General features: G+C 30.1%; 14 protein-coding genes and 1 non-coding gene across 21 annotated transcripts; 10 read left to right on the top strand and 5 right to left on the bottom strand.

The window, feature by feature from the left end:
* Positions 1–20,369: 20,369 nt before the first annotated feature.
* LOC127264467 (WUSCHEL-related homeobox 4-like) lies at positions 20,370–23,610 on the top strand. Its single transcript, XM_051294012.1, has 3 exons — positions 20,370–20,695; positions 22,861–23,273; positions 23,357–23,610. Exons 1-3 carry the CDS (start codon positions 20,479–20,481, stop codon positions 23,477–23,479), a joined length of 753 nt encoding a protein of 250 aa, XP_051149969.1. The 5' UTR covers positions 20,370–20,478; the 3' UTR covers positions 23,480–23,610.
* Positions 23,611–31,089: 7,479 nt separating this feature from the next.
* Positions 31,090–35,333, top strand: LOC127264386 (polyadenylate-binding protein 2-like). The gene is made up of 9 exons (XM_051293867.1): positions 31,090–31,575; positions 32,384–32,502; positions 32,877–33,533; positions 33,624–33,701; positions 33,794–33,883; positions 34,158–34,292; positions 34,422–34,595; positions 34,679–34,867; positions 34,942–35,333. The coding sequence occupies exons 1-9, from the start codon at positions 31,299–31,301 to the stop codon at positions 35,176–35,178; spliced, it is 1,956 nt and encodes a 651-aa protein (XP_051149824.1). The 5' UTR covers positions 31,090–31,298; the 3' UTR covers positions 35,179–35,333.
* A 1,807-nt stretch (positions 35,334–37,140) lies between these two features.
* LOC127264504 (cytochrome P450 76T24-like) lies at positions 37,141–41,245 on the bottom strand. Its single transcript, XM_051294063.1, has 2 exons — positions 40,285–41,245; positions 37,141–37,926 (listed from the first exon to the last, which is right to left on the bottom strand). The coding sequence occupies exons 1-2, from the start codon at positions 41,182–41,184 to the stop codon at positions 37,321–37,323; spliced, it is 1,506 nt and encodes a 501-aa protein (XP_051150020.1). The 5' UTR covers positions 41,185–41,245; the 3' UTR covers positions 37,141–37,320.
* Positions 41,246–46,957: 5,712 nt separating this feature from the next.
* LOC127264541 (polyadenylate-binding protein 2-like) lies at positions 46,958–50,468 on the bottom strand. The gene is made up of 9 exons (XM_051294128.1): positions 50,002–50,468; positions 49,771–49,889; positions 48,670–49,326; positions 48,504–48,581; positions 48,339–48,428; positions 48,100–48,240; positions 47,770–47,934; positions 47,478–47,684; positions 46,958–47,385 (listed from the first exon to the last, which is right to left on the bottom strand). The coding sequence occupies exons 1-9, from the start codon at positions 50,243–50,245 to the stop codon at positions 47,173–47,175; spliced, it is 1,914 nt and encodes a 637-aa protein (XP_051150085.1). The 5' UTR covers positions 50,246–50,468; the 3' UTR covers positions 46,958–47,172.
* Positions 50,469–56,510: 6,042 nt separating this feature from the next.
* On the bottom strand, positions 56,511–57,249 carry LOC127264460 (MFP1 attachment factor 1-like). The gene has a single exon (XM_051294000.1). The coding sequence runs from the start codon at positions 57,195–57,197 to the stop codon at positions 56,706–56,708; it is 492 nt and encodes a 163-aa protein (XP_051149957.1). The 5' UTR covers positions 57,198–57,249; the 3' UTR covers positions 56,511–56,705.
* A 111-nt stretch (positions 57,250–57,360) lies between these two features.
* On the bottom strand, positions 57,361–60,772 carry LOC127264458 (putative cyclin-A3-1). 2 transcript variants are annotated; one of them, XM_051293997.1, is made up of 7 exons: positions 60,168–60,772; positions 59,140–59,372; positions 58,900–59,052; positions 58,370–58,406; positions 58,132–58,281; positions 57,908–58,042; positions 57,361–57,824 (listed from the first exon to the last, which is right to left on the bottom strand). In XM_051293997.1, the coding sequence occupies exons 1-7, from the start codon at positions 60,507–60,509 to the stop codon at positions 57,750–57,752; spliced, it is 1,125 nt and encodes a 374-aa protein (XP_051149954.1). In that variant the 5' UTR covers positions 60,510–60,772; the 3' UTR covers positions 57,361–57,749. The 2 variants fall into 2 exon arrangements, with proteins under 2 accessions (XP_051149954.1, XP_051149956.1); XM_051293999.1 differs by having other exon boundaries at positions 58,370–58,403.
* Positions 60,773–64,413: 3,641 nt separating this feature from the next.
* Positions 64,414–68,371, bottom strand: LOC127264513 (metal transporter Nramp2-like). 4 transcript variants are annotated; one of them, XR_007841734.1, is made up of 5 exons: positions 67,591–68,370; positions 66,378–66,514; positions 65,634–66,286; positions 64,618–64,909; positions 64,414–64,553 (listed from the first exon to the last, which is right to left on the bottom strand). XR_007841734.1 is itself a non-coding variant. In XM_051294081.1 (5 exons), exons 1-5 carry the CDS (start codon positions 68,235–68,237, stop codon positions 64,730–64,732), a joined length of 1,500 nt encoding a protein of 499 aa, XP_051150038.1. In that variant the 5' UTR covers positions 68,238–68,371; the 3' UTR covers positions 64,414–64,729. The 4 variants fall into 4 exon arrangements, 2 of the variants coding, with proteins under 2 accessions (XP_051150038.1, XP_051150037.1); XR_007841735.1 differs by having other exon boundaries at positions 64,414–64,532; XM_051294081.1 differs by having other exon boundaries at positions 64,414–64,909; positions 65,634–65,726; positions 65,844–66,286; positions 67,591–68,371.
* A 4,486-nt stretch (positions 68,372–72,857) lies between these two features.
* On the top strand, positions 72,858–75,052 carry LOC127264434 (uncharacterized). The gene is made up of 3 exons (XM_051293967.1): positions 72,858–73,121; positions 73,916–74,040; positions 74,589–75,052. Exons 1-3 carry the CDS (start codon positions 72,948–72,950, stop codon positions 74,707–74,709), a joined length of 420 nt encoding a protein of 139 aa, XP_051149924.1. The 5' UTR covers positions 72,858–72,947; the 3' UTR covers positions 74,710–75,052.
* On the top strand, positions 74,875–74,997 carry LOC127264606 (U5 spliceosomal RNA). Its single transcript, XR_007841789.1, has one exon. It is a non-coding gene; the product is annotated as a U5 spliceosomal RNA (small nuclear RNA).
* Positions 75,053–86,173: 11,121 nt separating the features above from the next.
* On the top strand, positions 86,174–88,153 carry LOC127264317 (uncharacterized). The gene is made up of 3 exons (XM_051293787.1): positions 86,174–86,761; positions 86,976–87,332; positions 87,424–88,153. The coding sequence occupies exons 1-3, from the start codon at positions 86,330–86,332 to the stop codon at positions 87,916–87,918; spliced, it is 1,284 nt and encodes a 427-aa protein (XP_051149744.1). The 5' UTR covers positions 86,174–86,329; the 3' UTR covers positions 87,919–88,153.
* Positions 88,154–88,328: 175 nt separating this feature from the next.
* Positions 88,329–89,466, top strand: LOC127264432 (protein TRIGALACTOSYLDIACYLGLYCEROL 5, chloroplastic). The gene is made up of 4 exons (XM_051293965.1): positions 88,329–88,510; positions 88,642–88,686; positions 89,011–89,043; positions 89,126–89,466. Exons 1-4 carry the CDS (start codon positions 88,471–88,473, stop codon positions 89,293–89,295), a joined length of 288 nt encoding a protein of 95 aa, XP_051149922.1. The 5' UTR covers positions 88,329–88,470; the 3' UTR covers positions 89,296–89,466.
* A 3,646-nt stretch (positions 89,467–93,112) lies between these two features.
* On the top strand, positions 93,113–93,973 carry LOC127264442 (uncharacterized protein At2g23090-like). Its single transcript, XM_051293979.1, has 3 exons — positions 93,113–93,352; positions 93,504–93,544; positions 93,641–93,973. Exons 1-3 carry the CDS (start codon positions 93,280–93,282, stop codon positions 93,758–93,760), a joined length of 234 nt encoding a protein of 77 aa, XP_051149936.1. The 5' UTR covers positions 93,113–93,279; the 3' UTR covers positions 93,761–93,973.
* A 2,923-nt stretch (positions 93,974–96,896) lies between these two features.
* LOC127264312 (uncharacterized) lies at positions 96,897–99,983 on the top strand. Its single transcript, XM_051293779.1, has 4 exons — positions 96,897–97,295; positions 98,291–98,519; positions 99,176–99,300; positions 99,418–99,983. Exons 1-4 carry the CDS (start codon positions 96,984–96,986, stop codon positions 99,499–99,501), a joined length of 750 nt encoding a protein of 249 aa, XP_051149736.1. The 5' UTR covers positions 96,897–96,983; the 3' UTR covers positions 99,502–99,983.
* A 1,679-nt stretch (positions 99,984–101,662) lies between these two features.
* LOC127264284 (uncharacterized) lies at positions 101,663–107,511 on the top strand. Of its 3 annotated transcripts, none has more exons than XM_051293727.1 (5): positions 101,663–102,144; positions 102,577–102,710; positions 104,792–104,942; positions 106,730–106,797; positions 107,204–107,511. In XM_051293727.1, exons 3-5 carry the CDS (start codon positions 104,849–104,851, stop codon positions 107,381–107,383), a joined length of 342 nt encoding a protein of 113 aa, XP_051149684.1. In that variant the 5' UTR covers positions 101,663–102,144; positions 102,577–102,710; positions 104,792–104,848; the 3' UTR covers positions 107,384–107,511. The 3 variants fall into 3 exon arrangements, with proteins under 3 accessions (XP_051149684.1, XP_051149683.1, XP_051149682.1); XM_051293726.1 differs by having other exon boundaries at positions 101,666–102,144; positions 104,771–104,942; XM_051293725.1 differs by having other exon boundaries at positions 101,684–101,801; positions 101,970–102,144; positions 102,577–104,942.
* Positions 107,512–109,082: 1,571 nt separating this feature from the next.
* Positions 109,083–114,456, top strand: LOC127264299 (adenine phosphoribosyltransferase 1). The gene is made up of 6 exons (XM_051293757.1): positions 109,083–109,316; positions 109,406–109,516; positions 110,578–110,670; positions 111,415–111,564; positions 112,489–112,547; positions 114,190–114,456. The coding sequence occupies exons 1-6, from the start codon at positions 109,229–109,231 to the stop codon at positions 114,241–114,243; spliced, it is 555 nt and encodes a 184-aa protein (XP_051149714.1). The 5' UTR covers positions 109,083–109,228; the 3' UTR covers positions 114,244–114,456.
* Positions 114,457–123,414: the final 8,958 nt, after the last annotated feature.

Raw genomic sequence — 123,414 nt, 5'->3', positions numbered from 1 at the left:
AATTTCATACGTAACAACTTGCCCGCCGCCAAGGGACTTTCAAACGCCATTTATCAATCGTCGTTTGGAAGTTCATAAATCACAACCCTCTTGAAAAATTCCCTTAGCAACTGCACCAGTTACTGCAACACTCCTGATTAACTTCCCTTTCTTCAATACGAGCCTTTGTGAATCACAATCTCAACCACTCTAACCATGGCGAATCGATACATTCCTGCCCTGCCCTTCGACGGAACCCTCCCAGAGGGCCCGTTTTCAGCCTCGAAAGTACTAACTCCGACCATCCGACCATACTGCACTACTCCCGAAGACTCAAATCGGATGAGGGAAGTTTTGGAATCCCGAAATTCTTTGGCCGTCAACAACCCTACTTACCAAGCAGTTCGCATTCGAGACAGCATCAAAACCCATCTCACAGACCCAAAAGATCCTTATCGCTCTTGGTATCGACGGGTATCAGAACACTTCCAGACCCAATGGCGATCTCAAAAAATCGACCAAGCGATTCTATTGTCCACCATGCCGATCAATCTGCACGAGAAGGTGCTCCTAGCCATGTCGGCCTTCTGGAATGCGGAAAATGGGACTCTTCTCTTACCGTCGGGCCCCTTTGGTCCGACTCTCATGGATGTGGCGATGATCGCTCATCTCCCAGTCGTGGGTGAAGACCCTGTGATGGGAGCCCTAGATGGGCAGGAGCCACCAGAAGACCATCTAGGGTGGTCTTTACAAGGCGTGAAGGAATGGGGCTGGACAAAGTTCGCGACCGACCAGCAAGGGGCTCCAGGGACCCCCGTGACCGACCTCATTGTTGCCTCCTTCAATTACAGCAGTTCGCCCAGAGGTAACATATATCTTACTCAATCGTTCCTAAATAATTTTGCACCTCCTTTGGAATACTTATTGAAACTGTAAGACTTGCAGGGGCCTTCTGACTTAGCTATCCTATCGACTGTTCCGGTTCCAGCGGAGGCCCAAACTATATTCACCGAGGCCATTAACCGTCCCCTTCCAGAATTAAGATCCGACTTCTTGGACAAACTCATTCAGACGGTTGGTGGCCTTCTTTTTTACACTCCGACGGAATCGCCAGCCGTCCCCATTCTGCATCGGCTGATGGAGAGACGTACTGAGCTCAAGACTGAAGTGTTAGTTATCGGACTCCTGTCAGCCGAAACGCCCCAGCCTGTCTTCGATCAAACAACACTGGAGAATTCTTTGGCTAAGACCCGAGAATCTCTTCAGCAAACTACTGGAAGGTTGGGCGGTCTCCTTAGCACGAAGGCTCTAGTTGATGAATCCCTTCAGAAAAAGGAGGCAGAATTGCAGGAGCTAAGGAAAGAACAGTCCATCCAGGATAGTCAAATTGCCAATGAGCAGCGTCTGCTTGAGAGGTATACAAAGAACGAGGCCGAATTGGATCAAGAACTGAAAACCCAAGCTCGATCTCAATTTATCAGAAGATATCAGACGGCTGCTAATACCAGAAGATTATCCAGGGATGAGGTTAAATGGACAAATATAAAAACTGCCCTAGGGGCACTTTTGTAACACTTCCCTCTTTGTAATATAATTTGACTTAGTAATATATTTTTCCTTCTTCTCTCAAAACAAGGATCACCTTCCAATTTCCAACTTTTGAGGAACCGAAACAAACTCCTTCCTTAAAAGAACAATGTTTCTCACATATTAAGAAACACACCAAATTCCAAGGCATATTTTGAAAACCAAAACACTTGAAGTGTTAACAAACATGGCGAACGACCGACCTCATGTTCCATCAAGCAACTGGGAAGGTGTTCTTCAACCCTTCTTTGTAGGTAATCACCCTGTTGGTGGCCATGCAGAAGACTTGTTACATATACTCAAGCAACTAGACTTCAAATTCCGATTCTCCCAACGAGGTAGAAGAACCATTCATCGCGTCATCCGCCTAATGGAAAAAATCATTGAGGGGTATGAAACTCTTCGTGACATCCTTAGCCGTATTCCTGACCTCCATCATCACATGGAATTAATTGAACATCACGCAGCAACCATACTTCCAGACCTTGGTTGGGATAATATATTTTCCAATCAACGAAAAGTCTTTTCAAGATTGCGTACCATTGTTGACCGTGAATATCAAGCCATAACAGACATGCAAGCACGTACCAATCAAGATTTAGACGAAATGCAAAGCCAATGGGAGAGGTACCGACCAGATTTGGAAGATCTTATCGATGAAGAACCAGAACTAATATCCAATCATTGGGATGAAAATTCTGATCCAGAGGCAGAATACCTCCCACAAATACATGATGACTAACAGAAATGAACCTTAAAATAGGTTCGAACCCCATAAATGGGTTCTGAATAATATTTTGTTTTATGCAGTTTTGTTATCTGAAAAGGCAGGATAATACCTCTTCAGATATTTAGCATTAATACAATCATGTACTCTCTTACCTTCATGATTTACAATAATGAAAGCGCCATTCCCAATATTTTTTTGAATAATGTATGGTCCTTCCCAATTCGGTGACCACTTTCCCAATTGGTCAGTTTTCTTATATGTAGGAAGAATGTCTTCCAGACTAGGTCTCCCTTTTGGAATGTCCTGTAAAAAACTTTCTTTCCGTAATTCCTTGCTCTGATTTCACTCTGTTTCACACTTTGACCTATTGCATGGAGTCGGTTAACATCCAAATCCTCCAACTGTTGCAACATAAGCTGTTGGTATTCTTTTGTAAGATCACCATCAGTAAATTCTGTTCGGCCAGACGATACTCGGATTTCGGCTGGTAAAACAGCATCTTGGCCAAAAGTGAGTTGGTACGGTGAGAACCCTGTGGCCGTATTTCTGGTATTCCTGTGTGCCCATAAAGCCCGAGACAATAACAAATGCCACTTTCTTGGGTTCCCTTCAACCATCTTCTTTATAATCCCAATAATGATCTTATTTGCTGCTTCCGCTTGTCCATTGGCTTGGGGATAATAAGGTGACGAATGGTGTAATCGGACACCAAATTCTGCCAAGAAACTAGAGAACTTTTCCCCTGTGAAAACCAGGCCCTGGTCGGTTGTTATAGACTGAGGAATACCATATCTGTAAATAATTTGGTTCAAAACGAAGTCTATCACTTCTTTCTGATCTATATTTTTCAAAGCAACTGCTTCTACCCATTTGGTAAAGTAGTCAGTCGCGACCAATATGAAACAATGGTGTTTCGATGAAGCAGGATGTATCTTACCAATGATATCCATAGCCCATGATTTAAAAGGCCATGGTTTTACCAAAGATTGCAATTCGGTTACTGGCAAATGGTTTAAATTTCCATGTCTCTGACATTCCTGGCAGCCTTTGGCAAATTGTATGCAATCTTCAAAAATCTTTGGCCAGAAAAAACCCAAACGATGAATGGCCCATCTCATATTCAGACCTGCCCGATGAGCTCCACATATCCCACTATGTACTTCTGTCATTACCTCTAGAGCTTCTTTAGACCCCAAACATTTTAAAAGTAAACCTTCAAATGATCTCTTATACAAAATCCCATCTATCAATTGAAAACGTAAAGCCTTCAATCGTATCGCAATTGAAACATTCGTACCTGGATTTTGTAAATACATGATAAGTTCTGTTCTCCAATCGGTCACTGTTTCACTAGTATCTTTGTGTCCGACTGTAACTACGCCGTCGGGCTCCTGTCCGACAGTAACTACGCCGTCGGGCTCCTGTCCGACAGTAACTACGCCGTCTGGCTCCTGTCCGACAGTAACTACGCCGTCGGGCCCCTGTCCGACAGTCTCTTGTCCGACCATTCGATCACATATTTGGTCTGTCTTTCCTTCTATGTCCGACTTGACCTCCGAACACATATCCTCCAGAATTCCTTTACAGGCCCTTTGAGCCAACTCATCAGCACGTTGGTTTTCTTTCCTTGGAATGAACGCAATTATTACTTCTGAGATTTTTGTCAGTAACCGACCCACAATGTCCCTGTATCTGCGAAGATGAGGGTAATTGCAAACATATTGATTGTTTACCTGGTTGATTACTAGTTGAGAATCCCCTCTTATGATTACAGACTGGACCTTCCTGGCTATTAAAGCCTCCAAACCCAAAATTAAAGCTTCATATTCTGCCGAATTATGGGTCATGGCTTCCAATCGTAGTTGTAAGTTGATCTTTTGACCGTCAGGTCCTTGCAAAAAGACCCCTGCTCCTGATTTGTTTCCAGAGGTGGAACCATCAAAGAACATCAACCATGTTCTGGTACTTATATAAGGCACACATCCGACCTGTAGATTACTCAGATATGATGAACAACTGAGTGGTCGGACACTATCATAAAAGGAATATCCGACTTGTGAGAATTCTGCTAAGAAGTCGGCTACTGCTTGTCCCTTGATTGCCTTCAAAGAGGAATGTTGGAGATCAAAAGGAGCCAATTTGATGGCCCACTTCATGAGTCTGCCCTTCATAGTAGGTCTCTGTAAAATCAATTTTATGAGATCCACCTTTGATATGACCTCAATTCTTCTGGGCAGCAAATAATGCTCGAGTTTAGTGCAAGCGAAGACCAATGAATAACACATTTTTTCTGGCATAGTGTAATTCAGTTCTGGTCCTGTAAGGGTTTTACTGAGATAGTAAATTGCCCTTTCCTTCCCGTCATCACCATCATGTGCCAATAAACAGCTAACCACTTCATGTGTATTTGCCAAATAAAGTTTGAGCGGCCGACCTTGTTTAGGAGGCATTAAGACTGGAGGGTGAACCAATGCTTGCTTGATGGCATCTAAAGCCGTCTGTTGATCTGGACCCCATTCAAAAGCATTTTTTTCAGCTTTTAACAATTTAGTAATTGGTCTGACCTTGCCAGCAGCATTAGAGATGAAACGCCTCAAATAATTCACCTTACCCAAAAGACTTTGGATTTCTTTAACCGTCTTGGGTGACCGATTGTCAAGAATGGCTTTAGCCTTATTAGCATCGATTTCAATTCCTCTCTCATGAACTAAAAATCCTAAAAAGCTCCCAACTGATATCCCAAAAGCACACTTGGTTGGATTCATCTTCAACTTGTACTTCTTCATTCTTTCGAATGCCTCTTCAAGATTTCTCAAATGTTCGTTAAAACTGGAGGATTTGACAATAACATCATCAATATAAACTTCCATAGATTTGCCAATTAGATCATGAAAGATTGAATTCATGGCTCTTTGGTAAGTTGCCCCTGCATTCTTTAACCCGAATGGCATGACTGTCCATTCATAAATACCTAAAGCCCCTGGGCACCTGAATGCTGTCTTAGGAATGTCTTCTTCTGCTAGAAATATTTGGTTATAACCTGCATAACCATCCATCAAACTAAGGACTTTATGCCCTGCTGCTGCATCAATCAACATGTCGGCCATAGGCATCACATATTCGTCCTTAGGGGTAGCTAGATTCAAATCCCTGAAATCGATGCATATCCTGATCTTACCATTTTTCTTGACCACTGGTACAATGTTAGCCAGCCATTCCGCATAACGGCAAGGCCGAATGAAACCCACTTTGAGAAGTTTTTGGATTTCTTCCTTGATTTGAGGCATCAGATCCGGGCTCATTCGCCTTGGGGGTTGTTTATAAGGTTTGCAACCTTCCTTGATAGGCAATCGATGCTCTATTAGACTTCTTTTCAAACCAGGCATTTCTGAATAATCCCATGCTAAACAATCAATGTTGTTTCTAATAACTTCGAGCATCATTGTTTGTTGCTCTTCAGACAAATAACCACTTAGCCTGATCACTTTTGGAACCAATTCGGTTCCTAAATTAAACTCCAATAATGGGTCTTGTGATGAAGCTGTTGGTTCTGTTTTTTCTAATAAATCAGGCCAACGAAATTGTTCATCTTCTTGGAGGTGAACATCAAGAATCTCTTTACTATTTTATGCTTTATGTAATAACTGCTTTAAATAGAACTTATTAATAAGAGAACTACATACTTCTAAACTTGTATCACCCATAACAGACAAATTATACGAGAATAGGTGTGGCTTTATCATGAGCCATACAATAAAGTTGTTCTTTTAATAGAACATCGAGTTCTGGCCAGTGACTTTATAACCCTTGTTTGGGTATTCCCTGGCCATATATAACTGAGACATCGGAGCCAAATGACTGGAATAAAAAACTGACTCTTCAACTTGTTCTGATACATCGAATGGGTTGTCATTTGCTTCCATTTTGAAGACCTGATTTCCTTCCCAGAACATTAATTGTTGATGCAGTGTTGATGGCACACATTGAGAGGCATGAATCCAGTCTCTCCCCAGCAAGAGAGAGTATGTAGTATTTGCATCCACAATAAAGAAAACAGTGGAGATCTTTTTTGGTCCGACTTCAATTGTGGCAACCATCATACCTTCAGGCTTGGTCGGCTGCCCTGTAAAGCTTGTCATTTCGAATTCCACAGGAGACAGATCTTGAATTCCTTTCCCTAGCTTCTTGAGAGTCTTCAATGGCATAACATTAAAGACTGCTCCATTATCCACAAAAACCTTTGTGATTGGTTTCCCGCAAATGTGAGCATTAACATACAGAGGTTTCAAATGGGAGATCGCACCCTCTGGAATAGGAGGAAATACTATCGAAGGTGTCTCCGACTGAGACTCGGGATCTGAAGCCTTCGCCCACTCTGTTTCTTCCAATTCGTCATCTGCCAAGACTGCCCATAAAGGTTCGTCCGTAGGATCATCTACCAGACTCGCCCACATCGGTTCATCCTTCATCTGATTAATCTCTGTCATTCGACAAGGGATTCGTGGCCCTAGACGAGATTTAACAGATCTCGAATTTTCCTCTGCAGTTACAACTTCCTCCTTTGTCTTACTCTGAGATTGAATCGTCAAAGATTCTATACGGAATTCTTCAGGAGATGGATTGATGTTGATCCGTTCACAATGTTGGCATCTAAAACCTCTAATTATTTCATCTGATATTCCTTTACCTTTCCCCTGTCCCGACGAACTTCCTTTGGTATACTCCGAAACGCCTAATCCGTCGTTCGGTTGCTTTCTTGAACAGACCCGAATGGACCGATTTTTTGGAGATTGAATGGCTACTCCCTGCTCATTGGTTGTTTGTTCTGTTGAAAAGACTCTGATGGACTGATCTCCTGCCGAGTGGTCGGCTGCTTTTTGTTCGTCGGTTAGTTGTTTTGTTGAAGGAACTCGTTTCCCATACTTCGCAGCATACCTGCGTTTGGCATTACGAATCTGTGTACGATTCATACCTGGGAAACGAGGATCTATATCAACTGGTAAAGGCTTTTTATTTCGAGCCCAATTGTTTCCGACTGACCCTGTTTTTCTGGTCGGGTGGTCACGCACTAAAACCTTTTCTTTCACCTCCACATTAAAAGAACCGTCTGGATTGTCCCATTTTTCAGCGACTGGCCTTTCACAAACTTTGAGTCTTTCTTCCGGTCGGCCACTGTTTGGCTGACTTCCTCTTTTTGTTCCGGGGCTTGCCTGAGTTCGTTCCCCTGTTTGTCCACTATTGGCCGAATTTCTTTTTTCTGTTTCCGAACTTGGTTGTATGTCAACCATTGACGTTGTTACTTTCGGAAACGGTTGCTGGTCTACACCTAAAGTGATGTACTTGAGCCGACCTGTCTTGATGGCTTTTTGAATTTCCTTCCTGAAATGAGTACACTGACTTGTATTGTGTGTGAAAGAATTATGCCACTTACAGTATGGTCTCCCTTTGATTTCTTCTTTAGTGGCCAATCTTTGCCCCTTTGGAATACGGATCTGGCCATCAGTCAACAGGATATCAAAGATTTCATCAGCTTTCGAACTATCAAACGTCGGTTGATCCTTTCCTTCAGATCCTGGTACTGGCTTCAATTTGGGGCATACATAAGATTTTCCAGAAAGGATTTCGGCTGCCATCTCTTCTGACTGATTAAAATCAAAGTCACATGCTTCTGTTCCCATACTCGCCATATGTTGGCCTCTATTACGCCTGTTATTCTGATCTTCCTCTCTGAACAAAGACTCTAAACGTCCAGCCTTAGATGCAAGACTTGCCAAATCCTCAACATCCAGTGCAGTGAGTGCCTTTCTTAAGCGAGTATGCATATTTCGGACCACTAAATTGGTCATCTCTTTCTCACTGATTACCGTAGGACATCGCCCTTTCATCAATCGCACCCTTTCTATAAACTGTGAAGCAGATTCTTCTGGATACTGTCTCAATTCTAGTAAATCAGTTAAAGAAACAATTGGTAAAGGATTGAAGAATCTGGCATGAAATGCCATCTCCAGTCCTTCCCATGTCTGAATTTGTCCAGGAGGCAGACTTGCAAACCACGAAAACGCTGTTCTAGTAAGAGATAAACCAAACAGTTGCAACTTATAAAAAGGGTTATTACCAACTTCTCCCAATTGTACTGTGAACCGACCAACATGTTCTATGGTGGAAGATCCGTCCTCCCCTGAGAATGCATGAAAATCGGGTGGTCGATAATTCCTTGGGAGGGGGTGTTCATTAATGATCCTTTCTGGGAAAGGTCTTTGATATGCAGGGCGGTTAGCCATCTGAGGAGTTAGCCCAAACTGATCCCTTAATATATGTGCAATCTCATCAGGATCTACATGAAAGCGTTGATGATCAGGAACATGGAAAGGATCCTGCACAGGAATATGAATAGGATCATGTATATGTCCTCCAGGCCTGTCCTCCCTTGTATTGTTCGGCTGCGGACTGGAAACCCTTGGTCCCAGCGGAACAATGTTGGGAAAAGTCAGAGGAGATTTTCCCCTATCCGTTCGGTTGGGATTTGTGGCACTTGGAAATGCACTATCCACGAATGATGGCCCTGCGAAATTTGCCTGTAGTCTAGATGGTGATACTCCTGGTGGAGTTTGAGTGGGTTGAAGACTAACCCTTGACAGTGCTTGATCTAACATGTTCTGCATCAGATTCTGTTGCTCACGCAACATGTTTTGCATAACCAAAGTTTGCTGGTTGTTCATTTGTTGAACATAAGACCTCCAATCAGTTGGTGGTTGTGGGATTTCCCCAGCGTTTGGCACAATAGGTGGTGGAACGGATTCTCCCACCGGTGCCGAAGATGATTGAGGTTGTGAACCTGCCATATGGACCCTTCCGATGATACGGCCGGATCTAAGACGTATGAAATTATCGCCGGAATTGGAATGAGCAATTTTGTCTTGCTCCCACTGTGGTCGCCAATTTGTTGATGTAATTTTTCAACAAAAATAAAGTAAAATTCAAAGATATAGAAAATATCCTTAAACTTGATTAATTAGTGCCTGAGATTAGGAATCTCTAAACACTGTATGGTACAGAAAATAAACTGGAAAATAAAAGACTGAAATTTAAAGTGGTGATCCCCAAATCTGACTTTGCTTTGTTGAAGTTGATTGAAGATGCCTTGCCAAATGATGATCCAAACCCTTAAATATTCCCTGAGAAACTGTACTGAAAATCGTCGCCCGAACGATTACAACGTCTCGTTTCCAACCGTCTTCCAACCCTTCTCCTGGACCAAAATTATCACTATATTTCATTCTTTAAGCCGACCACAGACCTTCCGCCCTTTTGGCCCGACTGCCAATCTACAACCGTATTGGTCCGACTGCCAATCCTCCCGACTTGCAAACCATCTGACTTGTTGGTCCAGCCACAGAGTCCCGACCTGAGGACCTCCCAACCTGAGGACTTTTCGACCTGCGGACTTTCCGATCTGAGGACCTCCCGACCTGCGGACTTTCCGTCCTGATGACTTTCCGTCTTGAGGACCTCCCGACCTGAGGACCTCCCGACCTGAGGACTTTCCGTCCTGAGGACTTTTCGACCTGAGGACCTCCCGACCTGAGGACTTCCCGACCTAAGGACTTCCCGACCTGAGGTCTTTCCGTCCTGATGACTTTCTGTCTTGAGGACCTCCCGACCTGTATTTTCCTTAGAAATAAACCTATTTTCCTTGAGTTCCCCACGGTGTCCTTCAGCCAGTTCAATCAACTCTATTGCCAGGCCCATTTTTTCTTTTACCTTGGGCTTTTGAACCTAATTCTAAATTTCATACGTAACAAGTGTAATAAAATAAATAAAAATTGAATATTTAATTTGATATTTTTAGAGAGAAAAGAAAATTGAAATAGTAAAATAATAGGTAAAATCTTACAAATAAACATAGTCTATGTTTTTCCATGTGCCCGAGAGTCGTTAAAGTGAAAAATGCTACACTAGAGGCAATTTGCATATGGCGATATAGGATCGAGGTGCCGCTGATAATGAAAGAAGTGGTGCAATACGACAATAAAAAAAAAACATTTTGTTTTTAATACTATATTAAATGATTATTTCATCTAAAATATTAATTTAAAGGAATATGTATCAGTAATTATTATACAGTCAACCAACATCTGTAAATTAGGGACTAGATATCATCATATCAACCGTGTAGTTTTGAATGTATTCATTAATTATATATCAACGATACGACGACGGTTAGCGTGCTGACGATATCAAATCAACATCGTGATGATTTGACCAAGTTAGCAAATCAATATGAAGCAATTAACAATTCATCACAAGACAAATAACATATCACGTTAACTTGAAGCAATTGCTATTTAATTACAAGAAAAATAACATATGTTATGTTACAATATATTATATTAATATTTGCCATTTTTGTCACATCTATTATGGTGAAATCAATATATATTTTGCTAAAATTAAAATATATTTTACTACACGTAATTATATAATGTGCTATTAAGTTGTTTTTTCACCTACAATGATGAATTTAAACTTAAGTACTGTATTGAACAACACGCAATGTGCTAACAAACATTATACGGTATTATTACTATTGGTAGTACATCATTTATATTAGGGTAAACTGTTTTTTTTAGTCGTAACTGGACTTCTTTATCATTTTAGTCCTGTAAATGGAGTCTGTCGCAAACTAGTCCCATAAGTGAAAGATTTTCGCTGATTTAGTCCTCCGGCGCCGGAGATGCCTGCGTGGCTCGCCGGAGGTGACGTGTCCGCCAGGTGTCCCGCCAAGTCAGCGACACCTAGCGAACACGTGGATTTTTTTTAATTTTATTTTTTTTATTTTTTTTATTTTTATTTTTTTTAATTAGACAAAATACAAAAAAAAAACAAAAAAAATTAAAAAAAAATTAAAAATAAGTTTTAAAAAAATGAAAAAAAAATTTTAAAAATCCACGTGTCAGCCAGGTCAGCGACACCTGGCGGACACTTCACCTCCGGCGAGCCACGCAAGCATCTCCGGCGCCGGAGGACTAAATCAGCGAAAATCTTTCACTTATGGGACTAGTTTGCGACATGCTCCACTTACGGAACTAAAGTGATAAGGAGGTCCAGTTACGGGACTAAAAAAACAGTTTACCCTTTGTATTAATATAGTTTCATACAACACATACAACAATTGATTTTAGCACATCACGTACTCTTATATAACACACATTATAATTATGAACAAATAACACATGTTGTACGTAATAAATACATATGTTATTTTCATATTTTACCGTGTGTGTTAGATTTAAAAAATCAGCAACAACTATTTTCCACTATTAAAATATATGTTATATATTATATTAATATTTGTTATTTTCTTCATTAATATTTGTTGATTGAATCAAATCACCGGTAACCGGAGTGCAACAACATCATGTTGACTACAATATTCTTAATTATTATTATTATTTTTTTTTATCTGCAATTTTATTATTGATTATTTATCTACTTCAAATTTTCTATTTCAAAGCTTCAATTTTCCAGAAAATATGGAACAGTTGAAGTTAGAAAGAAGACAATCTATGTTTAAATGAAAGTTTCTAATATTTTGACTCAGCAGTTGAATTTTTCTTTCTTCAACACCTATTTTAATTCAAGTTAACTTTCAAATAAATTTATAGGTACAATTCAAAAAATATCATAATTATGCATGAATTGCCTTATATATGAAAATCAATAAATTAATAAGTGATTTTTGATAAAGGAAGTCCCCAAAATCTAGAGATTTAAAAAGATGGTAATAAAAAATCGATGTAGTAACAATTGTGAATACGGCCAATCATGCATGCTTACCACACTAGCGAGTGACACTCGCTTTACCTCATTCATAATAATCCACAATAGAATTGTTTTTGAAGTCGACTCAAGGGCTCTATTTATTTACATGTATATTATGACATTTCTGGCCCACAATCCATTTCTGTCCATAAGGATGACCGGGTGGTGTAAGGGTTGGACTCGTGACCATGAGGTCATGGGTTCAAACCCCCGACGTCACCTGAATATATATTTACACTTATAAAATATCATATCATACTTATTTTTTTTTTTAAGTAACTGTACTATCTAATGTCATTACTTTTATATCATACAACACTAATAAGGTTAATTTAATTTTTTTATCTTTATTTCTATTACATCCTAATATAATACTAATATTTTTAAAATTATGTGTAAAAGACAAATTGATTGATAGATATGAGACGGAATGGGTACTTTTTTATGGGCTATATATTTTTTGAAAAAGTTACTAGTATCAATAATATCAAAAAAATTTAAAAATATTATTATCATTTTTCACTCACAAAGTGTATATATATATATATATTATTTTGGATTGTTTAATTACAAAGTAATTAGCTTTTTTTTTTTAGTAAACTCCATTTTTTTATAAATACTTTTACATTACCATCACATTATTACTTTTATAATAAAAAATAAGAATAAAATTATCTTTATGTTATTTTTAACTATCAATTATAATTAAAATATTAATTTTTCTGTCTGCCTTTAAGTGTCACATTTAATTTTTGCGTCATCGTACTTCACATTAAAAATATTTTTATATTTGTATAATTTTTTTTACAAATGTTCTTGTTAAGTTGATCTCAAACTCCAACATCTATTTTTGGCATAGTGACAAAACCACTTTCTGCTACTGTGGTCGTTGGCTTCCAAAAACAGCAACACTGAACTTGCTGGTGAAGTCCAATCATGCAGCCCTTTTGTCCCTTCAAATTTGGCGGCTGCTCAAGACAAAATAGACTCCTTGAATTTGTCTTTTTGTGTTCAGAATTAATTAAATACATCACCATTCCTTATTTGTATCAAAGTGAATTTATTGCTTGTCTAATCGTGGCTGTTGTTGCTGTTGTGGTTGCTTTAACGTTGGTTGAGATTAGTGGGGAGGAGGTAGAGTGGTTTTTAGAAAGAGGGTTTAGTGAGAGAATTATTGTGTTTATCCTATCAACCACTTCCCTTCCCATTTCCATGCACTAAGTGAGTTATATATTTTATTATCCTGTTGGAGAAGTTCAGTTGTTGAATGAGAGATCGGAGTTCCAATCAGGGGAATATTCGAACTTTGAGCAGCCTAGCTATATCTTAGTTGTTAGTACGCGTTTGTAACAACTTATGTCTATTCCTAGGTAATTAGTTTGTAGTTTGGGTTGGAGGAGGTTTGGGTGTTTTGTTCTTAATTAACATTGATTAATGAACCTCTCTTGGATTGGTATCCCCGGATGTAGGATGGTTTATATCCGAACCGGATAAACAAATAACTTGTCATTTATTGCTTTGAAATCCTTGCATTTATTCCATTGACAAGTCGGTGTTATAACTGTGATATAAATACGCTTCGGGAGTTGGCCCATTTGGATAAGTGTACGATGATTTATTGGAGTAGCACTTATTTCCATCCCAACAGTTCTTCTAGAAGTACTTTTACATTTTTTTTTAATATGTACTATATTTGGATATAATAATTAATATTCAAATATCAATACGCAAAAAGTAAATAAGTCCTTTAGAGCTGTAGGAAAATAGTATTACTTTAAAAATTTTATGCCAAAAATAAATAATCCCTCCATCCCCGGCTCTAAGGGTCTCATTTACCTTTTGCGTTATTGTATTTAACATTAAAAATATCCTTATATTTGTATAATATTTTGCACAAATGTCATTATACAAGTATTATAAGACACTAATAGAAGTATTTTTGTCAATTTTTCTTAATTTGTACTACATTTTTATGCTGTCGTATGCAGAATGACTGTCTCACCTAAAAGCTCAAACTGTTAGGGAAACGCAGTCACTAATCATATATCCGCAAACGGGAGTGGCCAACACGCCCCTTCAGGTGCAAGTGTGGTATGCGAAACTTGCATATGCATATGCCGCAAATGAAGACGGGCGGGACTCGAACTCGAAATCCAGCCAAACTTTGATACCATAAATATTTGCGAAAAATAGAAATTATATATTAACTAAAAAAAAAAAAAGAGTTTCAATATGTATATATATAGATATATGTATGTAAATTTCAAATGACAATATATAAAAAATATAGTAACATATGTAATAATTCATATTCAAAAATTAAAATAAATAAAATCTTTAAAGTCGAACATAATAGTGTATATATATATATATTTAAAAAAATTGATGGATAAAGTAATATATAAACCGGCTTACTTTGATAGTAAGTATTATTTGAAATTGAATTATTAAGTCGAAGTTCCAGCTTTTTAAGGGGTGAGTGATAGTCAACAATTAATGATTGCTAGCTGCCTTCACTGATTTGAAAGGCTATTTTCCTTTGACTTCATTTCCTCTATCACAAAAAGCAACGCTAACTTTTACTTCAGCCATACATCTATTCATATATATATATATATATAACGTCTTTTGGTAAATACTAGTACTTCAGTGTGCTTTTTTTAGAAAGGTTTTGGGAAAATTTGAGTTTGAGTTTGATTTTTATTTTTATTTGAATTTTGAGATGAGTTTGAATTTTAATGTTTCTTTCGAATTTGAGTTTGGATTTGGTTGGAATTTGAAGAGTTTTGATTTGTATTAATTTAATTGGTATAAATATAATAATATAATGTATAGTAATTTGTATAATTTAATTATAAATTTATAATATATTTATATGTATAATTTTAAATTTTTATTTATTTATATTATAAAAAATTTTATTCTCTACAAAATAATATATATTGTATATATTTTATCAAATTATAATTATTATAATTTTTTTATATTTATAATTAAAAAAAAAAAGAAAAAGAAAAAGGACAGACTCACTGAGTCCCCCAAACCCCCAAAACTGGGCTGCACAAACAGACCCTTCATTATTTCTACTTATATTGATGGAACCTGATTATTTAGTGAATTTATAATTGTGAAATTATGAGTTCAAATTTTAATATTTTTAAATTTTGTTGTCATATATGGTTTACTAATTTGTTATGACGGACTAAGTTTATATACTATTAAATTTGATTGAAAATTTATTGAATAATAGCAACTGCGGATGAAGAGAGTATTATACTCCATCTGCTTCAGTCCAAAATACCCCTTTCAATTTTTGCAATAAATTTAAAAATAATATTACCTTTGTCCAATTTCTATTGTTGTAGAACATATTTGCACGACTTTTTTAGATGATCGTCTTTTTGTTATGAATTGGCAAAGTTGTCCTTAATGATATGGTAAAGATTAAAAGTAGTAAATGAATTAATGGTAAAAAGGTAAAATTTGTGTTTAAAAAGAGAAATAAAAAAATAGCTATTGAACGTCCCAAATAAAAAAAATAGGACATTAGTTTGTGGACGAAAGAAGTAATAATTGTATTGGTTAATAGAAATATGTAAGATAATTATAGACAGGTCCAGAATTTCATTATTAATAATAGAATTCCAGAAATTATTCCTTATAATTCCGAAATTCTTCTAAAAATAATAATAATAATAATAATAATATTTAAGAAGTGGATTAGTAAAAATAATTATTTTAATATAATACAAATACTTTATATTATATTAAATTAAGATAATTAAATTATTGAAATAAGATAAAGAAAATTATAACTATAAAATTTAAAATATAATTTTATTTTTTTTTAGAAAAATAACATTATGTGGTACGAATAAAAAATAAAAAAAATAAAAATTCTATGTGTGATAGAGATGATAATAATAATAATAATAATAATAATAATAATAATAAGTGAAACAAAAAGGACAAGCACAATTATTATATTGTACACGAGGGTGTATGTGTATTTGCCAATAATAATTTATATATACGCAAGAAATATTATTATTATTATTATTATGATTATTAATTTGAAAGTGGAAAGCGCGCGGGTGACAATGCATGCATGCATGCGTCCACTTATGCTGGCTTTTGAATCTGCAGTCACTACTTGCCTACTCTCTTCGGGTTATATTTTGGCGGGAAGGATGGTAATATTGGGTCGGGTCGGGTCGGGTCGGGTCGTTGATCCAATGAAATGTGTATTTATTTTCTTATGTGAAATTTCATAAATATTTATATTTTTATTCATTTTTAATGGATATTTTTTTGTAAAAAGATTATTTTACTTATATTTTAATTCGTTGTAATTTTATTGATTTAGATAAGTGCCAGTTTAAAGGAATTTATAACTTGTGATTGAATTATATTTATTTCAAAAAATAAAATATAGTATATATTTTGTTTGAACAAGTGAAAATAACAAAATATATTATACTCTCTCCGTCCGTATACATTTACTTTTGACGCGATATTTAAGAAATAGTAGATGATTAAAAGTAGTGTAATGACATTTTTGTCCTTGTTTTTTTTTTTTGTGTAAAAGTAACGATGTGATGTAAAGTAATGGTATTTGTGGAAAACAATGATATATTTAATTAAATATTTACTTTGTAATTGGATGTCCCAAAATAGAAATATATATACTTTCTAACTAGACGGATGGATAATAATAAGTGGACATTGTAACTAGTAAGTATACAATAGTGGTTCTTTGTTTTGAATTGTATCCTATTTAAATGAATTTAATTGGAACTGGATCAAATTAATATATAACATGTGAAGTTTTAGTTTTGGGTTTTGATTTTGAATACTCTCTCCGTTCCATAATTATGTATCTATTTGCTTTTTACACGGAGGTTTAAAAATATTAGTATTATATTGGGATGTAGTAAGAATAAAGTAGAAATAACTAAAATAACTTTATTAGTATTGTGTGATGTAAATGTAATGACATTTGTGAATATATTATAAGTTGTAAGGGTATTTGTAATGTTAGGTAGATGATACAATTACTAAAAAAAAAGAAATTGATACTTTATTATGGGACAGACTAAAATGAAAAAATAGATAGTTTGTTATGGGACGGAGGGAGTAATAAAATTTTGAATTGAAATAATTATTTAATTTGATATAAATATGTATTGATGTAATGTTTTGAATGTAAAATTAGATTTTAGTGTAATAAAATAAATAAAAATTAAGTATTTGATTTGATAATTTTTTTTTAAAAAAATTAAAATAGTAAAATCAGGTAAAATCTCACCGAAACCTATATAATTTTCAGCTTCCAAATGCATCCGCCACGGTTTTTAATGGGCTGATCTATTTTGATAGATTTGTAAAATCTCAACGTTATTTATAATATGATTTTTTATGCAAAGTATGATTCTTTGTAAAAATATTTTTTTAAGAATATATATTATATTCACCTAATATTTAAACTAAAAACTAAAATTAAAACACAAACGAATCCTTAAAAAAAAAAAAAAAAAAAAAAAAAAAAAAAAAAGAAGAAGAAAGAAAGAAAGAAAAAAAAAAACAGCCCTAGATAAAAATAGTACAGAGAATATATTTTCAAGTGTAAATTTTCGAGATTATAGAAGTGAGTGTACACAAAAAAATAAGAATGGTGGTTCAAATATGTCATTTTTACTTATTTATTTTTATTTTATAAAAAATAATAATAATAACATTCAGTATCCTTTAAATTGAAGAAGAAAATAAAATGGAAATGAAAAAAAGGAGGGAGGGGGGGGGGGTATAAGGGCACGTGCAAATGATGAGAATGTGTGGGTGTAATTATGCCCGTTTCCACCATTGTGAGGGCCCTATTATTATTATTATTATTATTATTATTATAAACATGTTTGTATGTAATTTTTTATTTGGCTTCGTATTATGGATTTATTTGGTTTCGGTTTGTGCAACAATTATTTAATATAATCAAACATATATGCAACTGCAAATAACCATTTCATCTAAAAATTCGAATAGTTAAAAAAACGAAATCATTAATTATCTATCCGCAAACAGAAATTGTCAAGACTATTTTTTCGCAATAGTTTAATAAACTAGAGTAATTTATTATTTTTATATTTTTTGAATCGATAAGTGGTGACAAAAATACAGCACAAACACACTTGACAATACTATACAACACATTTATCCATCATCTTGGAAAGGGCACAACATCAAGAATTTATAGTGTGCATTTTCATGTAGTATTGGGATTGGAGTAATAATAATAATAATAATAATAATAATAATAATAATAATAATTAAATTAATTAAATTAAAAAGGTGGCGAGTTTTGATAAAGTGGAATTTAAAATGGAAGAGAGGCGAGGGGGCACCGAAAAGCACCTTCACGACAACTTATAATCATTAAAGTAAGAAAAAAATTTAACCACCTTTCAATTTCCTTTGCCTTTGCCTTTGCCTTTGCCTTTGCCCCAACACACACACACACATACATCCATGCACACACTCACACACACACATATATATATATATATATATCTATAAGGCTTTTCCAAGTGCTTTCTCCACTTTAATTTGTCAAGTAAAAACACAAGAGAGAGAAACTCATGAGTTGTGATTATAATCATTTATTTATTTATTATTTAAATTATTTTAATTTTGGTATAATTGATTATTTACTGTTTCAATTTGCCAACACACATTAGTCACGACTCATTTCTCAATACATGATCACAAAAAGATTCTTTCTTTTTCTTGGATTATAAATGCAACTATTTGAGTTATTAGTCATATTAAGCCTGAATTAAATGATCTTTAAAATTATTGGGTAGAAACTCGATAATTTATTAATTGAGTGATGAAGCCAATTAATAACGAGAGATATAAATTAGGATTGTGATCTCAGGACTAGACACAACATCTATTGTTTTTCATATCTCATAATGATAGTAACACCAAAAACCCTAGCAATTTTTTCAGAAAGGGGTTCCGTCATAGGCTTTAAGAACACAAAACCCTCAATTAATTTGCAAATCCGATTCCAACAACATTAATGGAATAAAGTAAGATTTATTTTGCTTTATTTTACCTCAATTATTTTAACACAATAGATCATGGATTTAAGGTTAAATTCCTAATAAGTTTCAACGTCTCTCTGTCTTGATAGTGGTGGCAAACATAAACGTGACCCAAAAGTTTGGCCGAGGACGGCACAAAAAAAAAAGATCGTGTTTAAACCTTCAAAATGAACTTGAAAATTTTTGGGTTGTGCCTGGCCCGACTTTCTAATAAACCGGGCCTTGGTCGGGCTCATAAAATTCGGGTCGTGTTAAGCTGTTGTCTCGGTTTTTAAATTAATATTTAAATTTTAATAAATTCATATATATAAATTAATTTTTGAAATAATGACAAAAATTAAAATATAATTTGACGGTAAAGTTCTTGACTTACATATCTTTAATTATGAGTTAAATTCCCTGCTTCCAGCACGGCACGGCCCGGTTTGAAATTGGGTCGTACTCGGGCCGATCTTTCCAGGCTCTTTTGCAAACGGGCTGTGCTGGCCTAGCATAGTTTATAATCGAGTCGGGCCGGCCCGAATTGACACACCTTATAGTTTGAAGTTTTAATTTCTATAAGCAAAGCATATATATGTACAGAAGAAGCGTGAATGGTGGTAGTCGGCAATGGAGAATTAATTAATTTCAAAGGGGATTTAAATAAATTTTAATTTAATTTCACACTAATTAATTAATTAATTAATAACTAGATTCCTTTTAGGTTTAATGCTGTTTTTATTTTTGGGTAATTTCATGATCATTAAGCCTATCACTTCCTATCCTTTTTCATAATTACTCCTAATTCCCATCCTTTTTCTACACACGTAGTATTATATAACGAAGCGGATCCAGAAATCTCAAGATAAGTCCCAGGAGCGAAGCTCCAGATCAATCTACACCGTGCACGGAACATAGACCCCACTCCAATCTGCGGCGTGCATTGGACGGGACCTCTGGTCCTGTTTTCGTCAAGAATCGTCATCTTCTTTATTACACTCAGACTTGCATAATGTATCGTCTTCGTCCCTGTAAAAATTCTTTTTTTCTTTCTTTTTTTTTTTTGGCATAGCTGCTTCTGTTATAAAGAATCTCAAGTCAACCTCACCTCATCATTTGGTCTTGGGTTATTCCACCACCCAACCCCCACCCTCCCCCCCGCCCCCTTCCCTCCCTCTCTCTCTCTCTCTCTCTATATATATATACACATATTACATATATATATATATAAATGAACAATTGCAGTTATCGTGAAAAAATACAATCGTCAATTTCGCCATGGGAATTCAAGGAGGAATGAACGTGCACCACCACCACCACTTAGCGCGTGGATTTTGGGAGCGCGACGCGCCGCCGACTTCCCTCACTCTCGGCTGCAAGCGCCTCCGTCCCCTCGCCCCTAAGCTCTCTGCCGCCGCCTGCGGCAGCGGCGGGGACTCTTTCGACCTAAAAAGCTTCAACATCAAACCCTCCGATTCGCAACCGCCGGCGACGCCTCAGGCAAGCAATGAAACCCTTAAAATCGCACTTTTAAAAACACGCTTTTTATTATATATATATATATATTTTTTAATTTGAATAAATGTATTTTTGGTTGTTAATAGAACTTGTATAGAAATAATTATACATTTAAAATCCTCTCATATAGGAAAATTCTTATATGTGCTGACATAGCATCTTCGGTATGACATGGAATAATCATGTACCAATTTTTAACATTAAATATTAACACAAATTTAATTTTATATATCTGCATATATATATATATATATTAAAAAAAAATCCAAATTAAATTGGTGATTAAACTTACTATGTGAGTAGTTCATATCAACTTCCTCCGTTTTGTATTTTGTACATATTTTTATTTTGAATTGTTCAATTACAAAATAAATATGAATTTTTATTTTTTTTTTCCGAATACATCTACTTTACTATTATATCACAAAAAAATAAGTGCAAAATTATTTTTACATTAATTTTTAATTATCCACTACAATTAAAATTTTATTATTTTTTAAATTCCAATAAATATATATCTTTAAATTGGAAAAAATAATATATACAAGTATTAAACTAATATATATATATATATATATAATGTACTTCATAACTTGACATTTTTTTTTATTTTTGTTTGTTTATATCTATTGACATATTCTATTTTGAGTAAAATTTAGTAAATTAAAATATATTTAATAATTACTATAAATCAACTTAATTAACTATATAACATATAACATAATACATACATCCAACTCAAAACCCTTTTATTTTTATATTTCTTCTAAAAAATAAATAGTTTTATCTATATTTAAAACTTCATATATTTTATAAAAATTAGTTTATGTTAATTATACATAAATAAACATTTTTTTTATTTATTTGTATGATAAGAATTTTTATTATCTACAAATGCTATTCAAATTGCATATATTTTTTATTATGATATAATTTTTAAAATATTTAAATATATATTTTTCTAATTTTTATTTTATTTATATATATTAAATTTATTTTTAAACTACCAATTTTATCGATTATATAAAAAATAATAAAATAATACAAATTTATTATTATTAATTAATTAATTATTATTATCTTAAATATTATGTTACTAATAAAAAATGTCAATTGAACGGAAACGGAGGGAGTATATATACTTCATTCAATCACAAAATCAAATAATTCAATAGAATATTAGTATCTTTTAGATTAATCATATGAATTCTCATATTTAACCTAAAAAATATATTCATCCAAAAATGCAAAATAAATACATTAAAATTTTTATTTAAATGACCAAAATAATAACAATCGACATATATGCTGATAAAACACGTATTTTTTTTTTTAATAATATAGGAACCCGCAGTCACTACTTTTAAGTACGACATAGCATTTTAGGGGCCACATGGAATAGTTAGATATCAATTTTTAGCATAAAATATTAACGTAGATTAATATAACTTCATTCGTCCCACATAATTTGTTCATTTTTTCTATTTTCGTCCAATCTTAATCTATAATTAATTTTACTAAATAATAATTATTTCTACTAATACGTTTTTTAACTACTTAATAATTATACTTTACCTAAATTTTCATATCTACAGTCATACGTTCATCTTATCTAGGATTGAGGGAGTATCATTTGTAAAAAAAAATAAAAATACATCACATTGGTGATACTTTGCGAGTAATTCATATCAGCTTCAGAAGTATTATGTCAGCATACATATCAAATTCCGAAGTCATAGAATATTTTCAACGATTGCAAATTAGATATAAAATTATGTATATATATATTTTACTTAAAGACCAAATTAATAAAAATTGAAATATATGGACCAAGAATGAATTTTGATTTATTTATTATTATTTTATATAATTTTTTTGAATCCTTGAAATCGAACTCTTCTCCGTGTCATATTTCTCATCGAAACTCACAATTAATTCAACCGCCATAATAAATTGCAATGTACAAACATCGTACATTCAATGCTTCGTACCCTCCAACCATTCCAACTATACACTCACTCGTTTAAATATACGTATATTTTTCATTCACAAACTATTCCAATTCCAAAAAATAATAATATTAAAAAATAATACCTAAAAAAAACATGTTCGCGTCATTCAAGCTGACTTCCGCTGCCCAACGACAGGTTGAAGCCCGACCTCCGTCGCCGGCGCCGGCGCCGGCGCCGACTACGCGGTGGAATCCGACGCCGGAGCAGATCGGAATCCTGGAAATGCTCTACCGTAACGGCATGCGCACTCCCAACGCTCAACAGATCGAAGACATAACCGCTAATCTCGCCTTGTACGGACGGATCGAAGGCAAAAACGTGTTTTACTGGTTCCAAAATCATAAAGCGCGTGAGCGCCAAAAGCAAAAGCGCTACTCTCTTATTAATAATAATAATAATAATAATAATAATAATATTAATATTAACCCCTACCTCCGCACTTCCTACTCCGCCGTCGCCGCCGCCGCGGCGGTCGCTTCTCCGGCGACGGTTACCGATTCTGTAACTCCTACTTGCAGCCTGTCTCTCTCGACCAACGCTGAGGTAATCTGATCGAAAATCGAAATTGAAAATTCGAAATCGAAATTGGTAATTGGTAATTGGAGAATTGTTTGGTTGAATTGCAGATTGATAACGAAGTGGAGGATGGGGAGGAGAGTGCGTACCAGAGGCGGTGCAAGAAGATTTGCAGAGAGGATGAGGATCCGACATTGGAGCTGTTTCCATTGCATCCAGAAGGAAGACGTTGAAGTCGAATTTTCGAGAAGGAGGGGCAGTGCTTAATTAGGATTAATTTATGGATTAAATAAATAATTAATTGTTCCTTAATCTGGATTATCAATTTATCATATTGCTAGTAGTACTATTTTCTAATGGAAGTATTTTTATTTAATTTTTTTGCACCTTATTTATTTATTTTATTATTATTATTATTTTTTTTGTTATACACAAAATTTCGATTGCATGGAAACGAGTAGTTTAGTTATCGATTGCATGGGAACGGGTAATTTAGTTTATAAGTGAATAATGGAACGGACAACTATCGTAGATTGTTTGGCAAGATCGGTAATTAAGATGGAATTCACTTTCCGAGGTGGATTTTTTTTTTTCAACGGTCGCATTTAAGAAATTATCGTTTCGAGATAAAAAATTTGGATCTTTTAACGGTTGAAAACGAACTTCAATTAAATAACATTCGACTTTGAATCTGAGGAATCTATGAAAAATATTTAACATAAGATCGGATTGATCATTGATTTTATTTAACGATAGGTTCAAAAAAATCAAATTCGAATATTTATTTTAGATTTCATTGTTTATTTATTTGATCATGTTTCGAAGGTAACATTTTTCTCATTTTTTTTTCTTTAAAGAAAAAATAAATTTGAATAATAATAGTTTTTTATAATTTCAAATATAAATTTATATTATTAGACAGTTTTTAATAAGATAAAATATATTTTTTTACAAAATATTATTTAAATAAAAACTAAAATTAAGATTTTATTTTAAATTAACTTCAAAATACAATCAAATATACCTGTTTTTTAAAAGTATATATATATAGTGTACTTTTTCGAAGAATTAAAATATGTAGTAGTATTTTTAATTTGATTTGTTTTTATATTATATATAAGAAAATTTGTCAATAGTATAAAAAAAATCAATAATTTATGTTGTATCATTTTTTACAATAATTAAATTTTTTCTTTTAGAAAATATCAAATCAATTATTTAATTTTTATTTTTTTATTAAATTAAAATTATTTTTACATTCAAAATATTATATCAATACAGTACTAATTCAAAATTTTTACTCGTATGTTGTGTGAGTGTGAATATATTTTCCGATTTTTTTTTTTTATTTTTTATTTTTTATTTTTTTGATGATATCGATGGATAAGATAAGTGTGTTGGCTCTTTTTAGTTGGTTGAACGTACTCTTAATTGCTGCCTGAAATTGCTTATTTAGAATATTTAGGATTGGTATTTATTTGTAGTCGGTCAACGCGAATACGTTACTGCATTAATATTTCGGTTTATTTTCTAATTTTAGTTACAAAATTTATTATTGAATCCAATGTAATTATTGTTTTGGTGTACATTCAATGTTGGTTAAACCTAACCTTTAAATATATATATATATATATATAATATTTAAAAAAATAAAAATAAAATTATTAAATAATAAATTAAATTGAAGTAAATCTTATTTGGGCCTAATAGGCCCAGATAAATGCAGATTCACAGCCCATAACGGCCCAATTAGTTTAATCCATAAGTCCAAATATAATTCGGCAATTGCTGATATAAAGCTTTTAACCTTATTGAAAACAAATAGTAACAAAAAATTATTCATCCGATTAAAATTATATCACTAACTCATTTTATATAAAAAATTATTCACTCATAGTTTTATTATATGAACTTCAACAAATAATAGTAATTAATTTTACATTATTTTTTTATTTATCTCATCACTTTTTTTACTAATTCTTTAATACTCCCTCCGTCCCACATACCGTGTCTGCGATACGGTATTTTATGAGGGGTGTAATTAGTACATAATTAAGAATATATTAGTGAAAATAATTATTCTATAATATAAATAATTATAAATTAAGATTGATAACTAATTAGTTTAATTAAAATTTTAAAAAAAAATAAATTAAAAAGTTTAAAATGAGATTAAAATGTGCAATCATTTTTCAAAAAATAAAAGTGACATGGAACGCGGGACAGACAGAAACGGCAACAGACGGGGGGAGTAACTTTTTATGTGTGTTTGTTTGGGACTTTGGATTGGATTTACACTATTCATCTCATTCCCCCCAAACATCAAATCAAACACCTATTTTTTATTTTCTATATTATATAAAAAAATCAATTTTACATTCAAAACATCGCATCAACACCTATTTATATCACATCATACAACTATTCAAGTTCAAAATTTTTACTATTCAAATCTCAATTCCAAATCCAAACCTCCACACAAACCTATAGCATTTTAATATTAAAATACTATTAATTCTTTCTCTTTGTGTTCAATTAAATTTATATTTCCTACGTACCAAGTCTAGTGTCACAATTATTATAATACGAAAATTTAAAAGGAGTGTGATAATTAAATAATTTTAAAATATATTTGTAATGATTAGAATATAATAATTATTATTATTATAAATTAAGATAAATTATAGTATAATTAGAATTTAAAAAAATAATATAATGATTAATAAAATAGTGTTGGTGTGAATAGTGAAGGAAGAAATGAAGAATTTCATAAATTCTTGTTTCACATAGGAGGAGAGAGGAAACATCTCCTACTTAATACTCTATCTATTCTACATAATTTGTTCATATTTTTTTATTTTCGTTTGTTGTACATAATTTATATATATATTTTGAAATATGATTATAACTTTAATCACATTTTAAATTTATAATTTTTTTAATTTTAATTAAACTATTTAGTTATCTTAATCTTAATCTATAATTATTTTTACTATATAATAATTATTTTTACTAATAAACTTTTTAATTACTTATTAATTATATTTTATCTAAATTTTCATATCTACAGTAATAAGTCCATATTATATGGGACGGAAGGTGTATACTTATGGTTCCATTGTCTATTAAAGAAATAACTGAAATGGGTCAGACCAAACTATGCTTCGGCCTACCTTGGAATGGATTGGGTTCATATATATATATATATATACATATGAGTAGTCAAGATTCGGTTTTGGGCCGTGGGAGCTCGTGGGCTAGGTCCAATCACATTAATGAAATAATTTAAATTTTGTATTTTATATGAAAGTTGTTTTGACTGATTCAAAACAAATTTAAATTAATTCGATAAATTAAAATTTTGTTGAAACATTTTATAATGGAATTGGATATTGTGGGATTAGTTTTCCTCACGTTCAAACATTACACTAAAAATAACCCTATAGTTTATACCTTTTTAAAAGATCGAATTTGTAAAAGTAAAAAACACAAGAAAAACCCTCTTCAATTTTGTTCTCCCAACTTCTTCAAGAAACCAAATTTTTTTCTCTGCAAGAAAAATATCGTCCAAAAAAAATTATTTTCTCCTTAATTCAGTTCGCGAAATCTGTATTTTCGTTCAATTTGTTCTATCTTGGGAGGCGATCAATGGTGATTAGATTTGTAATTTTTTTTGCTTTGTTGTTGTTTTCATCATATCTCAAATTTGTCAAAACTACCGATAACAAATAGTATGTCATAAAACTCTACTTATAATTTAAAGAACTCATAAGCTACATATAACTTAAATAAAAGGTTTTTTAAAATGTATACTTCGAAGATGTTGCTACAAATATTCATCTTTCATGTTTAATACTCTCTTCGTCCCACTTCAAATGGGACTTTTTGCATTTTGTAGTAAATTTAAAATAATAGTATTTTATTAGTTAGCGGAATAGTGTAAGAGGATTTGACATATTTTGTCATTTGATTTTATGTACAAAGTAATTGTATGTGTAATGATATATTTGTAATTTATGTAAAAGTTAAGGAAATTTTGGTATATTAGTTATGATTACTTTTACTAAAATAAAAATAGATACATTGAAATTGAATAGACAAAAATAGTAAAAATAGTATTTTGAGTTGGGAATAAGAGAATATTAAAGTGTGTTTCTTTAAAATTTAAGTTTTAAGTGATTTTTCGCGCGAGACAAAACAATCAGTATTGGTATTAAATACTATATTATTTTTTTTGTGAGATGATAAAATATATAGTACATGTTAAAAATTTTGTTAGAAAAAAATATTGATTGGATAAACAAATCCTAACAAAATAGATTATGACAATACCTTGTGACCATGAAACTTTTCAAAAAGTTACTCATCCCGAGAGTACCTTAAAGTAAATACCAATATCTTGATTGCTATTATATAGAAAAGTACATAGTATTTTAGACGATGTAATTTAATAAGTTAATTATTATAGTTATAATATTGGATGTGTTTACTTGTAAGATTTTAATTTTTTTTTTTAATAGTAAAATTTTGAATTGAAATAGTTGTTTGATGTGATATAAATATGTATTGATGTTATGTTTTGAATGTAAAATTAAATTTTAGTGTAATATGATAAATAAAAAATGAGTGTTTGATTTGATATTTTTTTTTTAAGGAAAAGAAAGTTGAAATAGTAAAATCATATAAAAATTGTACATGTAAACACACCCTGTATTATTTTATTATTTATATACAAGTGATGATATTGTTTATGAAATAAAAACTACATATATAATTAAAAGAAATTTAAAATAGGTATTTAAATATTTTAAATATTTTGTTTTAATAAAAAGTATATATTGATATAATTTAGTAAATAATAAAATTTTATATAATATAAATAAATATAAATATATATTTACTGATGAAAGAGATAAAAATAAATAAATTTTGAATAGTCCAATGTATAGAAGGTTTGGAATTGAATTAAATTAATTTATATTTATTAAATATATTTAAAAATATTAAATTTTTATAGTCATCTTACGTTGAATGAACTAAAAATGAAAAATCCTCATACGATGGCAAGACAAAAATAGTATAATATATGCATATACTCATGCAAAATATATATATATATTATTTTAAATACAAATCAATGCTTTTTTGTTTGTACGGTTTCGATAAAAACAGAAATACTCTTATCGTAAAAATTATCCAATTTGAGTTTACGTAAAGATTAAGAAAAATAATATTTTATTAAAAAATTAAACAAAGTAAAAGAAAATAATTTCGAGTATATTTTCAAAAAATTTAATTAGTAGTTAAATAAAATGAAGAGAGCTAATGTAATAACGTGGTGACAATGATGATAAATAAATAAATATGGAATGATGGGTAATAATTAAATATTAAATATTTCCTCAGTTTCATCTCAAAATATTTCTTTTACTATTTTCGTATGTCTCGTTCAAAAGTATCTTTTTTTTATTTTAATAAAACTAATTATACACAAATACCAAAATATCTTTAACTTTTATCAAAATTACAAGCATACTATTATATATTCAATTACTTTTTACATAAAATCAAATGATAAAAATATCAAATCCTCTTACACATTTTCACTAACTAATAAAAATACTTTTATTTATTAATATACTATTTAACTTTGTCAAAATTAGTAACGAGATAAACTTAACCTATAAATTTAAAAAAAAAAAAAAAAAGAAGAAGAAAGTAAGAGTAAATTTGGTATGAGTAATTTTTTTTATTATTATTATATCAAAATACTATGCAAATAAAAATTTAAATAACAAACTTAATTTTAAATCAAAATAAAAATTTAAAAAAATAATAATTCAACATAATATTATTTTTATATTTAAAAATGGTTTCTTCTCATATATAATACTCCATTTGTTTCCAAACAATAGTCTCGTTTCTATTTTTGATAACTATCTCGTCACATTTTTAGAAAACTATCATCACTTTTTCACAATAATTACATAAAATAGATACATTTTAGTCTTTTATAAACACATTTACATCAACTATCAATAATAATACTATTATTCATTAATTTCCGTATCAATCCCAAATGTCCTAATTATCCCCCCCCCCCCCCCCCCCCCCCCCTTTGTTTTTTTTTATAGATGAACAGTATATATTTATTAAGGCCTTCAAATACCCCAACACCCAAAGCCCAAGTCTAAAAGCCCAAGTCTTGATTATATATACACAGGGGTGTTAAAAGTAAATCCGACCTGAAAAATCGAACCCGTTCGACCTGAAATTTTTCAGGTTCCGGTTTGAAAAAAATCGGGTCGACCCGAACCTGAAACGAAAAAAATTCGTGTCGTGTTCGAGTCGTGTTTCGGGTTGACCTGATAACCTGAAATATCAAAATCATGTTAGGTTTTGGATTTCGTGTTTCGGGTTGACCTGAAATTATTATTATTATTATTATTATAATTAATAATATTTATATTATTTTAAATATAAAATAATATAAAAATTAAAATAAAAATAATATTTTTTAGATCAATTTAATTTTTTTTTTAATTTTCGGGTTTGTTCCGTGTCGGATTCCTATCGACAACCCGACACAAACACGAATTGACACCCCTATATATACACGTAGATAAGCTTAAGCCAAGCTCAATTAAGGCCCAAACTCATATCTAATCCAATTTTCCATTTTATCTTTATGGGTCCAAGTACAATATAAGGGAGGATGGTTTTGTTTGTATCACTAATGGGGACAAATCATTCTATTCATTTTTTACATTTTAAATTAAATATCTAACATCAACAATAATATAATATTAATACAATATATAATACATATTTTAATAGTATATTGCTCCATCCGTCTCATTGAAAGGTTGTCATTTTTTATTTTCGTCCGTCTCAAAACAAGGTTACCATTTCCTAATTTAGTAATTGTACTACTTATCTAACATAATAAATACCCTTCCAACTTACAATATATTACACAAATGCCATTACTTTTATATTATACTATACTAATATGGGTATTTTTGTCTTTTTTAATATAATCCAATATAATACTAGTATTCAAAAATTTACGTGCAAAAAGCAAACGTCACTCTTTCACCGGGACGAAGGAAATATATATTTATATGTCTCAAAATATATTTCAATTTTAATATAATAGTAATTTGATCAAATTAAAGAATATCTATATAAAGAATATACAACATATATTATCTATATTATTTGTCTTGTGGAATACTAATTATTTTAATTTAATTTGTTAAGTTTATGTGTTAAAATATCTGTATGTATTGTATTTTTTAAAAAGGGTTTAGGAAGAATCGTGCTATTTAAAAATAGGTTGAATAAACAAACTATTAGTATATATTTGGAGATTATTTATTTAATTGATATTCTATATATGATATAATATTTACGATTAAAAATTCTAAAACAAATATTTTTAAAAATATATTTTAATAAAATATACAAAGTATATTATGAAAAATAGAATTTGATTCAACATTAATTAGTTTTATAAAAAAATATAATAAAATTGAATATATAAATAAATTTGATAGTAAATTTTTAAAAATGATTGGATTCATATAATTCAATATATTTATATAAAAATAATAATAATAATAATTGAAAACCAAAACCCTATTTATTTTCAATGGGCCTATCTTTGTTATTAGAATCCTACAACCTTTACGAAGATATTGAGAACATTTTATTTCACCCCCTTTATAATAATGGACGGCGTGATAAGTTACACGTGTCTCCATTTGGACGGCTGCGATTTCATCTCCTATCTCCCTCTAGGGTTTCTAACACCAACGGCGCTATATAAGGCCTTTGCGGTTAATCGTCATCTCTGAGTGCGGTGCAGTTGTCTGCTCTCCCATCAGAAAAAAACCCAAAAAATTCTCTCCATTTCTTTCTGTACCTTGATTTGATCTTTGTATCGAAAAAATCGAAAACAAAAAATTGTTTGCGGCTCTGTTCTTATTGTTTGTGCGTCAATTCAGTATAGAACATAATCTGAGTGCGTAATAGTTGGGATTGTGAAAGATGGCGCAGATTCAGGTGCAGCACGCGGCGGCGACGGGGCAGAACGGAGTGGCTACGCCTGGCGGAGCGGCAGTTACGGCGGCGGGAGGAAACGCCTCGGGACAGTTTCAATCGACGTCTCTGTACGTTGGCGATTTGGATTTCAACGTTACGGACTCTCAACTGTACGATCTGTTCAATCAAGTCGGTCAAGTTCTGTCGGTTAGGGTTTGCCGCGACCTCAGCACTCGCCGCAGCCTTGGCTATGGCTATGTCAACTATAACAACCCCCAGGATGGTTAGAAATGTTCAGATCTTTTTCGCTTTCAATATGAAATGAGTTTCTTTATGGCTAAATTTGTTTCTTCGTTGGCTATAGTAGAATGTGATTGAATTTTCATTGTTTTTCCTGAAACATTTCTGTGGCTTTGGATCTTGCTTAGATAGTTCCAATTTACTTCAGTTTGGATTTAATTAAACTGTAAGATTTTAGATTAAGAGTGTGTATAGTATATTAATTGTTTTGGGGAAATGTGGTAGGAAAATTTTTAGAAAAGAAACAAAACCCTAAAAATGTTTTTTTTTTTTTATCGGATTTTTTAGATTAAAAATGTTTGATGCACAGAACGTGGATTATGGAATTCAAACTGTGTAATTTTGTTGAATGTGAGTAGCTATATATGTGTATATATATTGCAAATTTGGAGGTAATAAAATTGTTTGTTGACAAAGTTGGTTTTGAAAAGGTTCATCAAAATGTTAGAAAAATGCACAGTGATGTCTTACCTCAATATGAACTTTTGATAAAGGGAAAACTTTTGAAAGCCAATGCCCATACCCTTTATGGAGCATGTTTTATCCCTCTTGACGAGTCTGTGTGATGCTTATTGTGGATAGCATTACATCAAGTGGTAATGTTCTTTGATTCTGCTGGTGACTAGATAGATGCTGGGCTGTCTTTTTATTTTTTTGTTTTTTTGCTCTGATCTGATTCCTTTTGTTGTGACTCTTCCCTTTATCCTATTTAATGTTCATTGGTTGTTTAGATATATACATATATTAGAAATTTCCATCTCTGAAATTTCTTCCTGTAATTGTGATTACAGCGGCAAGAGCTATTGAGATGTTGAACTTCACCCCTCTTAATAACAAGTCCATCCGAATCATGTATTCTCATAGGGACCCAAGTATTAGGAAAAGTGGAACTGCTAACATCTTTATCAAGGTAAATTTAGAGTTTACTTGTTAATTCATCTATTTTGGTGATACGTGATTACCTTTTTTGAATGTTTTTAAACCTCTTTGAAATTTCACTGTTAAACATTTTTTAAACTCACTTATATAGAATACATTCTATTTTATACTTAAGCTGTTATATCACACATATGTTTACAGTGACTTATCTTACTATGGATTTTCTGATAATAAGCTGTGACATGTCTGGTGAAGATTTCAATTAAATTATATAACCATATAATTTATTTTATCACTATCTTGTTTCACTTGTTTTGATTTTTTTTTTTTCCTTGAAATTTTTCTTGTGATTGCTATATGTGAATGCTCATAGAGGTCCTTTCTTGCTCCTAATCGTTTATGCAGAATCTGGACAGAACAATCGATAACAAAGCACTGCATGACACCTTTTCAAGCTTTGGAAACATCCTTTCTTGCAAGGTTGCAACTGATTCTAATGGCCAATCAAGGGGCTATGGATTTGTGCAATTTGAAAATGAAGAATCAGCACAAAATGCTATAGATAAGTTGAATGGGATGCTTATTAATGACAAGCAAGTGTACGTTGGACATTTCCTTCGCAAGCAGGATAGGGACTCTGCAACACACCAGACAGAGTTCAACAATGTGTATGTAAAAAATCTCTCTGAGTCCACCACAGATGATGATTTGAAGAATGTCTTTGGCGAATATGGGACAATCACAAGCTGTGTAGTGATGAGGGATGCAGATGGTAAATCAAAATGTTTTGGATTTGTCAATTTTGAGAATGCTGATGCTGCTGCAAAAGCTGTTGAAGCTCTGAATGGAAAGAAATTTGATGACAAGGAGTGGTACGTTGGAAAAGCCCAAAAGAAATCTGAGCGTGAGCAAGAACTGAAAAGCCGATTTGAGCAGACTGCTAAGGAAGCTGCTGATAAATTTCAAGGTTCTAATCTATATGTCAAGAACTTGGATGATAGCATTGATGATGAGGGGCTGAAAGAACTTTTTTCGGATTTCGGTACTGTCACTTCTTGCAAGGTTAGACACTCTTTACTTTCCACTCAAGCAATTATTAACCCCACCATATTTGTGTTATTAAACTGCTTTGTTGCTTTTTTTAATATGCAGGTTATGCGGGAACCCAGTGGTGCAAGCAAAGGTGCTGGATTTGTTGCTTTCTCGAATCCAGACGAAGCTTCTCGAGCTGTGAGTTAATGCTGTTATGACAATTTATCATGATGTCATTACATAGAATGCCTGGGCTTATTCGTTTGTCTTTATTTTGTATACTTTTAAAGCTTTCGGAAATGAATGGAAGAATGATGGCCAACAAACCACTCTACGTTGCACTTGCTCAGCGTAAAGAAGAGCGAAGGGCGAAGTTGCAGGTGTGTGTGCTTCCTGAGAATGATAGTTGTAGTCTTAACTTTATTATTTCTTATTTTAGAACATAGAAGCATAATTATAGGTGTAATTTCCAAAAAACTCGTCTATTTCTTTTTCGGTGTGGCAAGAAATGACACCATATTACATTTCTTTCTTCTCCTTACTTCTCATTTGTTCAAACTATGTCATCCCTTATAAATATAGTGTTGTCTGATCATTTTAAGAATGTCTATGTTTTCTTGCCTTCACTGCTTCAAATTTTATCGGCAATTGTAGGCGCAATTTTCTCAAATCAGGCCCGTTGCAATGCCCCCGACAATTGCTCCGCGTATGCCAATTTTTCCTCCTGGAGCACCGGGTCTCGGGCAGCAGCTATTTTACGGCCAAGCACCTCCTGCTATGATTCCTCAGGTACACGCCTGTTTTCTCTCCCGTTTCTTACAACTAATTTCATTGTTTATTCGTGTTGTATAATTCTTTACATGCATTCTTGAGTTGCAATTATATCTTCTCCTAATTGTGATCGTGAAAATTTTCAAGGCTCCATTTGGTTATCAGCAGCAGCTTGTCCCCGGGATGCGCCCGGGAGCCGGTCCCGTCCCCAATTTCTTTGTCCCCCTAGTCCAGCAGGGTCAACAGGGCCAGCGCCCCAGTGGCAGACGAGCCGGGCAAGGGCAACACACTCAGCAGCCTGCACCGAGAATGCAGCAGCAGGTCATTAATTTTTTTTAACTCTCCTGTCTTTCGATTTTCTACCATTATTGTTCAATATTTGCTCACGGCTTATATTCTTCCAGATGCTGCAGCAGCGGGGTCGTATGTATCGGTACCCTCCCGGCAGGAATGTCCCGGATTCTCCCATGGCCGGTGGGATTCCATACGACATGGGCGGCATGATGCCCCGTGATGCCGCTGTTCCGCAGCCGATGCCAATCACTGCACTCGCTACTGCTCTTGCTAATGCCCCAGCCGAACAGCAGAGGACGGTAAGCTGGCTGCCGGATAACGTGTAATAATCCATTTTTTCTTTACGAATTATCGTGTATTATTTGCCTGGCAGATGTTGGGGGAGAATCTGTACCCTCTTGTCGACCAGCTCGAGCATGAGCACGCTGCCAAAGTTACCGGCATGCTTCTGGAAATGGACCAGACGGAGGTCCTGCATCTGCTCGAATCGCCTGACGCACTGAAAGCTAAGGTTGCCGAGGCTATGGAAGTCCTGAGAAATGTCCAGCAAGTTAGCAGCCCGACTGAGCAACTTGCGTCGCTCTCCATCAACGACGCACTCATCTCTTGAAGCTGCATTGACCGTATGAACTTGGCCCTTTTTTGCTAGCTATATAGAGAGATTCTATCTATCTATCTACTTAGGATTTTGAATTTTTGAAGTTTGGTCTTGAATCATTCACTCTTGGTTGGTTTGGTTTATCGAAGTTCTCGGGATTGACTTGATATTTGGTTTTTTCGCGTAGCATCTTAGGTCATATTATTTCTGTTATTACGAAATTAGTGCATCAAAGTTTGTAGGAATCGGACCAAGCGGCGCAGCCTGTTGCTGCAAAAACTCGAGCTTCTCATCCATGTTGAGTTCTTGAGCTTTGTTTCCTTCCGGAAGCTTCCAATTGTAGTCCGGAATCATCAGGGCAACTATCATGTGCACGACCCGGCCCATAAGTTGGCTAGAACTAGGGCTTTTGCGGGTATTAGGTACCCGTCGAGGTCTACGTCAGTTGGGATCTCTCTATTTTTCGACCTCTTGGTTTGGTTTGAGAATGTGTCGAGTTCGTGTCGGGCTGCCGCGGGCCGTGAAATTAAAAAGTATTCCCTCCACTTCAATTTTTTATTTTTAATAAATTTTACTAAATTTATAGATATTTAACAAATATAAATCTTTTAACTTTATAATATATAGCATTATGTTAAAGAAATATGATTATCTACATTTAAAACTAAAATTTTTTTTATAAAATTAATTTATCTTAATTATAAATAAATAAATATTGCATATATTTTTTTAAAATATAATATTTAAAATATTTAAACACACATTTAAATTTTATTTTAATTATATATATTAATTTTTATTTTAAAATTATTAACTATATTATTTATATAAAAATATAATAAAATAATATCATAAATAGTAACTATTTAAACCACTTTACCTTAAATAACATGTCCCAAATGAAATAGGCTATTTCAAATGAGATAGAGAGAAGTAAGTATATATACTCCCTCCGTCCCATAACAAAGTATCAATTTTTTCATTTTAGTTCGTCCCATAACAAAGTCAATTTTCTTTTTTTTAGTAACTGTACTATCTACCTAACATTACAAATACCTTTACAACTTACATTATATTAGACAAATGTCATTACATTTATATATTACATACTAATAAGATTATTTTAGTCATTTCTACTTTATTCCTATTATATCATAATATAATATTGATATTTCTAAAACTACGTGCAAAAAGCAAATGAATATTTAGTTCCGAGGGAGTATTATTTAATGATATTTTAAATTTATATACAATTTATTTATAATAAATAATTTTACCTATAATTTTATTAATCTTGTTCTAACATATAATAATTAATTTATCATTACTTATTTATTTGCTATTTATGTCATCAATTTTTTTATAATACTTTACTTTGTTTTTTATCTACTTTATCTAAATATTAAAATAAAGATATGTATTGAAAGATCTCCAACCAACTACAGTGAATTGAAAAAAAATGGGGGCATCGGAGCTCCAGCCCAATTGTTATTTTTTGGAGTGTTTGGTATAATTTTATTTTTTAAAAAATGATATATTATTTTATTTTTTGAAAAATGTTACGTAATTTTATTTTTTAAAAGTAACATATAATCTTACTTTGTAAAAAATGATGTGTAATTTATTTTTTATTTTGAAAATAATTATTTTATAAATTATACCCCATCCGTCCCAGTTAATACGTAGATACACGAATTTATATAAGTATAATTAGTAAATAATTAAGAAATATATTAGTAAAAATAATTATTATAAAATAAAAATAATTATAAATTAAAATTAAAATAACTACATAATTTAATTAAAATTAAAAAAAACTTATAAAATATAAAATTAAAAATATAATTAAAATGTATAATTATATTTTTTTTAAAAAGACAAATTGCAAGAATTAACGAAAATAAAAAATATCGACATTTTATGTGAAATGGAATAACTAAGGAGAATATTTTTATATGATAATATTAAAAGAAGTTAAAACTGAAATATAATTTTAAATTATGAAAAATTATATAAAATAACATAAAAATAAAATAACTGCAGTAAAAATAAAATAATAAGTTGAAAATGGCATGAGAGCACCATGTTTAAACCCGCTACCCGCCTGAACCCGACTGAGTTTTAAATTTAAAATCCGCAATTCGTCTCGGTACATCAAATTTTGACGGGAATCGCCTCAAGGGGCGTAGCCCGTTGCAGTGAAAACTCGAACTTTTCATCCATGTTGAGTTCTTGAGGTTCGATTCCTTCCGGAAGCTTCCAATCGTAGCCCCGAATCATCAGAGTGACCATCATGTGCGCGACTCGATGCGCCAGAGGCAATCCCGGGCAAATCCTCCTGCCCGAACCGAACGGTAACAGCTCGAAATCCTGACCCTTGACGTCGATCTTGCTGCCCAAAAACCTCTCGGGATTAAAATGATCGGGATCGACCCATATGCCGGGATCTCTGCCCATAGCCCATATGTTCACTAGAACTTGGGCTTTTGTGGGTATTACGTACCCGTCGACGTCGACGTCGGCCGCGGCCTGGTGAGGGACGAGAAGAGGACCCGGCGGGTGGAGCCGGAAAGATTCTTTGATAATGGCTTGTAGGTACGGTAGTTTGGATATGTCCGATTCTTCGACTTCTTTGTTTGGCCCGATAACGGTGTCGAGTTCATGTCGGGCTGTCGTCATTACATCTGGGTTTCGTATTAGCTCTGCCATTGTCCATTCGATTATCGTCGATGTTGTGTCGATTCCGGCTACAAATAAATCCTTGCATGAAGAACAAATCAGGTAGATCGATTGCATTTGTATTGTAAGGATACCTCTAACCTGCGCTCTATTTTTGGATAGCTACAGTAAAAATGTGAAAATGCTACAATAATTTTACTCCCATCAAACTTCAATTTTCAGTCTAAAAGGTATATATTCTTCTTTTATCTTATTTTATACTTCTAATTTTTCATATTTATAAATTACACTCCAACTTTAATTTATTTTACATTATAATCCATACATATATAATTTATATTTGAGAAAAATAAAACTATATATTACTTTTAAAAAATAAAATTACACATTATTTTTATAAAATTAAAATTATATCACTTTTCAGAAATAAAATTATATATCACTTTTAAAAAAATAAAATTATGCATTGTTTTTAAAATAACAAAATTATATATCACTTTCCAAAAATTATAAATTATATTACTTTCCAAAAATTAAAATTATCACTTTTCAAAAATTAAAATAATATCAATTTCCAAAATTTAAAATTATATCACTTTCCAAAACTTAAAATTATATATATCACTTTTAAAAAATAAAATTATATATTATTTTCTAAAAAAAAAAATTATACTCCCTCCGCCCAATACAATAGTCTTGTTTATCATTTTTGTCCGTCTCAAAACAATAGTCTTATTTCCATAAATAACCATATCACCATAAAACTACCCATATTTTTTTATTTTTATTATACAATTGCTACTACTTTTTACACTAATACACTCACAATGGCAAAAATGTCTTTTATCCATATATTTTACCAATTATTAATATAATATTAATATTTCTTAAATCTCGTGTCAAACTCAATTAAAACTATATTTATGAGAAAGAGGAAGTACATTACACCTCAAAAAACACAAAAAGAAACACGGCAAAATACACAAAACACCCGACTCCCACCCCACTCCAAAAATTGAGTTGAGGTACAGCGTTATTTCAAAAATAAAATATAACTTATTTTAATAATTTAATACTAAAAAAAATAAACATTAAAGCATAAAAAAAAAATTATAATTCTAAAAGCAAAAATAATTAAATATTGACAGTAGTCAAAATAACAATGGTCGACAACATTTGTCTCAATAGCAAAGAGAATTGAAAAATAAATAAATGAAAATATAAATTTGATTTAAGAATTAAATTTCTAAATCTTTATGTTATGTTTAAAATTCAAATATAAATATAATTTTAATAATTATTAAAATATTCGATTTCAGGTCCAAGTTCAATTGAGGTAAGTTTTCAGTAAAAATACGTATTTCATCCTGACCCTAATTAAGTTTTTTAAAACTAAATTTAGCAATTCGCTCCAAAAACATGGGTTTGTTAGATAAAGGATTTTTGGAGATTTTTTAAAATTTAAAAGTTTGGAAAAAATATAAAATTAATATTTAATTTGATGTTTTGTGAGAAAAAAAATATATATTTGACATAATAGTTTTTGGATTGAACCCGTATTAATGACATGTTCGGGCCTACCCCATAATCATCACACATGTATAGATACATGATATACACATGATAGTATATCATGTTCGGGCCTACCATAATTATGTACATGTGTTTATTTTGGTTTAGATTATAAAAATTTAGTTTGAGTTTCATATTAAAATAATATTTGATAAAATATTTTATTAGATGAAAAAAATGTATTTTTTTCGAGAAAAACAAAGTTTAAATAGTAAAATTAAAAAAAAATAAGGTAAAGAAACATACAGTATATGTCTATAAGACCATCTCTAACCCTCCACTCTATTTTTGCAGCTGCGACAGTAAAAATGGAGTTGATCTACAGTAACTTTACTCCAACCATAAATTTCAATTTTTACTCTAAAAAGTATATTCCCTGTATATTATTTTATATAATTTTTCATATTTATAAATTACACCTCGACTTTAATTTATTTTTACATTAGATCCATACACATATAATTTATAAACTATTTAAAATTACATATATAAAAATTAACATTTAAAAATAAAATTATATAGTATTACTTTCCAAAAACTAAAATTATATCACTTTTAAAAAATAAAATTATACACTATTTTTTTAAAAATAATAAAATTACATACAACTTTTTAAAATATAAAATTATATATCTACTAAAAAATTAAAATTACAGAATACACCAAAAAATACAAAAAATATAAAAAATACCACAAAAATTCCACTTCAAAAATAGAATGGAATAACATTATTACTTCAAAATTGAAGTAACACTGTGTATTCTGCAAAAATTGGGGGATTTGCGGGTGGATTGGAGCACCTCCCTGCATTTTTTTCTGGTAGTTGGAGATGATTTAAATGTGTAGTAACAGTAAAAAAGAAGTTACCATAAGCAAATGCAGAATATCCTCGCGGGTGAATTCTTTGTCGGAGTCACTTTTCCGGCTGACTTCAAGCAGCGATTCTAACAGATCGCCGGCGCCGGCGCCGGCGCCGCCATGGTCGTCTGAACGTGACTTCACGCGTTTCTCAATTATATCCTCGAAGACTCCGAACAGCTTCCTCACATACGTCGTCGTTTTCCTCTTCAGCCCCTGAGGATCCACCGCCTTCAGCACCGGAAAATAGTCGGCGACATTCGGCTGGCCGACGACCTCCATAAGACCATGAACGAGCCCCTTGAAATCCTCCGAAACTTCCGACCGATAATCCGCAAAATCGATCGAAAAAAGCGTCGACGACAGCATGTTCAGCACCGTCGTGAACGTCGCGTCGGCGACGTTCACGGCGGCGCCTCCGCCGGCGAGGCATTGGTGGTCCAGAAAGTCCCGGAGCTTGTGGAGCTTCTCCCGGCGGAGGTCCCGGCCGGAATCGAGGCGGTGGAGGGTGAACATATGGTCTTTGCAGATCCGCCGGAGAGTCCGCCACCGGGAATTGGTGGGCTGCCAGATGAGGGAGATCTGATTGTGGGCGTAGGAATCGGACATGGCGGGGTGGGGCCGGGAGGAGAGGACATGGTCGTGCTTTTGGAGGACCTGTTTCGCCGTCGCCGGCGAGGAGACGACGACGGTGTCGATGGTGCCGAACTTGAGGTAGATTATCGGGCCGTAGGTTTTGGCGAATTGGGCGAAGGATTGGTGGGGGTTTGGGCCGACCTGAAGGATGTTTCCGATGAGGGGGAGTGGCGGAGGTCCCGGCGGGAGATTGGCCGGCCGGCGGCCGGAGAATAGGAGGAGGAGACAGGCGGAGAAGATTATGGTGAGGAGGACGAGGATGAAGGGTTCCATTGGAAGGAAATGGACGGCTGAGATTGATTGGATTGGATTGATGGATTGATGATGATTGTATGTGTGTGTATAAATAGAGGAGAAATGTTTACCTTTTAGGTTTTAGCCTTTAGCCGAACCTACTATTTACGCCGTGTTTGTTACGAAATATTTGTGAAAAACAGATTTTATTACATAAATTTTTACACTTACCATCGGTTCATTTTTACTGAATAATAAAATACTATTATTTTTTAAATTTATTACAACACACTAAAGAGCGTCTTTCAAGAAAAGGGAAGGAGGAAGTACTATTTCTGTCTCATAAAAACAATATTACAATCTTTTGAATATAGATATTTGAATATTAATTATTATATTAATATGTAATACAAATACAAAAAAAAAATAAAAAAATGTCTATATTAGTCTTTTATCATACAAATACAATAATATTTGTAGAGTAAATTATAAAAATATAAATATTTTTAACGTTTAGTATAATAGCGCAAAAAACAAATTGTGCTCTTCTTATGAGACGGAGATAGTAAGTAAGTTTATTATTTGACTTTTGCAGGCGGATTAAAATAAATTAGTATATTATAGATATATTGTATAATAAAGTAGTGTAGTATCTATTATATCTGTAAAAGTAATATGAAAAATATAAAGTAAGAATATCTTGATATTTAATGGAAAATTATCTTTTCTTCTAAAATAAGAAAAATGAAAATTTTGACCTTACAAACTAAAATGTAAAATGAAAAATAAGAAGTAAGAATATTAATAGAATTACCTTTTTTTCTAAAAGAGAAAATGAACATTTTGATTTTGACCAACTAAAATAGTAAATAAAAAATAAAAATTAAGGATATTTTGGTATTGGATAAAGAATTACTTTGACAAATTACTTAAACAGAAAAATAAAAACTTTGACTTTGACAAATTAAAATAGTAAAATAAAAAATTTATTGTTAAATGGAATAAATATACAATATAAATACTTCCTCCGTCTCAGATACCATGTCCGTTGCCGTTTCTGTCTCTTCCATATATCATGTCACTTTTTTTTTTTGGAAAATGATTAAACACTTTAATCTCATTTTAAATTTTTTAATTTTATTTTTTTTAATTTTAATTAAACTAATTAGTTATCTTAATCTTAATTTATAATTATTTATATTATAGAATAATTATTTTTACTAATACATTCTTAATTATCTACTAATTACATCCTTCTTAAAATACCGTATTTATAGTGTAGCAGATACGGTATCTGGTACGAATGGAATATAATTTTATAGAAAATAAAATTACTTTACAAAATAAATAAACGAGCATTGGTAATGATAATGGCGACAAAGCTATAACGTTGGTACGATGAGGTCAAATTAGAGTGGTGACACTGCAGACACTGTAGTATTATTAGTGACAGAGTCAAATGTATTTTCGAAGGCTAAATTTGGATCGAATTCAATAATCTATAAATTTATTTTTTATTTTTTAAAAAATTTTAAGAAAATCATTTTAAATTATAAAAATAAAAAATTATTTAAAATAATAAAAAAAATTTATATTTCAAGAATAATAGTGAAAAATAGAGTTATGATTAAAGTAAAATTACGATAACAACTGCATATTTAGAGTTAAAATTGTATAAATGAAGTTGATTGGTTGGAGATAGTCTTAATCACACGATAATAAGTTTATCTTAGATCATTAGATCACATTTATGGGACGATATAACACTCATTTTGAAGTACTCCCTCCGTCCCAGCAAATATGAACATTTTTGTTAAATACACTGCATTTTAATTAATATAAATTAGTAAGTTATTAATAATAAATTATAATATTATTTTATTATTATTATTTATATAAATAGTATTGTTGGTATTTTTAAATACTTTTTAGAATTATATAAAAAGATATGCAATATGCATATCATTTTGTAAATAATAAAATTTTATATAATAAAAATGAATAAAAAATACTCCATCCGTCTCATATCTATTATCCATTTGCTTTTTGAACAGAGTTTTAGAAATATTAGTATTATATTGGAATAAAGTAGAAATAAAAGTAAAAAAATTAAATTAATCATATTAGTCTTGTATGATATAAAGGTAACGACATTTGTGTAATATATTGTAAATTGAAATGGTATTTGTAATGTTTGGAAGATAGTACAATTATAAAAAAGAAAATAGATACTTTGTTATGGACAGACCAAAATGAAAAAATGAATAGATTATTAAGGGACGGATGAAGTACTAATTTATCTATTTATAATTAATTTAAAATTAATTTTATAAAAAATAAAATATTTTAAATATAGATAAAATATTTGTTTATTTTGAGTGGACCTTATGCATAAGAAGTTGAATATTTAATTAAAGTGATTTATATTTGTTATGTATTTTTAATAATGAATAAATCTACTAAAAATATAAATTGATCATCTTTTTATGAGACAACAAAATAGAAAAATAAATCATCTATGGCGTGACGAATGGAGTATGAGTTTCAATTCCGGTATTTTCATTGGGTGTGTTAAAAGAAAAACCACAAAAAAAAAAAATGTTGTTAGAAAAAATATATATATATTTTTCAATATATATATTTTTTTTATTTTATTAAAACGCATCTTTTTATATTTTAGAAAAAATAATCTTTCATTAATTGCAAATTATTTTTTAATTTTTAGTTAAATTACAAATATATCTTTTCAATATTCTTATATATTTTTTTTAATCAATAAAATATTACTCCCTTCGTCCTAATACAATAGTCTTATTTACCATTTTTGTCCGTCCCAAAACAAAAGTCTTATTTCCATAAATAACCATATCACTATAAAACTACTTCTACTTTTTCATTTTTATTACACAATTAGCACTAATTTTTACACTAATACACTCATAAGAGCAAAAAAAATATTTTATTCATATTTTTTACTAACTATCAATATAATATCAATAATTTTTTAATCTCGTGTCCGACTCAATTAAAATTATATTTATGGAACAGAAGAAATATTATTTTTTAATATACTACAAGACTTTAAAGAGCCATCCGAATAACGAAGAGAGTAATTTATTTTTCATATAAAAAAATACATTATGTATTTGATTGTATTTAATATATTTAAACTATCTATTTATATTTTTATATAATAATTAAAATTTATTATTATTATTATTATGATTTTATAGAATTTGGATTAATTTATGGTCACAAAGTCATTGGAGTCCACGTTTTAAATCAAGGCCGGAGCGAATGGATCCCACACAAAAACAACACAAGCTTCTTATTTCTGTTTTTTTTTGTCCTTTTTTGTTTTTGGACTATGCTCCTATTGTTCACTTCATTTTTTATTTTTTTATTTTTTTATTTTTTTGATACGTAGGAATCCGCAGTCGCTATCCGAAAGTATACACTGGGTAAACCTCCAGCCGAACCTAATAAACTGTATGTTGTTTTGTGTTTTAGTTTGAAAAAAAATTGTTTTATGTAAAATAATGAAAATGATATAAATAATATAAAAATAATGAGTGTATATAGTATATTAATTTTTTCTTTGAAAAATATATTAGAATTTTTTTTGTTAAAATAAACATACCCTTGAAATCTTTGCAACTTTTCGGAATTTTAAATAAATATAATACTCCTCCTTATTTATTTTTCATATATCACAAAGTTTAATAAATGTTACAGATGATTAATTTTTCCTGTCTTATAAAAAATATCTTTCTATTTTTAATAAATTTACACTTTGTTCACGTTACATTTTTCATAGCACAATTTCTTATAAATATTATTTTTTAAAACACTTATATACATTGACACATTATATAATATATATTATTTATTTACAAAAATCAATTTTAACATAAAATATTATTTTTTATATTAACAACACAATTTTTCATACCTAATATTAAAAGTAAATTTATCAAAACGATGGACACACTCGGAACCTTATTATTTTTATTTTTCTCTTCCATAAATAAACATTTTTAACCACATTTAAAAATTTTCATTTTTTTAATAGAATCAGTTTTAAATTAAATATAAAATAAATAAACTTCTCATTTTTTTTTATATATTTGTATTATATATAAAATTTTATTATCGAAAAATGATATTCATATTATATATATTGATTGAGATATAATGTTAAAAATATTTAAAATACGAATAATATTACCCATATAAAAATAATAAAATAATATCATAATTATTTATAATTTACTAATCTACATTACTTACGTGTCCTACAAAAAGGGTCATCTGATAAAAACTAAGGGTACGTTTGTTTGTGGATTTTAGTTTTTCGGTTTGGATTTTTTAATAATAAAAAATTGAATTTGAATAATATTTTTTATGTGATATAAATAAATATTCATATGATGTTTTAGATGTGAACAAAAAGAGAAATTATAGTATAATATAAGAAATAAAAAGTAATTGTTTAATATGATATATTTAAAAAAAAAAAAAAAAAAAAAAAAACACAACCTAAATTACCTTATAGTTATTGCGAGGATATAATCAGAAGCAAATCTGAATTTTTTTTATTGGTGGCATAATAAATAAATATGAAATATTAAAATAATAATATTAATATTAATCAAAAAACAACTTTTTATTGACAATATATAAAATAATCATGTAATATTATTTTGTATATTTATATTTTTGAGAATGCAAATTAATCATTTTAATTTGGATTGAATTATAATTATTCGAGCAATGCATCTTTAATTTTTTAGTCAGGTTGCTATGACTATTTGTGTTGGTAACACAATTATTAAATTATAAAAAAATAAAAATAAAAATTAGCTGAATAAAATCACTTGTGGCACCGATAGTTTACGTATAGATCCACTAATGAAAATATTGATATTTATAAGTATAAATGTAAAAGTAATTCTAAAATGTAATGGATTAAAATGCATAATTTAACTATATTTATATATAATACATACAAAAATACCTTATTAGTATTCTTTAATTTTAAAAATAATAAAGTTTTTTTTTTGTTTTTTTTTTTTTTATTAAGATTCAAGATGAAGCTGAACAATCCATCCTAATAATAAAATAATTACAGTATTTTAAATTAAAAAAAAAATCAAATAAAAACTATAGATATAATTAGGAGTTTGTATTAAAGTGTTTGGTAAAACAACTGTTTAACATTAGTGGTTTATACATAAAATGACTACTAAAGACATTAATATGTTATTTTTTAAAATATTAATTTTGTTCATTTTGATTTGAAATTTATTAGAATTTTTATTATTAATTATTGAAAATTATAAAATATTTATTTTTATTATTTAGATTTGAAAAAAAATATTTTTACTAAAAAAAATATTTTTTTATTGAAATTATGTACAATATAAAATAATAAATCTTTCGTATATATATTTTTATTATGAACTTATCAATAATAATAAAAATAATAACTTAATTATATATTTAGCTGTACAATCAACTATAGATATAATTTATTATTATTTTTTAAAAAAAAAGTACAGAAAAAAATACATCTATCCCAATTATATATATTTTTTCATATTTGTTTTTTCTGTACTATGTATATATTTTATACTAATTAAAAAATATGATTTTGGATAATTCACTATTTTGTTAACGTAAGAGCCATAATATATATAATTTATTAATATAAAAAATAAAAATATAAAATTATTAATTGAAAATAAATAAATAAATAAATAAAATATTATATTTATCCAAAAATTTCTTATTGAACAAACTAAAATCCGTCCCGAACCATAAAAAAGAAATGCAAATATATACACATCAATGGAAAGAAATGCAAGCAATGAAATTAGAATCATAAAAAAGAAGAGAGTGCAGAAATCTGTCCAAAATTTGTAGGTGCAACAAGAAAAGGGAGTTGAGTTCATACTAGTTAAGCCAAAAAGAAACTTAGTCGAAAAATGAATGAAATTAGTCGTCGTCCACAGACGTCGAATCGAGCTAATTGGCAGAGGTATTACCCGGCGCCGGAGACGGAGACGGGGCATTCCTCAGCACATCCACAGCCTCGGCAACTTTAGCTTTCAGAGCTTCCGGCGACTCCAGCAAATGCAGAACCTCAGTCTGGTCCATCTCCAGTAACATTCCCGTGATTTTGGCGACGTGCTCGTGCTCGAGCTGGTCGACGCACGGGTACAAGTACTCGCCCAAGATCTGTCGCCAAATAATATCAATAACCATTATTATAATTATAAGTTTATATGTAATTTATCGATAAACTTAGGCAGGTACAGTAAGAGCATTACCCTCCTCTGATATTCGGGCTTTGCGCTTGCGAGAGCAGTCGTGAGGGCAGAGATCGGGACGGGCTGTGGGGGGACGACGGCATTTTGAGGAACCATGTTGCCCATGTCGAACGGAACGGACCTCATCCCTGAGGCAGCTGGCGCAATGGCGACGTCGGGAGTGTTCCTACCAGGAGGGTACCTGTACATCCTACCCCGAGGAACCATCTGAAACCAGAAAATCGTCGCCATAAATGAATGGATACGAACATATATATATGTGTGTTTGTGTATGTAATTAAGCTGTGCTAACTTGTGGCGGCATCATAGGAACAGGTTGCTGATTTTGCTGTCCGCGTCTGCCAGCAGGGCGTTGGCCCTGTTGCACCGGTGGGACTACGGGAACAAAGAAATTATGGATCGGAGCGCCTCCGGGACGCAGTCCGGGAGAAAGCTGTGGCTGATAGCCGTATCCAGCCTGTAAAGATTTTAAAGAGCAGAATTTTTTACAAATATCGAAGAGATACGAAGAGGATAGCATAGCTAATGTTCGATGGATTATAGACGGCTACTAGCTGATTAATTTTATTTTCTGCAGTGTAGTAAAATTGAAGAAAACTTAAATTTTAGCAACTAGAACAACCTGAGGAGGAATCATGGCAGGAGGGCCTTGGCCATAGTATAGTTGCTGCCCCATGCCAGCTGCAACGGGAGGATACATCGGCATACGAGGACCAATGGGTGGAGGCATTGTCGGAACAGCTCTCATTTGTGAAAACTGAGCCTGCACCGTTGTCGTATTAGAGGTATAACAAATGATAAGGATAAAACTTTTATACATAGTTATGGAAAATATTGGGTAGAAAATGGTTCGTCTGATACCTGTAACCTTGCCCTTCGATCTTCTTTCCGCTCTGCCACTGCCACATATAGTGGCTTACTGATCACCATTCTTCCATTCATCTCGGCAAGCTAAATTACAAACAAAAAATTGAATAATATGTCATCTGTAAATGCGTTAATATTTGTTGTAAGACATCGACTCACAGCACGAGCAGCCTCTGCTGAAGTTGAGAACGCAACAAATCCAGAACCTTTGCTTACTCCACTTGGATCCAGCATAACCTGCAACCAAAATAGAACACGGGATAAAATTAAGAAAAGGGAAAAAAAAAAAATGAAACATAATTACGAGCACAGCATCAAAATATACCTTGCAAGAAGTTATGGTACCAAATTTTGCAAAAAGCTCTTTCAGCTTTTCATCATCAATTTTATCATCCAAGTTTTTGACATATAAATTAGTTCCTTGAACTTTGTTGCCAGCTTCTCGGGCAGTTTGCTCGAACCGACTTTTAAGTTCTTGCACTCTCTCCGACTTCTTCAGGGCTTTCCTAACGTACCACTCTTTTTCATCAAATTTCTTTCCATTTAGAGCTTCAACAGCTTTAGCAGCATCATCAGCAATTTCAAAATTGACAAAACCAAAACATTTGGATTTTCCATCACCGTCCTTCATCACTACACAGCTAGTGATATTCCCGTATTCACCAAAAATTCTCTTCAGATCATCATCTGTAGTAGACTCAGATAGATTTTTTACATAAACATTGTTGAACTTTGTCTTGTTAGCCACCGTCTCCCTCTCCTGCTTACGAAGAAACTTTCCAACATACACTTGTTTATCGTTGATAAGCATTCCATTTAACTTATCAATAGCAGTTTGCGCCGCATCTTGGGTCTCAAATTGCACAAATCCATGACCCTTAGATTGGCCATCGGAGTCTGTTGCTACCTTGCACGAAAGAATAGTCCCAAAACTTGTGAAGGTATCATGTAAGGCTTTGTTATCGATTCCTTTGTCCAGATTCTGCATTTTTTAGTTGTGGAATGTAACTTTTCATAAGAATAGACATTAAAACAACAATTGAATTCTTCGAAGGAATTGAATTAGAATTGGCAGTAACACAATGGTTGAATCACAGAAATAGACATTAAAACAGCAATAGAATTCTCCGAAGGAATTGAATTAGAATTGGCAGTAACACAATGATTGAATCACAGAAATAGACATTAAAACAGCAATAGAATTCTCCGAAGGAATTGAATAAGAATTGGCAGTAACACAATGGCTGAATCACAGAAATAGACATTACAACAGCAGTAGGATTCTACAAAGGAATTGAAATAGACATTTCTAACATAACACAACAATTGTCAAACCACAAAGCAATGGAAGAAACAAAAAACATATATGTATATACGTGTGTATATCATTGTAGAACCATAAATTCAGGAAATAGTAAACATATACCTTGATGAAGATATTTGCTGTGCCACTCCTCCGATTGCTTGGATCCCGATGAGAGTACATAATTCGAATAGACTGGTTATTCAGAGGCGTGAAATTCAACACTTCTATCGCTCTTGCAGCTGCAATACAATACAAACAAATGAACAATACAATAAAAATCAAATTGAGAAAATAAATTGACCGAAATTCACCACCAACACTTAGTCTCATGAAAGAAAGTGAAAATCTAACCATCCTCAGAATTGTTGAAATTAACGTAAGCATATCCAAGGCTGACTTGAGTGCCAATGTCCCTGCAAATCCTAACCGACGCCACCTGACCGACTTGACTAAAAAGATCGAAAACCTGCGATTCAATCACACTCAAATCCAAATCGCCCACATAGAGCGACGTCGATTGAGACTGCTCCGCCGCCTCCCCCGGCGCCGACACACCGTTCGTCGCCGCCGCTGCCGCATTCTGATTCTGCGCCATAATTCCCCCAATTCACAATGACTCTGCTCTCTTTTCAAACCTAGATGATGAATAACCCTCTGATACCACAGCAGCAACAATCTTTTTAGGGTTTTTTTTCAGTAAATAAGCCAAAGAAGAGAGAACAATACAATGCAGATGAATAACAGATTGATCGAAAAATAGGGGAAAAAAATTGCAAATTTTTTGGTATGTTTTTTTCTTGGGTGGGCAGAAAGCTTTTCTGCACCGCAGTAAAAAAAGAGGAGCAGAGAGGGTTTATATAGGAGGGGATACCGAGGAACCCTAACAGAAGAAGCGAGATGAAATCGTGACCGTCGGATCTGATTCTGTTGGCATATCATAGTATATCGAATCAAAATCAAATTAAAAAATGATTATGACATGGATTTGGTCAAATTTTAAATATACAATAATCTATTTTTGTAAATATTAAGTTAATATTTTTTTGCGAATTAGTCAATAGAAAAATATCACATGTTAAAATTCAGTAATAGCACTGGGTCTCACCGATCTATATTTAGAAATATTTCTAAAAATTAAGTAATAAAAATTCGTCAATACTTTCCTTTTTATTTTTATTTTTTTTACATAATAGTTATTTTTATTAAATCGAATATTCTTTTATTATTTTTATTTGTGAATATGTTTATTTTGTATTTTAAAAATATAAATATAAATTAATATTATTTTGATAAATATATATTTTTATAAAATATTGTATCAAAATTATTTAAAATAAAATATTTAATTTCAAATTAAAATTATACAAATCATACGTATGTATATTAATATTTGACCGTGACAGTGGCCCCACCATCTATATATATTCTAAATAATATTACATGTAGTGACAGTGGCCCACCATCTATCTATATATATATATATTTATATTGTGCGTGTTTGTTTGGGGGTTGGATTTTGAGTTTATCTGAATAGTAAAAAATTTCAAATGTAACAGTGGTATAATATGATATAAATAAGTGTTGATGTGATATTTTAAATATAAAATTAATTTTTAATATAATATAAAAAATAAATATTTGATTTGATATTTTTTATAAAAAAAATTGATAAATAGTAAAATTTTTGGGATTTCTCCCAAACGAACACACCCGTGCATGTATTTGGATAATTTTTAATTGTTTTAGTAAGTTTCCAAATTTTATAAATTAATTTTTAACTAGAAATATTATTTTATATTTATATATATATATATGCTTCTTATTTTGATTTTGATGATCAATAACACAATCTCGTTATTTTTTCCCAAAATTTCTAACATAAGAATGAGTGTGTTTCTTTCTGTTTTTCTAGTGTGTGTGTGTTTTTTTTAATGTTAGGTAAACGGTTTTGTTTGTTATGATTTGAAATAAGATGTAAACTTAAATATGTTTTTGTTTAAACTGTGAGGGATGAAGAATATGTATTATATATCGTATATAGTTATATGTATATATTATCATTTTTATTGAAAGTCATATTATAATTTATTTATTTTTATGTATATATAAAATAATATTATCATTTTTATTGAATATATATATATATATATAAAATAATAGTCGTAGCTTCTTGATCCCATCCCATTTTTGGGCCGACACACAATCAGCAACATAACTTTAAGAGTATCTTTTTATCTTTATTGTTTTTGTTATTTTTTCTCATTTTTTTTTCCTCGGTCCCATTGAAATATTGTTATTTTATATTTTTATCCGTCTCAAAATAAGATTACAATTTTCTAATTTAGTAATTATACTATTTACCTAACATAATAAATACTCTTCAAACTTACAATATATTACACAAATATCATTACTAATATTACACAAATGTCATTACAAATGTCATTACTATTTTTTTCTTTTTTATTACAATCCAATATAATACTAATATTAAAAAATCTATGTGCAAAAAAACGCCACTCCTTCACCGGGACGGAGGGAGTAGTTTCTTTCAATTATGTTTGTACTTTATAGTCTTTTTAACGAGTTTATACTCCCTCCGTCTCAAAACTATAGTCTGGGTTGCGTTTGACACGGGATTTAAAGAATATTTATATTATATTGATAGTGGGTAAAAAATACGGATAAAAGACTTTTCTGTCCTTGTGAGTGTATTAGTGTAAAAAGTAGTTGCAATTGTGTAATAATAATGAAAAAATAAGGGTAGTTTTACAGTGATATGATTATTTATGGAAATAGGACTATTGTTTTGGGACAGACAAAAATAGTAAACAAAACTATTGTATTTGGACGAAAGGAGTATAATTTTTTTACTTTTTAAACTGAGTTTGAATCTATTTCATTTAGCTAATTTGTCGTTCAATTTCATTTCCTTACAAATTTTAAATATACAAAATACTAGGATTTGTTTAGACAATAGTTTTTGAAGGTTCTTGAAAATTTGAAAGTTTGGAAAGAGTAAAAAATTAGTATTTAATTTGATATTTTGTGAAAAAAAAAAAATGTATTTGATATGATATTTTTGTAAAAATGAATAGGATCAAATGAGTAAAAATATGTTGTGTAAACAGAGCGCTTATAAAGTATCTTAGAAAATCTTTATTTATTTTTTGATTAATTTTCTCAAACCGTTTGAAAAATTGAATATCTTAATTTCTATCCCTAGAGTGAATATAATGATTCATTTATAAAAAATTTCTACCAATTTTTAAAGACTTTTAAACTCGTGATTTTGTATGATGTAGTAAAGGCACCATCAATCTCTCTTTTTCATTTTTACCATTGATCTCAAAACTTTTTTACCAATGAAAGTATTTTCACCTAAGGTAGAAAGAAGTAACTCTAATGGTGGAGAATCAATTTAGTACTTGTTTTTTGTGGTGATGTTTGTTTGTTTTTTTTTTTTTTTGTTTTTTTTATGACGTGGAAACCCGTAGTCGCTACCCAAAAGTGTATGCTGGGTAAAATCTTCGACTGAACCTAATACTCTGCAAACTAGGTCCGACAGACAAGTCATACTAGGCGAACCATGTATGATAGGTAATCTGAGTCGGTGGTGATGTTTGTTTTTGGTTAATGTTGTGTGCATTTCTTCATAATTTAGAAAAGAATTTCAATATTAAAACAAAAAACAAGCAATATTATTATATACAATATATATTGTGTATAATAAAGATATGTGCTGTTTTTTTTATAATAAGAAATATGTTGTATAAAAGTATGTCATGCGCTAAAAGCAACTATTGTGTGTTGTATGAAACTATAACATGTGTTGTTAGTTCATGTGTTGTATTTGTATTATATTCACATATATAATGTGTTGTCTCTAATAATATTTTGTATTGTCAGACAGCACACGATGTGCTGATAAGACTATAACATGTGTTCTTTGTTCGTATAATATATTTGTATTACAGTAGCATATACAATGCGATGTATATAGTAATACCATGTGTTGTTTAACAGCACATGGTGTGATGTTCAGCACTGTAGCCGTCGCCATTGCTATAGTATTTCCGAGTTATTCCGTAGAGAAATTCAAATAAATTTCTTTGAAGATGTTTAATTTAGGGATGTGTTTTAATTTAGGGATGTGTTCTATCTGATTTTTTTGTTTTTTTATTTTTTTTTAATTTAATCTCTTTATTAGAATGGTAGGATTTGTTTGTTTTATGAGATAACTTGAGTAAATATTTCTTTTATGTGATATACAAAAAATTGAGTAAAAAATATAAAAATTAATAAATATGTATTATATATTAATATTATTGACAAAAGGTGTATTTATGATCATAAAAATATTTTGAATTGCATATGAGGAAATATATGATTATTTTTATTTCTTTATTTTTTTAATGAAAGTGCCTCTCAATTAACTACCAAAACATTCTCACTATATATATTTATAAAAGGAGTAAGATCACATAGATGCTAAAATATTTTTTTCAGCACTTAGCTGAATAACTATAAATTAATTATTCACATATTATGATTCATAATTAATATATTTTTTATACCGAACCGTCAAATTTGCTTAATCGAATTTTCAGTTAACCAAGGAAATTCAGTTCGAATACAAATATTTCATATTTGATATTTGTTCGATTCGGTTTCAATTTTTCATATTTTTTTCGGTTCGGTTAACCAAACCAAACATATTATATATTTATATTATTATATTTTAAATTTTATATTAATAATTATATTTAATTCGGATTTGAAATATTTGCAAATATTTTTTATTTAATTAGAATCTCAATTATTTTTTAATATATTTTTTCTTAATTCCGGTTCGGTTGTTATTTGCAAATACTACAAATATTTCGGTTAACAAAAATTTTCGATTCAGATACGATTTGCGATTTCAAATATTCGATTATCAATCGTGGCCGCCCTGCCAAGGCTAATGGGTGAAAATACATGCTACTAATTCCAAAGTATTAGTTGGAAGAGTTTGAACACAAAATAGCAGCAGACAATACAATACATGCCGACAGTTGAATTTGAGAATTGTTTCTGACACGCACAACTACCCGCTTGAAAATGGAGTTTGCTAAAATGGCTACTTCTGATCCCAAAACAAAACACATAGGATTATTGATATTATATTGGTAGTTGATAAGACTATTATATTAGGACGGAGGGAATATATATATATATCATGTATATATTGCAGTCCCTTTCTAAGTATCCCAAGATTTCTCTATAAATCTCCCATGGAAGAAAAAACAGCATATAAATTAAAGTCAAATTCCCAAAAGGGCTCATGGATCACTGCAAAGCCAAACACATTCACTATATGTATATATATATATATATATGTATGTATTGCCACATTGTAGAAGACAACAAAGAAGCCACATTAGATCACAAAAATGGAGAACTGGAGATGGAGGTGCATACCATTGGTGCTTCTGATGACAGTACTGATCACAGGCAAAGAGTTCTGTCCGGCTAATTCCCGATCTTTACGCCCCGCCATGGAAGACACAGCAGCTGAGAAAGGGAGCCGAGCCGGGAGCAGAAGCAATCCATTTCGATTCATTTCTTGCATCAATTCCACTGGAAGAGGATTGGCATTCATTTTGGCCTCGGGGCCAAGCAAGAGAGGTCCAGGCCATTAAACTATTTGTGCTTCGAAACTTTCGTCTGTCTTCAGCTATTTTAAGAAACTCATTCTTTGAGCTGCTTAATTACTACTTCTGCTGGTCACTAATGTCTATCACCAGCTGGAACAATTCTTCTTGTTTAAGCCTGTCACCAACTAGACATGGGGCCAGAAATATACATATATATATATATATTCTATACTTGATCATTCTTAATCTAGAATTTTGCTAAGCACTACCACCCACCCAACAGTTTTCAGAATTGTGAAGTGACTTGTAAGGCACCTCACATCAATCCAAAAGAAGTAACCAAAAAGAACATTGATATTGTCTACAACATTCCTATATATATATATATATATTTATTAGAATAATATAGATGAATCCACAAAGCAGTTTTTTAACAAAAAACAAATACCTCCACATATTAATATATAGTTACTTATATAATTGATGATGTTCAACAAAACCACTAACGAACAGTGCCTTTATCTTGAAAAGGTAAGTCTTTTAAGGATAGGCCTTTATCTTGAAAAGGTAAAATTACTTATAATTCACATGTATGTGGAAAGCCCGCACAATTCTCTCTCATAATTTAGAAACTAAACCGAGTGTTTTTGAAAATATTGTACAAAATCCCCCCAAAATTTTCAAAAACAATGAGAGAATATGTTGCAGACTTTCCAAGGGTGAGTTATAACTCAAAAGCAATGTCCAAAAAAAGAACGAAAACTTCACTATTTCATACCATGTAATGAATCCATTTCCGACATCCTTCACACTCAACCATCACGACTAAGCTCAACCCTTTATTCCTTCAAAGAGTGATACTAATGTGTCGAAAATCGCACTATCTTGTTTGTTCATCTAAGACTCTTTACAGCTCTTAAATCCAGAATGTGCGAATCTTGTTCTAAAACTTAGTTTATTCCTATACTTTCCATAAACCACAAACCTCAACCAGCTGCAAGTAGCAAATAAACACCTCTACTCAATTCAAAAAGTGACACTGTAAATGCATTCTCAGTAACAAGTTATCAGACATCTGTATAAACCTAATGATCTGCACTACAAAACCAAAGAAAAATCTTTAAAAATGCAATAAATGCCTCAAAAGGTAATTAGGAACACAATAAACAAAAACTAGCAAAAAGGGAAACTTCACAAATTCAGTATAAAAAACACAATTGATGGAGGATAATGTGATAATATTTAATTAAAATAATATTAGCACCATGAATCCACACAACAACAGTACTCTAGTTCAACAGATCTCAGCACAATAATAATAATAAAAAAAAGAGCATCCGATAGAGATTCCACAGACATGCTTATAAAATAAAGGCGTAAAGAAGGGGAAACGAAAGGTCGCAACCGTTCAATTACTCATTCGTCGCCGGCAACGGACTCGGTTTTCTCACTCTGCGGCGGCGCCGTCGAACCGTTATCTTCCTCCTCCGCCTTATTCGGCGCGTCCGTTGCCGCTGTCGTCTCAGGAGCAGACGTAGACTCACCAGATCTAGCCTTCACTTTCTCCAGCATCCTCTTACTAATTTCCTTGGAATAAACCTGCAAAATCTCGATCCCATCGTCGTCGGCAGTCGCTGCCTTCCCCGCCACTTCGAACGCCTCGTTCTCGATGGACTGGGCAGCGTCGACAGCATCCTCGCGTGAGAGAGTTCCGTATCGCTTCGAAAGAATGGAAGGCGACGAAAGCGTCTCAATTAGGCGGTTCCTGACCGCATCGCGCGTGCGCTCAGTCGGCGGCCATATGCTGAAGGTAATGTTCGGTTGCCGCTCCGCCGCGCCGGTGCCGTCGGAGATCTGCGATTGCTCGATTGTCACGTCGGAGATCTGCGATTGCTCGGTCTCGCCCATGGCGGATTTGGGGATTTTTTTTTTGAAGGGGACTTTGCGTTTTCGACGACGTTCAGCTTTTTATTGCTGTCCAAAAATAAATAAAATATTTAAAAATATAAAATTCTTGAACGGTAGTTGCATTTAATAGCGTGAGACGATCCACACCGTCCATCACAGAGTGACCCCCACACAATCAACGGTGCAGATCACTCCAGATTTTCCGGTAGAGTTACCGTCTCTTCCGCTGCGTGTCTGACAATCAATAATGGACCCGAATCCACGTGTAAACAAATCGACGGCCCAAATTCAAAATCGAAAAGACCCACCAACGGCTGCGATTGTCCAATGAATTAAGGAGATTACAACTCAAAACACAAAACCCATTTTCCTTCATCTACATTACAATACTACAATTAACCACTGCTGAAAAATCGCATTCCTAAACACCTAAAAACAAGAACAAACAAAGGATAGTTCTAAGCAAGAACAAGAACAAGATCAAAATCACAAATGCAAGATTTCTGTACAATCCAATCCAATTCAGGGAATAAGCCTTAGCTAGAATTCTAGTCATGCATCTTTCGTTTCGTCGAAAAGGGAATCGGGAATTTCCGAAGGCGGAGGCAGCGTCGACACCCTTTTGAACTGTTAAAGGAATGATCTTTAGCATAAGTAACATAATCGAAACAAATTAATGGATGTGTCAATGAAATCAATCCTAATCAGACCTTGGGTTGCTTGTATTTATCCCGGACTGCAACCAACGGGCTGCCTCTTCGACTAGATTGCATTTCATGAATGAGGCAGATGCATTCCTTTAGGTCTGCAGGCTTATAACCCGAGAATTGTTTGAGCGCCGAATTCTGTGGAATACAAAATACTACATTAAGGTTAAAAAATGTATCTTGGATTAACTTGCTCGACCTGGACAAGGGTTGGTTTATTTTTATACCCAAGGACATAGATCCGGGCGGAGTGTGAATCTTGCGAGGAATATGACCGATGCAGCGATTGTGGAAGGCAAGAATTTCACGCAAGCGTAGTCGAGCAGACTTAACTCTGCCAAATAGCAAGCCAAGAACTCGAACTGCAAACTGCAGCGCTGCAAGAACACCGAATAATCAATCAAGGACGATGTAACAAAATTGAAATTCAAGAGAATATTAGGTTGGAGGTAGGTTTAAGCTTACTTTAAAGTCATCTTGAGCAATCTTGGTGAACCTTCTGCTAGAGAAAAATCATATTGTAACGAATTAGGATCAATAATCAAATAACAAACAAAGACGTAAAGAAAACACTAATTTATGAGGTTAAGCAATAATGTGTTGATTTCATCCACAGACAAAAACAAAGAATAAATTTATTAAGGGCAACTAAATTATAGATTACAGATACCGATTTCTAATACAGATTAACTTAGATTGAATATCTCTAAATTTATTCAAATAAACTAAAAGAATACAACATACGAGCTAAGCTCAATTATGAATTCAAAAGCCTAACACTGCATACCCCGAACCCAAAGAAAGGGGGCGAAGTCCCCCTTGACCCCCCCGACTCGCTAGCCGGGCAACAAAACTCCCATAAACACTCAACGAAATAACAAACTAAATTCAAGGCATATCAATAAATCAAAATAAGCACATTCCTTAGCCAAACAAGCTATTAAAGTAAAAAAGGATTAACCAAGAACGATTAACCTTCAGGTTAAATTTTGTACCGGAGAAAAGTCTTCACATTGGGATTGCCCATCTCGAAATTGAGGGATTTGAGCACATCAGCTTCCATTTTTACTACTTCTTCTTTGGTGTAGGTGTTGTCCGTTATATAACAGAAATCTTTCACGTGCGGCGGAGTAATTTCTTCATATTTTCTACAGAGGAAAGCCCGTTAGCAAAATTGGATCATTAATTACTATTATGGAAGAGGATAATTCAAGACAAGTTAGTAACTATCTTACGCTGCAATCAGCATCGAAGAAACACCAAGAAGCTGAAGCTTCTGTCTACTGATAACATTTGCTGACAAGAATTTGTCGAGGTACGAAACAGCTAAGTATAAAGTCTCCGAGAGAAGCTTGTATTCTTCAGCCACTTCGACTAGCCAATCTACCAAAATACCTCTCATGTTTGCAGTCACATCTTTTTGAATCACCCCTAAGTAATCGGGCAGTGGCCTTCTCTTTGGCTCCATCTGCATTGAACAAAGAAATTCAAATCTAGTGCCGAATCCCGAATTCACTAATCTAAAACAAAATTTGGTCAGCCAATGCACTGAAATTTGATTATTGCATAATATCATCAGCAAGCATTCTAAAAATCACCAACTCAGGGACTCGATTAAATATATTCATCGGACAATTAGACCGGAAAGACAGCCATGAATTGAAAAGATGAATTTACAACAAGGATTATGAAAACCCAAATTCACCCAAATCTACAGAAATCTTAAAACCCTGTCAAAAACAAGCTTGAATTGAAATCTTATGGTAAATAGTAAGTATTCACCAGTGAAATAATCAAGAAAGTAAATAATGTGATTTTACAACAAAGTTTCAGCAGAGATTCTGAAACCAAAACCCAACCAAATCGATAGAAATCCCAAAACCCTGTCAAAACAAGCTTTAATTAAAACCCTAAGGTAAATAGTAAGTATTCAACAGTGAAATAATCAAGAAAGTATATAATGTGATTATACGACAAAGTTTCAGTAGAGATTCTGAAAACCAAAACTCAACCAAATCTATAGAAATTCTAAAACCCTGTCAAAACAAGCTTTAATTGAAATCTCGAGGTGAAACACAAGAAAGTAAATATTGTGAATTTACAGCAAGATTTCACTAGAAACTCCGAAACCAAAAATTCAACCAAATCCACAGAAATCTTAAAACCCTAGCAAAAACTGGCTTTAATTTAAATTTCAAGCTGAATCAAGCATTCAAAAATGAAATTACTGGTAACTGAGAAAGTAAATATTCTAACCACTGACCTCCATCTCGCGAAGATAATCATATATATCAGAAGCATACGCTCCACAAATTTGCGGGTCATCCCCGCCGCCGTCTTCATCTATTTTTGGCGAGCTTTCCGTCTCCTTCACACTTACTTTACCTTTCTTTACATTCCTCTTAGCCACAGCTTTCTTCTTCTTCCCATTGTCATCACCAATGTTCTGATTTATTCGCAAATTCACATCTACATCTACATTTTGAATCTCACCCAACACCACTCTAGGCTTTTTATTTTGTTCAGACACGAATGTTTCGGCAGCTGCTGCTCTCTTCTTCGCCGCCAAGCGTGTGACTCTCCTGCAATTTTCCTGGTCCGCCATTGCTGAAACCAGGAAAACCAAACTACACGGGCAAGAGACTGAAAAGATAAGGCGCGGTTTTGTCTGAAAAGAGGGGTATGATTATATATGCCAAATTGGGACGAGAATAACCGCTAACACGAACTTGTTTGAAAAATTTTCGATTGAACGAATGAGCGGGGATCAGAGGCAAAACTAAAACGAAAATTGAAAATGACAGGAATCTTGGATTTGGCTCGATTAGGGTTTCTTCTGTATTCAGTTTTGGGACTTTGAATCCTGCCCCCAATTTTCCCGGTTTACATTTTCGGTTTCTACCTTCGCATAGAAAAATAGTCCAATAAAAAATATTTTTTTATATAAAAATATATATTTTGTTTTTATTAATTTTTTTAAGTTTGTAAGTGATGATCTGATGGCGGTGGCGTAAAGGTTGGCATTGTCACCGTAAAATCATGGTTCAAATCGGATTTTCACGTCATAAAAAAAATAAAATTAGACTTTTTATATTAAAAATATTAATTATTATATCAAAATATAGTAAAAATTATATAAATATAATAATATTTTTAATGTTAAGTAAAATAAGATAAACAGAAAAAGAAAATATTTTTTTTTTTATGGAAAATACAAAAGTTTAGGAATTTTTATATTTAAAAAAAATACTAATATATATATATTTTTTCTTTTTATGTAAATTGTATTAGATTGTTGGAGTGTGATTTTAAATTCATATTAATATTATTTACTCAAATATATTATTTTTTTACGAAATATTATTTAAATTATAAATTAAATCAATATCTCATTCTAAATTTAATATAAAAAAATATATAAAATTAATTTTTAATACACTTGATTATTAATGTAGAATTTATTTTGTTAGTATTTTCGCTTTAAATATTTTTTTAATATGATATATAAGGATTATATCGATAATATAAAAAATAATATTTTATATTAAATGTAAATTGAAAATAAAAAATATATATTAAAAATAGTATAAAAAAAAATTGTAGCCAAACAAACCCCCAATCTTTTAAATATTTTATTAATAATTATTAGTATTTCATATATATATTAAAATGTAAATCATATTTTTCAGATTGTATAATTACTCAATTATTATAAATAACTAAAATATTTACAAGAAATCGTATATATAATTTATAAATTAAATTAAAATTTAATTGAGTATAAAAATAACTGCATAGCAAGAGTTATACTTTAATATATATATATAGGATAAATAATAGTATATGTTTTTTTTAGTTTATATTAGATTTAGAAATAAAAAATAAAAAAAATAAAAAAAATAGTATTTTATTTGATGTATTTTTTATAGTAGATAAAATCTATATTTAAATATTTGAAAAAGAGTTTCAATAAAAGTGTTTTATAATAATTATTATTTTTGGTTTATTTAATTTGTATTCTTGAATAATACAAGTTTTTATAAATATATATAAAATCAATATATATATACATTAAATAATATATAAGTATATATTTTATTCTTCATAAAAAATTAACAATTAAATACGAAAATAATATTTTTTATATTTGCGACGCAATTTTTAATAATTAATATTAAAAATATATATAAAAAAAAATTAATATAACTTTTTGCTAAGGAAAATAAAAATAATTTTTTATAACAATTCAAAACTGAGGGTGTGTTATTTTTGTTAAAAAAAATTCATCATGTTTTTAAAAATTAATATATTATACACATTCGTTGTTTCGTATGTTATATATATATAAATATTTGTATCTCATATAAAAAATATATTTTCAAACAAATTTACAAAACAAACAAAACCTAAAAGTTTAACATAAATTTGGACAACATGAGCGACTGCATAGGATGTTTTTTTTTTAAATGTAAACTTTAAATAATACAAAGATACGTAGAAATTATAATAAAATATGTCCACGAAGAGTTATAATTGCGCATTGCGCAGTTGAATTCGTCAAAATTTGGTCTATGAATAGTCATAATTTGATCTTGGTATCGAATTGTTATATACCTGTTAGCCCATAAGTCAGTAAGTCAGTACTGTGACGAAGCGGCTCTTGCTCACCCGACACGATCGTACGAGGTCACAATTCACCCCTTTGTTCCGGTGCAAGATTGTCGTTTACTTTTTGCACGTAAATTTTTTAATATTAGTATTATAATGGGTTGTAACGAAAAAGACAAAAATGCCTATATTAGTATTGTGTAATATAAAAATAACGGCATTTGTGTAATATAATGTAAGTTTGAATGGTATTTATTATGTTAGGTAGGTAGTACAATTAGTAAATTAGGAAATAGTAATTTTATTTTGGGATAAACAAAAATAAAAAAATGACAATCTTTCAGTTGGACGAAGAGAGTACAACAGTAATGCTAATTGGTTGCAAGAGCAATATAATTGTACGACTGAAAATAGTTATATATATGTGTGTTGGATTTAGGAGGGAATAAGTGTTGCAAAAAAATAAAATAAAAAATAATAATAATACCAAAATAGGTCAAATTACTTTTGTGCAAATTTCAAATATCAGTATTTAAATTGATCAATTTTCAAAATAACAGTTTTCAAATTGGTCATCTTCTTATAATCAATCAATCGGATAGGATTAAAGAAATCGAATTGTCCAATTGACCAATAATTTACAGATTATTATTATTATTATTATTATTAGTATTATTAGGAACCCTTAAAAAGAGATCTTCAATTGGTTACCATTTAGTTATTTATTTTTCTATAAATATATATATATATATCATAATGTAAAAACCCAAGTAATCATTAAAAAAAAAAAAACACAAATCAATTATTTTTATTACCCCATAGTGTAATTTTTATTTTTCTTTTTCTTTTGTTTATTTTACATTGTACATCTATATTTATATGACAATTCGATGCCAAAATTGAATTATGGCTACTCATGTCCAAACTTTGCTGAATTCAACAAGGGTGTGTTTGTTTGGGGGATTGGATTTAATTTTCACTATTCATTCTATTTTTTTCCTCCAAAAATATCAAATTAATCGCCTATTTTTTATTTTTTCTATTATACTAAAAATCAATTTTACATTCAAAACATCACATCAACGCTTATTTATATCACATCATACAACTATTTAAATTCAAAATTTTTACTATTCAAATCCCAACTCAAAATCTAACCCCCCAAACAAATAATAATGATTATATGTTTGTTTAATGATGTTAGGTCAATCGAGGAAAAAACTGCATAAATGAGTTGCAATTTATTAAAATATCGAATACATTGTTATTTAAGAAAAAATAAAAACAAAATACAAGTAAAAGAAAGGAAAATAAAAGATAGTAATTTGTTGATGAATGTCTTTTTTTCTCGTAATGTTTGCATTAACTCTATGTAACGTTTGCACGTAATGCCTTCTATTAGTGTCATTACCTACCCTTAATTGACCAATTAAATTCTTTGTAACAATCAGATTAATGACTAAGTAATTCGCCTAGATCACATTTACCTTTTACATCATTTTACTTATCATTAAAAATATCATTATATTTGTATAATTTTGTATATAAATATCATTCTATTAGTATTTTCCCAAAAAAAAAATATAAAATCAAACACCTGTTTTTTATTTTTTATATTATACTAAAAATCAATTTACATTCAAAACATCACATCAACACCTATTTATATCACATCATACAACTATTCAAATTTAAAATTTTTACTATTCAAATCCCAACTCAAAATCCAAACCCCCAATCAAACACACCCTAACAATCTCTCTTTTTTTATTTATTTTTTTATTTTTTTAAATTTACATTAGGTCTAACAAACCTTTACACTAAACATACAGTAAAATCTAAAATGTTAATAAACACGAAAAATTTAAAAACAAAACCAATGAAGCAGCGGAAGATCATCGTCACAAGAACCACATATTCAATTCCCAACTAAATTACACATTTTTTTTACTTACATTTAGGTGAAAGAACAGAAGATCCATCCCACTTTGCATTGCACCTCCCGGGATGGATCGATCAACTGAAAATTTCAGTTTCAAATCTGCAAATTCAGAATTGTGATATATATATATACATATAGTTCGAGGAGTGAGCTTCGGTCGAACCTGTCGTTAACTCAAAAAGATTCCGGCGAAAGGGAAGTGACCGTTTCTCAGGGGAGCTGCCGGAAGTCGCATCAGTTACTCCCGATGCTGGGGGCGTTGCATCATTCGATGTTCAACTGAATTGGTTGCTGTTGCTATGTAAGATGAGGTACACTACAAGTGCTGCATACACCGCACTCCCGGAGGCGATGAGGCAGCCGAAGAACAGCCCGGTAACTTCGGAGAGGAAAAAGTGCAGCAGTAGATACCCGTTAATCACCATCACTAGCGCGGCCACTGTCCATGCAGCAAACTGTAATGAATATTACAGCAATGAGTTCCGATAAGATGAATCATTGAACATTATCGTATTATTGCGAATTACTACGATTCACAAACAGGTTATATCGTGCATTCCACAACTATATCGAGAAAAGTCGTCGTGGTTTGATAACTAGATACCGCTGATACCATATTATCATCTCACATATATATCATAGAACGAAGAATTAAAAAATGATCGAATTTAAGCTAATTGCAAGATGCATAATTAATTATGTATTATGTAGTTCACATATATCATAAAACGAGGAATGACGAATGATCGGTCCAACTGATATAATAAAACAAGGAATAAAAAAATGATCGACTCAACTAAAAACTTAACCTAGTTGAAAAATGCATCATTAATTACATATTATTTAGTCCAACGGATATAATAAAACAAGGAATAAAGAAATGATCGACTCAAAAAACTTAAGCTAATTGGAAAATGCATCATTAATTACGTATTATGTAGTCCAACAAATATCATAAAACGGAGTAATAAAAAATGATCGTCTCACCTAAAAGTTTAAACTAGTTGAAAAATGCATAGTTTCTTTTTTATTATTATTTATTTATTACGTATTATGTAGTCCACAAGTATGTACTAAGCTCTTCAAACCATTCCCGACCATGTTCTAAAACTCGCCCGACATGTAGTCTTTCGCATAAAAATCATAAAACAAGGAATGAAAGAATGATCGACGACTCACCTTAAGTGTAGGGCCGATCTTGAAATCTCCCATGACGGGCTCCTTAGCCACCAATGTGAGAAGCGGGATGAGCGCAAACGGTATCTGAACCGACTGCAGAACATTGAGCCATTCATTAAGGACATCGAGGGACGATTCCGACTTGTTAAAAACAAGCGCCACAACGATAGTCGGTATAATAGCACAGCTCCGGGTAATCAAAGCCCTCACCGACTTCTTTAGCCGGAGATTAAGAAAACCTCCCATTATAAATTGTCCAGCATACGTCCCGGTTATCGTGCTACTCTGTCCAGCCGCCAATAACCCGATGCCCCATATGTAGAGGATCGGGAGAATCCCGCCGCCGTGCCTCTCCTCGAGATACTGCCCTGCATTCACTAGGCCTATACTCTCCGCTTGCTTGCTTCCATAGAATCCCTCGGCGAAAACAGTCGTGACAAATAAATTGATGATGAAAGATACAAGAAGCGCCGCTGAGGATTCGATGGAGTAGTAATTAATTGCCTCCTGGACCTGGCCTTTCTTGTTAGAATCTATGCTTCTTGATTGCACCAAAGCAGAGTGTAAAAACACGTTATGAGGCATTATTACACAGCCCACGACTCCCACGGCTTGCCGGATTGTCTTCGAGCTAAGTTTTGGAACCAAAAGGCCTGCAAGACTGCGACCCCCGATCAGTTTAAATCATTATTATGATTTTATTTCTGTTTCCTATCACATTGAGATTATAGTTAAGCATCTAACCGATCACGAGCTCCCTTCTACTTGGTTTGGCGTCGATGAACATCCAAGCAAACGACAATGCCATAGTTGAAATAAGAACTGCAAAAACAGCTTCCAACTTCCTCACTCCATAGTTTTCGAGCAGCAGAAATATAAAGCTGTATCGAAATTTCACAAAAAGACAATTCAAATGATCAAATCATCGACAATAGGACAAACAGGAAAGCAGCATCAGCAACTATTAGTGTCATAATGTAAAGATAACAGCAATGACATAGTCGAAATTAGATCGACTTCCAACTTCCTCACTCCATACTTTTCAAGCAGCAAAAATATAAGACTATATCGAAATTTCACAAAAAGACAATTAAAATTATCAAATCATCGACTATCCGACACACAGAAAAGCAGCATCAGCAACCATCGGTTTCATAATGTAAAGATAACAAAAATGGCATAGTCGAAAAGAGAACTGCAAAAACAGCGTCCAACTTCCTCACTCCATAGTTTTTGAGCAGCAAAAATATAAAGATGTATCAAAATTTCACAAAAAGACAATTCAAATGATCAAATCATCAACTATCCCAACAAACAGAAAAGTAGCATCAGCAACCATTGGTTTTATAATGTAAAGATAACAAAAATGACATAGTCGAAAAAAGAACTGCAAAAAGAGCTTCCAACTTCCTCACACCATAGTTTTCGAGCAACAAAAATATAAAAATGTATCGAAATTTCACAAAAAGACAATTCAAATGATCAAAGCATCGACTATCCGAAAAACAGAAAAGCAGCATCAGCAACCATTAGTGTCTGTAATAAAGATATATATGCTCTGTGACTATGAAAGCACCACATAACATATCCTTTTGCTTTAGAATTAAAGTGCCTTTTCAGCTCAATACACAACAGAGGATATATAAAAATGGCTGACTTGCAAACAGCACCACTCATGAAACCATTTCCATCAGATATGATGCTTTAATGCAAAATGCAATCAGATTCCACCAAAATCTAAAGTTAGTGATTTCTGCATTACGAGAATTAACCATGAACAGATTGAATCACTACTAACCATATCATTGCAGATGATGAAAAAGAAAGAAAAAACTCCATTGTTGATGTTAATGATAAGAGTTTCAATTCAGTTTATCTACCTATGAACATAATTGAAGAATTGCATAGTGTAATTCCAAAATCGATTTAAATTTTCAACAGATTTCGGAATCCATACCAATCAGAAGCAGTTATTAGAACTCCAATCCAAAGAGGAATCAATCCGCGGCTCAAAATCTGAATCGCAATCGCACTTCCAATGACCTCCTGAATATCTGCCCCAATCAGCGCAAGCTCCGCCATGAACCACAGAACAATTCCCGCCCAATAAGGATACTCCTCGCGACAAAGCTCCGCCAAATGCCGACCGGTCGCCACACCTATCCTCGCCGAGAGAAGCTGAATCAATAGCCCCATCGCTGTCGCCCACATCAACAACCACAGAAGCGAGTAACCAGCAATCGCCCCCGACTGAAGATCGCCTTCGAGATTCCCCGGATCTAGAAACGCTATGCTCATCAGAAAACCAGGACCGGTGAACAGCCACAGCTTCTTAAACGAAAACGGCGGCACGCCGGAGTGGTTATCGGATTCCAATTCGAAATCGCTGATCAGAATCTTCTCTCGTGCCTCGTACGCTGCTTCCTCATCCTCCTCGACGTCCTCCACAACATATTTTCCTGAAACGGCGTCGGAGGAAGGCGTTTCCGGCGGGGGTAATAGACGGTGGGATTCCGACGCTTGTTCTAGTTCCATCACTGGCGATTGCAGCGATTCTGGATGCGAATTTCCGGCAGAATGATGTTGTGGTGGAGTAGATTTCATTTTGAATTTCCGATTTCTATTCAAGGATATTTTCCGGCGTAGAGGTTTTCGAACGGGTATTGCTGAATATGGCGGACATCGGCGGAGGCCGGTGGTGGCGTGTGGCGGGGCATATTGAATTTAGCTACTACTATAAATTGTGGTTGCAAAGGTGGTCCTCGGTTTTTCTTACGACTGCTGAGACCAGAAGACCAGGTAGATCTCAACCGTTTATTTTGTGGGACCAGATCTTAGATGCGGGTACATCTAGTGACGGGATTCGCGCACACGTGGAAGCGACCCGAGGGTATTAGTGTCATGAGCACCTCTTTTTGCAGAACAGAGAAGGGCAATTTCGTCTTTTCAGGCTTCCTGAACAATCAAGATTAGTACAAAGTCATCTAGAGTGGATTTGCTCAGGATGTCTTTAATACCAGTATCATCGTGGTTTTATATAAAATTGAATCTATATATTTAATTAATTGTGAAATTCAAAATCATTTAAAGTTATTAGTGTCATAAATCGTCGGAGTCCAAGTGCAGAGACAAATACCAACATGATATTGAATGAAATGAAGATATGAGTGTCCGAAATTATTTATTCTAATTTTTTATAAATATTCAAATAAAATCCTATTAATTTTGGCATGATGATTTTCAAACATAAGACGATCAAGAAATCAACATAAAGAAAATTTGAGTAATAAAGAAAAAACTATCGAAATTTAATTTCGAAAATAAACGCATAATAATAAATGTAAATTTCTCAATTCAGCAATTTGAATTTAAGTTCAAAGGAGAGCAAAGAAACTATAAGACGTTTGGATTAGCAATGTGCCGAACTTTAAGTTAAAAATTCTAAAATTGAAAACCGAGTTCAAGCAGCAAAAGTTAACATCACAATTTTGAACTCAAGTCGAAGCTCAAAATAAGAATTTTTAAGATTCTATTACTTTTAGTTTTAGAGAGAGGTCTTAATTGGATAGAAAAATATCCATTTTTAGATTTTTATTTATTTATTTATATTGAATTAACTATGTTTATAATTTTTTTGTGTAGTATTTTATCATTAATGATTTGAATATTAAGTTTAAATTTTTTATTTTGTTCAATAGTGAATTTTTAAAGCATTGTGTCTAAATTTAAAATTTTATGCTAATATTTTTTAAATAATTTCTGCGCATTCAATCAGTATTTATAATATTTTAGTTTTAAAATTTAAAGATTATATTATGATTTTGCTGGTGCATATATCATTTATGTGAAAAATTGCATAGTAAATTTAATATATTTAATTATTATTATTATTATATTATTATTATTTTAACAAAATTCATTGCATTTAATTATTATTATTATTATCATTATTATATTATTTTAACAAAATTCATTTCATTTAATTATTATTATTATTATCATTATTATATTATTTTAACAAAATTCATTGCAACGAAGCATGACAATTTATATGACATATAATTGTAACTTTAATTTATAAAATGATATGTAACAAAATTCACAGCAAACATATTTTGTTGCAACTCATATGACAAATAAATTTATGAAAAATTATGTTACAAATTTTTGTGGCAGTATATGTAACCAAATTAGCTCTACTACTTAAGCCACTAAATATTTTGTTGCTAAGTGTGCATATTGGATACAACTTAAGGACAAATATCAATCAACTGAAAAGCCTTTGAGGAACATTGGTAAAAGCTCTCAATATCAAAGCACTTGGTGTTTGTTTGTGTATTTTAGTTTTTGAGTTTGAATTTTTTAAGAGTGAAAAGTCGAATTTGAATAGCTGTTTAATATAATATAAATAGAGTTTGATGTGATATTTTAAATTTAAAATAAATTTATAATATAATATAAAAAATAATTATTATTATTTAACCGTAATTCTTTTTTGAGAAAAAAAATAAAAATTTAAATAGTAAAATCCACAAAGAAACGCAACCAAAATTTCAGCAGCCAACATGAACAAATAAAGAGATATAAGATTCACTTGGCGAATACCTTTGCCAATCGAAAAGAAATTCGTTGGAGATTCATTAATAAGGACCGTTGCAGATGCAAACGAGATATACTTCAGGTGTGTTTGTTTGGGGTTTGGATTTTGAGTTGGGATTTGAATAGTAAAAATTTTGAATTTGAATAGTTATATGATAGTGATATAAATAGGTGTTGATGTGATATTTTGAATGTAAAATTAATTTTTAATATAATATAAAAAATAAAAAAGAAGTGTTTTGATTTGATATTTTTGAGGAAAAAAAAATGAATGAATAGTAAATTGAAAATCTAATTCCCCGAACAAACACACCCTCGTTATCCAAAATTTTCAACTATCTCCGAAATTCATCGCGAGCTTAATATTTTCTCAAGAATTTCCTGGCAGCTCAATATGCCTTTGAAAAATCCACTTTGACAATGAAATCCGTCATGTTTGTCTTCGTAAAAATTAATAAAAGTATTGAAATAAAATACAGAAATAACACACCCTTCTTTCTTACATAATTTTGTGATTAGAAGGTGTTTGGTAAACAATTTTTTCAAAATTTTTTTCTTTATTGAAGAGTTAGCTGTTTGACTAATAAATCAGTTAATTTTGTTGTTGGTAAATTAGCGTTTTCAATTAGTTTATTGAGCCCAAAAAACTAATTTTGAAAAAATTGTATACTCCAGCATTTCATATTAATTTTTTCAATTAAATTTATTTTATTCCTTACTTCTCTTTAAAATTAATTAATTCTTTAACATATATTAATATTTTTTTACACTATTTATTAATTTTTTGGATATATTTTCTTTTAATAATTTATAAATTCATATTTATAAATTTAAAATAATTATTTTTTTATATGTCAATTATTTTATTTATAAATTTGTTTAAATTTTTTAGAATACATGTGATATAAAAATTATTGATTAATTTATATAGTATTTTATATCACATAATATTTTTATTAAAATGAATATATTTATTTAAAATTATAAATTCTAATGAAAAAAATATATATTTTAATAAATTTGCATTAATTCTTTACGAAATATTTTAAAATAATAAAAATAAATATCTTAATAAAACTTTTTTAATTTTAAAAATTAATAATAAATTTTTTAAGTCTACCCACCAAAAAACTAACTAAATATTTTGAAAATAAAATATAAAATGTTTTTAATGGTCATTTTACATATAAACAGCTAAATATCAAATCGCTATTTTACCAAACATTTTAATACAAACAATTAATCGAATCAGCTAGTCAAACCCGCTAATCAAATCAGCTAACAGTTAATTGAATCAGCTAACAAAACTAACCGTTATCAACTAATGGTCAAACACACCCTTAGTCTTGTTTGTATATGTATTTGTATTTGTATCTGTTTTTTTTTTCTAAATAATAATTATACGATATTTTGTAAAATTAAAATAGTAATGTACTAAAAAACTGTAAAACTTGTAAAATAAGTAATTTAAGGAAAAAAAGAAATCTTATTGTTTATTTAAAACTATTTAAAAGTATATTCGAAAATCTATTTAATTGTAATTTATATGTGTCGTGTAATTTTAAATGGAACATGTTATGGTGATTCTTATCCCTTTATTTTTTAACTGATGACGTGATAATCCGCAATCGCTATCCAAAAAGTGCGCACTGGATAAATTCTACACTACCGGACCATTCCTTCCTGGACTATTATTATTATTATGGTTTCTTGCAGCAACTATACAAGCAACCCTACCAGAATATTCAATATTTTTATTTAATTGATTTATTATTATTAATTTGGTGTACCGATTGGAATTATTTAAATTATCACTCTAACTACTCTTATTTTATTTATTTATATATATATATATAAATCTATTTACAAATTAGTATTATTATTATTATTTTTTTAATATCGAATGAAATATATAATTTTTATTAAAATGTTATACTTTATTGGTTTATTAAGAAAATATTCATTTATTTTTGGCATAATCTAATTATTAAAAAAAAGAAAAAGAATTGAATACTCTAACTCAAAAGAGATCAAAAATGAAATTGTTAAAACTTAAAAGACACGGGAGCATTGAAAAATAATTATACATACAAATTATGATAGTATTAGTTTAATTAATTAATTAATCATATTTAAATTTTGATTATTTTTAAATTATTTTATATTGTAGTCTGTTAAGTCAATTACATTCAAAATATACTTGAGAAAATGTCACAAAAATCGTCATATCTTCTCAGGGTTCCAAAATTTGACAACATTTTTTAAGGATCCAACAACACTATCTTACAGCAGTTTCAATCTATAAGAATAGATTTAAATTTTAACAATGACCGGAAGTTTGTAAATTATCATATTCCCTTCAGCTAATATTTGATTTAAAAATGATTTTCTTACACTTATCCATATCTATTTACATAAAATCAAATATTTTATTTTTACTATTCTCAAAAGTTATAAACATATAAAGAATTTTCAAAATAATAAAAAAGACTAAATATTGAATTTAATATTTGAAAACAAATAGAAATTAATCATCTTTTTACGATTGAAAAAAATAAAAATAAAAGTGACTTGTGACGGAACGAAGGACTATTAATTAAATAAAACGCAAGTCGGCTTTCCGTACCAGAATATAGAAAATTAATGAATTATAAATAAATAAGCTTAGAGCGCACCGCCGTCGCCGACGTCTTTCTTCTGTTCTTACAGCGACGAATGCTGCAGAATCGCTTTTCCGGAACGGAGACAATGGCAGCTGCATCTCTGGTGGCAGGAAGCGTCACAAATCTAGAGATTTCGCGTTACTGGAAGCAGAAACGCCTGACGGAGGAAGATCACCTCTACGCTGCTATCAAGGCTGCCGCTCGCGTTAGGGCTCGGAATCTCTCTGTAAGTTTTCCCGATGATATCGGTGCAAACCTATTTAGTAAATATGAACATCTTTTGATTGGAAGCTCCAATTATGCTATAACAGTTTTTCTTTTTTTTTTTTTTTTTTTCTATTTGATGACTGAGGACTGTTGAAATGAATAATACTGTTGTTTTTGGAGCCAGTAGCGTCTGAAAGACTGAAACACTCAGTTTGTGCATAATTCCTTTTTAGGTGACTTACTGTAATCAATCTCCATTATCTGGAACTGACAACCTGTATAATTTTACTTGGATTTTTGCTTTCATAGAAATTGGATTATACCAAATTTGTCGATGAAAACTGAGGCAGAAAACGGTGGATTGCTAGTTTGATTTTGAGATAAAGAGTTGCTGTCCTGCTGGTCAACTGATTATAAATCCACTTGATGTAGCTTCATGATTGATAAGATCTACAGTTTTAACCATGTCTTGTTTTGCCCAAGTTGCATTATCGGTTGGTAGAACAGAGCTCTTCAGCATCTTATCTGATATTCGATGAAATTGATACTGTGAAATTTTGGAACTTCATGACTGACTGTTCTCTAGAATTATTAGGAATCCATATGATCTGTCCAATAAATTCATCTGAATCCACTTTTTCATATCACCCTTCAGAATTTTCATGTGCTTCTTTGGATCAGTGATTTTGTATTAACTGACTTGCATACAAATTATGAAAACATATACATCTGTTGCAATTTTAGATACCAAATGCAATTCCAGTGTAGTTAAGTTACTAAATTGCTGCATACTGAATTTCAAAATTGTGCTAGGATGATGATCACCTGCGCTTCGAATGCTACTTAAAGGAGAGCGATGGCCACAGGGACGACAAACACATCTCCACAATGCTCGGTATAGATGACAATAAAGAATTAATGGTGGGAATAAAAGACTGGTATGTTGAGCTAACATCACCACTGGTAATAAGGGATAAAAAGGAGCATTATATCTCGTTTAGATATAAATTTTGGAGTTTTGAAAAAAAATAAATTATTTGTGAATAGTAAAAAGTTGCTATGTGATGTTTTGTAAGAAAAAATAGGCATTTGATTGGATATTTTTGAAACAAAAAAAAAAAGATGTTGATAAATAGTAGGCGAAATTGTCAAAAATTCACCGGTGGTTTGAAAACTCCACGTAATTCTCATATGGTTTAAAAATTGCGTGACACTTTCTCATATTTTCCAAAATGTGAATTCTAAAGTTGGCATATTTCATCAACATAATATTATTGGCGCGTGTTGGGTACACTTTGTTAAGTGTAGACAATGGACGTTTAAACCACAAGGTAGAATTACACGGAGTTTTCAAACCACAGGTGAATTTTTGGCAAATTTCGCCTAAATAGTATCAAAAGCTTCAAAAGTGTCTTATAGTAACCATCCATGACTCGGCAAAATTTACAGGACAGTGTTAACAATGTTTGACTAATTAATGCTGCAGGTGGACTAAGAGCAAATACGCGTACCTGAACGAGCCAGCCATGATGTTCCTCGACAAACCCGGCCAACGGAACTGCACTTATCTTCCCAACTTCTTGCGCTGCAATTCTGCTTCTCCTTAATCATCAAGTAAGCGTCTAAGTTCACGCAATACTTGCTCGTCGCCAAAAATGTGTGCATGCTAATGTGATATGATTATTGCTTTGTGTATATATGTGTTTAAAGTTTAAACATTGCTTGTTATTTTCTCGCACTTCAAACTATGGAGATGTGTATATATGATTTGCTGTGCGCGTAATAAGCACATAGCGAACTATTCTTTCGCCTTTTACGAAAGAATACAGTGTGTGTTGAATATATCCAACGTTAAAGACTCCCTATATTGTAAGGCTGAAAAATAATGTTGGACTCCGGTAAAGTGCTTACTTTACTTAACATTAATTGATTTTAAGTTGGAATTCCGAATCCCTTTTTTTACCGTATGCTTGTCACATTCAAACTACATCGGCTTGTGTTTGGAGGGTGGTTTCCCCGAAAGCACTTGGATTGTGTTCTTCTGTGGGTTTAAGGGATTTTAATATTTGAATTCTTTTTTTTCTAAAAAAATATCACATTAAATATTTATTTATTTATTTATTTCATATTATACAAAAAAATTATTTTATATTTAAAACATTACATTAATTTCTATTTATATTACATTAAACAACTATTCAAATTCAACCGATGAAAAAAATAAAACCCACAAACAAACACACCCTTTGTGTTTGTTGCGGCAAAATGAGAGTAAAGAATAAAAATATTTCTATAATTTTTGTTTTTTTGATTCAGATTTGCAAAATGAATTATTTTTATTTTATATTTTTACTTTTTCCTATGTGCAGAGAAACGTCTGGGAAATAAAAATTGAGCATGAATTGTGTGTCTATTTGTCATTTGTTTCCATTTTTTGTATTATCTATTTTTCACGATTTCTTTTAAAAGTGTATTATATCCCTCTGGAAGAATAAGCTTGTTTATTTTGGACACTAAATTTAAAATATTACTCCCTCAGTCTCAGAAGTAAGTATTTATTTGCTTTTTACACGTAGTTTTAGAAATATTAGTATTATATTGAGATATAGTACGAATAAAGTAGAAATGACTAAAATAACCTTATTAGTATGTGTGATATAAAGGTAATGACATTTGTGTAATATATTGTAAGTTGTAAGGGTATTTGTAATGTTACGTAGATAGTACAGTTACTAAACAAAATGAATACTTTGTTATGGGATGGACTAAAATGAAAAAATTTGATATTTTATTATGGGACGGAGGGAGTATTTTATCCTTGAGAAAGTGTATTAATTTAAGTGTAAAAAATAGTAGTAATATTGCAATAATAATAGATATATTGTGACATGTTATGATGATTTATGGTAATAAAATTATTGTTTTAAGACGGATACAATTGAAATTGACCTATTCTTTTGGGACGAGTGGAGTACTATTATAAAGCATTATATCCAGATAAAAAAGTCACTAAATAATTTTTATGTAATATTTTGAATAAAATTTGAAATTTAATATTTTCTTTTATCATTTTTTATTTCATTAAAATAATTTTTCTTTTTCTTTTTTATTGTAAAAGTAATTTCTATATAAATATCAAGATATCTATAAATTTTATAAAAAATATCTATTTTTTGTACTTGCAAGACAAAAATATTAAAATAATCTTATATACTTTCATTAGTAAAAAATATTATTGCTTTTTAATTTACTATAAAAATGATAAAAATAATTTAAATCGAAATATAAAGAATATCATATTCAAGTAAAAAGAAAATTTTGTGATTAAATAATACAGCATATAACATAATATATTATTAATTTTTAGCATAATTATATACATATAATATAGCACCATATATAAATTGTACAATACATATTTTTATATAACATAGCATTGTATGCTTACTTGGTCAAATTAGTATGATCCTCTAATAGCTGCCTGCCGTGTCATTTTTAACTAAGCTTTTGTTAATCTTTTCTCTGGTTTATATTTGTGTATGTACGGCTGTGTTTGTTAGGAGGATTGGATTTGATTTTTTTCACTGTTCATCGCATTTTTTTCTCCCAAAAACATCAAATCAAATACTTATTTTTTATTTTTTATATTATACTAAAAATCAATTTTACATTCAAAATATCACATCAACACCTATTTATATCACATCATATAACTATTCAAATTCAAAATTTTTACTATTCAAATCCCAACTCAAAATCCAAACCCTAAACAAACACACCCTTTGTGTTTAACAAACACACCCTTTGTGTTTTTAAATAGTAATTAGATAGTAATATTTTTAAAAGAAAATAATAATATATTTTTATAAAAAATTGTTTATATCATACATAAAATATCTGAAAATCTTGTGTTTGGTTCACCTGTATTTGTAATTTGTATCTAACGATTAATTAAATGTGATTTTTAAAAACAATAATAATAACTTATTCTTATAGGGGAATTATAAGAATTACACAATAAAATATTTAAGATATTCAATCAATTTTTATTTTTTTTAACTATTCTCAATATATATAATATTTATATTTTTTTTACAAAAATTAATAATTTAAAATAATTTTTTTATATTATCAACGCAATTTTATATACTTTATAAAAAAATTCTAAAAATTCTCAAATTAAAACACTAATACAAACATTTTCTTTTAAAACACAACCAATGTGTCTCTGTTTCTTTATGGAGTATAACTTTATTATTTCCTCCGTCCCATAACAAAAGTATCTATTTTTTTATTTTAATCCGTTTGTTATGTTCATTTTCTTTTTTCTCGTAACTGTACTATCTACTTAATATTACAAATATATTTACAACTTACAATATATTACACAAATGTCATTTACCTTTATATCACAACATACTTAATAAGGTTATTTTAGTCATTTACATTTTATTCCTACTACGCTTCAATATAATACTAATATTTCTAAAATTATGTACAAAAAAACAAATGAATACCTAGTCATGAAACTGAGAAAGTATTGTATTTTTTTTACAAAATATTTATCAAATATTATTTTAATATCAAATTCAAACAAAAAATTATCATAAATTGTCTGCTAGTTTGTTTTATTTTATACTTTTTATATTACTTGATAACATAAAATGACATACATATTGGACCAAAAACATTTCACTCCACAAAGGCTATAGTATAGTGCACTCAAAAGTCACATAATTAACTTATTCATAAATCAAGACATTGGTCAAATAATCATTTCAAAGTAAAGAAGTCAAGCATTGCCAAACAATACTTGTTGAAATTATAAGCTAACACACGATGATGTGTTTGTTTTGAGATATAATTTTTTTTTAGATAAAATTAAAGAATGAGTGTATATAAAATATTTTATTTTTTTATTTTTGAAAAATGTACTCCCTCATTCTCAATTCAAATTATTTTTTTTACCATTTTTATCCGTCTTAATTCAAAGTATCCATTTTATTTTTTAATCAAAAAATAATTATACGCTAAAATCAAAATAATATTAACTTTTATTTAACTTACAAATATACTATTACACATACATAAAGTCAAAGGACAAAAATATCAAAATTTATAACACACTTTCATTTACGAATAAAATATTATTATTTCTTAATTAGATTGATTAATTATATTAATTTTGTCTTGTATAATAATGATGTAATATATATTTTAATTATTTACTACTTGTATCACTTTTGAAATTTTGTATCTACAGCTTACCTGTGAACAAAAAGTTAGCGGAATGGAGATATTTTTCTTTTTTTTTTTTTTAATTTTGTTGAGGGGAAGAATCTGATGTGGGCATTATCTTACGAGGTTTTGCCAATTTTTTTTCAAATTTTGTTATTTGTATGATATGTTTTCTTGAAAAAAAAATATAGGATTTTTTTGTTTTTAATTTTTTTACAAGATATCTCACCTAATATTATTTTAATATTAAATTTAAATTAATTTCTTTTAAATCCACCTGAAGGAATTCTTTAAGGGTGTGTTTGTTTGGGGAATTGGATTGGATTTACTCTGTTCGTTCAATTTTTTCTCCCAAAAAATATTAAATCAAACACCTATTTTTTATTTTTTATATTATACTAAAAATCAATTTTACATTCAAAACATCACATCAATATTTATTTATATCAAGATCATACAACTATTCAAATTCAAAATTTTCACTATTCAAATCTCAACTCAAAATCCATATCCCCAAACAAACATACCCTAATTGTTTTCAATTTTATAGGTGTACAATCTTACTAATTTTTATAAAATTAAGAATTTATTATTACTTTTTCGTCGGACCTGGTTGGCAGGATATTAGATTCGATTGGGTGCATTTTTTTATAGCGGATGCGAGTTCCCACGTCATAAAATATATATATTATTATTAATAGGGGTGGGCAAAAAAACCGAACCGAATCGTCAAACCGTTGAACCTAACTGAATCGAACCGAATTTTCGGTTAACCGAGCAAATTCGGTTCGAATACAAATACTGCATATTTGATATTTGTTTGGTTCGATTCGGTTTCGGTTTTTCATATTATTTGCAGTTCGGTTAACCGAACCGAATATATTTATGTATTTATAATATTATATTTTAAAAATTATATTAATAATTATATACGGTTCGGTTTCGTTTCGGATATTTGAAATATTTGCAAATATTTTTTATCTAATTAGAATTTTAATTTTTCTTTTATATATATTTTCTTAATTTCGGTTCGGTTCGAGTTATTTGCAAATACTACAAATATTTTCGGTTAACCGAAATTTTCGATTTGAATACGGTTCGCGATTTCAGGTATTTGTTTGATCCGATTCGGTTATCAAATACCCGCATATTTGCAAATAACTGAACTGTGACCACCCCTAAAATTATTAATATTATTTGTTTACAAAATATCATGTTACGTTTTTATTTAAGCACGATATACAGTGTATATATATATAGTATATAAAACAACAGACCCTATCTATCTGTCCGCCATTCACGGCGCTACTGATCAGTAGTGTGCAAACTCTCTCCCATCCTCATTTTCCATTTCAAGAAAAAAATATTCCATTATCTCATTTCAAAAGTATTTTTTTTATTTGTATTAAATTTTTTTAAAAAAATATTATTTTATCAATTGTATATATTTTTTTTTTATATTTTTATCTTTCGATTTTATGTTATTTTTATTAAAATAGAAAAAATATATTTTTAAATAAAATGAACAAAAATATACATAAAATATTTGAATTGGAACAAAGTGTACTTCATAAAATTAGAAAATTTGCCCTCTCTCACTCACTCTACGTATAGAGTGGGTTTTATGTAATAATTTGATGATAATATTAATATAGTGGGTTTTATTTTTATTTTTTATTCGAGTTTTAAATAATTTTGGTTTGAATTTGATATTAAAATAATGTGTGATAAAATATTTTATGAGAGAAAAAAATATATTATTTTAAGAAATACAAAATCCAAACAATATGTTTTTTTTTTTTATGGATTTAAAATATTTTGGTTTGAGTTTGATATAAAAAATTTATATGATGAGATATTTTGTAAAAATTAAAAATATTTTATTATTATTATGATTATTTTTTAAAAAATACAGTGTTCAAATAGTAAAAACTTGAATTTGGTGTTAAATGAAACAACTCAAGAAACACGCCCCAAATATATATACTTCTCTGTTCCGTACAAAGGTTACCGTTTATTTTCTATAGGTAAATTTTTGATATTAGTATTATATTGAATTGTAGTGAAAAAACAAAAATATTTCTATTAGTATTGTGTAATATAAAAATAATGACATTTGTGTTATATAGTGTAAGTTGAAAGAGTATTTATTATGTTAGGCAGGTAGTACAATTACAAAATTAAGAAATAGTAATCTTGTTTTTGGATTGACGGAAATGAAAATAACAACATTTCAATGGGACAGATTTGTCATCCAATTGTGTGCTTATTTTATCAGACATAAATTTTAAGAAAAATAGATAAAAATAAAAACTTTTATTTTTTGGTAAAGAAAAAAGTAATAAAAAAATGAGTATTTTGTTACTAAATAAACGAGAATAAATTTAAATGAAAAAAAAAGTGAGAATAAAGTTAAATGACGAATTGAGTATATATATATATTCCCTCCGTCCCATTGAAAGTTTGTCATTTTTCATTTTTGTCTTTGCCAAAATAAGGTTATTATGTCTTAATTTAATAATTGTACTACTTATCTAACATAATAAATACCCTTCCAACTTATAATATATTATAGGAAAAATTGCTTATAACTCCCTTGTGGTTTCGAAACTCAGCGTAAATTCCCCATATACTTTAAAAATTGCATGGTAGCCCCTTATACTTTAAAAAACGTTGCATGAAACTCCACCACCATGAAACTTTCCTCATGTGATAAGAAGATGATTTCATATCTATATGTTTTGCATGACAAGGGGTTTTATGCAATATTTTTGAAAGTATAAGTGAGCGTCATGCAATTTTTTAAAGTAAAATGGGGATTTATGCTGAGTTTTGAAACCACAGAGTGGTTTCATGCAATATTTTTAAAGTATAAGGGGGTACCATGCAATTTTTAAAGTAGATGAGGAATTTACGCTGAGTTTCGAAATCACAATAGAATTATGGACAATTTTGCCTATATTATATTATATAAATGTCATTATTTTTATATTACACTATACTAATAGGGATATTTTTATCTTTTTTTTTTTATTATAATCAAATATAATACTAATATTAAAAAATTTACGTGCAAAAAATAAATGCCATTCTTTCAACGGCACGGAGGGAGTATCATTTTCACCTCTTTATGTATTGATGATTTTGATTATTGGAATTTGAAATATTTGTCTTTCCCTTCATTGGCTGGTTTACTCTCTTGCAGTCTGCCCTAACCAATTCTCAAATTGCCTTTATCCCAAAATTTAATTTAATTTAATTTAATTTAATAGAAATAAATAAATAAATAAATCTGAATTGGGTCAACAGAACAGAAGTGCATGTGAAGTTGGTGTGTTTTACCTATTTGGCATTGTACGTGTCAGTGAATCCCTTCCCTTGAGATATGTACTAATTAATAGTAATATTTACTTTGCTCTCATATTTTATTTATTTTATATATTTATATATTATTTATTTATTTATTTATTTATTTTGTCTGATGGTACTATCTATGGATTTCTTGGGCAAGTGGGAATTATTTCCTAAAACTTGATACAAGTAGTAGTAGTAGTAGTAGTAGAGAGGACCCTAGTTTTAACAGTATTTATTTATTTTTATCTTATCTGGAAATTTTGATTAAAATAAATAAAAACAAGATCGGAAAATCTGACTGCTCTGTTTTCTGTTATTCTGCCCACATGATATTATTATTGTGGTTGGAAAAATATACTCTACGTTGTAGGTGGAATTATTTATTAATTTTTATTATTATTATTATTTGAAACAAATATTGAAAATAGTATTTTTTTTAATTAAAAATTAGTATAATTTTATTTTAAAAAACCTTTGGTCGTGTTTATTCAATTTTTTTTTTTTTAAATATCAAATTAAACAATTTTTTTATATTACAATACAAATTTATTATATATTCAAAACATCATATCAACGTCTATTTATATACTTCAAACAATTATTTAAATTCAATTTTTTACTAAACAGACCCTGTGTTTTGTATTTAATACTATTATTTACATCATTATATGCTTTAATTTAATCATCCGGCTAGGTTTTTGTGTCATTTAGTATTTCATTCTTATATAAATATGATTTTAAAAAAAATCTTTAAAAATGCGATATATATACACATATAATAATAAAAATATACAAAATATTATTTCGTATATATAATCTGGTGGGATGTGTCAAATTAAATTGATCTTTTTAGGACGTTCTATCCTCACTTGCAACAAATGTAGTTCATTTTGAAATTACTTTGGAACAAGTATGTACAACTGTTAGGCCCCTCTTAGTCCAATCAGCGACTATGGGCCGTAGCAAGTTGACTTTGATATCAACTGTAACACTCCGACCCGTAAATTATGATGGCTAGGCATATCAGAATTAGACTAACTTAACAAGTTAATACAAATTCTTTCAACGCATTTTGTCCTCATTCAGACTTATTATGAGAAGTCACTAATTCTGAAATTACTCTAAGTAAATATTCGTCATTTTAGAATTTCTTAAAACTGATTCCCATAAATGAACATGTATATTATTGACATAAATAATTTATTCAATCAATTTAATCTCCATTCAACACCGGGTATCATGATTTACTTCATTAGTATTTATTTATTTATTTATTTTTATGTAGTCTTATGATTCCAGTACAATATTTCATATACTTAGAGTATAAAATCAACTTATTATATAAATACAAAACGTATATACTCTTTCCGTCTCATACCTAAATATTTATTTTTCTTTTTGTACGTAGTTTTAGAAATATTAGTATTATATTTTGATGCAGTAGGAATAAAGTAAAAATAGCTAAAATAACCTTGTTAGTACGTGTGATACAAAGGTAATGACATTCGTGTAATATATTATAAGTTGTAAGAGTATTTGTAATGTTAGGTAAATAGTACAGTTACTAAAAAAAATGGATACTTTATTATAGGACGGACTAGAATAAAAAAATAAATAGTTTGATATGGGAGAGATTATTATTTAGCATTGAGTGTAGAAAATCAATTAAAAAGATGTTGCATTTATTTATTTTGCTTAAAAAAGATGGGATCTGGGTGATGAAATTACAGTTTCTACTCTCTAGCTGGCATCATTTAATTTGTGGACACATTTTAATTTAATGTATGAACAACATTATTTTATTATTATTATTATTATTATTATTATTATTATTGATAATGTAGGAACTGTGTTTCTTTTAACAAAATTTTTAAATTTTACCATTTGAATTTTATATTTTTGAAAAAAAATAATTATTCTCGTAAATATTATATCAATTATTTTAATTCATAACTCAAATTAAATATTTTCAAATCAAATCTAAAAAAACTTATAATTCATGTTTGTTGGAGAAACTAGACTAAACAAACACCTAAAAATATATTATCTCTATTTTGTATGTATTTACTTTCTCCATATCTGATGATTATGCCACATTGTATAGGCACATATACTCAATAACAACAACAATAATAATAATAATAATAATAATAATATAATAATAATAATAATAATAATAATAATGTGAAAATGGATTGATCAAAATTAAAATGAGAGTATTGCTGAAAATTTATTAAATAATTGGTAAAATAATGATGTGATAAGTAAAAAAAAAAAAAAGAAAAAAAGAATAATAATAAAAAATTGGTTATTATTTGTTAAAATATGTATAATAAAATTATGAATGAATAAAATTATTATTATAAATGTATTATACATAAGTTTAGTGACAAAAAAAGATCTGACATAAATATAATGGATGAATTAAATATTTATTTACTTTTTGCATATAATTTTTTAAGTATTATTATTATTTTTTTATATGCATATAATACAAAAAATATACTCCTTCCGTCCAAATAGAATAGTCTTGTTTACCATTTTTATCCGTTTCAAAATAATAGTCTTATTTTCATGAATAACTATATCACCGTAAAATTATCAATATTTTTTTTATTTTTATTACACAATTACCATTACTTTTTACACTAATACATTCACAAAGGCAAAAAAGTTTTTTATCCATACATTTTACCAACTATCAATATAATATCAATATTCCTTAAATCTCGTGCCAAACCCAATTAAAACTATATTTTTGGGACGAAGAAAGTATATAAATAATCATATTTACTTATAAAAAATGGTTTGTTCTTTTAATATTTCAAATCAAAATCAACCCTCATCGCATTGTCCAGTTCAATAAATACATACTATTTTAAATTTTAAGTCATATTATTCACCCCGGCATAATTCTTCCGTCCCAAATTAAAAGGTCATTTGGAGTTTTATAGTAGATTAAGAAATAATAATATTTTATTAGTTAGTGGAAATATATTTGTAATTTAAGTAAAAAGTAATGATATTTTAATATTACTGATTATTTTCTTTTCTAAAATATAAAAAAAATACTTTGAAGTGAAACAGACAAAAATGATCAAAAAAGTATTTGAATTAAAACGGACGAAATACGTTTTTTTTGTATAATACATTACGTCAAAATATTATTTAAACAAAAATTCAAATTAACATCATATTTCAAATTAATTACAAATCACAATCAAACAATCTTCGAATAATAATTATATGATTTTTTCTTTGGTTGATGAAGCCATTTAGATAAATTAATTTTTGCTTAAATACAAATTTACAAACCCTTTTATATTATAAACTTTATATTCACGCAAAAAGAATGATTTCAACGCAAGAGTTTAATTATGTACATAAATTGAAGTATATTTATGAAGTTGGCTTCATTATTATTATTATTATTATTATTATTCTTATTTGGGTATATAATTTTATTTATGCATTAAGAAGTACGAAGACTCCTCATTCCAGGGACGCCAAATAGATCAACACCATTGGTGGATCCGGTCCACAGATTCAACGGACAGGATTCATGCGGCGCCGGAGTCCGGGTCCCGCTGTCATCACAGGCAACTCGACTGTCAAAGTTATTAAAATATCTAACAATAATTAATACTCTTAAATTGATATATAGCACATAAAGTATAGATAAGTCCCACAAAATGTATATTAATACCATAATATAAATATAGTCTATGTCCTATATAAATATACCCATTTTTTATTTTTTATTTTTTACATATAAACTAAAAATAATGACAATAATCTATTACCATATATATATATATTTGTATTTTCTTCGTCACACTTAATTTATTCATTTTTTTTTTATTTTCGTACTTTACATAATTTGACATTTTAAATTTTTAAAAATATAATACTTCTTCCCTCCCATAAAGAAATATCCATTTGTTTTTTGCACGTATTTTTAGAAATATTAGTATTATATTGAGATATAATAAAAATAAAATAGAAATGACTAAAATAACATTGTTATTATGTTTGATATAAAAATAATGACATTTGTGTAATATATTGTAAATTGTAAGGGTATTTGTAACGTTAGGTAGATAGTACAGTCACTAAAAAAGAAAATAAATACTTAATTATGAGACATGCTAAAATGAAAAAATAGATAGGGATAGAGGAATATATATTTTAATCACATTTTAAAATTTATAATTTATAATTTTTTTATTTTAATTAAATTATTTAGACATTTTAATTTTAATCTATAATATCTTTTATTAATATATTTTTTAATTACTTGCTAATTATCAATACCTAAAATTCCATACTTAACTTAAAGTGAACAAATTTAAGCGGGACATGAAATATTAATTAAATGTTAGCGCAATGCTCAATCTGACTAATAAAATAATTAACAACGTTATAAAAAAAAATAAAAAAATAACACCACCATGTGTATATATAAAATCGCTGCGACAACTAAAAGCGTGTTTTCAATTGACGTCGTTCTCTTCACCTTCCTCCCTCATTCCCTCCGCCGAACATTTCTCCGACTTGCAGACGCTCACACTTCCGCTCTCCCCAATTTGTCTCTCTACTCCTAAATTTCCTATTTCGCTCGCATTTTCGGTGGAGATGGAGCGGAAGCAGAGTTTCTTCTCGTCTCTGAAGGAGGAAGTAGTGCGAGGCCTTTCGCCGGCGCGTTCGCGCCGGAACCGGAGCGAGTCGCCGTCGGGAACGGGGCTGATGCGGCGGCGAGGCAGAAGCAACACCAGTAGCAGCAGCAGCAGCAGCTCCGGCACGGCGGTAATGTCGGTATCGAGATCGGGAATTGAGACTCTGCCGCCTCTCAGAGAGGGTCCGGATCCGAACGGGTCGGATTCGGGCGACCCGAGAACAGACGGGTGGGTCCATTGGCTTTACCGCTCTCCTCTCTCGACTTCCCCGCCGTCTTATTCCAGGTCCGATCTGAGGCTCCTCCTCGGCGTCCTCGGTGCGCCGCTGGCGCCGGTGCACGTTAGCAACGGCGAGCCTTTGCCCCACCTTTGTATAAAGGACACCCCCATTGTTAGTCTCGTCTTCCTTTTTTTACTGCTGTTAAAATTTTTCATCTTAATCATGATTTTTTTTTCCCCTTTTCGTGTTCTGGAGGTTAATTTTTAATGTCAGTTGAGATTCCATTGAAAAGTGATCGATCACTCCATTTACCGAACTTCAATCTTGATTTCTGTGTAGATTCGTTACTGTTAATTACAGATGATTCAACTGTGTTTGATTGCAGGAGAATTCCTCTGCTCATTATATATTGCAGCAATATTTAGCAGCATCTGGAGGGCAGAAGCTTCAAAGCACAATTCAAAATGCTTATGCAATGGGGAATGTCAAAATGTTAGCTTACCATGTTGAGACTGCGTCGTCGTCGTCGAAGGTGATCAAGAAGAAGAACGCCTCGAAAACAGCCGAATTGGGGAGCTTCGTGCTGTGGCAAATGAATCCCGACATGTGGTACGTCGAGCTTGCTCTCGGCGACAGCAAAATCCACGCCGGCTGCAACGGGAGGCTCGTCTGGCGGCACACTCCGTGGCTCGGCGCACACGCCGCTAAAGGACCTGTTCGACCTCTGCGTCGCACTCTTCAGGTCGAACAAACATCGATCATATTTCTTAGAATTCGGTATCGGGTTTATCTACGATTTGTTAACACTGATGAACTTTTCTGTAATCAATCAGGGACTTGATCCGCGAACGACGGCGAACATGTTTGCGAATGCCAGATCCACCGGAGAGAAAAAAATCGACGGCGTGGATTGCTTCGTGCTGAAGCTCTGTGCCGATCCCCACACTCTGAAAGCTCGAAGCGAAGGTCCTGCGGAGATCATTAGGCATGTTCTTTTCGGGTACTTCAGCCAGAAGACGGGCCTTCTTGTTCTGCTTGAGGATAGCCATTTAACTCGGATACAAACCAATGGAGGGGACGCGGTGTACTGGGAGACGACGATAAATTCATATCTCGATGACTACAGGCCGGTCGAAGGGATAATGATCGCGCATTCGGGGCGATCGGGTGTCACGCTTTTCAGATTCGGCGAAACTGCGATGAGCCACACCAAGACGAGAATGGAGGAAGCGTGGACTATCGAGGAAGTCGCGTTCAACGTCCCCGGGCTTTCGATTGACTGTTTCATTCCTCCGGCCGAGCTCCGATTCAGCTCTGTCAGTGTGTGATGATGCAGGGTTGGAACAACATTTTCGATGATGTTGTGGAGAATGAAATTGTAAAGAAATGAGTCTTAAGTAATTCTCTCAATCTGTGTATATATTGTGTTGATGCAAGTTCGGTTGAGCTTTAGCTAATATGTGTTTGAAATCCATTCCCTGTTCATGTAAAAATTCCTGCTTTTTGTACTGCTGCATTATTTCGATTTAATGATGATTGGCAATGGCTATGGAAGCTTCAATTGAATAATAGTGATGTTAATGTGTAAAGTTCCGCCATCATTGCAGAGCTTCTTAGCTGTAATAATTGGCCTCTCATCATCATTTTACAGGTTTGACACTGAGCAATCAATGGCTGCGGAAAAGAGGATTAATGGCGGGGAATTGAAAACAGGAAGATTCTAGAAATATTTGTATTATTATATATATTCTTTGTTGAAAGGCCCAAATTTCTGCTCAATTAGGGTTTGGGCCCTTCAGATACTTTTTTTCACCAAAGGTTCATTTATTTATATACAATTTTTAAATCGACGCAGGGATTTCGAAGAACCAGAGGATTCGATGGTGCTAACAAATTTCAATGGCGCGGGTGTTGGTTTCGGTGAGTGTTGAATTTTTCTTAGAATCGGAAATTGAATGCAATGTCTTCATATTTGCGCGGATAATCTTCTGCCTCTCCGCCAGATTTTTTGTTTCGAATTGTTCTTACTGAATGAGTTTGATCGTCTCTAGGTTTCGGAATCGGCTGTGGATTTGGAATCGGGTGGGGCTTCGGAGGTCAGTTTCCGCCATTAATTTATTCCTTCGCAAGCAATTCCTGCAAATTAACAAATTCTCGATTCACCAATTTGTGCGAAGAAGATTAGTACATTTTGAATTTCGTTTCGGAGCAGCTGTTGGTCGTTGCAGAATCCAAAATTATTCGATGAACTGATTTTGATATGAACACCGATGAATCTAATCGATTTTCTGTAATCTGCAAAACACATCAGTACTGATAAACCCTAAGAAGCCCAAACTGATTACATTTTCAGCTTCCAATTCATTGTTCTACACAACTGAGCTGCATTTCTTCCTAACATATAGCAATTGAGTTTTCAGGTATGCCATTGAACACCTTCGGCCTCGGAGCAGGTAATATTTTGTCGAAATGGTTCCTGTGATCTACGCTGAATTTAATTTTCAGACTAATCTATATTTTCCATTCGATTCCAAGGTGGTGGCTGTGGTGTTGGTTTGGGGATCGGATGGGGATTTGGGTCAGCTTTCGGTAGTCAGTACCATAGCTCCTCATTAACATTCCAAGGAGTCGAATTCGAGAACAAAAACAGTGAAGGGAAAGAATCGAAAAACTTGTTAAAGAACTCTGAGAAATTAAGTAAATGATCTCATAGAACACTTAGCCTTACTCTTAAGAACTTGGGGAAACATGAAAAGTATATCGAGAATTTAGCTTTGTTCGATTGTCATTTAGTCGCATTTTCATTTTACTATTGTTTCAAGAACAAGAGAACCATTTTTGTGCTGCTTTTAATATGTGCTAGAAGTTCGTCGCCATAGAGTAACATGGTTAGTTTTAAATATTGGATATTAGTTTGATGCAGCCGTATTTTGTTAAGAATCCAGTTCTTGATGTAGCTGGCGACTCATTTTGTACATTTCATTGAGGTAAGATCATCAAGTTATCGCGCATTTACAAGGCTAGCTGAAAGAGCCGTAGGCGTTTGGTTGGGTTGAGCGCCGGTAAGTTATCCTTTTTTTCCTTCATTGTTTATATAGTACCTGAATAATGTGCTCTTGATGGGTTGTGTAGTTTAAGGTTTTAATCGGAATACTTGAATTTGGTTGGAGTTTTAATAAAATTGATTAGAACATTCATGTCAATAGGATGGCTTTTTTTTTTTTTTGGGGGGGGGGGGGGGGTGGGGGTGGGGGGGGGCTAGCTCACATGTAGAACGGTTAAACGAGTCGGGCGAGCTTGAATATTGATTATTCGAGCTTGACACAAACTTGTTAACGGTATTGGCTCGGCTCCACTTGTTAAAAATTAGAGCCAAAATAGTAGCTTGAGTCGGCTCGGCTCGGCTCGTTAGGTTTAAATTCAAGTTCAAGCTTGGCTTGTAAGGTTTGAATTGGAGCGCTAGAGCTCGAGTTTGGCTTGAGTTCTATACATATTTTATATATTTATATATATATATATTTAATTTTATTCATAATTTATTGTAATAAAATATTTCAAATTTATTAATAAAAAAAATTTTTACAAAAAATTGTACTCCCTCGGAAAAAATTATATCCATTTTCTGAGCACGAGTTTTAAGAAATATGGATAAAAATATAATTTTTCCTTTTATAATGAAAAAGTAAAAAAAAAAAGAAAATTACTAAAATTGAAAATATAAATAAGTTTAGATTAAAAAAAAAAAAGGAAAATGAGATGATAGAGGAAATATATATTATATTTAATATATAAATATATTATCACTAACAAGCTCAATCGAACTATCCGCGAGTGGAGTCGAACTGGCAATGAGCCGAGGTAAGTTTGACAAAGTTCCATAAGGTCCCTTTCGGTTTGAGGATTTGAGGTAATTTATGGATTTCAAATACATTATTTTAAATATTGTTTGTATTATTATGCCATTTTGCAACCAATTGATAAAATTTAATTATGAAGGATTTAAATATAATTATGCACTTTAATCGTATTTTAAATTTTAAATTTTATAATTTTTTTAATTTTAATTAAATTATTTACTTATTTTAATCTTAATCTATAATTATTTTTACTAATATATTTCTTAATTAATTACTAATTATATTTTACTAAAATTTTCGTGTCTATGGTAATACACCCATATTACATTACATGAAAAGGAGGGAGTAAAATTTACCGTCAAATTCAAATCCGTCAAACCAGGGGCCTAAAAGAATTTGTGTTTATTTGTTGAAACCGAGCCACTGTTGTGCACTCTACTTACGAGGGAATTAGCCCGGAGAATGAGAATGATTTTTTGTTCGATAAAACATTAAAATGTAAAAGAAATTAAATGATTATTTATTAATATATATATGCATAAATTAATAATATAAAAATATATTAATCAATAAAAAAATACAAAACAATGACCTAAAGGAGTCACGATCGTTAGTTTACCCCCACACCACTAGGTCATTTTTTACGGGACATGATTGTACCATATAAAATTCTTGTGTATTAAAATTTTCTTTAGAAACAAAATACAAAATAAACAAATCCAAAACCTGTTATCAAAATAAACAATCAAAAATCGAATATAAATTTTATTAAAATTGAAAAACAATTTTGACAGACAATAACTCCAAATAGGAGCATGAATATATTTTAAGTTGAACAAAGTAAAAAAAAAAAAAAAAAAAGACTTTGGTTACCATATTATAATTTCTCGTTTTCCAAATTTATAACTATTTCCTTTTAGTATGTCAAATTTATACCAATTTTTTTTTTGTAAAATACAGAAAAAATGACTATAAATTTGATAGGCCGGAGAAAATAATAGATATGAACAAACTTAAACTAAACAGAATGTTTTTATTCAAAAAATATTTTATATTTTATTTATTATTTTTAATATATTAATTATAGATATATACCCGGTTATATGGGCGTGTTTCTTCAAAGCTAGGGTGGCTAAACTTACCGTGTATTTACTTTGCACAGTAAATTTACGGCCCTTGTACTCTCTTAGGGTGTGTTTGTTTGAGGGATTTATTTGGATTTCTACTGTTGATCCTATTTTTTTTTTAAAAAATATCAAATCAAATACTTATTTTTTATTTTTTATATTATACTAAAAATCAATTTTACATTCAAAACATCACATCAATACCTGTTTATATCATATCATACAACTATTCAAATTCAAAATTTTTACTATTTTAATTTCAACTCAAAATTCAAATTCTCAAACAAACACACCCCGACGCTTGCTGCACAGCTGCGGCTTTTGACTTTTATTTTTATTTTTTATATATATAAATTGAGAATTATGAAACTATTTTCCGGCGTGCATATACTCGTGTAAAACAATTCTTTAATAATTATAATAATTATTATTTAATAAAATATATACAATATACTCTTTTTATCCTACTCTAAATGTATAATTTATGTTTTTAGTCATTGTACATATTTAAAATATTCTTATTTGTATTATTTTTTGCATAAATATCATTATAATAGTAATATAAAATACTAATAGAAGTATTTTGTCATTTTTTTTTAATTTGTACTACGTTTTCATATAAAATTAATACTTAAATATTAACGCGCAAAAAGTAAATGAGACAATTAGAGATAGTATGTGTTATTTTATAAAGAATACAATTTTCTATAATACGAATAAATAAAAATATAAAAATATTTATGTAGATATAAATTTAATCCATATTCATATTATTATATTTATTATCCATAGAAAATTAATAAAAGTAAAAAAACTCTCCAAATCTAAACTAAACATGCCTATAGGTGTGTTTGTTTGGAGGATTTGTAAGGATTTTAACTATTTATTTTAAACAATAAATCAAATACTTATTTTTTATTTTTTATATTATATTATATTAAAATTTATTTTTATATTAAAAAATATCACATCAATATCTATTTATATTATCGTACAATTATTTTAATTTAAATTTTTTACTATTTAAATTTCAACTCAAAATCTAAATCCAGAGAACAACTTAAACCCGCCCTAAAATTCGTATCAAATCAAATCCAAATTCAAACCAAAATTCTCCTTAACCACCCATAAAAACACACCCGTAGATATCAATATTGCAATTTAATAGGAGAAATTTCATATAAATAAAACTAAATAAAAGTAATACTACCAAACCATAGAACGTTTACAGAGTGTTTGTTCCGGGGATTGGATTTAGAATATATTTATTTATCCCAAAAATATAGATTAAATATTTTTTTTATATTATACTAAAAATTAATTTTATATTTAAAATATTAAATCAAACACTTATTTATATTACATCGTACAACTATTCAAATTCAAAATTTTTAGTATTCAAATCCCGAATCAAAGTACAAACTCCAAACAAACACACCCAAGGTGAATGAGGTAAGCAATAGTATTATGTTAACGGGTGGCTCTGACGCGCCAAATCTGCGCGTGATATATTTACCATTTTCTAGATTCTTCCATTCGTCTTCTTCACCTCTCCAGAATCCATCGACGCACAGTCCAGTCCTCCTTCATTCGCAATTATACACAGGCCAAAATCACCTCTCCAATCCAGCAACCACACAGCGAATTTGATCGCTGCTAAGGAAGAGCTTCACATCAACTTTTCAGGAGACTAAGTTTTTCCGCCATGGGAGGAGGCAACGCGCAGAAGTCGAAAATGGCGAGGGAGAAGCACATGGAGAAGAGTAAATCCGCCAAAGGTGAGCCGTAAGCGAACTTGAACTCGATTTTTTATTATTTTTTTGAAGGTTAGCGATGGAGATCGGATTGGTATGTTTTGAATTATGAAGGAATCGGAATCGGCATCGGAATTGGATCTGATTGAACAAACCTTCGGTTGTGTTTATGTAGGTAGTCAATTGGAAATCAACAAGAAGGCGATGAACATCCAGGTTCTAATTTTTACTCCTCTTCTTTAGTGTTCTTCGTTTATTTTGCATTCGATTCGTGAGGATTCTGAGGAGAAATTGAATTGGAATGCATTGCAGTGCAAAGTGTGTATGCAGACGTTCATATGCACAACATCGGAGGTGAAATGCAAGGAGCATGCTGAGGCGAGGCATCCCAAGGCTGATCTCTACATCTGTTTTCCTCATCTCAAAAAGTAACAAATTTTTTGATTCTGCCATTGCATTCTTCTCTCCTCTGCTCTTGCTGTGAATTATGATGATGATTGTTCCATCTAGAGTCTGTAGTTGAATTCGATTATCAGTTGAAGGTTGGGTTCAATCTGGCCATTCAAGCTGTGTGCTTTACAATCTCCATTGAAACCTTCAGTACTCTCTCTCTCTGTATCAAACGAAATTATATGTTGTGGCTTATGGTAGGGGTGTCAAAAGTAAACCCAACCAGAAAAATCGAATCTGTTCGATCCGAAATTTTTCAGGTTCGGACTTGGGTATTTCAGGTTTGAAAAAAATTGGATCGATCCGAACTTGAAAAAAATTTGTGTCATGTTTCGGGTTGACCTGATAACCTGAAATATCAAAATCAGGTTAGATTTTGGGTTTTGTGTTCGGGGTTGACCTGAAATTTTTATTATTATTATTTTAATTTATAATATTTACATTATTTTAAATATAAAATAATATAAAAATTAAAATAAAAATGATATTTTTTAGGTCAATTTATTTTTTTTTAAATTTTCGGGTTTGTTTCGTGTCGGATTCGTATCGGGTTTGTTCGGGTTTCGTGTGACCTTAAACTAATTTAGGTCAATTTGAACCCGACCGCAAAGAATTCGTGTCGTGTTCAGGTCTAGGATTTCAGGTCAGATTTTGGGTTCGGATCAGATTCAGGTTGACAGTCTTTTTGTTATCCTCGTGGCTCAACTCGACACGAACACTACCCAAAAACACGAATTGAAATGGATTAGGCGGGTAAAACATCCAAATATTTATAGAATTTTTAAAAATCATAATTATATATTTTTTAAATTTTAAATTTTTAAACTAAATTTAAAAGTATAATTTAAAAAATAAAAGGTAATTTTAATTTATACTAATACTTTCTAATTTGAGCAAAAATAAAAAAGTCTAATTCAATATCATAATTATCAATTTTGGTCTCATTCCAAAAAATTTATCAATTTTGATTTTACTCAAATAAAAATTTATCAATTTTAGTTCCAAGATGGTTGATTGGGATTGAACACAGCAATGTTGGATGACTCAGAAAGTGACTGGGCGTCCCAGGCAGCCAATACGGCCGTGTTGATTACTCCGCACTTCTGAACACGGCCGTGTTTCTGCCCTTGTTTTGAACATAATCATGTTCTAAGCCATGTTCGTGCCCATATTCTCAACACAACCATGTTCAAGGCCATGTCCACGATCATGTTTTCAATATAATCATATTGTAGGTCATATTTATTATTATTTTTATTTTTTGGTTAAAATTATTTGATATATATTTATAATTAAAATAATATTTTTTACAATTATTTCATAATCAATTTTTAATATTTTAAAAATATATAAAAACAATAATATATTAATATATATTTTTAATAATACTCCCTCCGTTCCACTTATCATGTCCACATTGCCGTTTATGTTCGTTCCACATCCCATATTATTTTTCTTTTTTGAAAAATATTTTTTAATTTAGTTCTTTTAATTTTAATTAAACTATTGTGTTATCTTAATTTTAATTTATAATTATTTATATTATATGATAAATTATTTTTATTAATATATTCTTAATTATTTACTAATTATATTTATTCTAAATTATGGTGTCTATAGTGAGTAAGACATTCAAGATGGAGTATTATTTTAAAATATTATTTTGAATAATAAATTTAATTTATAATTTATAAAAATAATTAATTTAAAATAATATTTTTAAATTTTTATTATAAATTTTAAAAAAATATATAATGATGATTATTAAAAATATATATTAATATATTATTATTTTTATATTTTTTAAAAATATTAAAATTTTTAATTATTTTTTATATTATGAAATAATTGTAAAAAATAATTTTGTTGAATTATAAAAATATATCAAATAATTTTAACAAAAAAAAGAAAATAATAATAAATATGACCTACAATATGATTATATTGAAAACATGGTCGTGATCGTAACCTAGAACATGGCTGTGTTGAGAACATGTCTGTGTTCAGAATACGGACAGGAATACGGCCGTGTTCAGAAGTGCAGGGTAACCAACACAACCATGTTGGCTGCCTGGGACGCTCAGTCACTTTCTGAGTCATCCAACCCGGTCGTGTTCAGTCCAAATCAACAATTTTGAGACTAAAATTGATAAATTTTCATTTGAGCGGGACCAAAATTATAATTATTTTTGAATGAGACCAAAATTGATAATTATAATATTGAATGAGATAAAAATAATTTTTATTTTTATAATTTATAATTTAAAATATATATTTAATTTAAAATAATTGAAATAGTTAAAAATTAATTATACCAATTTGAAAATATTGAAATACAGTTTGAGGTCATCGTAAATCCCATTATGTATACTTTAGCGTTTTTGTCAATTTTTAACTATGGACCAAAAATGATTTAAATTATTTATAATAAAATTAAAATTAATAAATTTTTTATATTAAAACTAAAATTGAATATATTTTAGTTTTATTTGGACTACTATCGAATTTTTATTTATTTATTTTTTCTAATTATATCAACTATTAGATCAAAATAAAAAATTACTGTTTCGTACAATTAAACACGATAGTATTATACTCCTTGTGTCTTAAGTAATTTGTTTATATTTTTTATTTTCGTTCATTTTATATAATTTGTTAATTTTTTAAATTTTAATTATATTATTTAATTATTTTAATATTAATATATAATTATTTTTATTAAATTATAACTATTTTTATTAATATATTTTTTAATTACTTACTAATTATATTTTATCTAAATTCTCGTATCTATTATTTAGTATTATCTAGGACGGAGGGAGGAATACGTATGCCCATCAATCCCGTTAATTTTATAAATAAGCCCGTTCTAGTAACTTTTGAACGGTAAGGCCAAATTATTAATTTTTTATAATATTGGTAATTTTTATTTTTCTAGTAACTTTTGAACGGTAAGGCCAAATTATTAATTTTTTTATAATATTGGTAATTTTTATTTTTTATTTTGTGAATCAAAATTAATACTACATTCTAATTATATTAGTTTTATTAGACTACAATTGATTTTTTTTTTCCAAAAAATTATTATAAACCAAACAATTAATGAAAAATAGGGCATGGTCGGTTAGAAGAGCAAGGGCAAGGGCAAAGGCAGGCTAACATCACTGCAAACAGCAAGCGCTCTCGTCATTCATTAGTGACGACAATGGGGTTTCATCTCACAACGTACCTCACCAAAGCGGCACTCGGCCACCCCACGCGCCGCCGCCTCTTCGATTTGTGCAGCCGACAGCCATGCCGACTGTGGCACCACTTCACGCGAACGACCCGAGTTTCTGAGCTGCCGCAACACTTCACCACTGGCTCCGCAATTCTCCGCAGGTATTATTCAGGCCAATTCCCCAATCGTAGGATGGGATTGCTTAGCTGGTATTTGCACATGCTCGAGAAACGCCCAATTTTAACGAAGAGCGTATCGTCGGCAATCATATATGCGGCGGCCGATATCACCTCTCAGGTAATTAGGTTTTTATTTTTATTTTTTTTGATACGTTTTCTGTGATTTGATCGATTTCATAATCCTATATTTGAGCTCGATTTGTTGTTATGTATTGATTTAGTATCAAATGCCAAACCAAATGCTGAAATAACGCCCCGTTTTTGAGTGAATGACGTTTAGTTCTGCTTCGAACTCGCTGAGCGTCTTCCTCCTTGTTTTCCTGCTTCGAATCCCTGAGTAGTGTGAATTAACATGTCTAGAGCTCGATTAAAGCAATCGTGTAGTTTATTGAAAAGAACACATGGCATTATTATTGATTACTTGATTATACTCTGATTTGCTTATTGTTGAAACTTATTAGGAATTAAACCTCCGCTCAAGATTTGTATTGAAATAATTGAGAAAAGAAAATACTAAAGCTAATTACATCCAGCATGATTCCATTAGCGTTGTTGGATTGCAAATTAATTGAGGATTTTGTGTTCTTCGAGCCTATCATGCAACCCTCTTGGAAAAATCTCTAGGGTGCAACCAACTGTCATTTGCTTCCACGATGAGATATTAAAAGTAATAGATGTTGTGACTAGACTTGGGATCACAATCCTAATATATATCCCTTATTATTAATTGGCCTCATCACCCAATTAATAAATTAACAGATTTTGCCCGCACTTACTAAATACATTTAAACTCAATAAATTTAATAGATCACCTATCCTATTGACTACATATCTTTGAAGTTGGGGTAGTTTTTGGAAGTTGATTATATGGTATAGTTACACTATTAAATTTTTGATATGTTATCTTTAAGTTATGTTCTTTTTTAGGAATTATGCTATGAGATGCTTGATGTATGTACATTTAAAACAATTATATGGGTTTTCTACTAAAATGTGTTGATTTCAAATGTCAATATGTTATATTGGTGTGGCATCAGATTTATTGCTGTGCTCGACACTTTTGATTTTGTTGTAATGTTCCATTATATTGGTTTCATTTTTGGGATTGATCAGAAAATTACAATGGAGGCAAATGATTCATGGGATTCAATCAGGACATTTAGGATGGCGGGGTTTGGGCTGCTCATCTTAGGTCCAGCACAGCATGTGTGGTTTAATTTTGTTGCGAGATTGTTACCAAAACGAGACGTTATTACTACCTTCAAGAAACTGGGGATGGGGCAGCTTCTTTACGGACCTATGATTAATGGCGTTTTCTTCTCCTTTAATGCAGCTCTTCAAGGTATTTTACTCTGTTCTGTGTTTCAGTATGAAATATTCCATTTAGCTCCAATTTACCTATCTATGCATTACGAAATTTTGGCTGAAAATAAAATTTGATGTTTGCGACGGATCTTGGACAGGTTTATTGGAGATTCTTACATGTGATTATAATTCAGTTTAACTTTAGTGGCCATATAACAAAAAATTAGAAAAAATACTACGAATTAATTGGAGAAAATTGCAAAATATATCCCACACTTATCCCTCATTACCACTTTTATCCTATATTTATCTTGCTGGCATAACATATCCTACGTATTTGCAAAATTCGCTATTTTTATCCTTTGGCCGCCCGTGGTATGAAAGTCACGCGCAGCAAAGGACAGAAATAACGACTTTTGCAAACATGAAAGTTATATTTTGCCAACGAGATAAATACATGATAAAAATGATAATGGGTATATGTGTAAGATATATTTTGCAATTTTACCAAACTAATTGTAAAGAGCCATTGTGGTGTCTTCTCTTGTGTTCCATTCTTGAACCATGACAAATTGAAATCGATTTCATTTCCTGAATTCCATAAGTTGCAGTGCTCCCTCAAATTGAATCTCTGAATAATCCCTATTAATAAGTAAGTGTGTCTTTGATCTGATTGGAACTTCACAATTTCAGGGGAAAGTGGGAATGAAATAGCTGCTAGATTGAAGCGCGATCTGATTCCGACCCTGCTAAATGGTCTTATGTATTGGCCTATGTGCGACTTCCTCACGTACAAAGTTATCCCGGTTCATCTTCAGGTACACCTTTCAAGATCTAAACATACATTTCTACACTTATCCTGGGTTGGTACACAATCTAGGGTAGTTGAGCATGGGCTGATATACCTTTTTTTTATCATGTTTGCTTTCGACCAGCCATTATTAAACAGCTCATTCTCGTACCTGTGGACAATATATTTGACATACATGGCAAGCTTGGACAAAATTTCTTCGGACTAAATTGCACCTCCTCTCCAGTGGCATTTATTAGTCAGCCGATTATTTATACAACCAGTTGGCTTCAATAACAGGTCACAAATCATTTGTTATTCCACTTATTCATGATTATAATGCTATGAGTTTCTGCGCTCGTTGTTACATTTGTTATTATATGCAAAATAATGTTTTGAAGAACTGTTTATGTTAAAAGGCAGTATTCTTGATAGAAATTAGGATATGGATCCTGAAAATTATCATATGCTGTATCAGAGGATTTTACTATTTGATTCATTATTTATTTATTTAGATTTTGATATACCTTTTCACCCTCATTCAATGTCACTTGTTGATTAATATTAGAGCCGATAATGAGCTATTCATGTAGGTTAAATACATTAAACGGGTTGAATAACTCGACTTGTTTATTATCGTGTCGGCTTCGTGTTGATCCGTGTACATAATTAAATTGAAATGCTTAATTCAAGTTCAATTATTTTTTTTCATATTGTCGTGTCATTGTCGTGTTAGGTTAGTTTAAATTAATATATATACTAATTATTAAATTAGAGTAATTATTTTTACATATATAATAAATATATTAATTAATATTAATATTTTATATTCGGACGGTAGCCTCAATCTTAATTTTAACTTTCGTGCAAGGCGTGCATATATAGATTAATGTATGATATATATACATATTGGGTTGTATATTTAAAAAAAATGAATAAATAAATAAATAATAAAACCCAAAAAAAATAGATACAGGGCTCTTCTTAATAAAATTATTAAATTATGTAGTAATAATAATAATAATTTTTTTTTCTTATTTAAAATAACGGAAAATTTCAAAATATTTAGTAAAATTTATTTGATCTATTATTTATCTTAAAATTTTTAAATTTAAATATTAAATTTATAATTTTTTGTTTCTAAAATTTTATATTATTTTGATTATTTTATTATTTTACTTAATTTTTGGATATATATGTTTCTTATTTAAATTTTACTTTTTAATAAAATAATACTTATTCATAAAAAAAAAATATACTCCATATTTTACCTTTAAACACATTATACATAATATCTTTTCTACTGTTGCTATAACATAGTTATTGCTTTATTTACTTATATATATATATATATATATATATGAAAAAAATATTATATATAATAGAATTAACTGATGATATTTCTTTTGAAGAATTTCATAAATATTGCAGGCAATATTCTATAAAATCATTACTATTTCTTTTATTTACATTTATAAATTTAATAAAATACTACTCAAATAAAGAATAAATTTCGTCCAATTGACTGCTCAATTGTTTTGGGTACGAATTTTAATAGAAGTGTAATAATTTTTATTCTTTGTTCTTTTTATTGAAAAAATTTACAAGAAAAAAAAGTGAACGTAATATTTTGCTTAAAAAATAAAATAAAATAATTTTTTTATGACATATTATTTGATATTATATAATCATTGATGATTCTCTACCGTGAAAAAAAATGAGATAAATACTCTAATTTTGAAGGTCAAAAATAAGGGAAATAAGCTGGTATTAAGAACCTGAGATGGTTATTGTCAGAAATTTTGTATATATATATTTTGATCGGAATAATATTTTAATGACATGAGAACTGCAGCCGGAAGTACTCAAGTGAACCACTGGCTTGGCCTGCCGAACCTAGTCAGTGATTGGAATTGTCGTGCGTTTGTTTGGAGAATGCTCTCCAAAATTTACTATTTATCAATTTTTTTTAAAAAAAAAATATTAAATCAAACATCTCTTTTTTATTTATATATTATATTGAAAATCAATTTTATATTTAACACATTGTATCAACATATTTATACAAGATTATACAACTATTCTAATTCAAATATCTAACTTAAAATTCAAACCACCAAACAAACACACCCTTGGAGAAAACGAAATATACATCGGGTGTATTTGTTTGGGAATTTTTCCCAATTTACACTATTTATCAAAAAAAATTTTTTTAAAAATATCGAATCAAATACCTATTTTTTCATTATTTATATCATAATAAAAATTAATTTTATATTCAAAATATCACATAAACACTTATTTATATTATATCATATTAAGTCTTACCTTTACAAAATTTTACTATTAAAATTTTAACTCAAAATCCAAATTGAAAAAAAAAAAAAAAACACACACACACTGTCCTAAATCATTTGTAAAAATGCAATGGCTCCCTGGACTGGAACCCCCAAGCATCCGGAAGCTTCCGCGTCAAAATCTGAAGCATGCGGAGGAAATTAACGGAGGGTAGATATCAGTAAATCCTAGGTAATAATTATGGTAAATAAACAAAGCCAAAAAAATGGTCACGGAATGCAGAGAGAGTACGATTTTCAATTCCATGTCATATATTTGAAGCGCACAGCCATTCACGTGTCCGTGCCAAAATTTCCGACCAATTACGTCTTCTTCTCGGTATTTATGGAGATTCTTCAGGGTTTTCCTCGGAATGGCGACCGGCCGCCGTCCGATCTCCCCGTCGGTTGAATGATCGGCGACCGTCGGATCGATCGATGTATCAAAATGAAGACGAAGAGATTCTTGAAGAAAATGATGAGTCCCTTGAGGAATGTCTGGGGCAAACTCTGTGAACGGATTGGTCGAGAAATTGGTCAGTTAATTTCCTTTGAATTTTGATTTATATATATATGGAAGGTTGCGGTGCTTTATTTGTAAAATACAAAAACTACATAAGTCTTTATTAAAAACAACGCTTTGCTGTTTGTAATAGTGACATTTGTTGTTTGTTTGTTTATAATTATAGGTGTGTTTGTACAAGTATAAGTATGAAATGTGCAGTGTGAAACTATATCATGGTTGTTAGTTTATATATTCTATTTGTATTATATAAATATAAATGATGTATTGTCACTAATATTACCATGTGTGCGTTGTTTGCTAGCTCTCTCTGTGTGCTACTGGTTCATATGCTGTGTTTGTAATATATTACTGTATATGCTGTTTGGTAGTTATCTTTGTACTGTTTAGGCCAATGTTGAATCTATATAAATATATATATTGAGTATGGATATGGAATGTGCAGGGAAGATAAGACTTAGGAGGGAGGTGAAGAAATGCGAGTACTCGGATGTGCACACGCTATGGGATATGCTGCAGAGGAACGAGAGGGAGCAGCTGCACTGACTCGTCAAAGCAGCTTGGACATATAATCTGAGTGTTTGTTCTTGCTCCTTTTTATTTAATTGAATTGGTGTGTTTGTTTGGGGAATTTTCTCTAAAATTTACTAGTCATCAAATTTTTATCTCCAAAAAGATCAAATAAAATATTTTTTTTTAATTTTTTTTTATATTGTATTAAAAATCAATTTTAATTTAAAAAATTATACCGTATAACAATTCAAATTCAAAATTTTTTCTATTCAAATTCAAACTCAAAATCCAAAGCCCCAAACAAACACACCAAGTTTATGTTTATTCTCAGATTGATTGCTGTGTCACACACACACAACCCTCCATGGAATTGTGTTTTAATTTGTTCTTGTAAGAAACACACACTATGAATGTGGGTTTGCAATGCAATTCCTGATTCCTTTTTACACTTTGCTCACCACACACTCACACATACCTCTAATTATATATACTGCAATGTGTTTATCTTCTGCAAGGCTCTGTTTGGATAGAAGCTTTGAAAGTTTGGAGTTTTGAAATTTTTCGGTGATAATGAAATGTTTGATGTTAAAAAAGGTGTCTTTTGTATGCTCTATTTAAATAGAAGTTTTGAAAGTTTTTGGAGTTTCAAAATTATTTTAGAATAGTACAAGTTGGTATTTAATTTGATGTAATATTTTGTAAGAAAAAAAAAATGTATATTTTGCAAGGCTCATTAAGATAGAAGTTTTGTTGGTTGTAGTTTGAAATTGTTTTGAAATAAGATGTTGATTTGAGTTTTTATTTAAATACTATTTTGATGTAATTTTTTTGAGAAGAAATATTGTATTTTATTGAAAATTATGTATAGTAGCGTTGATTTCAAATTGAAATCACAAGAGAGCAAACCCTTGATTTTTGGAGTTTTGGAAAATTCTAGTAATAGTAAAATTGACATTTGATTCGATATTTTGTGAGAAGAAAAAAATATCTGATGTGATGTTTTCTTGAAAAAGTCATTGTTGATGACTGGTGACAAAAGTTTCAAAAGTCTCTTATGGGTTTGTTTCTTTTGTCATCAAACTCAAGTTTCTGCTATTTGTACTCCGTGTTTTCGGAAATATAACATCATACAATATCAAACTCAAACCAAATTTTTCTCATACCCATCAAAAGAAATATACCTAAGTTTAATGTTAGGCTATTGCCATTGCTTGTGACCTAATCCAATATAATATATGTTTCATTACACACAGTATAGAAAATCATAGGAGTGTGAATTAATTTGGGTTTCGAAAATTTTAAGGTGAAAACATATATTGTCATATTGGGTGTGATATTTTGAATGAAAAATAGATGATGCTCGTGATATATTAATATATATATATATATACATATATTTTTTTAAGGAGAAAAAATGGAAGAACCCACATTTGAATAGTGCATAAGTAGAAACATAAGAAATAAGTAAACAAGAAACATAAGAAATAAGTAAACAAGAAACCAATGTATTTAATAGTCTGATTTTGCATTGTAGATTGTAAATTTCAGTTATGGTGTCCACTTGTCATATGTATTTCTGGTAGCAACAAGAAGTAAAAGAAAAATGAAAACAAAAGAATTTAAATTTGATGTTTCTGAGACATTGAACTGTTTATGCCAAATGAATTTATAACAAATTTATGAGTGTTCTGTCATTTTTGTGTGCAGAAAGAAAATGATGACCCACCCCACTCCACCCCACACCAACACCATTTATTTCACTTGCATTTTTATATTTGCACACACATGCATTGCATTGAATTCCCAATCCCCCCTTTTTAATTTCTGTAGCTGATTAATATATATATATATATATTTGCATTAGCAAAAGGACAACTCAAGAACATTCAATGCAATGCAATGCATTCTGATCTGATTCTGATCTGATCTTCAGTCTTTATGTGCTTCTTCAATTTGCAGCTGCATTATATTGCCTCTTTCAAAATCCACATGGCCTCTCTTCATCACTTCATTTCCTCCATGCATACAAATGTCATCTATTCTGATATAGTTGCCTTTTTAAAAAAATAAAAATAAGTTATATGTATATGTATATATATTATATTATTGTCTTGTTATGTTTGTAGGATTTCTATTTCTAATTGCAGGAGCTAAGGATAAGTTATCAACATCTTGTGACTGATTTCCTCCATTGAAGTTCTGAAATGAAAAGGGTTGGATTATTGTGGTTTTTCATAGCTTTTATGACAATTTGGAGTTCATATTCCATCCAAGTCACTGCTACTTCCTCAAATCCAGGTAAGCTTTTTTTAATCTTTTTTAGGTTTTTATCTTCTTGAAATCTGGTAGTTCTGTTTTTTACCTCTACCCACTGTGCTTAGAATTTCATATCATTTGCCCATATAATGCTTTGGTTTACAAATCTCTATCTATGGGTATGGGGTAGGGGTAGGGGTAGGGGTATATATATCACCACTCATTTCCACATATTATAATTTGATCTTTTTGGGGATGGAACCCTTTCTTTTAGGATAAATTTGTGTTGTAAGATGTTGAGATTCTATGGATTACTTTTATTTTTTAGACAATTTTTTTCCTTGTTTGATGTTTTATTCTATGAAAGGGGATTTGTATTTCATATGCAACTATTTCCTAATAATTTTGAGATTGTTCGTAATTTAGGGTGTGTTTGTTTGGGGGTTTGGATTTTGAGTTGGGATATGGATAGTAAAAGTTTTGAATTTGAATAGTTGTATGATGCAATATAAATAGGTGTTGATGTGATGTTTTGAATGTAAAATTAATTTTTAGTATAATATAAAAATGAAAGATAAATGTTTGATTTGATGTTTTTTGGGGGAGAAAATGAGATGAATAATGTGTTTAAAATCCAATCTCCCAAACAAACACACCCTTAGTGTGTTTAAATCTCAGTAATTGATAGGATTGCTCAAACTCATGCTCAATTATGTACTGAAGATTATATAACAAGCCCCTTGTTCCATTTAGGCTGTGTTTGTTCGATTACTTTGACCCAAATTTTTACTATTCATAAAATTTTAGTCCCAAAGATATCAAATAAAATATTTAATTTTCATTTTTTTTTTAATAATATACTAAAAATCACATCAATTCTTATTTGTATGGTGTGTATAGTTCTTTTGTCCGCAACTTTATGCATACTTTCTATTTAATGTCTGCCAACTCTATGCTTAAATCATAGATAACAATCATTTTCCATCCATTTAACTATTTTCATACTTCAATACATAACAATATTTGTCATTGTCTTTAAATCAATACATATATTATCAATTAAACACCACCCCTAATGAAATTTTCAAAATATTCTTACATAAATATTTATTTTTTCATTAAAATATCAATTGTCTCCATGTCCAACATACTTGTATATGTAGTTAGGTAGAAATACAATATGAGCTAAAAGTGTTTGACTATAATTAGTCAGTATCGTGTTGACAACCCAATATATATATATATATGTCAGTGGTGCATTAGCTATAAATTGAAAGTATAAATTATATATTAATATAATATAAATGCAACAATCGAAAATATGCGACAATAATCTACATATTATATACTACTTCCTCCGTCCTAATCCAAATGAGTCATTTGAGATTTTGTAATAAATTAATAAATAGCAATATTTTATTGGTTAGTTGAAGTTTATAAGAAATTTTGATATTTTAGTTCCTGACTATATATATAAAGTAATTGCACTTTTTCTGAAATAGAAAATTACTACTTTTGAGTGAAACAAAAAAAAATGGTAAAATTAGTACTTTGAGTTGGAAATGTGAGTATAATTTATGACACACAACATATATATATATATATAATAGTATAACATGCGAGATAGTCTGGTGGTATGGGATTGACTCGTGACTGTGGCGAGCTTAGTTTGCAGACTATTAGGTTCGGTCCCCTAAAGCGCTATACACAATATATGTTGTATCGATGTTTAGCATGTGATGTTAAGCTATATTTGATGTTTTGAATAGGGCTAATCGTCGTCAGTATGTTCAACACCCTAACTTGTCCTATATATTAACACATTTCAGATTTGGCGAATTCACTAGGCAGGAAGATCGCTTTGGCCATCTCGGCATCTCAAAGCCGGGAGCTTAAGGTATGTATATATTACATATACACTGAGGGTGTGTTTCTTTAGGGGAGTTTGGAGAAATTTGAGTTTGGGTTTGGTTTTTATTTAAATTTTGGAGTGAGTTTAAATTTGTGTGTTTCTTTTGTTTCAGATTTGAGTTGGATTCGGAGAGTTTTGATATGTATTGATTCGATAGTAATGAATATAATAATATAAATGTGTATTAATTTGATTATAAATTTATATTATACCTATATATATATATTTCTAAATTTTTATTTATTTGTATTATAATTATTATAAACCTTTTTATATAGTCCCTTCAGCCCAATTTTGGGTTATATTGTTTGCACAGGAATCCAACCCAAAACGGTCTATATTTTCTAATTCTTTATGTCGATAACTGCATATTAATTGAATATGCACGCAGGAAAACGGTAAAATCCGATGGAATAAAATGGAGGTTGAAGATTTGAAGTTAGAAGATTACAATGATGTGAATCCAGTTCCGGTTCCGAGCTCCACAGCTTCTATACGGCCCGGCCCGATCCAGCATGGTTCCCCTCAGTTTCCCTACATTCCGGGCCCGCCGCCTCCGTCTTCGCCTTGAACCAATTCATATATATATATATATATATATATTGTTAAGTTGCTAGCTACCTACCTTAGCTTGTAATACCTAACCTGTTTTTGACATGTCTTTAACTTGATTACATTCTATCTTTTGGATTCTGTTTATTTTTATTGTTATTATTACTACTCGTTTCGTATAATTTGTTATTTTTTAAAAAATATAATTAGACATTTTTATTATATTTTAAAATTAATAATTTTTTTTATTTTAATTAAACTATTTAGTTATTTTAATTTTAGTATATTATTATTTATTATATCATAATTATTTTTATTAAAATAATTTTTAATTAATTACTAATTATATAACTTGTAACGAATGAAATATTATTTTTAGTGCTCAATCTTTGGTATCTTCTATTAAAGCATTTTGATAGTCATTGAAACAAGGCTTTACATTGGTCGACTCTATAAATAATACTTCATCCGTGCAGTTAGAAAGTATACACATTTCTATTTTGGGACGTAAATATTTTATTAAATATCTCATATTTTTTCATAAATACTCATACTTTATATATCACATCATTACTTTTAGACCAAAAAGTAAAACAAAAATGTCATTACACTACTTTTAACTATCCATTATAATTAAAATATTATTATTTCTTAAACACCGTACTAAAAGTAATTGTATACATTATGTGTGGAAGGAAGTATGCTTTCATTGGAGAAGCCTCTAAATAAAAATTGACTCTCTTTAAAAGTGGATTAGTGCATATGCATGTAGATGTTTATTTTTTTTGAAATATGGATTTAAAAAAAATAAAAAACCACCTGCATTTAATAAGGAATTTTTTTTATATATTTTTTTTACACATTCATTATTTTTATATTTTTTATACAATTTTTTATATTATATATAAAAAAATTTCATTTTCAATAATCTCACTAAACAAACACGCCCCATGTCTCTTTATTAGAGTTACTCTAACTTGCTCTCCCAAAATAAAAACAGTTTTTGTGTGAAATTGTATATATATAAATATTGATAAATATTATAGTACAAAGTTCAAATATAATACCTTATCAAAATTATTTTTAAAAAATTAAAAAAGAAATTATAGTACAAAAAGTTCAAATAATATACCTTACCAAAATAATTGACTTAATTCATTAATAACATACCATTTAAAAATATATAATTTAATAAGTTAATAATGATAGAATATAAAAACATGTCAATTATTACGGAACAAATGAAATAATATTTAAAAGATAGTCCGCGTATATAAAATATTAAAATTTAAAATTTGTGACAACAAAAATGTAACATCAAATTCATTTGACCAGGAGTATAAAAGTAATTTTAGGAGTGTGCATTATGTCCAAATTTACATATATTTTTTTAATAAAAATAATTTTTTATAAATTATTATTGAATTATTATTTAATTTTAAATTCCAAACCTTAAAACAAAAAATAATAATAATAATAATAATAGAAAAGAACAATCAGACATTGGTCACCCAGATCACTTTAATATCTTATTTTATTTATTTCAAACAAGTAATTTGGGTTAACATCTGGGTCGGATATCTATTCAATATCTTCTATATGGACACGGGTATCATTAACGGGTTTGGTGTAGGAACTTTGGGGCATTTTGGTCATTTCACGAGATCTCTCTCTGAGGCTAAAGTTGTCCCAATAAGATATTTGTACGATGGCAATTCTGTCAACTTCAAAAAAAAATCAATTCACACCTAACACTAGTCACTAGCTAGCTAGCGCCACCACCAGCGGCAGCGAGAACCGGTGGCCGACGGCGGCTCAACTGGTGGCGAACGGACGGATATCCGCTGGGCGCGGCAACCACACCATGGCGCTCTCAAATGTCAATGGCGCAGACGCACGCGTTGCACGGATCTCCTCCACCATTCGTGTTATTCCCGATTTTCCAAAACCTGGTGACGCTCGAGCCTGTGTTAATAATCGGCCTTTATTTCTGTTGATGCTGAATTCTAGAGCGAGCTGATTTGTTTGTAAAATTGTACAGGAATTCTGTTTCAGGATATAACTACGCTGCTGCTCGATCCTGAGGCATTTAAGGATACAATCGATTTGTTCGTTGAGAGATACAAGGACAAAAACATCAACGTTGTTGCAGGTAAATGTTTACTTCTCCGTCTTTTCCTCAACTGGTCGGCAGTGTACTTACCTACTTATGTTTTCTTTTTTTCTTTTTTTTTAATGCTTAATGTTAACATGTTTCGCGGAAATCTTTGATATAGAACTGTCTACTGCTTGGGGTTATAGTTTGTTTGAGTTCTTCAAGAATTTGGATGGTTGCGGACTTAGTTGCATTTAGGCATTAAAGTGGCTTATGGAATGCTTTCTGAGCTTTGTTATGTTGGGGAATTTTTGGATAATCTGCTTTATGTGGATAATCCGGTCTCATAACTCAGAGGAAATGATGTATATGAAAATATGTATAAAGAAGAAAAATCAGAAATAAGGGAATATTAAACTTAATCTGATCTAATTCCAGAGCTTGGCATTTGAAAGGTAAGAATTTGAATTGAAATAGTTGTATGGTATAATATAATAGGACTTGATGTAATGTTTGAATGTAAAATTGATTTTTAGTATAATATAACAAAATTAGTGATGATTTTGTTTTTTTTTTTTTTTGGAAGGAAAATGTTTGTTGAATAGTAGATAACCAAACACAACCTAGATTTGATTTCAAACAGCGATTTTGAGCTGGTGATTTTTCACAAAACTGGTGCAATTCTTCAATGGGATATGATTTTTCAAGAATTGATGCAATTCAAATTTATTATATATTTGTTTTTACCACACAGAAATTAATCTAGGCAGAAAATTTATGCATGTTCACGAGTAGACACAATTCATCCCAATCAGTGAAATTATTCCACTAATAATTCCACTAAAATTATGAAAATGTTAGCTGGTAGAATGTAGAGGAAACTTTGCTTTATGGGCTAAGAAAGAACAAGAAATTATCTGATGCTTCTATGGCCAAATGATGGATTAGTGGATACTGGAAGTAACTCTGTGTCATCTGGGTGGGGGGTATTTGGGTATGTACTTTCATGTTACGTAGAATTGAATCATATTTATTGAAATTTATTTCGATGTAACATAAGTTATTACATCTCTGTGACTATGTGGTCTGTTTTGATCTTATTGTGCTTCTTTGTGTAGGCGTTGAGGCGAGAGGGTTTATTTTTGGTCCTCCAATAGCATTGGCTATAGGGGCAAAATTCGTTCCCATGAGGAAGCCTAAGAAATTACCGGGTATAGTTTTCTCATTCATACGGTATTTACTGAATCTTCCTTGTATGTTCTTTTGTTATAATGGCAATATGATTACAATATAAAAAGAGACCTACTGTTGTTTCATCCAAGTTGCAATGGAAGATGTGAGAAATGGACTTTTTGCATGTATCTTTTAAGACTTTCTGTTGTATTTTGAAAGAATAATGTGTATCCACGGGGGAATATTAATGGGCAAGTCCTTCAATTTACATTAGTGTTAGTTTTCGGCTCCTGGAATTGCCGGTCATTTCTGCATGAGGAATACGAAAAGAGAAGACACTACTTTCTCCCGATAATATTGGAAGTGACTTAGGCTCAAAAACAATATTCTAGATTTAACATGAACGGATGCTTATGATTCTAGATTTAACAACGGATGCTTATGATTCTATGTTGGTTTTACTTTTTCATTCTGTTGTAATGATGATATTCGGTTGCTCTATTTAAGGGTTTGGAAACTTATTTCCTGCTTGAGTTTTGAAGTTAATGCTTGGAACTGCTAACTTATTGAATACTAGCGATAAGTAAATATATTCCAGCATTTTATTGAAATAGGAATCCACTTTATATACACAATAGCACCTTTTGTTATTTTTTATGTTTTCTTGTCTTACATTAAAGATTTATTACGGTGCATTGATAGAACTGTTTTGCATGCTTGTCAGTTGTATTACTGATGTGTGATTGTAGCCGAGCACTTAAAAATCATTATTACACTTTCAGGGGAGGTAATATCTGAAGAGTACACTTTGGAGTACGGAACTGACAAGATGGAGATGCATGTTGGAGCAGTACAACCTGGCGAACATGCAATTGTTGTTGATGATCTCATCGCTACGGGAGGGACCTTAGGTGCTGCGATCCGCCTACTCGGTATGCCTATTTATATCTTTTTTGAAATATGCCATAGAAATTCAATCTTCAGCTAACTTTGGATGCACTTGCTTCGTGAGTATAAACTCATGCCATATAAGTCTAGGCCCAATCCCTACGGAGCTACTCTCTTCATCCGCCAAAATTACATAACTTTGTGTGGGCACAGAGACTAAAAAATAATGATATTTTAATATAAAAGTGAGGTAGGTAAAAAAGTAAAGTGGGGTATTATGATGAACTTGTAAAGTGTTTGTTTGGGTTTCGAACAGTAAAATTTAGGAGAATAGTTGTTTTATGTGATATAAATAGATATTTTGAATGTAAAATTGATTTTAATATAATATAAAAAATAAAAAGTAAGTGTTTGGGGTTGGAAATTTGGAGGAATAGTAGAAAACCTCAAAATTCCTCCAAACAAACACATTGGAAATGTTTTCAATTGAAAGTGAAAGTGTAGAGCTATTTTAGTGGCACAACGGTTATTACTTGTTGAAGTAGAGGTAATATATATTGTAGATGGATAAATTTTTTTTACTATAAAGGGGTGATACATGAGTTTAGGGAACAACCAATAAAAAACAGAAGGAAAACAGGCATAATTTGGACTTCTCCTTTACGCAACACAACCATTTGATATGAAATGGATAAAATCTTGTGGGTTTTGTATCCATGGATGCCATACGTGACTATGTAAGTATATGAACTTTCTGAGTTAATATTTTTGCTTAAAAAGGGATATATGACTGGTGCTCATATATTGTTCTGATTATTGTTTGTAATTTGTACACTGTTGCTTGTTTTTTGATCGACCGCATGCCTCAGGCAGCATTGTGTTTCAGTGAGATAATATTAACAAAACGAATAGTTGAGCAAATTTTACCATGTGTGGAAATCATTATCTATTCTGGATTTTTGCTGCAGAACGCGCTGGAGCCAATGTGGTCGAATGTGCTTGCGTCATTGAATTGGCTGACCTGAAGGTACGAAACAGTTGTCTTTATAACCAACTTCCATTTTTATGTTTGCTAATGGTTAAAATGAGGTGTTCTGAATTCTCTAATCTTCGTATATTTTATCTCTTGAAACATCATATATCGTACAACTTCTACATTTTTACTAGTTTCAGACCATGACTGCTATTACTGCTTTATTCGAAATGTAGGATGGAGTATATCAACCATAATTTATAACGACTTAAGGATAATTATCGTGCCGATTATCGTCCAGTTATGTATTTGCTGTCTTGATCCCTACCTCGAATATTTTCATCTAGATAGCAAATTATTTGGGAAACAAGAAGTGTGAAAAGTCTAGATCTATATTATAGCATTCTTTACCAAATACCGATCACAATAAGAAAAGAGGTACGAGGAGATCGACGAATGTTAAAATGGTGCTTAAATAATTGATACTCTCTCCGTCCATTTTGTAGGTATAAGTGAGTAAGAGTTTGTGGACTAAAATGCTCTTGAAAGTACAGTTGATAGATTTAAAAATAAGATAGTGATACGTTTGGAAATTTAGGTGAAATGTAAGTGTATTTCACTATTTGTGTGAGGACTATACTACTAAATAAAAATTGATTGTGGATATTCTAAAATAATAAAATGAATACATTAAAACTATAGATAGAGCGAAGTAACATTCAAAGCAAAAAGGACACTTATTATAATAGTGCGTTTGGTATAAAGAATGAAATTGAAGAGAAATGACAATGGAAAGAAAATTGCAGAATAAATAAAATTTGATAGAAAATGCGAATTGATTCTTTTGTACGGTAAAATGTAATACAATTTGTATAACGATCTGTAGGAGATATGTATTACAATTTAGAGATGTGAAAAAAGAGAGGGTGACTTGACTAGGAAGAGAGAAAGAATTAACTAAAAAAGATTTAAATGGTGTGAAAATCTTTAGAGAACATAGTTGATGTGTTTAGTTGGTGATATTTTATTATTATTTTTAATTTTGGTTTTGGTTTGAACAATAATTTGGATTTGATGTTCTTCGAAAGAAAGTATTATATTTTTATATATAATTTGTAGAAAAAAAGAATTTGTCTGATAAACACACTCAAGATTTCTTATTTTTCATTTTCCTCAAATTTTCTGGTAGTGAAATAAAAACAGAGAAATCATTTATTTCTCAAATTCAAATATCTAGTTTAATCTCTCATTTAAGTGCATGGATAAGCTGTTGATCAGCATATGCTATGAAATGACCAACATATATTTATACATGTCTCAATATATTTATAATACAACATATATATTATATTATAATTAAACATATGCTGAGATATCTATAAAACATACGTTGGTCATCATATAACATATATATTGATCTGGTCAAATCAATATCATTCTGACTTGGTTGGATCAGCACAGGATCTGTAGCTCTCATCATTTCAGTTAACTTTTGACGCTTCTTTACTCAATGACTAATTGAAAAGTTGATGGCGCGCCGGATTTGATTCATCGCATTCATAATGTTATTCATGGAATTTTTTCTTAATATTACTTTTTTTACGACACACGTGTTTTAGACAATTCACTCATCATCGATAATGCAATATTTTGTGCTAATGGTTTGCGCCGGCTAACTTCTTTCGCGTCATTCCAGGGCCGCGACAGATTGGAAGACAAATCACTCTTTGTTCTTGTCACCTCTACTTGAGGGGAATGGATATTATCTCGATTCTTGACAGAAACTGCTATTTCATCCGGATGGCTAATCGATAAGTTGTTTGTTTTAAGCTGCTTTTTTATTCTCTCTTTCCCGGAATATATAAGCTCAAATTGATATCTGCATTTCGTCTACATGAACATTTCTTGTGGATGGACAATGTCCAAACCTATTTTAAATCGAAACCAAACCGATTCGAATGTCTGAACTGTCTCTCCCCTAAACCAAAGTTTATGCTTTTGTTTAGGTAGAGATTGACTTCCCTTTTCTTCAATCTCGTGCTTGATTTCAATTGGTTATGTCTCTCTTACTTTTGTGGTTGACCTTTGCCTTATTTTTTTAAGTTTTTGACTTTTTGTTAGAAGTCAAGAAGGGAATTGATAGATGCAGATTTTGAAAGAGTCTATGGCTTTCTTTACTTTGTGATTTTTGTTTATGTGTTTTGGGTTTAAATAGTGATTGCTTGTTGTTTTGGAAAAGTAAAGTTTCTTTCTACGAAATAAATAAATAAATAAAAACTCAAATTAATATACTCATGTCTTACTGTTGGAAGAACTTAGCAATCTTTAGGATGTATATATATATATATATATTTTCCCTCATATCCAAAACAATAGGAACATTTGGAATGAACACGACGATAATAGTATTATATTGATAGTTAGTTTTGTAAAAATATTGGGGTTGGTTACTAAAAATAGAAATGATACTATTGTAACAAAAATCGTAAAATGAGACTATTATTTTTGGATGAGAGTATATATATTTTTTATTCACTTAAATTTATGTCTATTTTTTTATATAAAAAATACTAGTATTATTTTTACTCATTTTTTTTTTAAGTTCGTATCTAATCAAACGGGCATAAGTTTTGACGACGGAGGTGCTATTATTATAGTGTTTGTGTGTGTTTGTTTGGGGGATTTAATAAGATTTCTACTATTCATCCAATTTTTTTCCCCCAAAAACATCAAATCAAACACCTATTTTTCATTTTTTATATTATACTAAAAATCAATTTTATATTCAAAACATCACATCAACACCTATTTATATCACATCATACAACTATTCAAATTCAAAATTTTTACTATTCAAATCCCAACTCAAAATTCAAACCCCCAAACAAACACACCCTAAGTGTATTTAGTTTGAAATAATTGTGTATTGATGATAGTGAATAAAACATATACTCCCTCCGTCCCAAATACTGCAACATTTCCTTCTTTTTGTATGTCCAAACACCCATGCAATATTTTCAAAATAGGAAATAATTAATTATATTTAATCTCTTGTTCCACACTTTATCTCCTTACATTATCCAAATAAAAAAATAAAATATATATTTATCTGCATCACCTAATTTCTAAATTATCCTACTTAATATTACCTAGCATCACCTAACTTCTAAATTATCCTACTTAATATTACCCAGCATCACCTAATTTCTAAATTATCCTACTTAATATTACCCACCTAAAATTTCGTGTCAAAAGTAAATGTCGCACCTTGTTTGGGACAAATGGAGTATTATATATTGTGTATATATATACTGCATTTTCAGTAATATTATTCGCATTTGTATTATATTAGCGCTATTGATTTATTCTGAATTTGTTCAGCATCCTGATAGAGTAAAATAGGTAAAAAAAATGCATAATTTCATTTTTCTTATTTATTTATTTATTATTATTATTATTATTTGGTTAAATTATTTGGCCTAGTAAATTTTAATTATTCGAGATATTAGTCATTGTTACAGGATTAAATACCGACAATATAAAATAATAAAATATAGCAATATTAATAAATATTGAAATTTTAATTAAGTAATTTGCTTAGAATATTGATGTTAATTGCATGTTTGAAATACTTCTTATGAGTGAGCTATTGTCATTATCGCAACTCTAATATCGATTTAGAAAAAATAATTTGAAGTAGGCTTTTGACCTTTTGAGTAAATTATTTAATTAATTAATGGTTTACGTAAGTCAGCGACTATAAATTAATTTTTTAATTTTTTTACCTTCCCCAGCCATATATATATTTGTATATTATATTTGCCATTAATTAGTCACGTACTATTATTAGTTGACTTAACTATATATATATATATATATAATTTAGTTGTCGACATATACTACGAAGAGTAAAATAATTATATAATGTTTAATAACGTTGTGTGGTTATTGATTAAAATACCATTTATTATCCAATTATTCAACTATTATAAACTATTTTTTATATAATATATATATATATATGTATATTTTAATGTTTTTATTGGCTTACCTAAACGTAGTGTTCATAACAAATATTTCCTCCGTCCACAAACTAATGTTCTACTTTTCTATTTGGGACGTTTAACAACTATTCTCTTGTTTTTTTTTCTTAAACACAAATTTTATATTTTTATCCTTCATTCATTTATTACTTTTAATCTCTATCATACAATTAAGAGCAAATTTGTAAATTCATAACAAAAAGATAATCACCTAAAAAATCGTGCAAATATACTATAGGACAATAGAAATTGGAGACGAAGGGAGTAATAATTAAAAAAAAAACACTGTTTAGTTCATACATTAAAATATATTGAATGTAGAGAATAAATTAAACTGAGAGAAAGGAGATGATTTGTTCTTTTGGTAATTTTTTATAAAAACTTTATTATTGAATTTTTATGATTTATTGTAAAAATATACTTCATCCATCTTTTATACTGGTTTCTTTTTATAGTACTATTATTTACTTTTATAAATCATTATATTTTGTTGGTGTACGATTCTCGAAAATCATAATGTAAGAAGTTAACTTTTTCGAGTTTTTTTTACAGCGGAGCTATGAAACTTTAGTATGTAAACACAATTTTTAATATGTGCTTGACCATATTGTGGTTATAACATTTGTGTGTATAAGTGAACACAAGTCGATGGCTGGCCAAATAAGAACATAAATGAACACACTATGTTTGTTATCTAATTCAGTGTTAAAATTTATATTTAAGACATCAATTCACGAATCAAATCACTAAAATTTAGCACAAGATTTACAACTATCCTCTCTTCTTGCTCTCTTTGTTTCGCCAAACATAGAAAAATGTACGTTGCATTGCAGTAATAACTCCAACATACTGATTATCTAGCCGGGAGTAAATTTTCTTACAAGTTGGTCTATCTTCTAAGATTTGGCGTTCTTTTTCTCCACTTTCTAACCAGTTTCACAATTCCACGGAAGCTTTTAGTGTTGGGATGCAAACCCAAGTCCCACATCAAAAGTGGTGAAGAAAATTGCATACAAGTCCCAAGTGAGGTACGAGGTCTTTTGGAGAATATCCAAAAATAAATCCTTGCGGACTCAGCCAAAAGCGAACAATATCGTACTAGTGTTGAGTTGACCCAGTCCCAACATTCAGTATCTTCTCCGAGATTAGAAGAGGTTGTGGAAATCAAGTCGAGAAAATCAATTCAAACTTGCAATATGTCGATGGTGTGTCCCGTCAAAGCCAGTCTAGTTTTTGTCTAATTTTAGGACAATGAAATCGAAGGCAATAAATGTGCATCAAACATTTTGAAGCATATTTTGATTTCTCCTGAAATTAGGCTTCATGGATTTGTCCTTAAAAGGTTAATTCAAATCGATTTTGAGCCAAGCAAAATAGTTTTATAGGAAATTGTCTTTCTCTGTGTATTATTACAATCTTGATGTTGATGTTAGAGACCGACAATACTGCAAAAAAAAAAAAAAAAAAAAAAAAAAAAAAGATAGCATTCAAACAAACTATTTTGTTTAGATAAAAATTTTGTAACAAATGGTATTTGTGAAAATATGGATAAATGAGTAATCAGAATATGAATTATTTTATTTAATAATCCCATATTTTCTATTCAAATGGTTACTATTTTCAAATAAATCGGAAGCACTTCCAAAATATATTTAAATGCATTTAATTTATTTGATGTACGTAAAAAAAAAATAAAATTACACTTTTAATTATATTTTAAATTTCATAATCTATCATTGTTTTAATATAAATTAAAATAATTAGTCACTTTTAGGGTGAGTTTGGTACAGAGAATTAGCAGCAGAAAAATTAAAATGTTTCCATTTCTCTGGTTTGTTTGAGTTAAATAAATGGAAGTTGAGAAATAAAACATTTTTATTTCTCTATTTTGATTTCTCTTCTATATTCAGAGAAATTGAGATAAATGATGTTCGAGTATATATATTTTTATTTTTTTTTGTACTATTTAATTTTTATAATTATTTATATTATATTATTTTAGTTTTACAAAAATTGTTTTTAATTTATCATTCAAGTATTTAATTTTTTACAAAAATTTATACTAAAATATAATCTTACAAAACTTCGTATATAATTTATAATTTTTTATTTTAAAAAAAAGTCACCATAAATATTTTTCCATGATTCTCACTCGCTAAAACTCTCTTTTGTTAGATTAACCATTTATTCTTGTCCGATCCATTTATTTTTTTTTTACATTTCTCAACTGAATTCTCAATTCTACCAAATAAGAGAATTAATTCTCATTCTCTACTCAATTCTCTTTTTCTCTAATTCTATTATCTGTTCTCATTTCTCTGCAATTTCATTATCGGTACTTTAAAATCTCATATATACAGTATACAAGACATATTAAGTGGGATGGAGAGAACATAAATAACTTACCTATATAATTAGGGTCTTATTATTTATTTATTTATTTATTTGCCCATAATAGAATAGAAAGGGCATTGACTTACAGTGTATGTAATTAGTTTCTATAGTTGGCTAAGTTAGACTTCCATCAACTTATTTAAACATAGATAATCCTATCTCTACACCACCAACTAATTAATTCCTAAATTATTTATTATTTATTATTAATTATATATATATATATAATTGGCATAATTAGCTGCTAAACATTCTTTAGTTGGTTGTCACAAAGATAATAAAATTTAAAATCTTTTATGCAAATTATTTATATCTATACATAAATTAATATTTTTATTTTGGTCAGTAAGTCTTAAGACCGACCCTTAATAATATATATATTATCTTCAACCATTATTCGTGTATTTCATTTATTTTATTTTATTTTATATATAAATTAAGAAATATTAATATTGTAGACAATAATATATATGCAATAATGTATTAACTAAAATTTTATAAATTGTAATAAGATAATGACTGGTATAGTAGTAATTTTAGATATAATATAAGTATATTTTATTATTGTACAAATATATATTTGATAAATTAGAAAATAGACATATGTATTTTAGTCCACTAGATTATAAATATCTGTTTTAAATACTTTATATTTAAATTTTTCACATTTTCATCTTACACAAATTTATCCACTAATATTTATTTTTTTATAATTTTCACAAAAATAAATAAATAAAATATTTTAACCTAAGAATTAATTTAGATATTTTTTATTGAATATGGCCCTTAATGTGTAGTACAATAGAATATGGCCTTTAGACTAAATTCCAGCTCTAGAGTGACGAGACAAGTCATTGAGTAGTAAACTATTGACAAATACTATATTTTATTATTTAATAATAATAATAATATAATATAATATTTTAATTAGTGTGATGTCACAATCATCAATTTATTTAAATATTTTCAAGGCCTTTGAGACGTGTTGGCCAGAGAATTGAACTCAATTATTCTCTTTTTTATTCTATTATTATTATTATTGTTATTGTATATATGTATGTACAAATTAATTAGGGGTGTGTTTAATTGTGTAAAATATCTTTAAGTATTATAGAATATTGAAAAGTTTAATTGTTTTATTTTTTTTAAGAATACTTCTATATTGAATAATAAAAATGATTGATCCACATTTTCCTATATACATTGAACTATAATGTAAAATTGGTAAATTACATAAAAGTTATTGAATTGTTACGAGGAATTTATTGAAAATATTATTTATTTATTTACATATATGTATCTTATATAAAGCATGTAATAATGTCATGTAGGATAAAAACGTTTTTTTTCAAAAAAAATAGAATAGTAAAAAAGATAAATCTAAAGAAAAGTGTTATATAATATTGGTAGTAATTTAATGTAATACTCCCTCCGTTCCACATACCGTGTCTGCTACACTGTAGACACGGTATTTTAGTAGGGGTGTAATTAGTAGATAATTAAAAATGTATTAGTAAAAATAATTATCATATAATATAAATAATTATAAATTAAAATTAAGATAACTAATTAGTTAAATAAAATTTAAAAATATATAATTTTAAAATTTTTAAATGAGATTAAAGTGTATAATCATTTTCCAAAAAAAGAAAGTGACATGGAATGTGGGACGGACAAAAACGGCAATATGGATATGATATGCGGCACAAAGGGAGTATTTAATAATATATTTAATATATATTTTTTTTTGAAAAGTATGAGAATCACACGATAACGAAAAAATAAAAAATAACATAGTTAAAAGAAATCCTAAATAAAATCCTTCCCTCAATTTTGATAGTATTCAAACTATATACTACTCCCTTTGTTTAATTTCTATTGTCTAAAGTATATTTGCATGACTTTTTTAGTGATTGTCTTTTTGTTATGAATTGACAAATTTGCCCTTAATTATATGGTAGAGATTAAAAGTAATAAATGAATAAATGGTAAAAATATAAAATTTATGTTTAAAAAAATATATATAATAATAGTTGTTGGACGTCGCAAATGGAAAAGTAAAACATTAGTATGTGGACATGGAGTATAATCCAAAATATAACTTCCATTAAATTAAAATGTAGGAGAACTTTTCAACATATATGTGAAAGGTTTCAATATTAATATATTAATTATAAAAAAAAAAATTGTGATTAAAATTGACAAGCTATAAATATCTCTGGGAAATTAAAATGTTACTTGTAGTCCCATCAACATCATTATATAAATTCTTAAAATATTTAAATTAAACTTACTAAAAAGTACATATGACATTTCACACTCTAATAATATACGCCCATAACAAGGTATTCAATTTTTTTTTTTATTTTAATTCGTCCCATAACAAAATATACATTTCTTTTTTTAGTAATTGTACTATCTACTTAACATTATAAATACTCTTACAATTTACAATATATTATACAAATATCATTATTTTTATATCACACATACTACTAAGGTTATTGTAGTAATTTTTACTTTATTCATACTACATTCAAATATAATATTAATATTTCTAAAACTATATGCAAAAAACAAATGGATATAGTTATGGAACGAAGAGAGTAAAAAAATTCGCTATGTCTAAATTTTTAAGTGTGAAGATTAATTTTATTATTTTGTTTGTTTATAATGAATAAATTTATATATAAAATTTAATAAATATACTCCTTACATGAATAATAAAATATTTTTATATTTCATTTTTACACATAATCTATTATATATCAAATGCAAATATTCTTTAAGATATAAATAAAAAATAAATAAATATAAAATGGACTAAAATTACTACATATATTGAAATAATTATGGTGCAATGTGCATTATGATTAGTATTTGTTGTATTTATATTATATTAATATATCGTTTATACAATTGTTTCATATCTTATGTACTATCAATTTATATTTCGTGTGATGTTAGTAAATGGTGTATATATATACTCTCTCCGTTTCATATAATTTGTCCTTATTTTCTATTTTCGTTCGTCCCACATAATTTGTTCTTATTTTCTATTTTCGTTCGTCCCACATAATTTGTCTTTTTTTTTTTTTTATGAAAATATAATTATACATTTTAATCTTATTTTAAATTTTATAATTTTTTTAATTTTAATTAAATTATTTAATTATCTTAATTTAATTCTATTATTATTTTAATTACTTACTAATTATATTTTACCTAAATATCGATATCTACAAAATAACACGACGGAGGGAGTATAATGTTCGTGTCACTAAATAAACACTTGTTAGTACGTAACAAGCGCGTGTTTTTGCAATTAAATAAAATGATATAAAAGGGATTTAAAATTAAAATAGAGAAATTAAATTAACAATTAATATGGTCAATGCTGACGTGTGTTAACAGCTGCTTGTAATAAATAGCACCAATCATCAAGAAACATGCAAGCTTGTAACTTTAGATTGTGTTATTTTTGGAGTTCCATTTTTTTTAAAATAATAGTTTCTATAAAATATTTTGCAGATACATAATATGTTTTTATAAAAAATAAAAAATAAAAAAATAAAAAATAATTAATTTATTTATTATTAAAAAAAATTGTTAAAAACTTTCAACGTAAATTATTTTTTAGAAGTTTTGATATTTTATAAATATTGAGGAGTAAAGTATTTTACAAGAGAAAATAAATACTGTGATATGATATATTTTTAAAAACTATTTTTTAGTATCAACCTAATTTTTAAATGTATATAAAGAGATATTCCTTAAATTTTATATTTTCTAAAATTTTTACAATTTTTTTACACAATTATTTACTTCCTCCGTCCTTTAACAATCTATTCATTTTTCTATTTTGATTTGTCCCATAACAAATTATCAATTTTTTTTTTTTAAGTAACTGTACTGTCAACCTAACATTACAAATACCCTTCTAATTTACAATATATATTACATAAATGTCATTACATTTATATCATACAATACTAATAGGTTTAATTTAGTATTTTTACTTTATTTCTACTTTATCTCAATATAATACTCATATTTTTAAAATTCCGTGCAAAAAGTAAATGAATATATAAATATGGGACGGAGTGCGTATAATTTTATATTCTACATCTCTAAATAGAACTTATAATAATTAATATCCTAGAGAAAATAATATATATATATATATATATATTAAAATTATATAACCTAAAAAGATTATGTTAACAAAAACATGCAATCCATTTGGGAGGCAGTAGATACATAAAATGAAGGAAGGGGGAGTTGGGATTGAGTTAAGGGAGGAAGAACATAGTACATACATTATATACAAATATATGGACACGTGTCGCAGCGTCATGGCGCCACGAATTAGTTAATTCAGACAAATATTGGCTATTAGCTGTCATTCTTCCCTGATGAAGATGAACTTCGCTCAACATTCTGTTCTCACATCAACAACAATAATAATAATAATAATAAACAGT

Source organism: Andrographis paniculata, unplaced genomic scaffold (genome assembly GCF_009805555.1).
Source record: "Andrographis paniculata isolate CXL003 unplaced genomic scaffold, ASM980555v1 Contig70END, whole genome shotgun sequence".
NCBI classification, from domain to species: Eukaryota; Viridiplantae; Streptophyta; class Magnoliopsida; order Lamiales; family Acanthaceae; genus Andrographis; species Andrographis paniculata.
The sequence above is the reverse complement of the archived record's forward strand: the minus strand, read 5'-3'. Positions and strand labels throughout refer to the sequence as shown.

Coding starts and splice junctions, on each gene's coding strand:
- LOC127264467 (XM_051294012.1), top strand. CDS start 20,479: ATGGGAATTCAAGGAGGAATGAACGTGCACCACCACCACCACTTAGCG. Junction 20,696..22,860: donor TTCGCAACCGCCGGCGACGC/CTCAGGCAAGCA, acceptor CCGCTGCCCAAC/GACAGGTTGAAGCCCGACCT. Junction 23,274..23,356: donor CTCTCTCGACCAACGCTGAG/GTAATCTGATCG, acceptor GTTGAATTGCAG/ATTGATAACGAAGTGGAGGA.
- LOC127264386 (XM_051293867.1), top strand. CDS start 31,299: ATGGCGCAGATTCAGGTGCAGCACGCGGCGGCGACGGGGCAGAACGGA. Junction 31,576..32,383: donor CTATAACAACCCCCAGGATG/GTTAGAAATGTT, acceptor TTGTGATTACAG/CGGCAAGAGCTATTGAGATG. Junction 33,534..33,623: donor GTACTGTCACTTCTTGCAAG/GTTAGACACTCT, acceptor TTTAATATGCAG/GTTATGCGGGAACCCAGTGG.
- LOC127264504 (XM_051294063.1), bottom strand. CDS start 41,184: ATGGAACCCTTCATCCTCGTCCTCCTCACCATAATCTTCTCCGCCTGT. Junction 37,927..40,284: donor ATATTCTGCATTTGCTTATG/GTAACTTCTTTT, acceptor TCTTCATGCAAG/GATTTATTTGTAGCCGGAAT.
- LOC127264541 (XM_051294128.1), bottom strand. CDS start 50,245: ATGGCGCAGAATCAGAATGCGGCAGCGGCGGCGACGAACGGTGTGTCG. Junction 47,935..48,099: donor CTGCCATGATTCCTCCTCAG/GTTGTTCTAGTT, acceptor AAATCTTTACAG/GCTGGATACGGCTATCAGCC. Junction 47,386..47,477: donor AGCCCGAATATCAGAGGAGG/GTAATGCTCTTA, acceptor ATTTGGCGACAG/ATCTTGGGCGAGTACTTGTA.
- LOC127264460 (XM_051294000.1), bottom strand. CDS start 57,197: ATGGGCGAGACCGAGCAATCGCAGATCTCCGACGTGACAATCGAGCAA.
- LOC127264458 (XM_051293997.1), bottom strand. CDS start 60,509: ATGGCGGACCAGGAAAATTGCAGGAGAGTCACACGCTTGGCGGCGAAG. Junction 59,053..59,139: donor TCTTCGATGCTGATTGCAGC/GTAAGATAGTTA, acceptor TTTCCTCTGTAG/AAAATATGAAGAAATTACTC. Junction 58,043..58,131: donor GCCCGGATCTATGTCCTTGG/GTATAAAAATAA, acceptor TGTATTCCACAG/AATTCGGCGCTCAAACAATT.
- LOC127264513 (XM_051294080.1), bottom strand. CDS start 68,237: ATGAAATCTACTCCACCACAACATCATTCTGCCGGAAATTCGCATCCA. Junction 66,287..66,377: donor TAGAAGGGAGCTCGTGATCG/GTTAGATGCTTA, acceptor GCAGTCTTGCAG/GCCTTTTGGTTCCAAAACTT. Junction 64,910..65,633: donor AGATCGGCCCTACACTTAAG/GTGAGTCGTCGA, acceptor TATTCATTACAG/TTTGCTGCATGGACAGTGGC.
- LOC127264434 (XM_051293967.1), top strand. CDS start 72,948: ATGCTGCAGAATCGCTTTTCCGGAACGGAGACAATGGCAGCTGCATCT. Junction 73,122..73,915: donor TTAGGGCTCGGAATCTCTCT/GTAAGTTTTCCC, acceptor AAATTGTGCTAG/GATGATGATCACCTGCGCTT. Junction 74,041..74,588: donor ATGGTGGGAATAAAAGACTG/GTATGTTGAGCT, acceptor TTAATGCTGCAG/GTGGACTAAGAGCAAATACG.
- LOC127264317 (XM_051293787.1), top strand. CDS start 86,330: ATGGAGCGGAAGCAGAGTTTCTTCTCGTCTCTGAAGGAGGAAGTAGTG. Junction 86,762..86,975: donor GTATAAAGGACACCCCCATT/GTTAGTCTCGTC, acceptor GTTTGATTGCAG/GAGAATTCCTCTGCTCATTA. Junction 87,333..87,423: donor CTCTGCGTCGCACTCTTCAG/GTCGAACAAACA, acceptor GTAATCAATCAG/GGACTTGATCCGCGAACGAC.
- LOC127264432 (XM_051293965.1), top strand. CDS start 88,471: ATGGTGCTAACAAATTTCAATGGCGCGGGTGTTGGTTTCG. Junction 88,511..88,641: donor TGGCGCGGGTGTTGGTTTCG/GTGAGTGTTGAA, acceptor GATCGTCTCTAG/GTTTCGGAATCGGCTGTGGA. Junction 88,687..89,010: donor AATCGGGTGGGGCTTCGGAG/GTCAGTTTCCGC, acceptor TTGAGTTTTCAG/GTATGCCATTGAACACCTTC.
- LOC127264442 (XM_051293979.1), top strand. CDS start 93,280: ATGGGAGGAGGCAACGCGCAGAAGTCGAAAATGGCGAGGGAGAAGCAC. Junction 93,353..93,503: donor GAAGAGTAAATCCGCCAAAG/GTGAGCCGTAAG, acceptor GTGTTTATGTAG/GTAGTCAATTGGAAATCAAC. Junction 93,545..93,640: donor AGAAGGCGATGAACATCCAG/GTTCTAATTTTT, acceptor AATGCATTGCAG/TGCAAAGTGTGTATGCAGAC.
- LOC127264312 (XM_051293779.1), top strand. CDS start 96,984: ATGGGGTTTCATCTCACAACGTACCTCACCAAAGCGGCACTCGGCCAC. Junction 97,296..98,290: donor CGGCCGATATCACCTCTCAG/GTAATTAGGTTT, acceptor GGGATTGATCAG/AAAATTACAATGGAGGCAAA. Junction 98,520..99,175: donor CTTTAATGCAGCTCTTCAAG/GTATTTTACTCT, acceptor TCACAATTTCAG/GGGAAAGTGGGAATGAAATA.
- LOC127264284 (XM_051293727.1), top strand. CDS start 104,849: ATGAAAAGGGTTGGATTATTGTGGTTTTTCATAGCTTTTATGACAATT. Junction 104,943..106,729: donor TGCTACTTCCTCAAATCCAG/GTAAGCTTTTTT, acceptor AACACATTTCAG/ATTTGGCGAATTCACTAGGC. Junction 106,798..107,203: donor CTCAAAGCCGGGAGCTTAAG/GTATGTATATAT, acceptor ATATGCACGCAG/GAAAACGGTAAAATCCGATG.
- LOC127264299 (XM_051293757.1), top strand. CDS start 109,229: ATGGCGCTCTCAAATGTCAATGGCGCAGACGCACGCGTTGCACGGATC. Junction 109,517..110,577: donor AAACATCAACGTTGTTGCAG/GTAAATGTTTAC, acceptor TTCTTTGTGTAG/GCGTTGAGGCGAGAGGGTTT. Junction 110,671..111,414: donor GAAGCCTAAGAAATTACCGG/GTATAGTTTTCT, acceptor TTACACTTTCAG/GGGAGGTAATATCTGAAGAG.